Source organism: Hemiscyllium ocellatum, chromosome 13, assembly GCF_020745735.1.
Source record: "Hemiscyllium ocellatum isolate sHemOce1 chromosome 13, sHemOce1.pat.X.cur, whole genome shotgun sequence".
Taxonomy (NCBI): domain Eukaryota; kingdom Metazoa; phylum Chordata; class Chondrichthyes; order Orectolobiformes; family Hemiscylliidae; genus Hemiscyllium; species Hemiscyllium ocellatum.
This window is the reverse complement of record NC_083413.1, coordinates 59,206,599-59,350,777: the sequence shown is the minus strand read 5'-3', so window position 1 is coordinate 59,350,777 and position 144,179 is coordinate 59,206,599. Positions and strand designations below refer to the sequence as shown.

At 40.0% G+C, this 144,179-nt stretch overlaps 1 protein-coding gene across 1 annotated transcript; it reads right to left on the bottom strand.

Moving 5' to 3' along the window:
* Window positions 1-76,907: 76,907 nt before the first annotated feature.
* LOC132821344 (protein FAM124B) lies at window positions 76,908-124,470 on the bottom strand. The gene is made up of 4 exons (XM_060833927.1): window positions 124,309-124,470; window positions 114,430-114,458; window positions 81,239-81,981; window positions 76,908-77,624 (listed from the first exon to the last, which is right to left on the bottom strand). Exons 1-4 carry the CDS (start codon window positions 124,410-124,412, stop codon window positions 76,908-76,910), a joined length of 1,593 nt encoding a protein of 530 aa, XP_060689910.1. The 5' UTR covers window positions 124,413-124,470.
* Window positions 124,471-144,179: the final 19,709 nt, after the last annotated feature.

The following is a 144,179-nucleotide window of genomic DNA, read 5'->3' as shown; positions in this document are numbered from 1 at the left end:
CTCCAGTGACTATTTTAAAAGAAAAGCAGGGTGGAAAGTAGGCTTTAAATAGCCAATATTATCTATGAAAGGTCTTCAACTGGGCTAAGGAGAAGCAGACTGCTCGACACCTAATAGCGTCCCTGTAAAATTTCAGACTGGGTGCAATTAGAGGAAAAGCCACCCAACATTTTTTTGTTCCTTCCTGGCACACTTACCGGTGGGTCTGTAAAATTCTGCCCACCATTACAATTTTGGAAGTGCAGCTGCCAATTTGCACAAAGTAAGCTTCCACAAACAGCAATGAAATGAATTACTAGGTTCAGATTTGTATATTGCCAAAGGCGCTCCTAGAATAATGCCTTGTGATTGTTTACATCTATTGGAAAATAGGCTTGAGTGAGGTAGGACGTCTTTCTAATTGAAATGCGTCACATACTTCTTCACTAATAATCACTAAACACTCACTCACTAATGTACAGAACTGTTGTCTTACATTATTGTTAATTAGAGAGTGGAAAAATTAATGATTTGAAAAAGGAGCAGAACAAGGGAGAGGACAGTCTTACAGAATCCCAGTTGATGGAAAACACCAAGAGATAAGCCATATCATGTGCCATTCGCATACTCACAATTATTGTTACAAGCTGTCTACTACTAAATTATACCCTTGTTTCATAAATGGAATGGTTTCCACTTTGGACCCACATTACACATGAAATTGGAGTCTGGTAAGTTTTGTTCAAATTTCCACTACAACATTTTTGCCTGATCAAAAATAAAATATTCCAATGATCTGTGTAATTGTCAAATTAAACAACAATTATTTTTTTCTCTCTATTAAAACTATTCATTAATGTTTAAGAGTGATAACCAGAGGAGTTTGATTAACATGCTGAAAGTGGATTTATCACATTTTTAGTTGGATGTCCTTTTCACTCTCTGTGAGTAACCTAATTTTAAATGGCTGAGAATAATGTTATAAAAAGATGTAATGAAATAGTTACTAGTCAGTTTCATTGTAAATTAAATATTTTGTGGTATCTAAAAACATTCAAAATGTTCCTGCTAATGCCTGTGCACCTAAGAAAATGGGCTCAGTTTGAAGAATTTATTTGTTAGATCATTATAGGTTGTGTTAGTTGAAACTAATCATTCTTGTCATTTTATTCTGGGGATATTGCCAGTTGTGTGGGTGGGGCTGGAGTTTAGCAAAGTGATTTTAAAGCCATGCTCAAGGTGAAGAAAGATCGATTTACTTCGATTGCAACTTACATTTGGACATTTGCAATCTTTTGCAGTTGTTTGGCTGTTTTGCTGCTAAAACACAGTGCACACTAACTGAAACTCTAGCTCAACATGTTTCATATCTACAGTTTCATTACCTTGAATGTAAATAGCTTTTTGCTGTTTGGTAATTCCCAGTATGTGCCAGGGATCCATTGATCCATTGGGGAAAACTATCCGACTCCCTTTGATATTTGTGCCTCCATAGTTTTCATTGGTGTGCTCCACAGCATCAGCAACCACAGAGTTATTAAATGCTGGGCCAAATAAATCTACACATTGCTGAAGTTTGTACCTGTAATAAAAGAGAGAATAAGCTAACATGCGTTTGCAAAATTTTATTAAATCAAACAATCAAAAAACAATTTTGATACGACTTTTATTTCTTTCACTTTGTAACATGTGTGCATATCTAGGAGGTGAACAATGCCAGATATCACTTTGGCAAATGCATTACCATGTGTGCAGGAGTAATCACTGCTGCTATGCTAGCAGAGTTTGACGTCAATCATTTACCGACAGTTTTGCCATTGTGGATCGCACCACAGTACTGTTCTTAAACACACAAAGCTGATCTTGCATTCAACAGAAGGAAGGGATCTATGATCCTACATGCCCTCAAACCAGGCAGTAATCTTCAATGGAATTATCAAGTATTTAAAGATTTGTTGCTGGTCGGTTTATACTGGCCGTTGTTGCGATTGTGAAAAGCATTGTATGATTCTTACAATTCTTTAAAGTTGTTCAGTTCTACAGGGGAGTGTAGTGGAATGTACTGACAAATTTTGGCTTCACTTCAAGGAACATGAACAAATCATTTACTCCCCCAGAAATGGGTGTAGTTGCGATTTTTTAAAATTACAAATTGACAAAAAGAGTAAACAGAAGTGCACAGAGCAGGATAAACTGCTGGAAGAGAGGAATGATTCCCTAGCTGGAGGTCATATTTGTACAGAGCGTTCCGGAAACATTTATCTTACTGTGAACTCAGCAAGGAACACTGAGTCAGATGTTTTTGCTCCATCAAGGATTCCTCCATGGGAAAGCTGCTGCAATCACAGCTAAGTCCACACAACAAGGCAAGACAGCATTACTAGTTTCTAGGTAGGAACTAAGGTATGAGCTTGTGGACATCAGGCCCCTTTCAGGCTGCAGCAGGCAATATTTGCAACATTTAGGATTTTGCTGACCACTGACACATAAGGCTCTGTATTCCAAGACAGCTGACAACACTCACTTTCTCTTGCCACAGAGTAGCAAATAGATAGAGCTTGTAGCTTGCCATACTGGACAGCATCTCCATTAAGTGCAGTTCCATTGACTGCATGCACATCACTTTGTGGGCACTCCTTGTCAACATCAAATGCACCATAACAGAATGGGATTCCTCTCCCTGGATGTCCAACTAATGTGTGACCATACATGGAGAATCATGCAGGACAATGCCTGAGATTGTGGCATGGTCATAGTGCCTTCATTCTGCAGCAGACCACTATGTCAACTGCATTTGAGTCACCATGACAAACCACTGGGTGGCTAATAGGTGAAGCAGGCTTTGATGATTGTCTCATGAATCATGAAAGTGACAGCCGTATGAAGTGGGGTTTGAAAAGCATCATTAGGCAGGCAAACGTCATTGTTTTGTGGTGTCATTTACAAGGCCCTCTTCTGCTGGCCTAGTAATTTGTAGCACCAGCTCTTCCAAGGGCTCAGAAAATGGTGGCATGTCAAACTGTCCTCAGTTCTTCACCGCTGCCTCCTCTCGTGTGACCTAGCCTTGCAAGGGAGAGGGAGGTGCATCAGTGAGAATGTTGCACAATACTTCCAAAATGTATGTGTCAGAGTTGAATAGCTGGCAGCATGTGGAAGCTGTGAGATGTAGGTGAGAGGCTGGCAACGTTGTTAAAGTATCTGATGGCAAGATGGCATATCTGAATGTTCTGTATGATTGGTGAATGATGCAGGGATGTGGTGCACTGAGCAGTGGGTGAGGTTGGTGGTTTACTAGCTAGCAGATGGCACAAGACACTTTCACTGATGTTAACTACATATGCAAGACCATAGGAAATGTTGCAGCATTGCACTGGGTCATCAGGGTAGGATTACATGAATTGACCTCCTAGCGAGCTGCTCCCAATTCATTCCCAAGGAGTGCCTCCTGGCTACCAGTGTAAATGTGATGTTTTCCTTCCATTCCAGCTCCTGTACTTTGGCCTCTGGATCTGCACCAAAGACCCAGGACTCTATAACTTCATTGGTGGTCTTATTCTTTCTATAAAATATGTTTGGATACAATTTCATCAGCTGCTGTGGCCTGAATGCATCTCCCTATTAAGAAGTAACAGCTGACTTGAAGTAATTCAGCTGAACCTCATGTTAGCCAGACAGTAATCTGGGTCCCCTGCTGAGCTGCAGCCACTTACCAGTAGACCACATGCAACAGTTATCAAGCTGTGAGCTCCCAGGCATGTCAATTAGCCCACTGTGCTCAATGCTGTAGACTGTGGCGGCAGTGCTTATTCTTTCTGACATCTATAAGATGAAGAGGGATTCTAAACGGATGAATTGCATTTATGTAGTGCCTTTCATAATCTCAGGATGTCTCAATGCGCTTTACAGTCAAGGATGTGCTTTTGAGTAGTATCACTAATGCAATTTCAGAACGGGTCAGCAATTTGTGCAGAGAAAATTCCTACTAACAGCAGTCAGATAAATGCCCAAATCTGTTTTAGTCATGCGGGTTGAGGTATGGATATTGATGTGAACTGATATTTATTGCTATTAATCAGAGATATAGAAAGGCCATTAAAGATATATATTTGCCAACTGTCCACTTCTGTAGTAATCCATTCACTCTGATATGTAAATGTATCGCCGCTCTTTCATTGTCACTGGGTCAATATCTTGGAATTCCTTCCTATATATTATTGTGGGTTTACCTACAGCACATGCACGACACCAATTCAAGAAGGCAGCTCACCATCACCTTCTCAAGGGTGATTAGAGACTTGCAATAATGTTGGCCAGCCAGTGATGTCCTGATACTCCAAATGAATTTCAAGAAATGACAAGAGACTAAACCATTACTTCATTGCTACACAAGTATGTAGAAAACTTTGTTCTTCGATTCTCTTGTGGTTGTCTCCAACCGTTTGCCAGTAGTTTCAGCCAGTAATAATTTTTATCATAAAATGTAATTCAAATGAAAGATACCTTTATGCATTGCGCTTGTAAAATAGACTTCCTATTGCAGATGCCACTGGTGTTTCCTTGCATTCAACACCAGATTGCATGATAATTCTTGCTCCATGGTTTCCTCATGGAAGGTGGCTGTGCATATATTGATTAAAAACTGAATGAGCTGCAGATACTGTAAATCAGAAACAAAAACAGAGGTTGCTAGAAAAGCTCATCAGGTCCGGCAGCATCTGTGAAGAGAAGCCAGAGTTAATGTTTCAGGTCCAGTGACCCTTCCTCAGAACTCCACCAGACTGGAAACGTTAACTCTGATTTCTCATCACAGATACTGCCAGACCTATTGAGCTTTTCCAGTAACTTATGTTTTTGTTCCTGATGCATATATTGATGTTGGCTCATTCAGACACTCTGTTATGCTTTAAAATCCATTTGCGAAGAAGCATGTGACTCCCCATTGTAACATTGATGTTAGAACAACATTTGTTTTGAAAGCCAGCCCACTAAGATGTGTGCCCATATGAATGTGTATTCATGCTGCATCACTGCTCTGCACTAGCTGGCCCATCATTAACCAGTGCCACCGTTACATTTTCTTTACACTGTTGGTACCTCACATACACTTCTTTGTCATTAATGTCTAAATTTTCCAAAGTCTGTATAATTGTGCTGATGCTTGTTCCAAGTGACGGTGAAGATGATGGTTTGTACACTGAACTGAAGTGCTTTTCAGGCATAGTTCATAATGCTTGGTCTGTGAAGGGAACAGATGTTGTCCTTACATAAACACACATCTATTCAATACTACAATGTGCCAACTCAGCTGAACACTGATTCATCATATCTATGGCTATATTAATTCAATATGGTGTGCAAGTAACAGCGCTTATCTATAATACAACACAAAAAAAAACAAAGTCTTGCTTCTCTTCTAATTTCTGCAGCCATGTACCTTCCAAATTCTTCATTCAAGGTATTGCAATCGTCATTTTCTCATATGGAGTGATTTTCTGAAATTCTCAAGATCTGACACATGATACATGTTGTTCCCAGCTTCTATATGCTAATATTGTTTTTAAATGAAAGAGCAAGGAAAATTAGGTTTGTCTGATTTATAGAATCAGAAAGTGTAGCGCTGGCAAAGCACAACAGGTCAGGCAGCATCTGAGGAGGAGAGTCAACGTTTCAGGCATAAGCTCTCCATCAGGCTCCACAGATGCTGCCTGACCTGCTGTGCACTTTTCCAGTGCCACACTTTTTGACTCTGATCTCCAGCATCTGCAGTCCTTACTTTGTCCTGATCTACAGAATCCCCTGCCTACTTTTTCACTGTGGCATTTACGATGCCATCGTCATCTTAATTGCTACATTCTTGATGACACTTCTTTGAGTATAATGTTTTGGGTATTCATAATTAATGGCTGTAAATTTCCTTTGCCTTTTCAGTGATATTTATGCTTTACGTTTGAGCTCTTTGTGAAGTAATTGTTCCTTGGACCATAAGGTGATGATGCTAACACAGTTCCTCCACCATTGGTGACAATGACAGCGGTATATGCAATCCACAGAAAGCACTGCAACAACTCAGCAAGGCTTCATGGACAAGACCTTCAAAACCCATGGCCATTACCCTCTAGAATTGTGCAAATGCATGGGAACTCCACCACCTGCAAGTTCACTTCAATGCCATTCACTATCCTGACTTGGAACTCCATCAGAATCTTCCACTTTCACTGGGTCCAGGAATCTTAGGACTCCCTCCTTAACAGTACTTCAGATGTAGCAACACCAGTGGGCTGCAGTGATTTATGAAGGCAGCTTCTCTAGAAATTAGGGAGGGGTAATAAATGTTGCCTGAGCCAATGAGGTCCACGGTCCTTGAATGAATAAAACAATATTGTCATAGGTTGCAGTTTCTCTGCTTGGTTGAAGATATGCATTCCTTAATAAAACGATGCTTGTTCCATTCCTTTAATATGCATATGACTACTTGTACAACATCACTTACTTGTAGAGTGAATCAATTGTTTCACATTTACAGTTTGGTTATTTCTACAGTTGTGCCATCCAACGGACATGTTTTTGACAGTGATATGCCCTGTTACTTTGCTTCAGAAATGTGAAGATCATTATTGCTGATACAGTATGATTTGCTCCTACATTTTTAAAAAATTTGTCATAGTCAAAGTCAGGTTTTACACATGGTTCTTACCTTGTCACATTTTACATGTACATTAGCTCAGAATTATTGTGTGTTCATGTTCCTCATTAGGCAAGAGGTTATCAAAAGAAACAACTCTAAGCAACAAGTAACCTAGAAATCTATTTACCTGAGAGGAAAGCCAGAAAAAGGCTGCAGTGGTGATTCAGTTGACTGATAATAGCCAAATTCTGTACAGGACTGATAGGCCCACTGCCTGCCTGGAATGGAAAAAATGCAATTGGAATGTACAAATAGATAAAAGTACATTTGTCTATACTTCTCCTGTGGTTTTGTCAGTAAATACACAAACTAGTGGTAATACTAAGCCAGATAGCTCAGGTTTGACTCTGTGGTAAGCCAACTGGAACAGTGGTTCAAATGATATATTTAAAAGCAAAGTAATGTAGATGGTGGAAATCTGAACCAAACACAGTCATAGAAGCTTACAGATGTACAGCACGGAAACAGACCCTTCGGTCCAACCCGTCCATGTTGACCAGATATGCTAAATTAATCTTGTCCCATTTTCCAGCATTTGGCCCATAGCCCTCCAAACCTTTCCTATTCATATACCCATCCATGAGCCTTATAAATGTAATTGTACCTTAAACGTATGCCCTCTAGTTCTGGATTCCCCTAAGCTGCAGAAAAACCTTGACTATTCACCCTATCCATGCCCCTCATAATGTGATACACCTCTATGTGATCATCCCTCAGTCTCCAGCACTCCAGACAAAATAGCCTTTTCAACCTCACCTTATACCTTAAACCCTCCAACCCTGGCAACATCCTTCTAAATCTTTTCTGAATCCTTTCAAGTTTAACAATAGCCTTCCTATAGCAATGAGACTAGAATTGACTGTAGTGTTCCAGAAGTGGTCTAACCAGTGTCTTGTACAGCCATAATATGATTCTGATTCCTATACTCAATGCACTGAGCAACAAAGGCAAACATACCAAATGCCTTGTTCACTACCTGCGATTCTACTTTCGAGGAACTATGAAACTGTACTCCAGAAGAAAACTCAGTAGGTCTGGCAGCTTCTATTGAAAAAGAAACAGAGTTAATGTTTTGAATCCATTAAGACTCTTCTTCAGAAGATGAACAAGAGTCATACCGGACTTGAAATGTTACCTCTGTTTCTCTCTGCACAACTCTTGCTAGACCTAAATTTCTCCAGCATTATCTGTGTCTTGTTCAAAGGCTACAATTGATTGCAGTACCTTTCAGGTAGCAGAAGGGGAAAAATGTTTCCAGCATCTGACCAGAATCCTCCTAGAAACATACAGCTGTCAACATTTTTGTAAAGATGTACTACTAATCCCAAAGTTGAACAGCCTGCCCATGTAAACTGTCTAGACTTGCATGCATAGAATAATCATGCAGAGATCTAATGGCCAATAAACTAAATTCAGAATGAATATCGCCTTCAGGAAAGGAAGTGAGTAAGTTTTAGGGTCAAAAGGAGGAAAGGAAAAACAGGCTCCATTTGCAGTGTAGGTATGTTCTAGCTCCACACTCTGAAATTTTCAAAGACTTTGTCATATTGACATATATATGTGAATGTGAGAGTGAAAATGCAGGCTTTTTAAACACAAGGTGCCTGGCTACATTTCAGACATACCCAATAATGCATCAATTCTGAAAAACTAGCATAATTTAAATCATGCAAATTCTTAAACTGGTCAGATACTCCTGATTAAAATACATTTAAAAATTAATCATATAACTCAGGAATTGTTTGCTTTAACAGAACAATATAAAATATAGTTTGAAAATTAATTAAACACTGCACTGCTGGTGTTATGTTTGTGCTGTCAACTAGATGGGGACTAGCTTTTCAAAAGCCAAATGAGAAGAGGGGTTTTAGTTTAAAATATTGTTTCTAAAAATCCAAAAGTCATTTATTACTTTAAATTGATCATATAGAAAAGGCTCTTCTAACTTTCAAATAAATAACAAGAACTGATGATATAATTTGAAAGAGATCCATGACTATTAATTTGCATTCAATGGGAAATAAATATTCAATAGGAATAGTCTTTAATCTGGTGTACTTCCGTTTTGAGCAATGCATTCCCTAACATCTCCTGTGCCACATAACCGACATTTAAATTTAAAATGCCACAATGCATTTCCACTCACGGTAATTCACATTTAAAAATAAACTTCCAGATTCCACTTCACAAACACAATCAATATGGTAGTCTTGATGTATTTCATTAAAATCAAATAAAATATTTCAAGGCGTAAACAAAAATGGTTGATGAAAAAGATCAAACGCAGGTAGATCGGGTAACGAAGAAGGTATTTGGTATGCTTTCCTTTATGGGAGTTGGGAGTCATGTTGCAGCTATACAGGACATTGGTTAGGCCACTTTTGGAATATTGCATGGAATTCTGGTCTCCCTCCTATTGGAAGGATGTTGTGAAACTTGAAAGAGTTCAGGAAAGATTTACAAGGATGTTGCCAGGGTAGGAGGATTTGAGCCAAAGAGAGAGGCTGAATAGGCTGGGGCAGTTTTCCCTGAAGTGTCAGAGGCTGAGGGGTGACCTTATAGAGGTTTATAAAATCATGAGGGGCTTGGATAGGATAAAAAAAATAAGATATTTTCTCTGGGTGGGAGAGTCCAGAACTAGAAGGCATAGATTTAGGGTGAGAGGGAAAAAGTTTAAAAGGAACCTAAGGGGCAACTTTTTCACGCAGACCATGCTGCATGTAAGGAATGAGCTAGCAGAAGAAGTGGAGGAGGCTGGTACAATTACAACATTTAAATGGCATCTGGATGGGTCTATGAGCAGGAAGGGTTTAGAGGGATATGGGCCAAGTGCTAGCAAATGGAACTAGATTTGGTTAGGATATCTGGTTAACATGGATGAGTTGGATCAAAGGGTCTGTTTCTGTGCTATACACCTCTATACTCTATTTATGAATTACCAGGCTTGATACTTTAAACAACATTCCACAATCTACCAGTAAATCGTTGAAGCAATGCTGTTTCATACAGTTACATAATATGTAGAGTTAAATGTGACCACTGTATGCACCAGTTGGCTACTGTAATTTTAGAGCCAGATATGTAGATTTCATTCTCTTCTCAACTAGTACTGCTATTTTGCTGTCAATAACATTTGTCCTATTTCAGTGTCTATTGAGTTTGTTGTTGTTGATGAGATAACAAACAACAAAATGTGTTCCTGATGAGTGTAATGTGATCAGTTGAAGTGTTCAAAGCTCTTGGACTGTTGATCACGTCAAGACTCCATATCCTCAATCTATAAATACAGGAGAAATTCCCCTGATTTCAGCAGTATAATAATTGCAACTTTCTTCAAAAATGATGATAAATCATAATGTGGAATTATCAAAGTATTTACTGCTTTATCTCTGATGATACATCATTAAGTGGCAAATTTAAAGCATTGGGATTTAACTGGCACAATTCCTATAATGGTCAAGAATATCACTAATAACACTGCCTGGACTGCCAACAGTTTTTGTGCAGCTCACCAAACTATCAGACACAAGGTTAAGGAATGTAGGTCAGTGGTGGTACAGCCCAAGAACTTCCTAGTGACAGCTGTAAGTCCGGGGGTTGCAGAGAGGCACTTGGTGAAATTATAATCACCAGGGAAGCAGTAAGGAGAGAACAGTGGAGCTGCAAAGTAATAAGTCTCAGGAACCTAATGGACTTCATCCTAGGGTCTTAAATGAGATCATAGATGCTTTGGTGCTGATTTTCCAAAATACATTGAATTTTGGAAAGGTTCCATTAGACTGGAAAATAGCAAGTTCACCTCCTCAATTCAACAAGAAAAACAGGCAGGTGAACATGTGAACAGGACTCCTATCCAAAACCAAATTCTTACTCTAATCCTGAACAGACTTTTCATGGAAATTGCCCTCAATGTTTATAATTATGCCCTTTGGGTCATTGCACAATTTGGTAATATTTATGGCTGCAAACAGATTTTCTCAAGCACAAAAAATGACCGGCTACAGGAAGGTCATTTCCAGGTGAAGTAACATTTCACCTGTACTCCTCCAATCTTGGCTATTGTATTCACTGCATCCAATGTGGCCTACTCTACATTGGAGAAACCAAACACAGATTGGGTAATGGCTTACAGAAGTAGGTCTGTGTACAAGCAGGACCCTGATCTTCCTGTAACCAGTCATTTTAACACGTCTGTCCTCAGCATGCTGCAGTGATCCAGTGAATGACAGCGCAAACTGGAGGAACAACATCTCATCTTCAGACTAGGCACTTTACAGCCTCTGGACTTAATATTGAGTTCCACGTCTTTAAATTGTGAGCCATTTCTTCCCTTGCTTTTCGGTTGTAATCATGCCCTCCCCTCCTCCATCCCAGTTACTGTCCTTTCAAGTCTGACAGGAGACACAACATTGTTCTGCCATTCTCACATTCCGATCGCTTAATCTGAACTAGCAACATCTTTTCTCCGCCAGCACCTATATCCATTACCCCCAACCACCACCTGCACCCCTCCACCCAAAAACTATAGTATAAATTCTATCCCCTCCACACTTGACTTCAGCTCTTAGACTTGAAATGATGGCTTGCTGTCTCTCCATGGATGCTGTCTGACCCACTGTAATCTCCAGCATTTGTTGCTTTCAGTACAGATGCCAGCAACTGCAGTAATTTGTTCCTTCACAATCACTGAATATTTTAGAATTTTAGCTCCTATCCAGAACCAACATCTTACTCTAACTCTAACTCTAACTCTGAACAGACTTTTCATGGAAATTGCCCTCAATGTTTAAAATTTTGCCCTTTGATTCATTGCACAATTTGTAATATTTAAGGCTGTAAAACAAATTTTCTCAAGCACAAAACATGTCCAAACAAAATAAAGATCACTTCTGACATACACAAATCTATCAACTTTAAGATGTCAAATGTGTGGGAAGATATTAACTATTTCTGCAAATAGAATCAATGGCTTCAATATACTGACACAAAAGTAGGCTAATAAATTAGTCTTCTCATTTCATGGTCATAAAAATACAATGTTTTTAGTTCTTTTCATTAATAGTAAGATAAATTTCTAATGCTGTATCATTCCAAAGTTTTCTCTCTGATTGGTTAAAAAAAAGGGAAAATCAGCATTTTGCCCCAAATGAAATATTGTTCACCATTAGGTGGATTCAATAATTTGAAAATTCTTTCATTATCTCAATTAATATTGGACAAAATATTTTTTAAGAAGTTCCATTCCTCCACTATTTTTGAATTCCAAAACACAATAAACAGATCTTGATAAAAGCAGTTTTTAAGTACTGATTGCTTCCCTACTTCCATCTGCTGCTGGTGCAGCCCAGGAGGTGTTCAACATATCAGATACAAACTTGCTGTAACTTGCATCTAAACATTTCTCTTCATATGTCTTCAGAAGGAGATGTGAAACCTTCGCATATCGCTCATAAGGTATTCCCAGTGATGAATTCTCCATTATAGTACAGAGCAAGTCAACGGTAATGTTAACACCCTTTGGGTCCTGTTTATAAAATATCAAAAGAAATCATTATAGATGCCGAAAGAAAAATGCATGAAAAAGATTAAATAAGACATTTATATAAATGATTTGGATGTGAACATTGGAGATGTAGTTAGTAAGTTTGCAAATGAAGCCAAAATTGGTTGTGTAGTGGACAGTGAAGAAGATTCCTTCAGAATTCAAAGAGACCTTGATCAGATGGGCCGATGAGCTGAGGAGTGGCAGGTGGAGTTTAATTTAGATAAATGTGAGGTGCTGCATTTTGGAAAGACCAATCAGGGCAGGACTTTACACACTTAATGGTAAGTTCTGAGAAGTGTTGCTTGGAGTGTAGGTTCATATTTCCTTGAAAGATTAGTCACATATAGATAGGATAATGAAGGCAGCATGTGGTATGCATGTGATTATTGGTCAGAGCATTGAGCATAGGAGTTGGAAGGTCATGTTGCAGCTGTACAGGATATTGGTTAGGTCATTTTTTTGGAATATTGTGTTCATTTCTGGTCTCCATGATGTAGCAAGTATATTGTGAAACTTAAAAGGGTTCAGAAAAGATCTACAAGGATATTGCCAAGGAGGGTTTACAAGGAGGGTTGGAGGGTTTGAGCTATAGGGAGAGGCTGAATCAGCTGGGTTTTTTTTCCTGGAGTGTTGGAGGTTGAGGGGTGACCTTGTAGAGGTTTATAAAATCATGAGGGGCATGGATACGGTTAATAAAGGTCTATTCCCTAGGGTAGAGGGCATAGATTTAACATGAGAAGGAAAAGGTTTAAAAGGGACCTTAGGGGCATGCAGAAGGTCGTGCATGCATGGAATGTGCTGCCAGAGGAACTGGCAGAGGCTGATACAATTACACATAGGTTTAAGGAATCTAAATGGGTATCTGAATAGGAAGGGTTTAGAGGGATGTAGGCCAAATGTTGGCAAATGGGACGAGATTAATTTAGGATATCAAGTCGGCATGGACGAGTTGGACCAACGGGTCTGTTTCCATGCTGTACATCTCTATGACATCTATGGCAATTGCCTATTTCAGTCCCCTCCCTTCACCAAATTTATTCTTCAGCAAAGAGAAGGCTGAATATTGGAGATGTAAAAAAATGTGTCCACTTGTGACACATCGAAAATATTGGGCAAAACAAATCAGATTTACTAGTCACTGTCTTATAAAGAATCCAGGAGAAATATCTTTGTCCAGAGAATTTGCTATCACATGACATAGTTAAGGCAAAAAATATAGATACATTTAAAAGGAGGCCGGTAAGCATATTACAGAGGGAAGAAGAGAGATACATGCTAATGTAATCAGATGAAGCAGCATGATTAGATTAGATTAGATTCCCTACAGTGTGGAAACAGGCCCTTCGGCCCAACAAGTCGACACCGACCCTCTGAAGTGCAACCCACCCAGACCCATTCCCCTACATTTACCCCTGACTAATGATCCTAACACTACTGACAATTTAGCATGGCCAATTCACCTAACCTGCATATCTTTGGACTGTTGGAGGAAACAGGAGCACCCGGAGGAAACCCACACAGACACGGGGAGAATGTGCAAACTCCACACAGACAGTTGCCCAAGACGGGAACTGAACCCGGGTTCCTGGCGCTGTGAGGCAGCAGTGCTAACCACTGAGCCACGGTGCCGCCCCATGGAGGAGACCCCTATGGAGCATAAATACTAACGTGATCCAAGTGGGCCAAATAAGCTGTTTCTGTGCTAAACTCAATGTAATTCTCTATACTATTCCTTTCTCATTTACTCCCATCTCTGCTGCTGTTCACATGAACAATAATTGATACTGGTGTGCACGGTGTAGCATGGGGGTTTACTGTGGAAGGAAATTCTGCTTCATTGTCTGTCTTGCCTTTTATCTACGGTTTGGTTTCTACCAGACCCCTTGGTGTTGATTCATTGGTAATCTTTGTCTGCAATTACAAGAACTGTTGACATGGGCATGGTTGTGTAATGGTAACGGTTTATTCACATGATTTATATTACTATAATTGATTACACAGTGTTGCTTCTCTCTGACTCCATCTCAGATTTTTCTGTTTGTCATCAGTATGTCATCAGGCTCTGATTAATTTGCATTAATCCGTTACTCCATATTCTCGATGTGGAGGTGCTAGCGTTGGACTGGGGTGGACAAAGTTAAAAATCACACAACAGGTTATAGTCCAACGGGTTTATTTGGAAGCACTAGCTTTCAGAGTGCTGCTCCTTTGTCAGTGCTCCAAAAGTCTGTACTTCCAAATAAACCTGTTGGGACTATAACCTGGTGTTGTGTGATTTTTACCTTTAACATTCCCAACACATTTCACCAGGCTGCCACTAACTGTCCGTTTGTTCTAGCTGGACAATATGATGCAGAATGCACAGGAGCTGATGAAGACAGGAGGAAGGTGAGCATTCATTCCCGAGCGAAGTTCCAGAGAAAGTATCCATAGGGACTGGAGAAGGTCAAGAACAAAAACAGACTGGAATGGATAGCACACCCTTGGGCTTTGACTCTACTTCTTTGAAAATAACTATTGACAGCGTTCTTGACTTTGGTGTCTCTGAGGGAGTACCATGAGCTAATATTTGTAGTTTAGAATTTGATAAAAGGGAGATTTAGCTAAATGTAAGCATGACAAAGTGACAGTCATAATTAGTACTCCATTTAACACATTCAGCATTCACTCCCTTCACCATCACAGTGACACACACTGCAACAACTCACCAAGGCCCCTTAGACAGCATCTTCAAAACCAATGGCCAGTACCATCTAGAAAGACAAGAGCAGTAGACACATGGAACAGCACCACCTACAAATTCCCCTTCAAGCCAGGCACCACTCTATCTTAAAATAATATCACTATTCCTTCACTGTTAGTGGGGCATAGAGTCATAGAGATGTACAGCATGGAAACAGATTTTTCAGTCCAACTTGTCCATGCCGACCAGATATCCTAAATTAATCTAGTTGCATTTGCCAGCACTTGGCCCATAGCCCTTGAAACCCTTGCTATTCATGTACCCATCCAGAGGTCTGTTAAATGTTGTAATTGCACCAGCCTCTACCACTTCCTCTGGCAGATCATTCTATATATGCACCACCCTTTCTGCAAAAATGTTGTCCCTTAGGCGCCTTTTAGATTTTGCCCCTTTCACCCTAAACCTATGCCCTCAAGTTCTGGTCTCACCCAACCCTTGTCCATTTACCCTACCCATGTCCCTAATGATTTTATAAATCTCTACAATGTCACCCCTCAGCCTCCGACACTCAAGGGAAAAAGCTCCAGTCTATTCAGCCTTTCCCATAGCTCAAACCCTCCAACCCTGGCAACATTGCTGTGAATCTTTTCTGAACCCTTTCAAGTTTCACAACATCCTTTCTACATGACAGAGACCAGAGGTGAACACAATATTCCAAAAATGGCCTAACCAATGTCCTGTACAGCTGCAACATGACCTCCCAACTCCTATACTCAATGCTCTGATCAATAAAGGAAAGCATACCAAATGCTTTCTTCACTATCCTATCTACATGACACTTTACTTTCAAGGAGCTATGAACCTGCACTCCAAGGTCTCTTTGTTCAGCAACACTCCTTGGGACCTTACTATTAAGCGTATAAATCCTGCTCTGATTGACCTTTACAAAATGCAGCATCTCACATTTATCCAAATTAAATTCCATCTGGCACTCCTCAGCACATTGGCACATCTGATCAAGATCCCATTGTTCTCTGAGGTAACCTCCTTTGCTGTCCACTACACCTTCAATTTTGTCATCATTTGCCAACTTACTAAGTACATCTCCTATGTTCACATCTAAATCATTTATGTAAATGATGAAAAGCAGTAGAACCAGCACCACTCCTTGGGGCACTCCACTAGTCACAGGCCTCCAGTCTGAAAAACAACCCTCCACCACCACCCTCTGTCTTCTGCCTTTGAGCCAGTTCTGTATCCAAATGGTTAGTTTTCGCTATGTTCCATGTGATCTAATTTCGCTTACTAGTTTACCATGAGGAACCTTGTTGAATGCCTTACTGAAGTCAAATATAAATCACATTCACTGCTCTGCCCTCATCAATCCTCTTCATTACTTCTTCAAGAACCTCAATCAAGTTAGTGAGACATGATTTTCCATGCAAAAAGCCATGTTGACGATCCCCAATCAGTCCTTCCAAATACATGTAAATCATGTCCCTCAGGATTCCCTTCAACAACTTGCCCATCACCAACATCAGGCTCACTTGCCTATAGTTCCCTGGCTTTTCCTTACCACCTTTCTTAAATAGTGGCACCTCGTTAGCCAACTTCCAGTTGTCCAGGACCTCAGTTGTGACTATCGATGACAAATATCTCAGCAAGACACCCAGCAATCACTTCCCTAGCTTCCCACAGAGTTTTAGGGCACAGTTGATCAGGTCCTGGGAATTTAGCCACCTTTATGCATTTCAAAACATTCAGCACCTCCTCCATGTAATATGGACATTTTTCAAGATGTCACCATCTATTTCTCCACATTCTGTATCTTCCAAGTCCTTTTCCACAGTAAACATGGATGAAAAATACTCATTTAGTATCTCCCCCATCTCGCTGGTCTTTGAGGGGTCCTATTCTCTCCCTAGTTATCCTTTTGTCCTTAATTTATTCATAAAATCCCTTTGGATTCTCCTTAACACTATTTGCCAAAGCTATCTCATGTCCCCTTTTTGTGCTCCTGATTTCCCCCTTAACAGTCCTCCTGTCTTTATACTCTTATAAGGATTCACTCAATCTCTGCTCTCTGTACCTGACATATGATTCCTTCTTATTCTTAACCAAAACCTCAATGACCTTAAGTTAGTTTAGAGTTTTGAGAATTACAGAGATGGGATAATTTCTTATTGTATAGTATTTAGCAATATTTAATGAAACCATTGAGTTTGAAAAAGAATAGAGGTGCATTTTGTTAGACTGTAGGGAAACACCAAGTATATATAGAAAAGTCAGTAATATGTAGTGTTGCTAGCTTTGATGCCAGCCAAATTTGATCTTCTGGCCAGATACACAGTTATTTACATTTCAGAAAATCTTACACTCTTTATGTTTACAAACTAGTACAAATAAATACGCCATGTTTGTTGTAGCACTTACCTCAAAAGCTCTGTTGTCCTTATTATATTGGACCACATCCATGAAATTTCCAGCCAATGTCTCCAAAAAATAACCAGAATCCATTTCAGATCTTATTTTAAGTTTGTCGCATAAGCTGAAAGGAAGAATAGTTTATGATCTTTAAAAAATATTCAAATTTTAAAAAAGCAAAGAGTATGGACTAAAATATCAATTAATCCTATTTAATAAATCATTAATTTTTTTTCCATGTTAAAATTACTTGGTGCTATTTTGTTAAACATCTGCCAATTTTCATTAAAATATGTGATTGCAAGCTTTTTATGCTTGAGCAAAGTCAATGAATAAAGCAATACACTGATACCGATACTAAGTGTACTTGAAGTCATCAATTGGGATTTTGGGAAAAAAAAGAGGGCTGCCTAAGCCATGGAACACGCAGTAGCCTAGCCCCAAAGCTACAAGACAGGGTTGTCAGAAACGACAGGTGACATTTCTCAACCAAAGTGGTTGCGAAAAAAATCACAAACAAAAAACATCATTGGAAAAGCAATATACAATTATTGATGCAAGTTAAATCATGAAAATAGAAGATGAGGATACAGGTTCAATGAAGTAAAAGGCACATTCACAAGAAGGCAGCAAGATAGTGGCACTGTGGTAATATAACTGGGCCAGTTCTCCAGAGGACCAGGCTAACGCTCCAGGGACATAGGTTCAAGTTTCACTGCGACAGCTAGTGGGATTTAAATCAATTAACATGTTTGGAATTCATCTCCATAATTGTGACCATAAAACCATTGATTGTTGTAAACACTCACCTGGTTCATTAATGTACTTCAGAGCATTAAGTCTGGCCGACATGTAACTCCAGATCCAGGCAGCAACCTGGCTGACTTTTTTTCTTTTATATCTAGAAGTGCTCTTACACAAAACTGATTTTGTTTTCCGTCACCAAAACACCCATGGCAAATTTTTTTCATGTATTTACCACTACCTTTTTCCAACTGATTAATTTACTTGCAAAGCCTGTTAAGGCAGTGCATCCAGTTGATTCTTAATTGTCCTCTGAAATGGTCTAGTAGGCCACTCTGTTTAAGGGCACTTAGATATGGGCTGCATGTGCTGGCTTTGCTAGTGAATCCCTCATCCCGTGAAAGAATAAAGAAAAAATAGGCTTTCCTTAACCCAAAACATAACTAATTTATGGACTAGATTATGAGAGCACGTGTAAAATCTACTGAACAATTGAAAAATAGTTAGACTTTGGCATTGGGTAGTGTTGGTGAGTGGTGGTGAATTGAAAATAGTTCAAAATCTGTGAGGAGAAGACTAATAGTAAGAAGACAATTAACCAAATAGAAATTCTAAACACAAATGCACATTTCTTTAAAAAAAAAGTGAGTTAGAAGTAAAAATAAATTTTAAAGTATGTATTGCAGCTATTCGTAAACAGGTCTGGGGCTGAATGTTTGTACCTGTATCAGAGCACGTACAGAGGTGTTTAGGTGAAAAAGTTTATATTGTTGACCAGCATGCCTATTTACTGGCACCATCCCATCTGACTGCCACTTAGTGCCAATAGGCAATGACAGCACAGAAGGGTGATATGCCTGAGCCAATGTAGTTTTGGAATGCAAACTATAGATGACAAATCCCCAAACCCAGCATCTGCTATTTTTGCTGGGGGAGGAGCAGTGGGGCAGGAAGTATTTCAAACATGCACACTTCACAGAATAAGCAACACACTTAAACATGGAGCCGCTTTAAATTAGCAGTTTTCTGGATTTCCAAAATTCGATTTGTGGGCTTTATACATTTGAGGAAATAATCAAAATCTACCACAGTTCTTTTTGACGGAAAGTGTCCTTTGCAGAAGGTCTGGATACCCCTTTGAGAGAGTTCTGGTACTGTTTGGCGACAGTCCATGTACTCATTTGGGATTGTTAAGAATGGACATGAATCCGTATAAAAACATGGATAAGGTTTGTGGAACTGCCAAATCATTGAAATATCCTGCTCTTTAAATGTAAAAGAAAAGCAGTCTGAAATTGAATGAAAAGGGCTTGTAATTTCAATAAATGATTGTAGGCAAAGTCTAAAGGCTTTCAGTATATGTTTAGTGGTGCTTGGCTACTGGACTGCTTCCACAACCCATTAGTATCATAGTGGGAATTTGGAAGTTAACAGTTTGACTTAAAGCTCCAAGTAGACATTAATTGATTAGTTACTTTGACGTGCGATACCTATTTGTTGTTAAAATTTTATTAATATGCTGAATTCCTGTTGATTTTTCAATTATTACATCGACAAAAATACATCAACAATTACAATGTTCAATGATCAGGGCTCCTTCAGAAATGTGGAGTTATACTTCCATTCTGACAATTTAATTGGAATATAGAACAAAAGGGGGAAGGCAAATCATGCCCTCTTTACACAACAGTCAGCTGCTGTATTCTGAAATGTAAAGGTCCAGAATCACGAGTAGCCATTTTGACAGCTGCTGTCAAACAATAAGTACAGAAGTTAAGCGTGAAATTAGGGTGCAGGAAGGATAGAGTGCCAGATGGGGACTGAGGGTAGGGTACCAGGTAAGTAGACTGCCAAGGTGCAAGGTGGCAGAGAGCCATGTAAGTGAGCTGCCTTCTTGACCCACTAGAGGAACACCCACAGGACAGTTCGGAAAGGAGTACCAGGAATTTGGCCTGGCTGTGGTGACGGAATGGTAATGTAATTTGAAGCCAGGGTGGTTTGTGATTTGGAGGGGTATTTGAAAGTGGTGATTTTCCCTTGCATTTCTTGCTCCTGTCCTTTGAGATAGTAGTGGTCACGTGTTTGGAAGATGTGGTCAAGTGAGCTTTGGCAAATCAGTGCAGTGCATATTGCAGCGTGTACACATCACTGCCAATGTACATTGGTGGTGAACAAAGTGCATGTCTGAAGGCAGCGAATAGAGTGCTAATCAAGTGGGCTGCTTTGTCTTGGATGATATCAACTTTCCTGAGTGTTGTTGGATTTGCACTCATCCAAGTGAGTGGAGAGTATTTCATCACACTCCTGACTTCTAACTTGTAGATGGTGCCCAGGCACTGGGGAGACAGGAGGTAAGTTACTAACTGCAGAATTCCTAGCTGTTGACATACTCTTGTTGCCACAGTGTTTATCTGGTTGGTCTGGTTCAGCTTCTGTTTCAATGTCCACAGTAATTCCAGAATGCCACAGTAGACAGAAGCATTTTCAACAGCAAAGCAGCAAGATAACTTGGCAGTCAATATTACCAGATCTGCATGTGTTGCCTTTGATTATTTAATGCAGGAACTGATAAGGTTGTTGCTATTATAAACAATATCATTAAAATAAAAGGACATGATCAGGTACCCCAACTGAAAATAGACATTATTTGAAAAGAAAAAATGAAGAATTATGTCCAACATATAATCATTTAAGAGGTGTTCATGAAGGAACACTGCCCTCAAATGGAGCAAGATAAAAACCCACTTTACAGAAACACAATATAAATGTATTTTGAATATCCAGACTCTTATAGGCATTGGTATTAACAATCTGCTGCTCTTTGCTCTTGAAATTGTAGGTATAGACATAGAGGCTCAGAATTTCCTGAGATTCAATATCACTGGTAGCAAATTCAAACTCTTGGGTAATTCTGTGAAGAGTGTAAGTAGTTTGAGACCTAAGTGTCTGGGTTGAGACCGATCATGGGGTTTTTAAGATTAGATTAGATTCCCTACAGTGTAGAAACAGGCCCTTTGGCTCAACAAATCCACACTGACCCTTCAAAGAGCAACCCACCCAAACCCATTCCCTTACATTCACCCCTAACTAATGCACCTAACACTACAGGCAATTTAGCATGGCCAATTCACCTAACCTGCACATCTTTGGGCTGTGGGAGGAAACTGGAGCACCCGGAGGAAACCCACACAGACACAGCGAGAATGTGCAAAGTCCACACAGTCAGTTGCCTGAGGCTGGAATTGAACCCGGGCCCTGTCGCTGTGAGGCAGCAGTGCTAACCACTGAGCCACCATGCAGGTTCATAGTTCCTTGAAAGTGGAGTCACAAGTAGAGAGGATAGTGAAGAAGGCATTTGGGACATTTGCCTTTATTGGTCAGTGCGTTGAGTATGAGTTGTAATGTCATGTTACAGCTGTACAGGACATTGGTTAGGCAATGTTTGGAATACTGCGTTCAGTTCTGGTCTCCTACCATAGGAAGGATATTGTGAAACTTGAAAGGGTTCAGAAAAGATTTGCAAGGATGCCGGGTTTGGAAGATTTGAGCTATAGGGAGAGGCTGAATAGGATGGGGCTCTTTTCCCTGGAGCATCAGAGGCTAAGGGGTGACCTTACCGAAGTTTATAAAATCACAAGGGGCATAGATAGAGTGAATAGTCAAGGTCTTTTCCCCAGAGTAAGCGAGTCAAAACTAGAGGGCATAAGTTTAAGGTGAGAGAGGAAAGACTTAAAAGGGAATTAAGGGGTAACCTTTTCACACATAGTGCAGTATGTGTGTGGAATGAGCTGTCAGAGGAAGTGGTTGAGGCTAGTACAATTACAACATTTAAAATGCTTCTAGTATATAGATTAGAAGTGTTTAAGAGGGATATGGGCCAAATGCTGGCAAACGGGACTAGGTTAATTTAGGAAACTTGGTCGGCATGGATGAGTTGGACTGTTTCCATGCTAAATGACTCTATGATTCTATGTACTTACTTGTTCTATGTGAATATACTTCTCAGACATTACAGGATAGAAATCAGTAGAGAGTGGTGAAGCAGCTGCAATATCAGTGGATTGATTATCCAGAACCACAGGGTAATGTTCCAGGGGCATGGGCTCAAATCCTAGCATAGCAGATGGTGACATTTAAATTCAATAGAATCTGGCATTACGACATTAGCCTAATGGTAACCATGTAACCGACTGTCCACTGCTGTGAAAAACCATCTGGTTCACTAATATCCTTTAGGGAAGGAAATCTGCCATCCTTACCTGGTCTGTCCTACATGTAACACCAGAGCCAATGGAATGTGGTTGACTCTTAATTGCCCTCTGAAATGGCTGTAGCTAGCCACTCAGTTATATTAAACAAGGGCTGTAAAAGAAGACCACCACGCATTGACCTAGATACCAGAAGCAACAACAACAAATGTAGCTGAGTCATCTATGCAAAGAGTAAAAAATGAGGTACTGCAGATGCTGGAGATCACAGCTGAAAATGTGTTGCTGGTCAAAGCACAGCAGGCCAGGCAGCATCTCAGGAATAGAGAATTCGATGTTTCGAGCATAAGCCCTTCATCAGGAATGAGAGAGAGTAGCCAAGCAGGCTAAGATAAAAGGTAGGGAGGAGGGACTTGGGGGAGGGGCGATGGAGGTGGGATAGGTGGAAGGAGGTCAAGGTGAGGGTGATAGGCCGGAGTGGGGTGGGGGCGGAGAGGTCAGGAAGAAGATTGCAGGTTAAGAGTTTCTGTGCAGAGGAGATGACCTGGGGGGTGCAGTGAGAGAGAGACTCACTAAAATCCTTGTAGAGGGAGGAAGAGAGCTTCTTCAAGGAAGAAGCCTTGAAGAAGCTCTCTTCCTCCCTCTACAAGGATTTCAGTGAGTCTCTCTCTCACTGCACCCCCCAGGTCATCTCCTCTGCACAGAAACTCTTAACCTGCAATCTTCTTCCTGACCTCTCCGTCCCCACCCCACTCCGGCCTATCACCCTCACCTTGACCTCCTTCCACCTATCCCACCTCCATCGCCCCTCCCCCAAGTCCCTCCTCCCTACCTTTTATCTTAGCCTGCTTGGCTACTCTCTCTCATTCCTGATGAAGGGCTTATGCTCGAAACGTCGAATTCTCTATTCCTGAGATGCTGCCTGGCCTGCTGTGCTTTGACCAGCAACACATTTTCATCTATGCAAAGCCCTTCTTCCCAATGTCTGAATGCTTGTGCCAACATTGGCAGAGCTACCCCGCAGACTATTCAGGCAAGAGCTTGACATAATTAGACTGACAAAATCAAACCTTACATTATCTGAGAAACCACCACAACCATTCCCACTGATTATCAGCCAGGTCCCCCTTTCTTCCACCTGATGAAGCAGAAATCTTCTATCTTGAATATCACTTAAAGGAAACATAGAGGGTGGTAAGGACACACAATTTATTCTGGGTGGGGGACTTCAATGCCCATGACCAAGAGTGACTTGGCAGTGCTACTACTGTATGAGCTGTCTGAGTCCTAAAGAACATAGTTTCTAGACTCAGTCTGCTGCAACAAGTGAGGGAACCTGCAAGAGGAACATCTATTTGACCTATCCTCACCTATCTAGGCTGCATATACATCAATCCATGACACTATCGATATATGTGATCACTTTACACCAATCAAGACAAAATCCCTTCTTCACATTGAGAATACTGTCCATTGTGTTGTATGGCACTATCACTTTGCTAGGTGGGACAGACTTAAAACAGATCTAGCAACTCAAGACCGAGTTGAGGCCCTGTGGGCCATCAGCAGCAGCAGGATCTGATTCAACTACAACCTATAATCTCATGGCCAAGAGTAATCTCTGCTCAACCCCATTACTATCAAAGCTGAAAAATGTGTTGCTGGAAAAGCGCAGCAGGTCCATCTTCAATGACCATCTTCAGCAAGAGAGAATCTAACCATTTTCCCTTGAATTATCACCACTGAATCTTTCTCTAACAATGTCCTGGAAGTTATCATTGTCAAGACCATATATTTTTATTTTATTTTAGACACAGGAAAAGGACTGAGGAAGGAATTGGTGAACATTTTGCTGAAACTCATTTAAATCATGGTTACACTGTTACTTTGAAAGCAGTGAGGGAAGGTGTAAGAGAAGACAGGATGTCACAGGGCCATGCTTATAAAGTGAGATTCATCTGGCAACAAGTAGCAGAATGGTTTGTGGAATTGTGACCAGTTGTGGATGTCAAAGGTCATCAGGCCTGACAACAACTCTGATTGGCTCTTAGCAGCTGAACAGCTTGCGAGTGTGAACAATATAGTGAGATGTCTTTGAACCTCTGAAGAGGGGGAGATGGTGCCTCTTTCTCTCTCTCTGTAAAAGGCAGGAGCTAAAGAAGAACACATATTTTCTCCTAACAGCAGCAACAGTGGAGGAAAGTTGGTACCTAAAGGAAAAGATCAGAGAACTGAAGGACTTGGGAAACAGAATGAATACCCCAATGTATCCTGAGGATGGTGCTATTGAACTGTTTACTCAGTATTTCTTTTCCTTCCTTACCCATAACACCAGTGCTTTTTTTAAAATTCCCTTGTGTCTGTCTATATGTGTAAGAGGCTAGAGTCATAGAATCACAGAAGTCTAAAGTGCAGAGAAAAGGCCATTCAGCCCATCAGGTGTGCACAGGTCGAATACAACCACCTAACTATGCTAATGGCTTGGCACTACAAGCGCAAATCTAAAATAAACTTATGAGGCCTACTGCCTCTACCACCCTTAGAAGCAATGAGTTCCAGATTTGCACCATCCTCTGGGTTTTTAAAAATCCTCACACCCCCTTTGAACCTCCTGCCCTTCTGGTCATTGATCTCTCCACCACGTGAATACGTTCCTTCCTGCCTATCCTATCTATGCCCCTCATAATTTTGTCCATCAAAGTCATGTTTTCCCCTCGATCTCCTCTGCTCCAAAGAAAATACTGTGGCTTTAAGAGCAGATATAAAGCTCAGCTCAGAAGTGAGGATGTTTTGCTAATGACCACATATTGTTCAAAACTGTTCACAACTCCTCAGTTACTGAAGCAATCCACTTATAAATGCAACAGGTCAGAAGCTAAGAGTCCTTGAAGAGTAACTCATTTCCTGTTTCCCTAGTGCCTGTCCACGATCTGCAAAGCATGAGTCAGGAATGTGATGGAATACTCCACACTTGCCTAGTTGGGTGCAGCTCCAACAATAGTCAAGAAACTTGACACCATCCAGGATAAAGCCGCACATTTGATAGCACATCATCCTCCACTTTTAATCTTCACTCCCTTCACCATCGATGCACAGTGGCAGCACAAAGTGCATGTCCGTCAACAGCACAGTCCAAACCTACTACTTCTACTTCCTAGAAGGAAAAAGGCAGGAGGTTCATGGGATCACTGCCACTTGCAATTTTCCTGCCAAGTCATACACTATCCTATTGGAAATACATCGCTGTGCCTGGGTCAAATTCTTGAAACTCTTGCCCTAATACCAGTCATATCCCAACACCCTAAGGACTGCAGTGGTTCAAGATGTCAGCTCATCACCACTTGTCCAGGGAAATTAGGGATGTTTTATTCAATAAACGCATTATATAAATGCAAGTTGTTTATGGACTTTGTTTGGCTCTTTCTTCCCCCATCCCTAGCCTGAGGTCCGTGACACAAACTGGAGAGCTCTAATCATTGCTGTTACAACAAAAGCTGATCACATTTTCTTCACAATTGAACCCTGTTTCAGAAGTTCACAGTGCATTCATTAGTATGGCACCATTTGCCTGAAGTTGTCGTAAAGAAATAATGAAATGTTAAGTACAAATTAAGTTCAATGCAACTCTAATTTCAGAGACTTTTTGTGCCAGTTTTAAAATAGTGTTTGAAACCAGAGCCCTCTCAGACACCTCTGGGATGAGATCATTACCACTGGGCTTTACCATTTATTGCACCTGTTTGTGTGCTGTAGAAGAAGCTCTGAAAACTAAATTAGATACATGAGCGCAAATGGGCATCTTTCAAACGATTTTCACATGTACTTTTTTTTATTTGCTGAGGAACTAGTCGCTGTCCTCCAACAATGATTCTGTGCAACTTTTAAAAGCCATTTCCAAGTCAATTAAAATCAGCTTATGTGCAAGTGATGGACTGGCATTATGGGCTTGATTGTATACATTCTCTGTTGGCATGTTTAAAGATGGTGAAAGGGCTTGTTAAAGACTCACTTATGATCTATCTCTCACAGGTAACAGAGATGGTGGATGGTGCAATCTTTCATGAACCTATTGAAGCCCTTAATCAGCTAATGAATCACCACGTAAGTAAATACTTCCACCCTTCCCATTCTCCCTACATGGGTTAACAGGCTGTTTTTATCCCTCCAGCTGATATGGGCAAAGGACAATGGCACAGAGCTCCTGTGGGGTAACCAGATCTCAATGGAGGTTGCCGCCTACAAGCTCATTTCTCCCCCTTTTGCCCATTTTGTCCCTGTCCATACCCAAGCAGTCAATCAAACCCAGCACCCATATCTCTCACCCCACTGCAAGGGGCTCTGCCGATCCACCTGAATAGATTTCAATCTGGACTGCAGTAACTGCTTTTCTTCAGGGACAAACTGTGGTCCTAACAGTGATCTGTACTGGGTCTACAAAAATGCCAGCAAATTGGCTTGTTTGACAGGTTTTAAAGGCTTGATTTTTTTCCGAGAGGGGATCACCCCTCTAAGCAGAAAATAGAGGACAGCTCATTTCTTATGGGTAGGCATGACCAAGTTTTTTTAAGGGGTCAGAGAATACTTGTTTCACATAACACAGCCTGACGATTAAAAGTACTTTCTTTGTGTGCTAAACTCATTTCTCTTTTTTCTAACTCAAAAATAATTATATTAAGGAATATAACTTAAAAGCAATTTTTAAAACAAATGTGTAAAAACAAATCTGACTGTTCTCGTTCAGAACTTTGGTGATGTTGGTGAGTTTAAGTGAAAACTCAAAAAGCACAGCTTTCAAAACAGATAAATTTAAATGTGTCTCAATCACCAATAGTATCCAATGTTATAGATAAGGTTGTTACTTGCTGATCTGTTCACTTTGAGACTGAGGCACCTTAAAAGAGAAGGATTGTTCATAAAGTACTACTATTTAAATAATACTTTGCACTGAATCCTACTTATTTTTAAGCACATGTCTAGGTATATGTGTCTGTCCCTGTGTGTGTGTAGAAGATTATGTTGTATTGGTATGACAGGTTATCACAGGTACAAGTCCAATCAGATTAGTAAAGTTAAATATCACACAACACCAGGTTATAGTCAAGTAGGTTTATTTGGAAATACTAGCTGCTAGCTATCTGATGAAGGAGCAGTGCTCCGAAAGCTAGTGCTTCCAAACAAACTTGCTGGACTATAACTTGATGTTGTGTGATTTTTAACTTTGTCCACCCCAGTTCAAAATCAGCTCCTCCACATCAGATTAGTAAAGACAAAAATGTCATTTAAGAACTGACTGAATGCCAAATGAAGGAAATGTTAAAGATATCCAGAGCACCCCAACAGACCAATTTCACTCGTAATTATCTTATGAACTTTGAAGTTGTTGACGTCCAACAGTTTCACCACATGTTGTCTTTTGAAAGGGTCAGCCTGACAGCAAATAAATATTACAGAACAGAGTACTGGGTTTGTTACATTTAATTGCAACTTACTTTTAAATAAATTCAAGTAACTTCATAGAATGCTTCATGTTACAGCCAAATGTTTTTGAAGTTCTCCATACTCACTGGAAATCTCGTGTTATCTGTTTATATGTGCTAGCGTTTGCCAGTAACTCTATTAGAGTGTCAGAGGCATCCTTCACTAGCAGAGGACATGGAGTATTGAAATTTTCCAAAGAATAATTAACCACCTCCAAATACTCTGAAACATAATGAACATGAAGTCCCAAATTATTTCCAATTCTTCTGTTGTCAATTTAACAGGAATTACAAATGCTCATTGAATTGGCAGTAAACTCCAGAAAAAAGTTCAAGATATATATTAAAGCAATCAGTCAGGTAAATGTCCAACATTTAACATCTAGATTGACAAATGAAAAACTCAAGACAATGTTGCACAATCTTCTTTTAACCAATCAGCTACAGAAATTCAACCAATGAAGAGAATCTCAGAAAAATGACAAAAAGGTCTTAACTTTCCTGATATTGAATCATACTAATTAAAATCTGTCACAGAAATTCATGTAATATTCTAACACTGTACTGTGTGCATTATGAGAATAATCTGTTTGCTCCAATTGCTTTTGATCAGACACTCAAAGTCAGACTAGGTATATTCCAGGTTTGATAAGGTTCTTTTGGTAATCTTAACTGCATTTGTTTTCCTGATATATATCCTACAGATAACACTAGTAAAATATATTAAGTTGGATGATTATCTCAATATTGGTTGTGAGATGTTGCTTTACAAGAATCACACTTTAAAAGTACCTCATTGGCTGTGAAATGCTTTAGAACATCCTGATATTGTGAAAGATGGAAGATAAACTGAGATTTTTCTTTTTTTTGATCATCAGGTAAACCAAAGACTCCAAATGTAGTGAGTTTCTTCACTCTCACCCTAATAATACGTGTTTAACAACAGCCTCAAAAATCAATCACCAATACAGCACTATTTTCACTCCAGCATTCCTACAAACGAGGTTTATTAGTTCAAATTGTTTTAAGTTAATGCTACCTTTGTTTTGAAATGATACGTGTTATTTTGCACATTGAAAAGTATGTTTTTTGTTTCATCAATGTATGTTGCATTCAAACTTAGGCCTGGCTTTTTGTGCCGCCCCCATGGAAAGAAGTTTGGGGGGGGGTGGGATTTAAATAATGGAGGGTGGAACCTGACTCCAACTCCATTCCTAGTGCCCCCAGTTTCTGTTAGTTTGTGATAATGGCGAGGGTACAAGCCCACACTCTGCATTCCTAGCTAGCTTGCTCCATTGTAAGAAAGGATCTTCCACTCCCCTGAAACTTAGATGGAGTTGGGTCAGTTTCTCTGTGACTCATGGTTATGATCCCACAGAGAAGTTAAGAATCATAGCTTGGATGTGGGAATTGATTGAAAGATAAAATCAAATGATCTTACCTGTGCCTGCCCATGTTCCCTCCATACCAACTCAAACCATCAATCCACACCAAATGGTTCCTCATAGCCTATTTTATTAACAGACTATTTTATTAACAGAGCTAACAAACAGGAAAAATCTTGCCTGATTGTCAGCTCCTTGATGCTATAATAAGCCAATTTTCTGTGATCTGTTTTATCAATGGTCAGTGTTTATTTTCGATATAGAGAGATGTTTAGTATTTATAGCCTCTGACATTGACACTGAGAAGGTCTGGTTGATTAACATGTTTTAAGTTTTATTGTTACTATGTGTGTGATTTTCTGACCTTTTTCAAAATGTTGGGACAATCATTTTAGGCGGAGGCGAAGAAGCCACTTCCACAACTGAGAGAATTTACCCAATCAGCTCATTTAAAGCTGATAGGAAGCATGGTGAGTATCTCAACCTACCACAGCCCTTGATCCTGGCATACTGGATCACCAGAAGCTCTGGCCAATCAGAAGCTGGCAGGTTCTGAATCCTAAGGTCTGCTTGTCAGGGACAAGTCCTTGGATGATCCAGTGGTGAGAGGGTAAGTCATTTTTATCTTCTTCTCAAGGAGTGGGTGTTGGGAATAGTGGGGTAGGGGGCATGGGATGTCAGAGGCAAGAACAGAGAACTGGCTTTTGGAAGCTACACACATAACGCATTGGTCCCTCCAACTGTTCATGGGTTGAGATAATTGGAGGCTGCTCTAATTCCACAAGTGAGCTGTTTGGTTTCCCAAACAGTTCCTACTCATCTTTTTGGTGCTGGGAAACCTATTGATTGGGGAGCTGTTGAGTCGAGATTCATATGTGATTAATGGACTACTTAAGGACTTCAATTGCCAGTGAGTCAAGAAAGACCTCAATGGATTTTCTCACCCAGCACTGAATTCTAAGGTGGTAAGGAGTGAATTTTTTCTCTTCAAGGCCGTCTTTCCCCATTATGTGCTCTTCTCCCTATCCCCTCAACACCTCTAGGTAAACTTGCACCTTTATATGGTTAATTAATTCTGAATACTTGGTTATGGAACAAAGGTGATTGGTGATGTGGTTTGTGGTGTGAGAGGTCAGAGGTAGTTAGTCTAAAATATCTGAAGTGAGATGAGCCCTGTAAACATCGGACCTCAGCACTCGACTATCCTTGCAGCAGTCTCCAATCTGGATTCAGGGTTGGTGGCCCTGACAACATCCTGTACCATCCATCCATTGTCCACTTCCCATCAGCACCAATCCCACGCTCGCCCAGGTTAACAGCCCCAATCAAGGAACTCATATTCTATGAGACCCACCTGGTTAACCTCATTTGATCATGACAGTGAGGATGATAGATAGTTAGATGGACTATCAGCTGATCAGTGGCAAATGGCATTCAATATGGATAGGTGTGAGGTGATACACTTGGGAACAACCAATAAAGCAACAACTACATGATGAACATTAGGACTTTGGGAAGCACCAAAGATCACAGGGGCCTTGGTGTGTGTGTTCACTGGTTCCTTAAGATAGAAGGAGAGGTAAAAAGTGGTTAAGAAGGCATATGGAATATTTGATTTTCTTAAGCAAGGCATAGACTTTAAGAGCAGGGAGGATATACTGGAAATATAAAATATTGGTTAAACCGCAGCTAGTCTATTCTGTGCAGTCCGGGAACCAACATTATAGGAAGGATGTGATATAGGAGGGAGGCAGCAGAGGGGATTACCAGGATGTTACTGGGGCTAGAGAATTTCAATTATAAAGAGAGATTTAACAGACTGGGGTTGTTTCCTTGGAGCAGAAGAGACTGAGGGGAACATGATTGCGACGTATAAAATTATGAGGGACTTCATAAAATGAGTAGACAATAAAGAATTTTTCCGGGGCATAGATTTAGGTAAGGGGCAGGAGATTTAACGGGACTATAAGGGAAAATCTTTTCACCCAGGTAGTAGTGAAGGTGATGGAAACATTCAGATGTGCACTTATGATGCCAATGCATACAAAGCTAGATGCCACATCCTGGAAAAGTAGGATTAGGATAGTCAAGTGATTGTTTTTAGCCACCACAGACTCAATGGACTGAAGTGCTTATTTCTGTACTGTAGACCTCAATGACACTATAAAGAGCAGAAAGAATCCAGCTGATCAACTAATGTTGGCCATGGAATTACACATGGTGGAGATATCAGGAAAACCCCAGCTCTTCTTCAAGCAATACCCTACAGTCCTTTATACCTTCCTAAGTGGACAGCTTAATTAATAGCATAATGGATAAACACCGAGACATGGTTCTCAATCATCCAGTTTAGGAGGCTTCAAGTTCAAATACTACTCTGTACCAAATCAGAAAAAATGAAAACAATTAGAATTAATGTTCCTAATTTTCATTTTCATCAAGAGTCAGTTCTAACTGGACAGTGGAGGAGAAATAATACTTATAGCTTGGATAATGCTATAACAGCACTCACCTGGAAAGTCAACAACAGCTTGGACTGGTGCACTAGATGCAACAGCAGCATAGACCAGATGTGGGTACTTCAGTCTAAACCATGCTGCCAGAGATCCAGGATAAGAACCTCCAAAAGCAATCCATTTATTTTGTGTAAGGTTCAATTTCACATCCATCTTAGTTCGAAAGTGTGCAAGATCTGCAAGTGCCTGATCACTACGGAGGTATTGAAGATTTGAAACGCTCAAATCCCTTAAAGAAAATTACAACACAGTATGCGGATTAATGGAGGAACAAGAGTACGGCAACATTATGCTGCCATCGACATGACTTACAATGCTGCCCATCTATGCCAACAGCACATTTTAGATTTTCTGTCCTAGTATCTGAATCAGGATTACACACGGTGTATAGTTCAGACTCCAGCACAAATCTTTGTCTTTTTTTAATTCATCACTGGCCAGCCCATCACTAATTACCCAGAGGACATTTGAGAGTCTATGACATTGCTCAGGATCTGGATCGTATGTAGGCCAGACTGGGTAAGGTCAGCAGTTATCTCTACTTAAGGATATAAGTGAACCAGGTGGGTTTTTTCTTATAATCGACAGTTGCGGGTTCGCCAATAGACTCTTAATTTGAGATTTTTATTGAATTCAAATTTCACTGTCAGCCATGGCATGATTCAAACACATGTCCCCAGAACATTGCTTAGATCCCTGGATTAAATAGTCTAGCAATAATACCACTACACTATTGACTCAGATATTTTAACGGGTTGGGTTTTTATCAGAGGGGTATTGTCAGTAACATTTTACCAAGCAGAGTACCTACACTGACACTTACTTTCCATTGTCCCTACACCGTCAGCTGCTGCTCATCCAGTTTCCTAAACAAGTAAATAACTTTCCTTCAATTTCATTGGGTTCAAAGTTAACTTTCTGTTTCTAATGAGATACTTCAGCAAATGCCTTTTGGACAGGAATATTCACAGATGTTCCAATCTTGATCTTAGTCATCGCCTGGAGTCGTAGAGATGTACAGCACGAAACAGACCCTTCGTGCCGACCAGATATCCCAACCCCATCTAGTCCCACCTGCCAGCACTCAGTCCATATCCCTCCAAACCCTTCCTATTCATATACCCATCCAGATGCCTTTAAATGTTGCAATTATAATAGCCTCCACCACTTCCTCTGGCAGCTCATTCCATGTACGTACCATCCTCTGTGTGAAAAAGTTGCACTTTAGGTGTCTTTTATATCTTTCCCCTCTCACCCTAAACCTATTCCCTCTAGTTCTGGACTCCCCCACCACAGAGAAAAGACTTTGTCTATTTATCCTATCCAACTGCCATAGTATTAAGGTTTTAGATGGAGAGGAGTTTATTAAGTTTGTACAAGAAAATTAACTGATTTTCAGTTATCTCAGATAACTGAGAACTCCTGACAATTTGTTTCTCAATTTCCCTCATGATTTTATAAACCTCTATAAGGTTACCCCTCAGCCTCCAACACTCCAGGGAAAACGGTCCTAGCCTATTCAACTTCTCCCTTTAGGTCAAATCCTCCAATCCTGGCAACACCCTTGTAAATCTTTTCTGAATCCTTTCAAGTTTCACAACATTCTTCCGATAGGAAGGAGACCAGAATTGATGCAATATTCCAACAGTGGCCTAATCAATGTCCTGTGCAGCCGCAACATGACCTCCCAACTCCTATACTCAATACTCTGACCAATAAAGAAAAGCATATCAAATGTCTTCTTCACTATCCTAGAATTATGGTCACTAGCCCCAAAGTGCTCACCCATTGACACCTCAGTCACCTGCCCTGCCTTATTTTCCAATAGTAGGTCAAGTTTTGCACTTCTCTAGTAGGTACATCCACATACTGCACAGGACATTAGTTAGGCCACTGTTGGAATATTGCACCAATTCTGGTCTCCTTCCTATCGGAAGAATGTTGTGAAACTTGAAAGGGTTCAGAAAAGATTTACAAGGATGTTGCCAGGATTGGAGGATTTGAGCTATTGGGAGAGGTTGAATAAGCTAGGACCGTTTTAACTTTCCAAACATAGACTGAAACTGCCATAGTATTAAGGTTTTAGATGGAGAGGAGTTTATTAAGTTTGTACAAGAAAATTAACTGATTTTCAGTTATCTCAGATAACTGAGAACTCCTCACAAGTTTGTTTCTCAATTTCCCTCTGACTATAAGGGGGTCTAAAAACAATCCCAATAAGGTGATCATCCCTTTCTTATTTCTCAGTTTCACCCAAATAACTTCCCTGGATGTATTTCTGGGAGTAACCTCCCTTAGCACAGCTGTAATGCTATCCCTTATCAAAAACACCACTCACCCTCCTCTCTTGCCCTTCTTTCTCTCCTTCCTGTAGCATTTGTATCCTGGAACATTAAGCTGCCAGTCCTGTCCATCCATGAGCCACATTTCTGTAATTGCTATGATAGCCCAGTCCCATTTTCCTAACCATGCCCTGAGTCCATCTGCCTTCCCTGTTAGGCCTCTTGCATTGAAATAAATGCAGTTTAATTTATCAGTCTTACCTTGTTCTCTGCTTTGTCCCTGCCTGTCCTGACTAGTTGACTTGCTTCTTTTCTCAACTGTACTAGTCTCAGATTGATCTCCTTCCTCACTATCTCCGAGTCCCAACCTCCCCTGACCTTAATAGTTTAACTTCTCCTAAGCAGCTCGAGCAAATCTCTCTGCCAATATATTAGTCCCCTTCCAATTCAGGTGCAATCCATTCTTCTCTTCAAAGAATGAAACCAAGTTCATGAGAAGGCACCCATTTTGAATTTATCAATGCTGGTTCTCTCTGATCAGCTTCTCTTCAAACTCCCCACAACAGATTTGGCCCATATCCCTCTAAACCCTTCCTAGTCATATACTAATCCCGAGGCCTGTTAAATATTGCAATTGTACCAGCCTCCACCACTTCCTCTGGCAGCTCATTCCATACGTAGACCACCCTTTGTGGGAAAAGGTCCTCAGGCCCTTTTTAATTTTTTTCCCTCTGCCTTTAATTCTATACCGTCTGGTTCTGGACTTCCCCACCCTAAGAAAAAGACCTTAGCAATTCACTCTATCCGTGCCCCTCATTCTTCTCCCTCAGCAGAAAATGAGAGAATAAATTCAAGAAAATGTTGTAATTATTTTGTCAGTCTCATTTTTCTGTTTCTCTCTCTCTCTCTCTCTCTCTCTCTCTCTCCCCCCCTCCCCCTCCCTCCCTCCATTCCATCTGTATTTCCCAATCTTTGTGTGGCCTTACTTTTGCATAATTTAAATATAAGCTTTCTCCACTTTGATTTGATGTGTTACTGTCAAGTTTACCAAGGTATAGTGAAGTGTTATCTTACATGCTTTACAGGCAGATCATACTGTACAAGTGCTTCAGGGTAACAGAACAGCAGGATACAGTGTTACAGCTACCAAGAAGGTGCAGAGCATCGTTTCAGCTTTGGATTGTGTGGGCTAGAAATTTGAAAGTCCCATTCATTCAGTGGCTGCAGGGTGCTGTGGAGCATTGTGCAGATATCATACAGTGCAAACAGTCTCTTCATAAAGGTGGACTGGTCCTCCCAGTGGGAATAATATTGGAAGAATGTAAATGATGGGAAAATGAACACCAAGGCAAGGAGAGGATTCCAGGGTGAAAAATATAATCAGAGAGTCATAGAGTTGTACAGCATGGAAACAGACCCTTCCGTCCAACCTATCCATGCTGAATGGATGCTCTCAAGGACCAAACTGAAGAGTATTGAGTACAGGAGTTGCGAGGTCATGTTGCGGTTTTACAGGTCATTGGTTCGGCCACTGTTAGAATCTGACGTGCAGTTCTGGTCTCCTCCCTGTTGAAAAGATGTTGTGAAACTTGAAAGGATTCAGAAAAGATTTACAAGGATGTTGCCAGGGTTGGAGGATTTGAGCTATAGGGAGAGGCTGAACAGGCTGGAGCTGTTTTCCCTGGAGCATTGGAAGCTGAGGGGTGACCTTATAGAGGTTTATAAAATCACGAGGGACATGAATAGGGTAAAGAGACAAACTCTTTTCCCTTGGGTCGGGGAACCCAGAACTAGAGGGTCTAGGTTTAGGGTGAGAGGGGAAAGATATAAAAGAGATCTAAGGGGCAATTTTTTCATACAGAGGGTGGTACATGTATGGAATGAGCTGCCAGAGGAAGTGGTGGAGGCTGATACAACTGCAACATTTAAAAGGCATGTGGATGAGTATATGAATAGGAAGGGTTTGGAGGGATATGGGCCGGGTGCTGGCAGGTGGGACTAGATTGGGTTGGGATATCTGGTTGACATGGACAGGTTGGACATCTCTATGACTATGACTGTAAGTAGACAGAGACATCAATGACCAACATCTGACCCTAAGGACTGGTCAGCAGTGCCACAGGAACTGTAAATGATCTCACGCAAATGTTGTCAAGATCAGTGAAAGCCTATACACAATGCATCTCCTACTCACCCAACCATTTGATAAATAATGAGGCATGCAGCTCTTGAGCTCTACAGAGGACACAGTTCTTAGTATCAGGGAGTCAGCAGTGACAGAGATTGTGTGATCTGCTGATGCTATCTATACGGAATTATGGTACCCCCACCCCCAAACCACATGCTTCTTCTTAACCATCACTTCACCCTCATCCTGCTAACTAGCATTAAAACAGAATTAAATGGAAATATTCAGCAACTGGCAGCCTCTGCATGAAAAAAACAGAATTAACATTTCAGGTTCTGACCATTCATCAGTAACCATTCTCCACTATGCATCTTCCATTCTTTTAGTGTCACAAACAGCCCAGTCCCCACGATACTCTATCCCCATCTGCTCTTCATATTATTCCATCAACAGCCTGAATAATCTGGCTTGATCACTCATGCTCAACCTGGGCAGCCGTAGACTCCAGCTGGATAGCTATTGGCTTAGGGGAAACTTTTCTGACAAGCTCACAAGAAGAATGAGCAAAGTACACATTCAGTGCTAATACTTGACCACTGAGCACAAAATCTGGGCCTTTTGGGTGAAGTTTCTTTATACAATTTAATGAAAGACTAAAAAATTTACTTTTATTGATTAATGCTGGAGCATAACAGACATCGGTTAAAACAGGAGATAGAATGCATTACCATTTTAAAATTAAAATAAGAGGGTGTCACTTGAAGAACTGGACACACAGCAGCATGGTGATGTTGAATATTAGAACATCAAAAAGTGTGAGAGAATGACCATTATTGCATTTGTTCCCACTTGACTCTTCACTTATGATGTAGGATCTGTGGCCATTCACTGAAGAAGGAAAAAATGGTGAGAGTGAATGTCGGAACGGCAAACTTTTGGCAATGCAGTATATTGGTGGAGTTTGCTAACATGGAGGGATATTTGTGATCACTGGACGGAGGCTGCAAAATCCCATCAGCTCAGCTTCAGATATGTGACCAAGTAAATGGAAAAGACAAAAATTACAAAATAAAAGGAGAAATTCACATAAATGATTTGGGTGCAAGCATAAGAGGTACAGTTAGTAAGTTTGCAGATGACACCAAAATTGGAGATGTAGTGGACAGTGAAGAGGGCTACCTCAGATTTCAACAGGATCTTGATCAGATGGGCCAATGGGCTAAGAAGTGGCAGGTGGAGTTTAATTCAGATAAATGCGAGGTGCTGCATATTGGGAAAGCAAATCTTAGCAGGACTTATGCACTTAAATGCTAAGGTCCTAGGGAGTGTTGCTGAACAAAGAGACCTTGAAGTGCAGGTTCATAGCTCCTTGAAAGTAGAGTCGCAGGTAGATAGGATAATGAAGAAGGCGTTTGGTATGCTTTCCTTTATTGGTCAGAGTATTGAGTACAGGAGTTGGGAGGTCATGTTGCGGCTGTATAGGACATTGGTTAGGCCACTGTTGGAATATTGCATGCAATTCTGGTCTCCTTCCCATCAGAAAGAAGTTGTGAAACTTGAAAGGGTTCAGAAAAGATTTACAAGGATGTTGCCAGGGTTGGAAGAATTTGAGCTATAAGGAGAGGTTGAATAGGCTAAAGCTGTTTTCCCTGGAGTGTCAGAGGCTGAGGAGTGACCTTATAGAGGTTTACAAAATTATGAGGGGCATGGATAGGATAAATAGGCAGAGTCTATTCCCTAGAGTCAGGGAGTCCAGAAGTACAGGGCATAGGTTTAGGGTGAGAGGGGAAAGATATAAAAGAGACCTAAGGGGCAACTTTTAGCACAGAAGGTGGTACGTATATGGAATGAGCTGCCAGAGGAAGTGGTGGAGGCTGGTACAATTGCAATGTTTAAGAGGCATTTGGATGGGTATATGAATATGAAGGGTTTGGAGGGATATGGGCTGGGTGCTGGCAGGTGGGATTAGTTTGGGATGGGATATCTGGTCGGCGTGGACAGGTTGGACCGAAGGGTCTGTTTCCATACTGTACATCTCTACGACTCTATGGCTCTAAATCAAATATCATGCACAGTAATGAAAATTAAAGCAAGAACAACTTTTTAACCTACATTGTTGGCTGACTTTTTCCATAAAATCGATGCTCTATGAGTATACAGAGGGCACCCAACTTTTCTGCAAATGTCAACCAGGTACCATAGTCCATCCACGCTGGGTTTGCAGTTCCTTCTCCACCAATCATCAAGAAGACAGGACCTCCAGGCTGATAAAATGTATCATTGATATAAAATCTCTGGGAAAGTAAACATAAAAATGGAGCAGCACTAGCTTGCCAAGTTTACTGAATTTTACTCTAAATGTACCGGCCATTATTATTTCAACAATATTAAATTCAAAAGTTAATTACTGAATAAAAGACTGAGGAACTAGACCAAACCTTTGCACTGTCACCAATAAAAAGCAACTACAACAAAGAGTTTCTTGAGGGTACAGCTCAGTTACCCCAACAACAAAAAAAGCACAAGGTCGTAATGAAAATGACCAAGGATTTTCAGTATATCAGTCAGACAAATACTTATGTAATAACTTACAGGCAATTATAGGCAGGGATACTGCTACCACACTGTTTTTATAGATGCACTTGTATGCTATGGAAAATGTGTTTCAGAGATGGACAATTGTACTGCCAAAATGGGCCTTTTTATTGGTCCTAAGTTCTCACCTACTTTTAAGAATTCTTCAATAGTAGAGTTAATTTTTTTATGTTTATTCATGAGATGTGGGCATCATTGGGCCAACAATTATTGCCCATCCCTATTTGCCTAGAGGGCAGTTACTAGTCAACCCTATTGCTGTGGGTCTGGTGTCACATATAAGCCAGACCAGGTAAGCATGACAAATTCCTTCCCTAAAGAGCATTAGTGAATGAGATGAGTTTTTCCCAATAATTGATAATGGTTTCATGGTCACCATTAGACTCTTAATTCCAGATATTTATTGAATTCATATTCTGTCATCTGCTATAGCAGAATTTGAACCCAAGGCCCCAGATTACACTACCTGAGTCTCTGGATTAATAGGTCAAGCAATAGTAGCAGAAGGCCACCAAGTTAACAAGTTACTACCAACCTAGTCACTATATATACCATTTACCCGATTACAAAGTAGTTGTTCGAGATTCTTACCATTGACAAAGTTAAAAACAGCCTCAGACTTGAATGTGTGTTTGAGTGGATCTTTGAGCCACTGTTTCATGTGCAATATTTTGCACATTTCCACAGAGTGCTTATGAACGTGTGCAACTAGCAAGATTCTACACATATGCAAATTTTCTAAGCTACATTAGCTGGTACTTTAGTTGATGTAGCTTTATTTTTGCTTCATTATTTCCCCCTATATTATGCGAATAAAGTCTGCATAATGGTGGAGCATTAAATGGCAAGGCTTCCTCTACTCTCAAGGGAAGAGGCAAACCATTACTTTGAAACACAAAGTAGAAGTACTACAATGTGATGAAACTGGTAGGAAGGCAGTAACCAGAGCGAGTTCATTTTGACTCCCAATACCAATTGTGTGGGCCATCAAGCAAAACAAAAATAAGACACAGACTAGTGAATAAAGTGCTAATCCAGTAAACACTAATTTTAACTTGTGGGCAATGTCCGAGGGCCATCCTTCAGATCTGATGACATCCCTATAAAAATACATGTAGATAATCACTATAAAGACATTGTATCTTTGATTTAACCCACAGACGCAGGTCTTGTCACCAGGTTCAAACTGACACAAGTTCTGGTGGGGCTACAACACTATTGAGGAAATTAATTACACTACATTGCTTGGGAGGAGGTAAAACAGTCAACCATGAAGAGTGTATGACACACGTCTATCCACAAAATAATTTGTGACTTTCATGGCTTTGATGAACTTACCAAATGTATTTCCCAAGGCATCATGACTATGGTCAACATAGTAAGAATTTTTAAGTAGACAAGGATAATGTTGAGAAGTTTTCTGTGGCTTTGTACAGAACATGAGGAGAAAAGTTGCTTGAGCAGAAATGTGCTCTATCAGAGAAAGATTTGGAAGAGCAGTAATCATCACAAAGCAAGCAACAAACATTGTAACACATGTCAGAAGCTTTCAAGCTCATTAAATGAGCACTAAGTATTTTTAAAAAGATTATACTCCTTCCACTCTCAATCATTCAGAAAGTGATGTGAAGTATCAACCACAGTGCTACCATGCAGCACTTGCTTAGCAAAAACCTACTCACTGACACTCACTTTAGGTTCCATCAATGCCTCTTAACTTGTGACTTTATTACAGCCTTGGCTCAAACAGTTAAATTCAGGGGAGGTGCCCTTGACATCAAGGCTGCATTTGACCAAGTGCAGCATCAAAGAGCCCTTGCAAAATTGAAGTCACCAGGAATCAGAGGGAAAACTATCTGTTGGTTGGAGCTATATCTGGCACAAAGAAGGATGATTGTAGTTTTGGGGTGTCAGTCATCCTCAAATCCAGGACATCTCTGTAGGAGTTCCTCAGGGTAGTGTCCTTGGCCCAACCACCTTCAACTGGTTAATTACTGATCGTTTACCCATCATAAAAGCAGAAGTGAGGATGTTTGCTGATGTTCTCAGACATAGAAGCAGTCCATGCCCAAAAGCAGCAAGACTTGGACAATGTCCAGATTCATTAGCACTGCATAGTGCCAGGCATAATGAAATTCTCTCTTATTGGAGATGATTATCACCCCTTGACGTTCAATGGCATTAACATTACTGATTTCCCCCATTACTAACATCCCGGGGGTTTCCATTGACCAGGAAATGTACTCAACTAGCTATATAAGTACTGTGGCTAAAAGAGCAGGTTAGAGGCTAGAAATACCTAGCAGGTAACTCATGTCTTGACTTCCCAAAACTAACCACCATTTACAAGGTTCAAGTCAGGAGTGTAATGGAATACTCCCCACTTGCTTGGTAAGTGCAGCCCCCAAAACACTCAAGAAGTTTGACACCACCCAGAACAAAACAGCTCGCTTAATTGGCACCACCTCAACAAACAATCTATCTGTGTATTCTTCAAACCTACAATTCAAGAAGTGATCTAAAATGAACAATAAGTGAGACAGAATAAAGGCCTTCATCTTCTATCCCCAAGTTACTTCTCATCATATTAATGGTGAGCCATAATTGTCTTTTTGTAGTTATTTATTTTTGCCTTACACAAGATGAATGTTTGTGTAATGTTATTGGTTACACAAATTCTTGGTTGGGGACACATCTCTTCATGATACATACATTGAAATGGGAAAATGTGCCTTGATGGCAGGTGATGTATTTGGGAAAATATGAAGTTGTTCACTTTGGTGGAAAGAAAGAAATATTAGAATATTATTTAAACAGAAAACAACGGTGGAATTGCAGAGGAGGATTTAAGTGTTCCAGTGCATGATTCACAAAAGGTTTGTGTTTAGGTACAGTATGTAATTAAGGAGACTAATGGGATGTTATCCTTCACTGCAAGAGGAATTGAACATAAAAGTGAAGATAAAAACCAAAAGAACTGCTGATGCTGGAAAGCAGAAACAAAAACAGAAATTGCTGGAAAAGCGCTGCAGGTCTGGCAGCATCCGTGGAGAGAAATCAGAGTTAATGTTTCGGGTCCAGTGACCCTTCTTCAGAACTGAAGGGTAACTGGACCTGAAATGTTAACTCTAATAAAAGTAGCAATGTTATGCTTCAACTATATGGGGAATTGGTAAGACAACATCTTAAATATTCTATGTAATTCTGATCTCATTATTCAAGGAAAGAAGTGAATACTTTGAGGATAATTCAGATAAGGCTTACTTAATTGATAACTGGAATGGGTAGGTTTTCTCATGTGAACAGGTTAGTTATGCTGAGCTTATATCCACTGGAGTTCAGAAGAGTAAGGGATGATTAGATTGACATGTCTAGGACACTGAATAGTCTTGAAAAGGACAGTGCGGAAAGCGTGTTTCATCTTGTGAGTGAGTCCAGAACTAAGGGGCAGTGTTTTAAAATAAATGGTCACCTTTTCAGGACAGAGATGAGGAGATTTATTTTCTTTCAGAAAGTGGTGGAACTTTGGAACTCTCTGCCACAAAAGTGGAGGTAGGGTTATTAAATATTTGAAAGACAGTGGTGGATAAATTGTTGTGAGGCAGGGGAATCAATGCTTATCGGGGGGTACATGGCAATGTGGCATCTGAAATGCAAGCAGATCAGCCGTGATCTTATTGTATAATCTGGCCAGCCACAGGCTCAATGGTCTATTTCTGGTCTATTTACATAGGTTCCTGTGTTTGATAAAAGTAATTTCAGTTTAAGTCATAGTTCCAGGATTCTTGCTATTACTGAAAGCAGTATATTCCTGTATATAACCAATTTTGAGACAAAGTCACAAGAGACAATAGAACAAGAAAATATAATTTGATTATTTTACATTGTATGAAATTGGAGGTGTTTTCTGCCCGTTTAAATTCGAGAGAGAAACGTTTACATAGATATTAGGTAATTCACAAAGGTAATAAAAGGTGAGTCCTCACACTATTCATTTGGATTACTGCTCCAGGCCCTGGTCTTGTGCCCTATAAACACTATCATTCTATGTCCAATATCATCCTCGTATTGCAGAATTTATGTTTCCTTATATGCCTTATAATGGGAACTACATACAACATTTATTTAGAACAGTAACACTCGCTGAGCGACTTTTGCCTATCTTCATTATTTTTCAATAAGGCTGTATCATGACAGATGATCGAATTTCCGTAAAGTATTTCACAACAATTTGCCCGAACTGCCTCATCAAATTTCAATTATTTTATTAGAAATCGGCGAAATTTTCTGCAAATGTAGCACTGACGACAGTGTATTCTCACTGAAACACACTGCAGGGAACGAGCAAAGGATTAGCCTGGTAGTTGGACATTTACTCCAACCCTCTGTATCTCTGAAAGAGTAAACTCTGTCCTGTCTGCACTGACGGTTACCTGTTTCCACACCCTCCCATCAGCGGCGTTGAAATGATCCAGTCTCTGGACAAACCATTGCTCACTCCCCTTAAAACGTAACTTCTGCCGTAGAATCCGGAGGTATCTCGAATTATGAAAACCTAAAGTACACCACTCACAGGAAACCAAGAGAACAATGGACAACACAAGGCGAGTTATCCTCATCACCGATTTAGCGTCACTACACATTCAAAGATATAGACATGGTATGAAGACGTTTATCACGAAGTGAAGATCAAATGGACAAAAAATATCTTCTTGGATCAGCTGATGCGACACAAGTCACTGGAACAGTGACATCTGGCAGACGCATCCTGTTCAGTCATGTGGTTCACAACGTTACACACTGAGGAGCAAAATTGGCCAAAGAAAGAATCACAATTGTACTGCTTCGGCATCACAACTGACTGAGTTACATCACAAAGCTGTTGGAAGGAAGTTCTAAGAATAAATGAACGCGCTTGCTAAACATTGACAGATTATAGAGTTACCCTACATAATTCTCTCCTGTTATTTTCCTATTTGCTCTGACAGTAGAAAGGACTGTATCCACGGAATACTATGGACACAACGCTCAGATCAGTTCTCAATTAGATTTTTTTTTTAAATTCCTAGCTACTCTGGTTATAACCTTGTAGTCTGTAGTTATGGCGCAGGAATTCAAACGGATTACACATTTTTAAAACAGCCTGTGCTCCCTGGATATAAACTGGTCTTTGTCAACCAGTCCTATTCGCAGATCCAGAGTTTTGGAAGTCTGCTACCGGCCTTCTGAAAGTAGATACTTTGAGCTGGCCCAGGGTGTGTAGTGAATTGGGATCTAAATTAAGACACTGCTGAAAAGTGTACTATGAAATCATTTGCATTTATTAGCGTTTTTTGCATATAATCAAAACATCTGAATAACTCATAAATACACCGGTTAAAACGTATTATTGTTGTGATGCATTACATAGAATTAGATTAGATTCCCTACAGTATGGAAATAGGCCGTTTGCCCCAACAAGTCCACACCGACCCTCTGAACAGTAACCCACCCAGACCTATTTCCCTCTGACTAATGCACCTAACACTACAGGCAATTTAGAATGGCTAATTCACCTGATCTGCACATCTTTGGACTGTGGGGGGAAGCCAGAGCACCTGGAGGAAACCCACACAGACACAGGGAGAATGTGCAAACTCCACACAGACAGTTGCCCAAGGCCAGAACCAAACCTGGGTCCCTGGTGCTATGCAGCAGCAGTGCTAACCACTGAGCCACTGTGCCACCCCAAGTTAGATTGAACTTACAGCATAGAAATAAGCTATTTTGGCTCAACCAGTTTCCCCAAATCATTTAAACCCTATCCACATGTCTTCTGTGACTTTATTCTCTCTCCTTCACCTAGCCAGCTTTCCCTTGAAGGCAGCCATGTTGTTTTTTAAGTTCCCTCCCAGGACAGTAGTGAATTCCACATTCCTGTATACTTAAGTTTATATTAACTAGTAGCAGTCATCTTATAGTGATGGCCAAGAGTTTTGGACTCCCCACATGTGGAACTTTTATCCTGTCAAACCCTTTATCATTTTACAAATAATCAACACTTCACATTCACTTTTTTGAAAAAGACAGCTTCATCTTGTTCAAACTTTCCTGGCAGGTATAACCCGTAAGTTTTGTTATATTACTTGAACAATTTTTTGCGTCTTCTTTACTTTATCAATTTCTGTTAAGAGGATCAGAAATTTATGCAACAGTACAATACTAATTTAATTAATGTTCTATATAATTTTAAAATAATTTCCATAATTTTCAATCCTACTCCATTACAGCAGAAAGGTATTAGGGTGACCAGTTAACATTAAATGATATCCCATGAAAGATTTAATAAGAACAGTTAATCTTAGTTGGTGTTGATTCCTGGTAATAACTTTGATTGTATGAAAATACAGTATGCTTTATTCTTGATTTGAACTCTGGTGTTTATTACGAGCAAAGATTGAGGATAAACGATAAAAGTTTTTGCTCTAGGCACAGTAAAGAAGCAGTACCCAATATGTGCTTTAAATTGAATTGATTGGGTTAGGCTTTATGGGCTACAAATTTGGTACTCCATGCTGAGAATGAAATGAGCATCAATATGCTGTACACCCACTGGAAGCATTCCGGCTGATCAGATATCTATGCTCCTCCAATTCTGGCGTCTCATACATTCCCAATCATGACTGTCTCACCATTGGTTGCCATGGCTTCTGTTACTTTGTGGTTTCCTTAAAACATACTGCTTTCATTAAACCTTTGGTCATCTGACCTAAGATCTCCCTGTGTGACTGTGTGCCTTTGTTTGATTGTGTTTCTGTGAGGCATTATTTATTTTTGAGAAAGATCTGACTTCATGTTATTTTCCGAGAAGGGTTTCTAGTAAAATTGGAAATAGAAATCTGATGTACACTTGACATTATTATAAATTAGTATTTGTTATATAACAACTACCTTACATATACATTATTCTTTATTGTTTTCCAGTTACTTCTTCTGCACTGTTTTCATTTTGTAATGGAATACATATTTCATTACATTAATTGTTTGCTATGGACTTATTTTGGTAATTTTTTTTCCTTTATTCGTTTTGCAGGGCCAACATTTATTGTCCATTCTTTGTTGCCCTCAAACTGATTGTCACTAACTGGATCAGAGGATAGTCTTAACTAGCACATTGCTGCAGATCTGGAGTCACATGTAAGCCACCAAGAAAGGATGGCAGATTTCCTTCCCTCAAGGGCATTAGTGAATGGGATGTGATTTTACAAATGACAATTGGTACATTGCCAAATTTTAATTCCAGGTTTTATCAAATTCAAATTTCAATTTCTGCAATGATGGGATGCAAACACAGGACTCCAGAACATTAGTCTGGCTTTCTGGATAACTGGTCCACAGACCTTACCATTATCCTATCTCTCCCTACTAAAGGTGTTGCATTATGTTATTTGCACAGACTTCTGTGAAGAGTTATTCAGGACTTTCTCAGAGTTTTAACCATGCTGGAGAAATGTACAGGAACAGAACATTTCTTCAACTTAGTTGAAATTAAGTTGAATCAGAGAGTAAAGCAGAAAAGATTTTCAAGAATATTTAGTGGTGGAGTGGCAACCTCTGCACCTTCTAGTGAGAAGAAAACATCTAAAAATATTACTTTCTGTAACTTTGGAAGTGATAGTAAGTTCTGGGACAAGTGGTGCAAAACACATAAGTTTAAATTTCCAAGCAGCATGTCACAGATTTAGCCCTCAATGATCTCTTTCAAATTTATCTGCAATCACATTGACCTTCTTCAATTAGGACAGTGTGACCAATCTTAAAGATCAAAATGTTTCAGCCTAATGGAGAAAGAAAATGGAAATGCATTGTGTGTGATCTTGACTTTATAAATTTAACAATTTTAGCTAACATCACTTAACATAAAATAAATCAGATGACAACGTAACACCTAGGAAAAATATGAATGGAGAAGAAATTTCAAAGGGAGTTTCAGAAAGATATGTACTTTCCATCATCTAGATATACAATAGTTTGTGTCAGTAATAATCCCAACTCTTAAATCCTTTATGCAAGCTTGGAAAGAATTGGCTTAACTTTATTACACCTCGATAAAGGTTAGCTGCTTCTGTGTATAGTAACTTTAACTCCCTTTATTGAAACAGCATCCTCTTTGGTGTCCATATCACGGTGCATTGTGCCACGTACAGTCAGGATCTGAAAACATATCAGTGAGATCAATAATTCCAATTACTAAATATATCTGTCCTTACGTTAATCTGATTGAGATACAAAGAAGAAATCATAAGAATTTAAGAAATAAGCTTATATTTATACAACAGTTACAATGTCAGAAAGTTTAGAAACTATCACTGAGGTCCATTTCTCATGGCTAATTCTAAATATGACATGGAAATATATGACATATCTAAATGCCACTTTTCAATGTTTGTGATTAGATGATAATTTAGATGGAACTTCTGAGTAATAATGCTTGTGTGCACTGATGCACTTTCAAAATATATTGCACTGACACAAACTGGTAATGAACTCTAGCCAATATTATTAGATTGCACAGACAATTACTGTCCTTTAAGGATCAATAACTGAGCACCCACACAAAAATTATATTTCTCATACATACAAGATAGATGTGTTCTTACCTTATAAGGCTGACTCCATGGCCCTTTTCCAGTCACATTCACTGCACGGACCCGGAACAAGTACTCAGAGTTGGTGTTAAGGTTAGTCGCAACAAAGTTTGTTCGTCTGATTCCAGAGAAGACTCCAGCTTGATACTGAGGTATAGCCATTTCCTTGTCAATTGAAATGATCTCTTGGAATTGGAGTTCAAAAAAGAATACAGTGTGTTCTTCTGCTGGAAACAGCCATTTCACCTATTTAAACAAAATTTAAAACAAAAGTAAACTAGGTAGTAAACTTCGAAGTAGTATTGGTGGTTGATATTCACTGGTGTACTAAATAGCATAAAAGGATGTAGATAGATGGGTCAGTGATTCATTTGTTGAAAAATTCAACGCAATGGCAGATGCTGAATCATGGTTATGATATAATTAAAACAAGAAATCATCATGTAAAGTTATAGACCCTCATTACAATATAAAATAGTATAAAATAATTAAAGGATTGCACAAAAATTAAAATTTAAATACATAAATAATTACAAAACATTATAAAATTCAGATCGCTTTAATTTCCAGAATAAAATGCAAAATCCCCTGTACTCTGCATTTTGTTTAAAGCTCATAAATTATATGTTGTCAGGTTGATTAAATTAACTTCTCAATCAGTTATGTAATGTCTGTAAAATGATTAACTTTATTAATAACAAAAAGAAATTACTAGAATAACTATTTGTCATAAACAAGAAATTGTGAATCAAGAATATCTACTGTTTTCTGCATATCCTTGGCATGACAGTCAAATGGGAATTGGAATGCAGTTGAGAGTTTTTAATTGTAGATGGTGAATTCCAGGCCTGTGGTCATTTTATGATAGAGTATAGTTTGTCAGCACTCACTGTGAAGATTCCAATTTGTCGAGTAAATACTGGAGCACATTACAGATTGCAACTATACCCAGCAACAACAACAAAAAAGTTACATCATGGTTTTTACAATGCTAATCTGAAACTTCGTAAGGTTCAAAACAGAAGCAATCACTCAGCTACAGACCAGAATCGGCATAAACTAATAAAACACAATTCAGTATAATAGTAATTTATGGAAATTTGGAGGTGATACACAGGATCTGCAAGTTAACTAATGAGTTGAATAGCTTTGCTATGTATTTCACCAATTATAGAAGAAAAATGATAGCAGACTCATCTCCAGAATATTCTCAGATACCCCGTAATGTTAACTTTCTAAGTTGTATTCACACTTAAAATTTACTATGAAGATTTCTAAATGGAAACAATTGTGAAAAGATCGAGTCTTCCTCCACTCATCTCCCCACTCCTCCCAAATCCAAATGCAGTTACTCACTGACCACACTCAATACATGAAAAAAACTGAGCACATTATTTAGGAAGATCTCAGATCTATCTTTTTTATCAGCAACACAGTGGCTTAGTGATTAGCACTACTGCCTCACGGCACCAGGGACCTGAGTTTGATTCCAGCCTCGGGCGACTGACTGTGTGGAGTTTGCACATTCTCCCTGGGTCTGTGTAGGTTTCCTCAGAGTACTCCGGTTTCCTCCCATAATCCAAAGATATGCAGGTTAGGTGAATTGACCATGCTAAGTTGTCCCATAGTGTTCAGGGATGTGTAGGTTAGGTGTATTAGTCAGGAGGAATGGGTCTGGGTGGTTTACTTTTTGGAGGGTCGGTGTGCACTTGTTGGGTTGAACACTGTAGGGATTCTATGAGCTGAATCTCAGGTGAGGTGGCTATAGAGGCATAATAACTTTCTTAAGCTAAAGAAAGGAAAATTGACTGAAGTTAAGAACTAGAAACTTGTCATCTTGTACCCAATTTCTGTGTGGAAGTGGGGAAAACAAATTAATTTCTGAAAGGAACTGGGGGAGAAATTGAGTTCTGTTCCAGTCTTTTGTTGAGAAAGTTAAAACCTAGATGTGCACATACACTTCCACCCAGAAATGCATTGAATGCCATCTTTGTACCAACATAGATGTAGTGACAGCAAAGAAGGTCACCTCAGATTACAACGGGATCTTGATCAGATGATGCTGAGGAAATAACTATGAGGTATTGCATTTTGAGAAAGCAAATCTTAGCAGGACTTATACACTCAATGGTAAGGTCCTAGGGAGTGTTGCTGAACAAAAAGCCCTTGGAGTGCAGGTACATAGCTCCATGAAAGTGGAGACGCAGGGAGATAGGATAGTGAAGAAAGCATTTGGTATGCTTTCCTTTGTTGGTCAGAGTACTGAGTCCAGGAGTTGGGAGGTCATGTTGCCATACAGGACATTGGTTAAGCCACTGTTGGAATATTGCATGCAATTCTGGTCTCCTTCATATCAGAAGATGTTGTGAAACGCGAAAGAGTTCAGAAAAGACTTACAAGGATGTTGCCAGGGTTGGAGGATTTGAGCTATAAGGAGAGGCTGAATAGGCTAGGGCTGTTTTCCCTTGAGTGTCGGAGACTGAGGGGTGACCTTATAGAGATTTATAAAATCATGAGGGGCATGGATAGGATAAATAGACAAAGTCTTTTCCCTGGGGTGGGGAAGTCCAGAACTAGAGGGAATAGGTTTAGGGTGAGAGGGGAAAGATATAAAAGAGACCTAAGGGGCAATCTTTTCACACAGAGGGTGGTGCATGAATGGAATGAGCTGCCAGAGGTGGTTGTGGCAACTAGTACAATTGCAACATTGAAAAGGCATCTGGATAGGTATATGAATAGGAAGGGTTTGGAGGGATATGGGCTGGGTGCTGTCAGGTGGGACTAGATTGGGTTGGGATATTTGGTCGGCATGGACAAGTTGGACCGAAGTGTCTGTTTTCGTGCTGTACATCTCTATGGCTCTATGATTTCAGCATGTGCACCGAACAACTGCTGATATTTTGCAAATATTAATCAATGTTTGAAGTCAATGTGCAAAGCTGGTTTGATGCCAACTTTGCCCTTTTTAAATGTCATACTACAGTTAATGCCATCATAGCTTCCCACAATTGAACAAGTGTTCAGCTCAAAAAGGAACCCCATTCCCCATCAGCACACTTGAAGGGATCATTACACACTTAGTTTAGTTGTAGGATTATTTTTTCTAGCTGCTGTTGCAATTCTATGGTTTTATTGAAGCTTTCTTTCGCTTGCTGAAATTCTTTGGCAGAAGTGTAAAACCATACAGATCTGATGTTGAATATTTTTAAGAAACTAATGTTTTAAAAAGAAAATTTTCTGCTTTAAAATCTGTACAGTGGACATAAGTTCAAAAGGGCTCTTCAAGATGAAGGCCAAAGTAGGCTATGTCTGTTACAGTGGACTATTTCAAAGATGATTATAACTGTGTATGTTCAGCCTGAAATCACAAAAAAAATTTGGAATTTACCTGGGCCTGCACAATACAATGGGTCCTTCTAAAGTACAAACAGCTCTTCTTCCCTCAACAGATATCAAATTGGGAATCATTCAAAATTGAATGGCAATGATTTGAAAAGCTGATTGCCTCAGCTGAAAAAAACAATGGATACCTCTAATTCCTGAACCTGGGTTAATCAGCCTCCCAGTTATCTTGACTGTAGAAATCCTGAGACAATAGATTCAAGAAAACACCCTCAGAGGGAGGTCTTGCCCAAATGAAATTGAGACATAAATAAATAAATTAAATATTGTTCGTTTGAAGGGAGCTGAAGCAGCATGAAAGCAGTCGTGCTGCTCAGGTTCTGTTCCCACATCTGCAACTGGATCCTTTAATTCCTGATACGGACACTGCAATCAGTAAGGATAGATGACAACATCTCCACAATAATCCTCAACATAGTTGCAGAGAGTTGTTGATGCAGCCCAGTCCATCTCAAAAACCAGCCTTCCTTTCATTGACTCCCACTTTTCCTGCTGCCTCAGGAAGGAGCCAACATAATCAAAGGCTCCTCCCACTCCAGTTACATACTCTTCCACCCTCTTCCATCCGGCAGAAGATACAAAAATTTGAAAACATGTACCAACAGATTCAAGAACAGCTTCTTCCTTGCTGTTATCAGACTTGTGAATGGACCTCTCATATATTAGACTTGATTTTTTTCTGCATCTTCTCTGTAGCTGTAACACTATATTCTGCATCCTATTCTATTTCTGTGACGTGCTCATGTAAGGTAGGATTTGTCTGGTTAGCACCCAAAACAAACTTTTCATTGTATCTCAGTACATCTGACAATAATAAATCAAAGGATTGAGTATAGAAGCAAAGAGGTTCTTCTGCAGTTGTACAGGGCCCTTGTGAGACCGAACCTGGAATATTGTGTGCAGTTCTGATCTCCAAATTTGAGGAAAGGCGTTCTGCCTATTGAGGGAGTGCAGTGTAGGTTCACGAGGTCAATTCCTGGAATGGCGGGACTATCTTATGTTGAAAGATTGGAATGACTGGGCATGTATACCCTTGAATTTAGAAGACCGAGAAGGGATCTGATTGAGACGTATAAGATTATTAAAGGATTGGACACTCTGGAGGCAGGAAACATGTTTCCTCTGATGGGTGAGTGCCGAACCAGAGGATACAGCTTAAAAATACAGGGTATACCACTTAGGACAGAGATGAGGAGAAACTTCTTCACCCAGAGAGTGGTGGCTGTGTGGAATGCTCTGCCCCAGAAGGCAGAGGAGGCCCAATCTCTGGATTCATTTAAGAAAGAGTTGGATAGAGCTCTCAAGGATAGTGGAATTAAGGGTTATGGAGATAAGGCAGGAACTGATTGAGGATGATCAGCCATGATCATAATGAATGGTGGTGCAGGCTCAAAGGGCAGAATGGCCTACTCCTGCATCTATTGTCTATAAATCAAAAAGTTTGAAAGCACAGAACTAGTGAAGAACAAGGAACTGTCTCTCTCTCCTCAAAAATGTGCTGTCCTACAGAGACTATCTGTTCAAGAAAATACCACCTATTTATCTACATTAGTCACTGCACCTGCTGGATCAGAGTTCAAATGTTACCCTCTCTCCTTCAGCAACAAGGAACAATGTTAAACCCCAGAGATATATTACTCTTCCTTACTGTCAACATTCTTGGTCTTATCACTACTTGTTTTGATCTTGCTATTTGTAATTTTTACTTCATAACTTTCTCTCTTTATTTACAAGGAACCTTCAGTAACAGTTTGAGATAAAATAACACCTAACCCAGTTGAACATAGAAAAAACTTTGCTGTGGTCAACTTTAACTGGAATCATTACAAATAAAACAAGGGAGAACTAAGCTTTTATAATGTAGCTATCTGACCACATGGTGGACATGACTGGTGGCCATGACAATTAAATGATGCTGAACTACTTTGTGGTAGTCCCAAAGCCTCTGCTGAAATAGGTTGCTTCCAGATGTGAGTGGCCTAGTAGACCATCCTTTTGGAATTTACCCTGATTGGGACAATTAACAGAGGTTACAAAGATCAGGATGAGACTCTATTTGAGGAAGAAGAGGGTGACTAGTGGACATCATGAGACCAGATTTGCTCAAGATCTTCAAGCAGTAGTTCTCTTAACTGAAATTCAGTGAAGATGATGCACAAGTTGATTTTGTTTCACTAAAGGGGCTGAAATGTAGCAACTCTTGTTGCAACGGCTACCTCAAACCAGGGCCTAACCACATTGTTTGTAGCTGTCAAGGAGACAATGGTTGAAACTTTTTTATGCAACTGCTGAAGATAAAAGCAAAATCTCAGAGTTTGCAGTACATTTCTGTGCAAGGGAGGTCACATTGAAGCTCTCTGTACAAAGAGACACAGCTTATTCTCATTCACTCTTAACACAGAAAATCAGGTAGAGTCAGCACGAGGACTCGCTCAAAACGCAGGCTTCCATTTGGTGAAGGATTCCTTTGGCAGTGCCTGTATCACTTAGTGCTGTCACAGAGAGATGGTTTGTCCCATGTGAACATTGTCATTTTCCTTACATTTTCCTTTCAGTTCTTACAATGAGCAGCTGGTGTGCAGTGATAGGCAGTGCTTCCTGCAGGTGAAAGCCTATTATCCCAATAGCAGTTGCAATTCATTCATTCTGCAGCAATTCACTTTGCACCTGCATGGACAATGAGTCACTAGGCGACATTAGTTTTCCACTCATGATATGGTTCCTGACTCCAGCCCAGAATTCAAGTACAGCAGGCAACAAAGAGAATATGCAGCTAAAAAGAATTTAGAGGAGAGACCATTTTCAATTTCAATAATGCTTCAATTGCCTGGGCAACTCTGGGGTTGCTCTGCATCGCTTGTGCATCCAGTCATCATGAATTGTGGAATCCAGCCCGTCAGGGAAGAAGCCGGGAAGCAGCAGCATGAAGAATGGAAAGTTGATGCGGAACAAGAGTACACACAACAGGAAGCAGAGCAGTAGAGGAGGTATATGCCAACAGCCACTTTCTCCCTGCTCTGTGCTTGGTCAAATAATTCATGAGCAGTTCCAATAACTTCAATAACAATCTCCCATTCATCAATGGTCTCTGAGTGTTTACCTTTCATCATTATATCACAAAATGCAAACTTAAAAGTCACCAGAAAATTTATATTCCAATCCAGATTATTAGTTATATCATGCCATCTGCATTGGAATGTTGCTGCAAAGAGTTTCCCCAATGGCTCTGGGTAATGGGAACGTTGCTGAGCTCCATCTGCTAATGCCCTTGAAGCAGCTCTGTGCATTGCTCTGCCTTGAGACTGCACCTTCTCAGTCAGGGGGTAGCAGTCTGCACTGGCTGGCTCACAAGCAACAGGGAGAGTACTGGTGCTGCTTGAGACAGGGCCACAATTCCTTGGAGTCATGGCCAGTTAACTGGGGTTTCACTGCAAAGACTCCAGAAATCTGTTCAAAAACAATTTGATGATTTGTTGTGATACCCTGGAAGTCCTTTGAAATGCTGGCATTCAGAGTCCTGAGGTGCTTCCACTGCAGCACTCACAGCTTTGGGGAAAGCACTGAATGCTGAGATAGGAGCAATAATGTCAGCCATCAGATGCTGCATCAAACAGAGGTCCACAATTGATGGTGATGGAAGTGACTGTTGCAATTACGCATGACAGAGTAGCACAAAATGGCCGACAAAAGCCCCCACAAGCTTTGAAGGCCCTGCCTAACAGAAATTAGAGAGTGTGGGAAACATTTGCCTGATGTAACGTCAGTACAAGAGAATAATAACTATCTGTTTTTAAGTAAGATTGGATATGTGGAAGTAACTGTTATCCAACATAAGAACATTTCACGTTAATTAGTTGATTTTTTTTTAGTTCTTCTAATCAGTTGTAATACAAGTAGTTTTTAATTAAGACTCTTCAAGATAATCATAGAAATAGATTCCGAAATGATTGTGGATACGCACACATCATAAATCACTAAAAACAGTAGAAAGAAAGGTTTAAAAACTAATTATAAGTAATGGAAGGGGGTCTCTCTTGTCTTCTAAGAAGGACAGCATTTAGCCAAGTCTCTGTCCATGTTACAGTTTGGTACAGATGACAGATTAAAACAGACCATATCTGCTGTAGCTGGAAGATAAGTAAGCAAAATAAGTATCTGAAGTTATAATTACTTACGCACTAAAATGCTCCAATCAGAACACAACATCCAGCAATTACTAATATAAAGTGATGTACTAAAAGCCCAATCACAATTGGAAAGCCCAGCACTAATTAACAAAAGTGTAAGGGAGAAGGGAAAGTATCAGGGCTACGAGAAGAAGTATAAAACAAGAAATTGTATTGTATTGAGCCAGAGCGCATTAGACAAAGCCCTGCCTGGTTTATGTCTTGAGTGCCTCTCCTTGCAAGCTACTGGTATTAGCTCAAATAAACTATCACGTGTCTGAACTCTGCTGCCTCCTGAAAGTTATTACCATTAGGGTTTCACTCCTTCAGTGCCCACCCAATTTCATGTACAAAAAGATGTTCCAAGTTCAGTGCACAGCTATTTTTCAAGTTGGTTCTATATTCCCCTACAGTCCTTGAAATAGAATGCACCAAGTATTTAGTTATGTACATCTAAAAGTCAGCTTGGCTTATCAAAGCCATAATCTGAATCACCTTCAGCAGAAGTAATGTGTGAGCTCACCCTCTTGTGAGTTGGCAGTTGTGGACTCCTTTATCCCTGCCTTGGCTCCAGCAAACTTGTGCTCAGTGTCTCACCACTTTGCAGAAGTCTCCTCTGTTTAAGCCTCTAAAACAGTGTCAATATCGGAACTGATAGCATGAAGAAAAAGATTGAGTAACCACGTCCCTTCATGTTCACTGTCTTTTTCATCCACGTCAACTAATTTAGAAAGCTCCACTTCTTGAGTTTTAAATTAAAATGAGTCAGGTTGGCTTGTGAGGGAGACAAGAAAGTAGGAAGTAAGTTCATAAATCCTGTGCTTTCTCTCAATCAGAAGAGGTAATGATGAGGGAGAAATCAAATGAGAGAATAAGGATTAGGCATGTGAATTCATATCAATGAATGTAAACTGAACAGTGGCCATACAGTCAGCAATGCCTCTTTCCACTGTCTTCTTCATAGGATCCATTTGTCCTCTGGGATAGATACCACCTTCTTCTGAAATGAAGGGCGAAGTGTGTCAGTACATTGTGCTATCTCCTGGAGAATGTTGTTTAGCTGCCAGTATGGATGAAGTTGAAATGTACTAAGTATTTGTGAAGATGAGATATCTCATAAATATTAGGGTTGAGTTCTGCGTGATATACGTTATTGGTCAGCCAAGTATTGAGGGAAGGTGGTTTGAGTAAAATAAAGAATTGAGAACGATAATGTTGAATTTGGCCAAATATTCCATTTGAACATGAAGCCATTTCCCCTTCACAACTCATATCAGGTCATTCAACATCCATCTACACTGCAAACCTATTTCTTCTCCAGCTACTTGTTCCCATTTCCTCCTGCCCTTACAGATATAGGACATTCTCCTCCTCTGCATCCTTCCACCAAGGCCTTTAGTGCACTATCTTGATGTACAGTGTTTTGCTCAAAATATTACAGTAGTGATAGGTTTTGAAAGAAACTCCATAAGATGTAATAGATGCACTGAACTCTGGGCATTCAGGACAACAATCACTTTAAAGCCAACAATGTGAGGTACACTGGGTGTAGACAGAAGTTATTGAAAAAACTGGGCAGCATGAAATTATCATGCATCTATCATGAATTTATCATGCATGCCTACAACACGCATAGGTTAGTCATGTACTATGATTTCTGTAAATGTTTTCAAGTCTTATCCAAGTTCATTCCCATAAATTTGGAATGGTCTTCAGTCAAAAAAACACATGACTAAAGAAGTCTAAAAGGAGAAGATCTGAGAACTTGTAAGTAAAAATGTTAGCAACCCGTAAATTGTAATTTAGTAATACTGCATAGCTCTATCTGATTTAATTTGTTAATTTATGTTATGCTTGATGCTAAATGTTTCAGTTGAAAAATAAAATTGCTAATAAAATTGATAATTTCAATAAGTTTATCTGTACATGGTAAATATTACCTTTGCAGAAGTTCCATCCACAGTGTGCTTGTATATAGTAGGAGCTTCTGATAGTTCCTGACTTAAGGTATTCATAGGTTCATTAAGAAAATGATGTGATGATATTTGTGCTGTCTCATTATTTTCTGCGTCAAATTGTACACGATTATCAAACAATTGGAGTTTCCCAACATTACATGTTAGTACAACATTATTCATCTGGGAGAGCAATGGATCATTTCTTGTACCTTTGTTTACAGTAATATTGTTTTTTGATGTATATGCATGACATTGTTTCTTGTGATCAGTGCTAATGTGGATGCCACTCTGTGGTCTCAGTTTTGGACAGGTGCGGTGGCCATTTCTCAAAGGTTGGGTCCTTGGAAAATCAATACTGTACAAGTGATTTGAAGAATGACTCTTGATTGAATCTTCAGTGGGGGTATTTGAATTGATTTCAAAATTAGTTGTCGACTGTGATTGATACTGAGCAGACTGTGCAAATCTTACATTGCATCCAGTTTGAGACTTGTGGTTACTTCTTACAAAACTTTTACTTTTAGTTAACAGTTTGGGATTCCTGTAGTAAGATTGACCCCCAAATCTATGCCTTGATCTTGTGTTTTTAACGATATTATTTGCATTCCAGAAGTGCAAGGGTTTTGAAATATCAAAATTTGTAAAGGAATGGGTTTTTGCACTGTTGGATTTGGTCCCAAGCAAACAATGCACTTTTTGTTTTCTGAAGTCCATCTTGCATCCATCTGAACTGTACTGTTGTTGATTCTGGGAATTGTGGGTAGTCTCTACAGAACATTTTCTTTCACATGAAGAATTCAAACTTTTGCAGCAAAGATTATTTCCAAATTCACCATGCAACCTCACACTTGAAAAACTACTGCAAGCATTGTTGGACACTTGACTCTTGGATGAACCATCACTGACAACACAGTTCGAGGAAATACTTTTCTCATCTTTAGAACAGGTACACTTGCCGAAGTCTTCTGAACCATTCTGAACATAATCTGCCTGAGGTGGTTCTGCATTGGTAAAAGTACAAGGTGCAATCAATTGGGAAAGTGGTGAAGTGCTTTCACCATTTTCTCTTTCCAATGGTAAACACAAACTATTGTAGGAAGAGTTATTTCCAGTGTCACTGTCTGGCAACACTCCAGAAGGACTGCTAATTGTATGATCCTTCAATAAGTCTAGACTATCATTATCAATTGGATGTTTGCCATCTGCTGTTTTAGGAGAGGATATTCTATTTGAAAAATATATCTCTTTCTGATGCACGTCTACATTGAATCCACTGATAACACTCTCATTGTTGAACTGCTGTTGACACTGCCAAGCAGATATAGTATTTCCAGAAATACACATGAACTTTGTTATTTCAGTTGGGCTTTGGCAGTCACCTGATTCTTGATTTCTGTCAATATGTAGGATTTTTGTTGGCGTAGTTGAAGTATTTTGACAGGAGTCAATTCCACTTGCATTGCAAAGGGTATTGTTTGCATCCTTGAATTCGGGGATCTCAATACATTTACAAATACCACCTGGAGAAATACTTGTATCAGATTTAGAACAACACAAGAGAGGAAAAGTCTGATTTTTACTGAGTGGAGTCTCACTGTCATGTTGGAGGTTATGATGTTTAAAATTTGGCAGAGATTCACAGCAAATCATATTGGGCGCATTTGAAGTCACATCCATCTTAGGAGCAGAATGCTTGCTGGAACACTTAACATAAGTAGATGAGTCTGTAAGAGTTTCATTTGAAGTGGCATCAGGCTTAGATGTGTATTCAGAGTTGCATATGCTGGAATCTGCCACATGACTACATGAGTCTTCATAGGTTGAACTTATGGTAACATTATTCTCAGATGCACATTTAGGTCTACATTCGGAAGAACTTGAAACATTTGTGTGAAAATCTGAGTTGTGTTCATCCAAGCTGAAAGCAGCTGTACAAGAACGGGAAATACAAGAGCAAAGATCCAATTTAGGTGAAGTTAAGGTAGCATGAACTTTAGATGTAAATGATGGACAATATAAATTAGGCAAAATCTCATGTATATTGCTAGTAACTTTCAACTTCTTCATTTTGTTTGGAACATTCAATGCTTGAATCTTTTGGAAATCTTCACCACACAAATACTCTGAGGCAGTATCACATATTTGTGAAGAAAGTGCATTAATTGCATCTTTTAAATGATCTACGTTAAATTCAAAGTCTTCAAAAGGAATTACTGCTAATGATTTACTAGGAGTAACATAAAGCATGCTTTCAGTCAGCCGTTTGTTTATCTGTGCAGATGTTTGAAGGAATACAGCAGGGCTAGTTTCCTTGAAAGCTTCCATTGCATATAATATCAATCCTTCCAATTGTAGCATTAATTTTGATGCTGATTCAATGAAATTGTCAACTTCATTTTGCTTCTTTGTATTCTCACTTTTCATTATATCTTTAATTGTCTGTTCCTGCAGTTTAAGTGCTTCTTGTAAGAAATTAAACTCCTTTGTCACTTCTGCCGTTCGTTGCATTGCATTTAGCTCAATATTAGTCTTCATTAATTTCAGCTGCTGAAAACATTTTTCATAATTTGCTTTGACTAAAATAAAAGAGCACACATATTAGGGAATATAATAAAAGACACATTCCATGTCACATCAATATCAACATTTTGATTTAACTTTTAAAATCTGGTTGTCATATGAACAGAGCATTGCACAACTATAGAAATCTAAAATTACAGGTTATGGTGTAACACAGTAGATACATCGAATCTACATAACAAAAATAAATTGTCTAAAAATGTCTTTAAATTTAAACTTATAATTTCAATTAAAGCCATATTAGCCTACCATAATTGAATGTGATTTGGAGGTGCCGGTGTTGGACTGGCGTGGACAAAGTTAAAAATCACACAACACTAGGTTATAGCCCAACAGGTTTATTTGGAAACACTAGCTTTCGGGGCACTGCCTCGTCATCAGATGTTGTGGAGCAGGACCAGAAGAGACAGAATTTATAGCATAAGGGTTACAGTGTCACGGAGTTACAATGATATATTAAACAAACTAAGATTAAGTCTTGCATCTTTTAGGATGGGATATGTTAGTTTAGGGTCTGTAATATGTAAATTTGAGAACTCCTTTTAAGCTACATTCTCAAAGTGGCTTCATTTTTTTTTTAACAATAAATGTTATCTTAGCTCAGACAATGTATTAAAGGTGTGAACTTAAAGTCTGTCCCAGTGTTGAGTCAATTTTATTTCTAAAGTGGGATTTACAAAAAAAATTACACAGATAATTGAATGTTTTATTTGTTAAATTAATAAACTGAATGGAAGCAAAGCAATCTTGCGTGAGAATACAAAACAAGCAATCAGGGTATTTGCAGCCTGATCTTTTTCTTCAATGGCTTCAATGGAAAGTTTAGCTGAGATTAATTTTTCCCCCAATTACATGCAATAAAGATAGTTATTGTCTTTTAAGTGCAACTTCCTGTATATATCCTAATTAATTTAACATGTACTGCTGATAAATTCAATTAAGTGTTCATATAGCATGTACCTTCAGCAAAATGTGAGACATTCTTCTGCATTTCTGCTACTTCACATTGAAAGGCCAGGTCAAGAGAGTATAAACGATGATTCCTGTGAGTACTTAATTTGCATTCATCACATATTGGCAAATTATCCTGTACACAGTAATGTTTCAGATTTGTAAAAGGATGGTAGAAACACTTAATTTGATCGTCAGTGTATGATGAAGGATCTATCAAAACATGAGATAGAAATGCTTTATTCCTGTGAATTTTTCGAAGACATTTTTCACAGAAGTTCAGATTGCAGTTGACACACTTTTTCATCGCAATATGATTGTCTTTTTCATCACAAAGTTGACAGAGGATCTGTGTTTGCTGGGGGTTTATTCTACCTTTTGCATTTCGTTTTTTCTTCTTGGCATTTTCAGTATTAGCATTAAATGCTTCTTGTCTGTACCTTGTCACTGTATTGTTTAGCAAATAGTTCTCTGGGAACTTAACTTCATCTTCCTGGTTGAAACAGAAACTTTCCTTGCATGAAGGGCACTTAATACATATTTGACCCTTTTTTTCATGCTTAATTTCTTTGCTGAGACAGATGTCACATAAACTGTGATTGCAAGGCAGCAAATATGGGTTGTTGTAAAGTTTTCCACAGGATGGACAAGTAAGTTCTTGATACAATGTACCAATTACTTCTTTCTTTTTTTTCATTTTGATCAGTCCTTATTTTCTTGCATGGCATTTATTGAAATGGGTCTACAAGAAATAATTTTGTTAGAAGAACTTACTTGAAACACTCATCATATGAATCTATGCTTAAATCAAACATTTAAAACATTTCCCAAAAATTATTCTCATTTCATGATATTACAAAGTATTAGACAAGTTTAAGAACATCCAAATTCAGGACTGGTAAAATACTGCTTACTAACACAATCCTAATAATATGTTTTAGTAAATGGGAAATTAAAAGCCAACAATGCCTATGTAAAGATATGTCACACAAAAATAAAAATATGTGACGTATAATTTGTCCTTCATAATTGAAGATTACAATGTAATCAACTTGAAGTAATTGACAGACAAAAATGGAAGTTGCTGGAAAAGCTCAGCAGGTCTTGGAAGTATCTGTAGGGAGAAATCAAGGTTGACATTTCGGATTGAGTGAACCTTACTCAGAACTGATGGAAACATATCGGTTTATATGCAGAAGATAGGGTAGGGGGAGATAGGTTTGGGGAGTAAATGATTGGTGCAGATAGAGCCTAAAGAGAGAGAAGAGCCGTTGAATAGACATAGGAGTGGGTAACGATCTGGCTGGAAAGCTGTTAATGGAGATTGTTAGTGACTAACAATAGGTGGTGTGTCATAACAGACTATGAGAGAATAAGGCCTGGTTATGGGGGTTGGGGTAAGGACATTGGCAAGCTCAAGCACTAAGGTTATTGACATCAAAATTGAGTCCAGAAGGCTGCAGAGCTCCACAGGTAGAAAATGAGGCACTGTTCTTCCGGTAGAAGTAATTGACTTTGGTTTCAGGTATAATGTTCAAGATGATGAAGACTGAATGAGGAATAGAGAGACATTTTTAAAGAAATTGAAGGGGGCATAATGTAAGTGGATGATAGACAAGAATAGGAGCATAAAATCCTGATTTCACTTTTTGCTGCAACAAAAGCATGTAAAAATTTTTCTTCTTTGTACGTTTTGAATGAGAATAATATGAATATGCTAATAATAATCACAACTGATGTCATAATCAACAATGTGACTATTTCCACTTATAAAGTTGACAATAACCCTTTTATGACTTCATCATTTCTGATCCTCATCTATGAATGTTTTGTCACCTCACCTCTGGTCATGACATATCCACTGTTTGTATAAGGCCACTTCTCAGGCAGGTATTAACTCTTTTTCATGGACTAATGTAAAGCTCGTCACTGAATGTCTCACTGAAGATTACATTATTTAAGTTCAAATCACATGGAGCCGCACTTGGAGTACTGTATACAGTCCTGGTCACCACATTATAGGAAGTATGTGGAATCTTTGGAAAGGGTTCAGAAGAGATTTACCAGGATGTTGCATGGTATGGAAGAAAGGTATTACGAGGAAATGCTGAGGGATCGGAGGCTGTTTTCAGGAGAGAGAAGAAGGTTGAGAGGTGACTTAAGTGAGATTAGATTAGATTAGACTTACAGTGTGGAAACAGGCCCTCCGGCCCAACAAGTCCACACCGACCCGCCGAAGCGCAACCCACCCATACCCCTACATTTACCCCTTACCTAACACTACGGGCAATTTAGCATGGCCAATTCACCTGAGCCGCACATCTTTGGACTGTGGGAGGAAACCGGAGCACCCGGAGGAAACCCACGCAGACACGGGGAGAACGTGCAAACTCCACACAGTCAGTCGCCTGAGTCGGGAATTGAACCCGGGTCTACAGGCGCTGTGAGGCAGCAGTGCTAACCACTGTGCCACCGTGCCGCCCACTAAGATATATAAGAAAACCAAAGGGTTAGATACGGTGGACAACGAGAGCCTTTTTCCTTGGATGGTGATGGCTAGCATGAGGGAACATAGCTTTAAGTTGAGGGATGATAGATATAGGACAGATGTCAGGGGTAGTTTCTTTACTCAGAGTGTAGTAGAGCCGTGGAACACACTACTTGCAACAGCAGTAGACTCGCCAACTTTAAAAGCATTCAAATGGTCATTGGATAGGCGTGTGGAGGAGAATGGAATAATGTAGGTTAGGTGGGCTTCAGATTGGTTTCACAGGTCAGTGCAGCATTGAGGGCCAAAGGGCCTGTACTAAGCTGTAATGTTCTATGTTCTATGTTCACATTTAAAACAAGACAATTAGCATTCCGTAATTTAGTAAATATTTAGAAAAGCATCTCAAAGAATAAAAATAAAATTAACAAATATATTCATCAGCAACTTTCAAATCCACCAGGCATGATCACTAGTATGACAAATTAGCATAATATGAGCCCTGATTACTTCAGCTTATTGTAACCATACCAACTGCACAACAAAGCAATCAAACTATGCTAACAGTGCACAAAGCAAGGCAAAGAAGAAAAATATTACACACAAAGAAAGTCCATGAATAAATTTCATTTAACAAAAAATGACAGACTTTCCAAACCTCTTTGGTTGAGCCAATGACTTTTCAGATTAAGATTTGTAAGGATACTAGAAATTTAAAATTCATAAATCCTGTCAGAGATTACCACACAATATAAAACTACACAACAAACAGAACCATCTTGGTCATTACTTTCAACATCAGGCTTTCAGACATTAAACAACTTACCAAATATACAGGACTAACAATTTCCAAAGAAAATGTATGAATACTAAACTACATTCAAGAATTTATGGAACAGTAGAATACCCAAAACAACAAAACAATGTTAAAAATCACACAACATCAGGTATTAGTCCAACATGTTTATTTGGAAGCACTAGCTTTCAGAGTGCTACTCCTTCATCAGGTAGCGGTGCAGCAGAATCATAAAGAAATAGAATCTATAGCGAAAGCACACAATATTATGCACGCAACTGATATGATATATTGAACAAACCTAGGTTGTAGTTCCCCCCAGTCCAATACTGGCACCTCCTCATCACCAAAACACAAAGCAGCTGGTAGAAAATGAATCTCAAAATTTTCTTCCTCGTTCTTGATGCATTTTTAGTCTTTTCAATTCTTCGAATATTAACTATTTACGTAATTGCCAAAATTATTCCTTAATTATAAAAATCCACCCTTAATTTATATTGGCCCTCACAAACTACTCCAAAGCCTTGGAATGAAATATCGTTAGATGACTGTGTGCTTGTCAATTACACTACCATCTCCAGGCACCCTCCAACTGACTCCACTGAACCATAGATTCAGCTATAGAGTTACGCAGCATGGAAACAAACCCTTTGATCAATCAATCCATGCTGAACATAATCCCAAACTAAACTAGTCCCATCTGCCTGCTCCTGGCCCATATCCCTCCAAACCTTTCCTAATAAAGTATCTATCTAAAGTCTTTTAAACGTTATAATTGTACCCACATCCACCACTTCCTCAGGAAGTTCATTCCACTTGCAAACCATCCTCTGTGTAAAAAAAAATTGTCTCATGCCTTTTTAAAAAAATCTCTCTCCTCTCACCTTAAAAATGTACCCCCTAGTCTTGGAAAAAGAACCCATCTTAGCAAAAAGATAACTACCATCACCTCGATCTATTCCTCTCATTATTTTATAAACTTGTATCACCTCTCAACCTTCTACCATCCAGTGCAAAAAGTCTCAGCTTATCCAGCCTTTCTTTATCAGTCAAACTTTCTGTAGTCGGCAACATCCTGGTAAATCTCTTCTGAGTCCTCTCTAGCTTAATAATATCCTTCCTTTAACTGGGCACCCAGAACTGGACACAGTATTCCAGAACAGGCTTCACCAATACTCTGTACAGCCTCAACGTAATGTCCCAATTCCTATACTTTCTTGTTTTATTAATCAACTTTTTTTAGGACATGTTACGACATCTTTGGGACAGGTGGGACTTGAATCCAGACCTGCTGCCCTGAATACTACCTCCACAAAATGTCATAGAATCCTGATCAGAGAAGGAATCTTGAAGGATGTGGTTGGTGCTGAAAATGTGTTGCTGGAAAAGCACAGCAGGTCAGGCAGCATCCAAGGAGCAGGAGAATCGATGTTTCGGGCATGAGCCCTTCTTCCGGATGTGGTTGGTGCGCCAACCAAGTGGGGCTGCCTTGTCTTGTCCTGGATGGTGTCAAACGTCGAAACTGTTGTTGGAGCTGCACCCATCCAGGCAAGTGGAGAGTATTCCATCCGCATTCCTGACTTGTGTCTTGTGGATAATGTAAGAACCGGATGCAGGAGTAGGCGATTCAGCCCATTGAGACTGTTCTGCCATATATGATCACTGCCGATCTCATCTTGGCCCTAGTTCCACTCTCCTCACTACTCTCCAGAACCCTTCAACCCATTAGTAATTGGACAGGCTTTGGTGATGCAGATGGTGATTTAGTCACCATAGGATTCTTTGCCTTTGACCTGCTCTTGTAGCCACTATATTGAGATGGCTAGCCCAGTGCAGTATCCGGCAAATGGAATAATGCAGGACACTGGATGTTGATCTTTGAAGAGTACTTCCTTACTCATGTTCAAAGGTACACATGCACAGCTAGGATTCTGATAGCCAGAATTCAACTTAGAGTCATAGAGGTATACAGCACAGAGACAGGCCCTTCAGCCCAACTTGTCCATGCCGACTGGGTTTCCTAAACTGAACTAGTCTCATTTGCCCGCATTTGTCCCATACCCCTCAAACTTTTCTTGAATTTTTAAGTTCCTAGATCATTAAGATTACAACCCATGCATCCAACATCTCCGTAGCCACTTCTAAGACCTTAGGATGTAGTATTATAGATTTTTTAGTAAAGCATTATACCCCCTGTAAAATTAGTGAAATGATAGCATTTAAACAATGCTACTTCAATTGCTACTGAGACTTGTATTCCTTAAAAGTTCCAGTAACACTGCAGATGTCTGGATGTATTATATTCTGTAGTGATTGGATTAGAAGTATTACAAAATCACCTCCAAAGGGAGGTAATGCAATCCAAGTTTTCCATTTTTAACTGCAATTGTTAGCTTTGGAAAACCACAGCAAAATAAAATATTTACAACAATTTGTTGACTGGCAGCAGTTACTAAACAGATTAATCACAACGTAACAATATTTAATTTTGTTTAAGCTCATAAGTTCAAAGAGAAAATTACATTTTGCGTCCAGCAAAATGTCAGATCATAAAAGTCTTAAACTGATTATTTTACGAAGGAATAGAGAATCCACGAGTGTGTTCGGCTACCAAAGCAAAATATCTTAGATGCTGCAAACGTGCATCAAAAAATGGAAGAAATACTCAGCATGTCTGGCAGAACCATAAGAGAGTGAAGCATGGTTAATGGGTGGAATCTTGTAGAGATAGCATGATCTTGGTCATTGACTAGGCAGCTGTTGAGAGGCCCCTGTCTCTCATCTGAGTTTGTGCCAATCAGGCAGTTGACAGAACACTGGTACATCTTCCCCTGACAGAGAACTGGGGGCAGGGGCTGGGGAAGACAGAAGTACTGGCTATTAAGAATGGCTGACCATCCAAGACTTTGGATCATTGCTAGATTCTAAGTCAGAGGTGGCTGAGGGCAATAGTGTAAGGGGGTGGGGGATGGGGTGGGGAGCAGTGTTCAGAATTGTGGGAGAAGGGAATCGGTATTAAGGGCAGTGGGATGGCACTCAATGGACCCTGCACCCTGATGCTGGACCTCTCATTCAAGCAGAGTGTCTTTGATCAAGGGATCTCCCAACCCTCAGAGTCCACAAGGAATCACCTATGGGTTTGCTTGTCATGAATAGTGAAGCCCCAGTTTACTATCAGCTTAACACCCAGTGGCAGTGTGTGAGGCCCTGAGAGTAGGCACAACTCATCTGTTTGAGCAGTGGGGCACAAAAGGAACTCTTGAGCCTTTCTGCCACAGACTGAATTGGGATCGAGTACAGAAGAGGACAGAGTCTGCCCATGCCTCTATTCCACCTGGTTAAATGCCCTACCAAATCTGCCTCTGGTGAGAGCACGGGATTCTGTTTCAGGTCGATGGCTTTTCAGTCAAGAAATCCCTTCTTCACCAAAGTCTATTCCTAAAAACAGGGAATGGTGTTCTTCCGCTCTAGTATTGACTGTCCTGGGGTACCAGATCAGATGAATATCGGATCCACACATGGTGCTAATGGTGGGGCAGGTGGGATGTGATGGAATGGAAATGCCCAGGTTTTATCATGCTCTTTGCACTGCTTGGTCTCCACCTGGACCTGTCTGGGATGCCAAAAATGGGTGGCACCTTCACAGATGGTTCTGTTCCAGTTTAGATGTTAATAGTGTCAGCCCTGACGTGCCAATATAGCTGTTTTTACCGTCACAGTCAGTATGATGGATGGGGATGGGGGAGGGGAAGTTCAACACAACAGCAGAAGATGCAATCAGTGATAGCAACTTTGGGATTTCTGCACAGCTCTGTGTGTACAGACTCCAGAAAGCACCTGTCGGTTTCTGTAGGGTAACAACGGCAATGTTCCCTCTTCTGCGAGGATGTGGAATGAGAGATCACAGTTTTAAGATAAGGGGGAGTAGATTTAAAAGTTAAGGGGAAATTGCATCTCCCAAAGAGTCACGAATGTGTGGAATTTACTATCCTAGACTGCAGTGGATGCCAGGATATTAAGTAAACTTGAGGAGAAAGACTGATATTGAATTAACAATAGATTGAAAGGTAATGGAGAGCAGGCAGAAAAGAGGAGTTGAGGGCGAGATGTGATCAGCCACGATTGTACTGAATGATGGAGCTGGGTTCAGGGGCTAAATTGCTGACTCGTGCTTTGAGTTCTTATGCTGTTGTGTTCTTCATGTTCTTAGAAGCAATGGTGGAAGTGGCACTTTGCCATCCAGCATGCAGACAAAAAGCTATGGACCAGAATCTGTAGGAGATTCCTGTAGAGTGTATTCCCTTATCAATGATGTACTTGTCACTTTCTGGTGATGTTCCAGAAATATGCTTGTCTGCTGAGAAGCTGCCATTATTCCCCACTCCCGTGCTCACCTTCCCAGTCAACAAAGGAGCACATACATTTGAAATGTCCTCAAACAACAGGGACTTATTGAGTGTGTCTGGGATAGTGGGAACAAAAAGTTCCATGTTCACGGTTTAGTGCTGGTACTTATAGAGAGCACCGTAAAAACCTAGGTAACACTGCTGCGTCATAGCTCCAATGACCTGGGTTCGATTCCAGTTTTGGGTGACTGTATGGAGTTTGTGCTTCCTTCCGGTGTCTACGTACGTTTCTGTTAGATGCTCCGGGTTCCTCCCACAGTGCAAAGATATGCAGGCCTGCCTCACTACTGAAATATATTGTCAGCATTTTGCCACGAAAAGAATTTGAAAAACTGCATATGCATCGGCAGATCTAACTAACACCAGACGTTATTAGATTTTCAACGTACAGTAAATTGCATCCAAATGACCCAGTCTTTGAAACAAGTATCACTAAGGCTGGGTCAATTTCCAGTATTCTCTTGGATTTGTGGGCAGAAATTAATGTTGATGATGAGAAGTAGCAGGAGCTCTGCAGTACTTCAGACGGGGCTTGCCTGACAGAATTAAGAGTTCATCACACACTTACTGATCATGTTTCCCCAGGCTTTAAAAACCTGACAGCAGAAATACAGCCTGCCCAGAGCTGTGGTGGCTGTTGCTGGTGATGCACCAACCAGCATCTCCAGAATCCTAGAATCAGTGTGGGATCTGGGATCAGGTAAGTGGATGGGATTGTAATAAGAGTGCTTACTGAGCTGAGGCTGATGGAGGAATTTGAAGAAAGGTCAGGAGATTGAGCATGGTGAGAACCATCGATTGCTGACATTAAAAGAGGAACTGTCACTAGAAGCGTGAAATACATATTGCTACTCAGACGCTCCTGTATTGGGTATATTTCCAACCCAGTTGTTTGAATACCAGTGCCAGCAAATGAGGCTTTTATTGCTTATTTAAGGGGCTTCATTAGTACCTGATTAGGCATAAATGTTGCCTTCGCATGCCAGACTTAATAGGGCAAAAACTAAAAAGTGGCAGTGTCTCCTCCCAACACCATCCCACCTAATTAAGTGTTCTCCTTCCACGTTTGCTGCTGAGAAGATGAAGGGGGGAGGTGGAGGAGGAAGGGAGCAAACATTGAATGTCAAATAGTGTATAGGCAAGCTTTATCATTTTTTATAAAACAAACCACTTTATTATCATTTTTGTATTATCCTTCTAAATAGATATATAACAAAGTAACAATGCATACAATACAGGACATAAAGTATTCCTAAATGGGGAAAAAAATTGTCAGGAGCCAAGTGTACCATGAAAAAATAAAATCATTTCCTTTATCAAGTACTTAATATTAACAGTAAAAGTTGAAGCCTTAGTACAGATTCTTCTGACACTCCACTAGTTAGATTTTCCCAACTCAAAAGTGACACAATGATCCTACTGAATGGGAGTGGAGGGCAATATGTCAAATGGCCTTCTCCTGATCCTATATTTTAATGATTTTCTAATAATGAAAGGCCTGTTTCTGTGCTATACATCCAGTGCAATCCACTGTAAAATTATACATGAATGCAGAAATTACTGCATATCTCACATTTTCTGTTTATACTCCAGATAGCTGGCATCAGTAGCATTTTACCTTTTGAACTAGACTCGCTTTCAAAAAAATATTTCTTGGAGTGGGACTTACATATAGTCGTATCAGACATGCCAAAACAATAGTCCTTTGGACGATAAGTTTAGAGTTACAAAGGATGGGTTTAGGAGAGGAGAAAAGTTATTAATTAATAAAGCTTTCCATATATAGGGAGCTCAAATTATGATGCTAGCATCATTTAATAAAGAGCCATATGCTGTAAAGAAAAATTGAACTCTCAGCTGAGGAGCCACTTTATCCAAAACAATCATGTGATCAGGAACCTATAAATAGACTAGTCAGAAGATCAGAAAGGCAGCACAATTATGAGAACAATCCTTCTTTGTTCAGCTCTAATGTTTGTAATAACAAAGTGGAAAGAAAAGAAAGTTCAAGTGTTTACAATGTTAGTAAAGATCATTGGTGCAATGAAATTAAGATTGGACATTTATTAAATCAAGCAAATGATTTTATGCCAAAGGAATGTTTGCACAAAACATTCATTTCGAGAGGCAAAAGTAGTTTATCATTCCACTATTATACAGACATAAAATACATTCATCTGAAATTCTTTAGGATCATAATTGGTTGCTAATTTTTCCCCACTCATTTTTGAATGATTGTGTCCTGCAAGCATGAGTAGGATATGAAGGTGTTTGACAAGTGAAGGAACTTCAAAGGAGGAGACGTTAAACTGAGGCCCTCAAAATTAAGCAAGAGATTCCATGCTATTATTTTAACAACAGCATTAGAGTGATCTTCGATGCACTAATAGTTATCCTTATACTAAAACAAACACCTCACGCTCAAATAAGAGGAGCAATAGGCCACTCAGCCTGCTCTGCCTCTCAATAAAGTTGTAATTGATCTTATTGTGGCTCAACTTCACTTTCCTGCCAGTTCCCTATAATTTCTACATTGTCATCAATCAAAAATCTGACTTATCCTTGAATAAGTTCAATGATCCGGCCTCCACTGCATTCTGGAAAGAGAATGTGACAGACTAGAAAACATTTTTGGGGCAGCACAGTGGTTAGCATTACTGCCTCAAAGTGCTAGGGTCCCAGGTTCAATTCCAGCCTTGGGCAACTGTGTGTGGAGTTTGCACATTCTCCCTGTGGCTGTGTGGGTGTCCGACGGGTGCTCCAGTTTCCTTCCACAGTCACAAAGATGTGCAGGTCGAGGTGAATTGGCCATGCTAAATTGCCCATTGTGTTTGGTGCATTAGTCAGAGGGAAATGGGTTGGTGTGGACTTATTGCGTCAAAGGGCCTGTTTCCTCACTGTAGGGAATCTAATTGAATTTAAATTCCCCTCACCTCAGTATTAAATGGGAGGCTCTTAATTTTTAACTCTGACTCCTAGTTCCAGCCTCATCCACAAGGGGAAACATTCTCCCAACACCCACCATGTGACATGCCTTCAGAATCTTATGTTTTGCAATGAGATTGCCCCTTATTCTTCTAAACGTCAATGAATATAAAAACTCAAATCGGTTTAGTCTGTCCTCAAAAGATAATCCCATTTGAGGAATCATTTGAGTGAACCATCTCCCTCCTTTTATGCTCAATCCCTCTTGCAGTTTTTTAAAAAAGAATCAAACTCGTTGGGAGATGTTATGACATACCTTCATAGCAGGTGGGTATTGAATCCAGACCTTCAGGCACAGAGGCAGGAGATGCTACACTGTGCAACAAGCCCCTCTTCCCTTGCAATAAATGCTGATGTTTCATTGGCCTTCTTAATAACAAGCCGTATCTGACACATCAACTTTGTGTGATTCATGTGCCATCACACACAGATCCCACTGTAGAGTTCTGCTTTCTACATCCAAAAATGAAGATATTTATATTTTTCTTACCAGAATGGACCAGTTCACATTTTCCCATATTGGCCTGCATCTATTTTTCACAATTTATGTTCTAAAACATTATATATTCTTTATAAAACTGATACCTTTCAAACAGTCTGCGCTGTCTTATTCAGCTCAGTGGGCTGTCTTCATGAAAGGACAAGATCGGGGGAAAGGGTATGGAATTATACCAGTGACAGAGTAAATTGACTTCAATTATTATGAAGTTCAAGCGGAAATATCGATTGGTTGTAATTTGCTCAATTTGACCGCCTAGGAGAAAGTGAGGATTGCAGATGCTGGAGATCAGAGCTTAAAAATGTGTCGCTGGAAAAGTGCAGCAGGTCAGGCAGCATCAAAGGAACAGGAGAATCGACATTTCAGGCATAAGCCCTTCTTCAGGAATGAGGAGGGTATGCCAAGCAGGCTAAGATAAAAGGTAGGGAGGAGGGACTTGGGGCAGGAGCGTTGGGAATACGATAGATGGAAGGAGGTTAAGGTGAGGATGATTGGCCGGAGAGGGGGTGGGGGCGGAGAGGTCAGGAAGAAGATTGCACGTCAAGAAGGTGGTGCTGAGTCTGAGGGTTGGGACTGAGATAACGGTGGGTGGAGGGGAAATGAGGAAGCTGGAGAAATCTGAGTTCATCCCTTGTGGTTGGAGGATTCCTGGGCGGAAGATGAGGCACTCTTCTTCTAGGCGTCGTGTTGCCATGGTCTGGCGATGGAGGAGTCCAAGGACCTGCATGTCCTTGGCGGAGTGGGAGGGGGAGTTAAAGTGTTCAGCCACGGGGCGGTTGGGTTGGTTGGTGCAGGTGTCCCAGGGGTGTTCTCTGAAACGTTCCGCAAGTAGGTGGCCTGTCTCCACAATGTATAGGAGGCCACATCGGGTGCAACGGATGCAGTAAATGATGTGTGTGGAGGTGCAGGTGAATTTCTGATGAATATGGAAGGATCCCTTGGGGCCTTGGAGGGAACAGAGGGGAGAGGTGTGGGCGCAAGTTTTGCATTTCTTGCGGTATCAGGGGAAGGTGCCAGGAGTGGAGGTTGGGTTGGTGGGGGTGTGGATCTGACGAGGGAGTCACGGAGGGAGTGGTCTTTCCAGAATGCTGATAGGAGTGGGGAGGGAAATATATCCTTGGTGGTGGGGTCTGTTTGGAGGTGGCGGAAATGACAAAGAATGATACGATGTATCTGGAGGTTGGTGGGTTGGTAGGTGAGGACCAGTGGGGTTCTGTTCTGGTGGCGATTGGAGGGGCAGGGTTCAAGGGCGGAGGAGATGCAGTGGAGAGGTTGTTCCCATATTCCCAATTCCTTCGCCTTCGCCGCATTTACTCCCAGGAGGACCAATTCCAATACCGAACAACCCAGATGGCCTCCTTCTTCAAAGACCGCAATTTCCCCCCAGACGTGGTTGACGATGCTCTCCACCGCATCTCCTCCACTTCCTGCTCCTCCGCCCTTGAGCCCCGCCTCTCCAAAATCAATAATTAGCAAACATCTGGAAAATGACCTCATGCCTGTTTCCCTGAAAGGCTGTATGCAAGTGAAGTTAAATGAGATTTCAAAAACTTGTTTCCTTTTCTGAATTTATACATCATTTCTATTTAAAAAGATAGATTCAATTATCCATTGTTTCTTCAGTTGTGATGCTATAATTGCAGATGTTAAAGTTCTCAGAAAATATATTATTTGAACAGTCATTTTAAAGACCATCATATTCAAACATGTTGGCATTTTAATACAGTTTAACAAATACAATTCAGTTACAGTATGCGAATGATATCATCCCACACTGCAATTCTCTTGGCTATCTAATTATCTCAATAAAAAATAAGTTCCATTTTAATTCGGTCATTAGCAACATGCAGAATTTCTCATTTTGGAAGGGCGATTACAGCAAGACCACTATAGTTTCACATTGGCACTGTTATAACCTTCTCAAAGTCAGAAGCCACATGACCAGGTTAGAGTCCAACAGGTTTATTTGAAATCCCAAGCTTTCAGAGCATAGTCCCTCCATCAGATGAAGTGGTCACCTGATGAAGGTGCTATGCTCTGGAGCTTGAGATTTCAAATAAACCTATAATCTGGTGTTGGGCAACTTCTGACTTTGTCCACCCTAGTTCAACACCAGTACCTTCACATCATAACCTGCTCAGATCAATTAGGTATGTAAAGCAAAAACACACTTTTCAGTATCACCCATGTCCCTAAAACAAATGTAACAAACCCAGGAAAGACAAGTGATGAGTAATTTAACCAATCACAATTTTCAATGTACAGTATTACGAAAGAGTTTCATTCTGTGCTTTAGTTTTGGAATTCCTAGTTCACTCTAATCATTACTTAATGTCACGCACATGTTTGGATTGACTGAAGACTTCAGCTAATTAACACTTTAATCTTTAATCTTTCATCTTACTGTGGATCATGTTGTGCTTGGATATTTCATTTTGGAGATGATGCTCACTGCAATTAAATGGCATTCATTTAAATCATATACAACCACGTAAATGCATGTGCATAAAAATACTGGGAAGAAATTGGCGAATACATGAGAAAGAACTTAGCAACAAAATCAAGATTTTTGAACAGTTCAGACTCTCATTGTTACATTTGGAATACTATTCAAAGGCTTCAAACATGGTGTTTTACTCAAACTACCTGCATTTCTGGGAGAAAGTCAACAATGAGAAACAATTTTATCTGTTTAGTGGAACCTTGATCCATAGCATTATTTTTGACTGTGCTGTTATACAGGAGCAGAGAGATATATTCCATTACAATTAAACTAATTGCTGTTACTGTATTTGCAATGTTATCAGTTGTCAGCGTTAAAAAGAATCCAGTTATAGAATTTACTCAAATACCAATAATTATAGCATGCCTTGGTGGGTTATGTTAGGTAGCAGGTATTTCATTTTCTGTACGTCAGCTATTACTAGTAGTAAATTTGCTTCTGCCATAACTCTCGAGAAGACTTTAAAGCAGTTAACAAGATCCATTGCTGTTATTACAGCTTCCGCTCCACAAAATCGAGTATAAGCAATAACATCGGGACAAGGAGAATTTATAGAGCGTGCTAGAGTGTGAAACATAGCATTCTGAGTGACTTAATAAGGTGTGAATTGAGCTTTTGATTTTGTGACCATACTTGGATATGCAGAAATGAAGTCAGTGGTATGTATGTGGAATGTCTTCCATTAGTATAATATATTTCATGCCATTAATGTTCATTAGCTTAACATTTTAAACATTACACTTTACCTTCAAGATAAAGTTAGCAGGGCATGGCACTCTCACAGTACCTGGTTCATATTAGTTTAAGGATGCTGCACATCAATCTATTCTGTGCAGTCATGTCCAAAGTCCAAACTTGTTCTTTGTGAAAATGGGGTGAGATGAGTGGCAGTCTACATGGAAGCACAGGATGGGCAAAGGGCTGTCAGTGGTTAAGGGAGCATAGAGAGTTAAGGTGAAAATAAGGCACTTAAAGGATGTGGTCACTAATAACCGCGTGGCTCCAGTTCAGGGAGTCAGCTGAAAGATTCCTTGCAGGCCCTTGGGTTCACCTACAACATTTCAATGATTCCCACTGAGAGTAAACTTGGACAATATCGTTTTATAATGCATAGTTGAGAGGGTGACCTGAGACTGCAAGTTTAAATATATTTCAGAATGGCAAGTATCACACTGGACTCTATAATAAACATTCAATAAAGAGTAAACAAGAAATTACAATGTTGTTTCCTGCACAATAAAAGAAATACCCCTAACTCCACAATAACCAGCAATGTTTGCCAACCGTACAGAATGCTAGTATGCTAGCAATGTAAAATGAAATATCTACAAAAGAATTGCAAATCTGAAAACTGCCCATGCCATCTTTGTGCCCTTAATATGTTTTGTGTTAATGGCAGGAAAATAATGGCTGTGAAGAAGTGCCTTGCTATCTGCTCAGCAGGCTTTATTATTGCCTGCCTGCATCTGCTGCATTGGGAACTGATGGTGGGTTTCACCACAGAAAGGCTTCCCTCACTACGTGATCACACGCTGCCCATATTCACCACTGGCACTTTAGAATATCAAACATAATCATATGGGAAGCAGTAAAAAAGCGAGAGTTAGTGGAAGTAGCACTAATTTCCTGTTCTGCCACTAGGAACAATGTACCACTGTTAAAGTTGCACACAATTTTTTTCAAAAAGATGATAACATACAAGAAATTGTGTCTGACTGGATTGTTCTTTTGATTCATACAATTATTTGAATATACAGGATACATCAATCCTGAAGAAGGGCTTATGCCCGAAATGTTGATTCTCCTGCTCTTCGGATGCTGCCTGGCCTGCTGTGCTTTTCCAGCACCACATTTTTCAACTACATCAATAGTGAATCATGTTCAATTCTGGGTGACCATTTACGTAAAATGGAACACAGTTTAATTTAAGGGCTGTATGGTGGACACAAATGTGTTATAATCCAATGTTTTGCCATTTATTGCAAAATTGTAACTAATTATAGTAAATTGTTATAAGAAATGAATTAACAAATTGAAGCCACTTCCAACTGACATTCATGTAATTTTTTGCATCAGTGACTATCTCAAGCAATCCAATCTTCTGCTGTTAAGCTTACCACCATGCTGGACAAAATAACCCATTTTTGATTGGCACCCCTATCTACACTTCCAGCTTTCATTCCTTTCAATTTCAGTGCACAGTGGCTACAGTGTGCACCATCCAAACCTAGGACCACTATTATCTAGCCGTCAACACCAGCAAATGCAGGGGAACACCACCACCTACAAGATCCCTCCAAGTTACACACTCACAAGGCAGCAATGCCTACATCCATGAAGGAATACAAAAACAAAACAAAAATATCAATTTAACTAGTACCAACAGAAATCTCAAACAGGTTGCAAATTGATCATAAGTCTTTTTCAAACATGTCCTTATATTGTTGGTAAAGTTCTGAATGAAACAGGAACCATGTCTATACACTACATCATGGAGATTAGTCAAACTGGCAAAGGCTATATTTTGTTTAACTGCTTATTTTAAAAAGGTTAGAGCTACGTGAAAATAATCTTGTGCAGTTTCTGCAACTCTATATTAATTAGATTTAAATTATTCATTAAGAACAATTTACAGTTTAAAGATAAATCAAGAATTCTGCTCATCCACAGCTCAGGGGATTTAGCCACATTTTCAGAAGACAAATTCTTACGTTTAGTGCAGGTGAAGTGGTAGCAGAATTAATAAAATGCGAGAGTCACTGACATTTTTCCTCATTCAATAAAATTACAAAACGCCTGCAGTGTTATCCAATAATGTAGCTTCATGCAAGTATCTGCACTTAACATGGTTTGCAGGCAAAAGCAATATTTCACAATTAATTCCTGTATGTCAACTTAGATGAAAAATTCTTCCTCCACACCACTAGCATAAAACTGTTGGGAGGTTTCAAATGTTTGTTGACAAAAAGGTGTACTTTTCTTGTCAGTTTTGGAAGTTTGCCATTTTTTGCTCAAAACGCTGATATTCCCAGAAGACATTTCATCTTTTAGTCCAGCACTTATTGTTGATTTTAATGCAAAAGATTTTGAACTTAAATCAGGAAGACAGTTCTTTAAACCTGTTGAAAATGTGTCTAAAGAACAGAGGCTGTCATCAGACGACAAACTTGTTTTTGTAACTATGACTCCAGTGTCAACATCAGTTTCTGCATTTTGTAGTCCAGTGTTGGCTTCATGTTCAAAGTTTTGGAGCTTTGTAGACGTGTTGTAACAATATGCTAGATCACAGCGAGACAACGTTGCTGGACTGCTGCGCTGTGATGAGTAACAGGAACTGCTTTTGGGTGTGCTGCACAAACTCTCTGAGGTGTTGCTTTCAATTCTGTCCAGCATTCCATGTAAACAGTTTCTTTGTTTTCCTTTCACACATCTTCTCTCCTGTTCATTTTCTGTCAAAGTGGAGAACATTTTGCTCTTCTCCTGATGCATTTGGTTGTATAGCCACCTTTCTGAAAGTGAAGTTTGATTGCATGGCACTGAATTGCACGAGTAATTGTTCAACCCACCGCCAGCAGAGCAACTTCTGTCCAAGTACTGCATTCCTCCTTTGATCTGTTGCAAGGTTCAAAGTCAGTAGATCAGTGTAAAGATATTTAAAGATCACAGCGACATTAGTTAGCAACAAGCACTCCAAACAAAATAAGCTTATTTCATTTTCAATGATCCTTGACATAATACAAGATGTAATTACATAATAAAAGCACTTCTTTAAAATAAACCTTAAATACCTACTTTTAGTATGGTTGAATTATGGTAAGGGAAGTTATTTGAGTAGGTCCAAAATTTGAAAGGTATCAGGTATTAAAATCAATTCTTACCTTGCAGGGACATGAATCATACTATCTTGAATTGTATTTAAACGAATGTCCAATAGGGTTGGAGAATGGGACTAGCTGCGTGATTTGTCTGGAAGCTGGTACAGACACGATGGGTCAAATGCCCTCCTCCTGTACTTTAAAATTCTATGATTCTATCTACTGAAAAGGAATTTGCTTTGTAAATGCTTTGTGAATGTTCCATTTCATTTTCCATAAGTAATTCTAAACGGATTTGAAGAGTTTCAGATTTAATTATTTTTAAAACTATTCAATAATCATTTCGCAAATACTTCCAAAAACCCGCATTGTACTGAGCATATTTTACATGTTATATATTAGTATTCAAGCCAAGAAACATTTTGGCAACAGACTCACATTATACTTACATTGCATGTACTGTAAAATTAATATTCTCCTTTTACAGTTTACTTCAGGCATTGTGAGCCCATTGACTGGTGCCAAACTATTACATGCATATTTAAATTAACATCACAGTTTAATAAACAAGTATTGCCAGGGTAATGTCAGGGCAAGACTCTTCCTGCCACAGGTGATTCAGTGACAACAGGACGTCAATTCCAGGGTGCTGGTATTGAAGACACTGATGGACAAAAGCTACATGAAACTTAAAGGCAAAAATGCTACAACAAATCTGAGTTAGACCAGACTTGAGAGTACTGTGTACTGTTCTGGTTTCCATATTTAAAAAAAAAAGGCCTTGATGAAGGAAAAAAGTAGAGATTTGCAAAGCTCATTTCAGAACCAGCTCTGGATGGCTTGTTGAAGTCTTTAAGATAATGAAAGGGATTGATAGATTAAAAATTTGGGAAAATGTAAGGGAATCCCAACACAAGAGGATTTATTTGATTGTCATGAATAAATCCAACAAGGAATTCAGGAGATTTCTTCACCCAAAATAGGTATGTGAAATGCATGACCACAGTAATTAGTTAAGGCAAAACGCATTAGTAACATTGCTGATGTTCAAACACATGGAAGAGAAAGCAATTAAAGATTATGTTTATAAGACCGAATGCAGTAGGCTGAGGGGAAGGAGTAGCGAGGGTCTGAAAAACTGGGATGCCAGCGTGAGCACTGAGGCAGCAGCGAGAGTTCAGAGTTGGATGTGAGGCTGTGGGTTCAGATTCAAATATCTGCCTTCTAAAGAAAATGGAAGTGCCATATAACAGCAAAGAATCCAAAATATTCGTCCCCACTTCTTTCTCTAAACTAACATATTCATTCAAATTAGAAGCTGGGACATTTTAAAGATGTGTAACCTAATTAGTTAAATAAAATATGGTAAGAGTGGCAGGTAAAGGTGATGTGTTGCAGCTGTTGCATGGTGGTTGGGGGGGGTTGGTGGACACTTGTGTGCACACAGTAATCACATCTGCAGGAACAATGTGCTGCTCATAGATCTGCTTCTTGAGATTTGAGCAGGAGTGTGTGCTTCAGGCACTGCAATGCATCAGGGAGGGGGAGAAGTCACCTGGCCATTTTGTATCAGGAGACAGTCACAATCTCAGTATTCCAGATTTAGTTCACGGTCAAGGACAGCTTGATGTGATTGTGAGTGAAGTAGGCATGGGGATAGAAAAGGTTGAAAAATCCTCAACTTCTGCAATTTTTTGAACAAATTCAAGATACTTGCAGCTTGTATGGACAAGAACAAGAACTGCAGAGTATTTAAGTGAAATGACCATGGCACTCTGTTCCAAAGAGCCATTTAAGTGAAAGCAGTGAGAAAGGTCATAGATCTCACAGGGCACAGTATACTTAGGAGATAGATAGACTTCTATGTATCTGACACCACAAGTCTTGAAAGCTATGTTGATTGCCCAATGCCAGCATTCAGGCCATATATTCAGAACCACAAAGCATTTTGCATAAGAGAGGAAAGATCCAGATGTTGTGGTCCACATGGGTGCCAACAATACCGACAGGACTAATAACAAAGTTTTGCTTAGGAATTATGAACAGCTAGAAGCCAAATTTAAAAAGCAGAATTACAAAGAACATCATTTGTAAGAACACGGACAAATGATAAATTAGATCAGACAGCTGAATGTGTGGGTCAAGAGATTGCTGTGGAAGGAATGGGTTATATTTCATGGGATACTGGTACCAATGCTCAGGAAAAAGGAAGCTTTTCCGCTAGGACTGTCTTCACCTGAACCATTCATCACTATCTCCTACTAATCTCCTCAGTGTATTACACATTTTCTTTCGATTTAACACTAATGTTAAAATTCCTTAGCCAATCTCAGTGGTACACCTTTCTCAGAGTCTCTCAGCAATATTACCAATGTTGTTAAAGTGACTATAAATTAAATTTCATGGATAATACACATAGATTTTTTTCAGTTGTAAAATGAAATGGAAACAAACACTGGTTCATATGCAACTCTAAACTGAGGCAGTTATAATGGGATACATGGACAATATTATTGTTGGAAGATGTTCATTCTTATATAAACCAATTTATTATGGCTCTGTATAACAGGATCAACTGTTCCCTATTTTATACTCCATTCTCTTTTCAATAAAGATCAAATATTTTATTTGCTTTCTTTATCACTTTCTATACCTGTATTCTAGTTGTTTTTTGTACTCCGTGTTCCTCTGTGCCACAGATTTGGGTAATCTCTCGCTGTTTAAATATACTGCTTTTCTATTCTTCCCGCCATGGCTTGATTGTGGCCTTCACTTCCTTACCTGTCCTCCAGAAACCTAAAGTCCCTTGCTTATTGATAATCCTGTCTCCACTGGTCTCTGGGCAAGGCAATTCCAAAGTCTAATGATCCTTAAACATTCCCTTCTCATCTCTGTCTTAAATGTGAGACCACTTATTTTTAAACTATGGCCTCTAGGTATAGATTACCCAATAAGGGGGAACATCTTTCCAGTATTCACCCTGTCAAGTCCCCTCAAAACCTTGTATATATTTCAAAATGATTACATCTTATTCTTCAAAATGTCAGTAAGTAAAAGGTCTGAACTGCTCAATGTATCCTCATAATACACCTTCTTTATTCCAAGAATAAGGCAAGTGAATCTTCTCTAATCTGCTTTTAGTGGAATTGTTTCTCTCCTTAATTAACAAGACTAAAATTGTACACAACACTCCAGATGTGGTCTCACTAAAGTTCATTTTATTTCTCAACTAATAAGAAGGTGGTGTAATGTTTGCAAGTTAATTTATAATCACTTTACAACTTTCAGTAATACTGTTATATTGTAGGCAGTCTTCCTATCTTATTCAACAAATTGTGCAATTACAGTAATCATTTATAGAAAATCTGAGTAAGTGCTAAACATTTCTCATAGTCCATGTGCAATACCTACTTGGAAAAGGATCTTGTTTCCATCATAGTCTTCAGTTTGCCATCTTGTGTTGCTGATGGGGATGCATGGATTTGGAAGAAGAGGCACCAGTTCTCCGATTGCATGCACTCTGAATTGAAGCACAGCTGATTCTTTCAGATTTACAGGAACTCCGAGTGGCAACTGTTTTAAAGAGAGCTGGATACAGAAATTCTGGCTCAAGAACACTGTGAAACAGCAGAAATCAATTTTCTGCACAGCAGCTTTCTTCTGCAAAATTAACTCATAGAGTTTGACGGAATCTTCAAAGTTTTCATTGCTGCAGCATACAGTAACTCGCAAGATCTCATTCCCATAGTGCACCTGTCTTACAGCCCAGATTGGCATGTTGGCATCCAAAGAATAGAAATCCTGACAACAAATCATATAAGGAAGGATTTTCCCACCCACACTTTCACTGTGATGATACTGCCATGGTGGCCTCTGAAAAAAGTCATGAACTTGTAAGATTCGTTCTTCACCAAAGTCTTCATGCAGGAATAGAATAACAGAGAGTGACGGGTAGCCAGATTTTTTTCTGCGCTGTGTTTCACAGCATTTTTTTGGTGTTGCTCGCTCAGAAACATGGAACAACTGGATATCCGGGCTTAGCCAATGTAGCAAGCAGTCTAGTGTTTTCTGTAATCCTCGAGATTCACCAGGATTTGCAAGTAGATGCACAGTCATTTGGAAGGGATCCTGCCCCTCTTCCAACACAAATTCACCTTAAAAACAAAGCAAATGTTATTATTACCAAAATAGAAACAAATAATTAATTTTTCATTTACTTGATCATTTTAAACTCATTAAGGATATCAAATATTTTGTTAACATTTTATTAGTCAGCGCTTACAGGACCAGGAGTGTGCCATTTGAACAATTATTCCAGTTTACTAAGAGGTCCACATGATCAATGTAAAAATACCCACATAAGTAATACAAACGTAATCGCAGGTATTCACCTCATTGTTATAATTTATTTAAAGCATAACTACCTAAATAATAATACAGCTTTGCCTTCAATCAAACTTACCAGCAGAGAGCCTTCTCACTCACACCCTGAGATGACTTACTCAGACATTGCAGAGACTATGCTAAAACACAAAAGTTTCAGTATTTCAGGAATATCATTTCTGCTTGTTTATCAGGTGCTAGTTAAAACAACATGACCTCCCAACTCCTATACTCAATACTCTGACCAATAAAGGAAAGCATACCAAATGCCGCCTTCACTATTCTATCTAACTGCAACTCCACTTTCAAGGAGCTGTGAACCTGTACTCCAAGGTCTCTTTGTTCAGTAATGCTCCCTAGAACCTTACCATTAAGTGTATAAGTCCTGCGAAGATTTGCTTTCCCAAATTGTAGCACCTCACATTTATCTGAATTAAACTCCATCTGCCACTTTTTAGCCCACTGGCCCATCTGACCAAGATCCTGTTGTAATCGGAGGTAACCCTCTTCGCAGTCCACTACACCTCCAATTTTGGTGTCATCTGCAAACTTACTAACTGTACCTCTTATGCTTGCATCAAAATCATTTATGTAAATGACAAAAAGTAGAGGACCCAGCACTGATCCTTGTGGCACTCCACTGGTCACAGACCTCCAGTCTGAAAAACAACCCTCTACCACCACCCTCTGTCTTCTACCTTTGAACCAGTTCTATATCCAAATGGCTAGTTCTCCCTGTATTCCATGAGATTTAACCTTGCTAATCAGTCTCCCATGGGGAACCTTATCGAACGCCTTACTGAAGTCCAAATAGATCACATCTACCGCTCTGCCCTCATCAATCCTCTTTGTTACTTCTTCAAAAAAACTCAATCAAGTTTGTGAGACATGATTTCCCACGCACAAAGCCATGTTGACTATCCCTAATCAGTCCTTGCCTTTCCAAATACAAGTACATCCTGTCCCTCAGGATTCCCTCCAATAACTTGCCCACCACCGAGGTCAGGCTCACTGGTCTATAGTTCCCTCGTTTGTCCTTACCGCCCTTCTTAAACAGTGGCACGTTTGCCAATCTCCAGTCTTCCGGCACCTCACCTGTGACTATCGATGATACAAATATCTCAGCAAGAGGCCCAGTAAGCACTTCTCTAGCTTCCCACAGAGTTCTCGGGTACACCTGATCAGATCCTGGAGATGTATCCACCTTTAACCATTTCAAGAATTCAGCAATTCCTCCTCTGTAATCTAGACATTTTGCAAGATGTCACCATCTATTTTCCTGCAGTCTATATCTTCCATATACAGCTTTCTAAACAGCAGACTCTGCTTGACAAATGCGATTGAGGTTTTTTTATGAATTAATGAAGAAGGTTACTAGAGGGAAATGGAAGTTGACAATGTGGTTTTTTTTTAAAGAAAGCCTTTGACAAAGCATTACATTACAGATTGCTTAACACATCTGAAGCTCATGGAATAGGAGGGTCAGTGTAAGCTTGGATAAAAAAAGTTAGAAAACAAAGAACCCTGATAAATGGTTGTTTGCAAAATTAGAAAACAGTGCAGTTCTCAAGGATCAGCGCTGACGAGGACTGCGTTTGTGTATATACAGTTAATTTGTTATATTTTTGTGCAAGTGCTGTAAACATTGCATTAATTGGGACTTCACAACTGGCTCAGTGGTTAGCACTGTTGCCTCACAGTGCCAGGTACCCGCTTCGATCCCAGTCTCGGGTGACTCTCTGTGTGGAGTTTGCACATTCTCCCTGTGTCTGTGTGGGTTTCCTCTGGGTGCTCCAGTTTTCTCTCACTATCCAAAGATGTGCAGGTTGGGTGGATTGGCCATGCTAAATTGCCCGTAGTGTTCAAGGATGTGTAGGTTAGATGCATTACTTAGGGGTAAGTGTAGAATAATAGGTTTGGGGAATGGGTCAGGGTGGCTTACTCTTTGGTGGGTGGGTGTGGACTTGTTGGGCCGACGGGCCTGTTTCCACATTGTAGTGATTCTATGATTCTGTGAATTCAGAAGGCACTGACTTGTAGCTCAGGTGCAGCTCTCCACTAACCACCTCCACTGCCAGCCCTCTAGTCCCATCTCCCACCACAACAACCACCCCCCCACCACTGCATTTTCTGTTTATCAAACTTTCGAATACTAACTGGTATCTGCCAGACAACATCATAAAGATGATTTGATGCTAGGCATGGAAGTTCATTAAAGTGACTGCATTCATAACGCTACATAGAGAGATGTTTTGATCACTTCTGGTGAGTAATAGTGACTACTCAATGTGAGAAGGCACCATACATTGTGCATTTATGATCCTGTCTATTCACCAGCAGATTCAATTTACTGGCGCAATCCAATCCTGACATGTGCCGGCTAATGTGAATCTTACTGAGTTGGGAAGTGGGGTCAGGTGACCTTGTATTGATATCTGCCAGGGACTAGGAGGAGAGGGAGAGCAGCTAGACATACCAAAAGTCTCTCGTATACTGTGCCTGAATGAGGATGAAACCAATTCTCAAAGTAAAGCAATCACTTTGGTGTGGAGTTAAAATGATATGTTTAGCTTTCGCTAGAGTGAATATCTCCAGTAATACTTGCACCGCGAAAGACAGTTCTGGAGTTTGAAGGTACCAGGTTGAGGAAGGAAAAGAACAGAAATAAACTTCTGGGAGCTAAGAATTATTTTGGTGTGAATCTGGAAGAATTGAATATCTACTGAATTGATAAAAAGTGTCACGTATCCCGGTGGAATGTGCTTATACAATTGTACCATTTAACTCCAGAATGATAACTCATGGAGTTTAATTAAAATTCAAGCGAAGCATTTCAAAGTTCCAGTCCCCTTGATTCTTGCCATAAACAAAGTTTATTAAAGGTGGACTGCTACCTTGTCCAACATACTTGTAATTACTCACACAAGTTATTTTAAAGTAAAACCTCTGTAATGCTTTTAAAAAAGCAAGTACAGTGAAAATATTGCATGGGCCACCCATTCGGGGGAAGAGGGAAAATATTTATTGGATTTTACTGAAGTTTCAGCAAGAAGCCATTGCAGGACACGGTCCTCATTTCAACCATATCTACCTTACGAATAGCAATGGATAAATCATTTGCTGCAAAGCTAATCTGGAGGCAATTACATTTCAGAGCTAAATTTGTTTATGTAGTAGGTCAACTTTAAATTTAGGCTGCCAAAAGTAATTAAATATTTGAATCAATCTTTTGGACAGATCATTATTGTGTACACACAATAGATTCCAGGAGATCAGTTTTCCTACAGTTGAACAAATAAGCAAGAAAAAAAATCTGCCTTTTAAAAAAAAATCAGATTTAAAATAACATATTCGCACACAGCAGTGCCTGCACATGAGCTGGAAAACGTTGCGGGGTAATGTAGGAAATAAAGAAGAAAGGGCTTCTGTCCAAACGAAGAATTTTCTAAATTTTGCAGATCATTGCAAAAACATGACTGCTTCATTTCATAAAGAAAATATTAGAAACTGAAGTTTGAAAGGTAACACCACCCAGATGTCTACATTGATAAGGGTTGCTGACAAAACTATTTGTTTACGCTGCATTAAACTTAAGTCAATAGATGAAGTCTTAAGCAATTTTAATGATTTTTTCACATGTTTAATGGTAATGCAAAAACGCTTGGTGAGTCTGGCAAGAGAGCCATTGTCAGTAATACAGGTCCAGTTCAACCACCAATGGTGGTTTCTAAGAGCTGAACACTCTCAGCTTCTGAACAATGTGGATACTGGTGTGTCAGTTGGGGAAATAAGGTGAACTTAGAAAAATGAGATTTGAAACTTTTGAGGGAAAAAAACTCTAATCCTGTAATCAGATTTTGAACATCAAGAAGATAATTTTTAAAAAATTCATTGATGGGATGAGGGTATTGCTTGCTAGATCAGCATTTATTGCCCATCCCTAATTGCCCAGAGGGCAGTAATGAGTCAACCACATTGCTGTGGGTCCAGAGTCACATGTAGACTAGACCAGGCAAGGATGGCAGTTTCCTTCCCTAAATGACATTAGTGAACCAGATGAGTTTTTCCAACAATTGACAATGGATTCACGGTCATCACTAGACTCTTAATTCCAGAGTTCTTTCAAAACGTGAAGTCAAAGTCCACCATTTCCTGTGGTAGGATTCACCAGTGATTGGTGAATGGCCTATTTGCATGTATTTAAATGTAATTAGTACCTAATCATGTGCACGCAATTTTGTATTCTCCCATGCAGTGGAGAGGAACTAGATGACAGTTGTTGACATAAAATCAGAATCAGGCCCCTGATGGCTCCAGCTTGCCACCTGCTCTGCTGGGCCTCCATCTCGAACAGCAGTCCCCAGTATTGCAGGGCACACTCCATCGGCAATGACCACTTACAATCCCCATCCATGGAGATTGGCATCAAACACAGATCAGCCTCACCGCATTTTTCCGACTCACTTCACCACTTCAATGCTGCACTTTGAGATGCACCGACACTTTTCCATCACAATGCTGCTGCCAGGACACTTTACACACAGGGACAAGCATCCAACTTATGGATTGGAAATTGAGTGCACCTCAAAGCTCATTTGCTCTCTTAGTGCTCACTCATTTTGCACCTACTTTGATACTCTCTGAATCTCTACAATGCTTTGCCATTTTTCCCTCAGTTTTCCACCTCATTCAGAAGTTAAAGGCTCACAGTACATCTGTGTCACCTTGTTTCTTAGCATAAGCAGCCTGCCATTGTTGTCAACAGTGATCAGTCAATACCACATCTCCATCATGTATCAGCAGCGCACACAGCCAACACACGGCTGTTTGGTTGAAGCACGCGCAATGTCTCAAACTCTAAGAAGCTTGGACATGGTCAGCTGGTAGAATGAGTCTGGCAAGAGAGCCATTGTCAGTAATACAGGTCCAGTTCAACCAGTCCAGGAATTCATGGAAGGTCACGTGAGGAGCTGCACAGTGAACAGAGGCCCAGTCAGGTCTGTCTATTATGGGTCAGTAGGATGGGCCACAGTCAGTCAGGGACCTGCTCAATAAAAATGAATGGTGTTTATGAAGAGCCACTGCTATGGTAGGGAAGATTATTATGGGGATTGGACGCAGTGGAGGGGACAGTCATTGTGAAGGGTGGCAACTCAAAACACAAGGGCTGGAAATGAAAATGCACAGAGGAAATGGATTATTGCGGAAGTCTACACAAAGATGGGTGGGGATGGATGGGAACAGTGCAGCATAATGGTTTCCATGGCTAAGATGCAGGGCTCGGGGCTAATGTTAGGAGATGACGATCACGAGGAGCAACACTGTGTTTAAACCACACTCAGCTCCAATCTGGGTGCAGTAATTGGAGATTGTGTGTTTCTGGAAAGAAAACTAGACACTGTTTGTTCTTAGAAGCAAATGCTGAGAGAGGAAAGACAGCAAAGTGATGCAGATAGCTGAAGTGGAGAAGGGTAGGCAAAAGAAATATTTTGTGACTCATGTTAAGTCATTATGTTTGCTTAGATAATTAGAAAGTACATTTGCTTTAAGTGCTGAAAAAGTGAGAAACATTTGTATTCAGAGGGATCTAGGTGTTCTTGTATCCAGAGAAATACTTGGAGGGAGAGGATTGTCTTATGAGAAAGGATTGGACAGGCTGGAGTATTGTGTGCAGTTCTGGGCCCCATTTCTCAGGAAGGATCAGATTACTTACAGTGTGGAAACAGGTCCTTCAGCGCAACATGTCCACACTAAACTGCCGAAGCACAACCCACCCAGACCTATTTCCCTACATTTACCCGTTCACCTAACACTACGGGCTATTTAGCATGGCCAATTCACCTGACCTGCACATTTTTTGGACTGTGGGAGGAAACCGGACCACCGGAGGAAACCCACGCAGACACAGGGAGAATGTGTAAACTCCACACAGAGAGTCGCCTGAGGCAAGAACTGAACCCGGGTCTCTGGTGCTGTGAGGCAGCAGTGCTAACCACTGTGCCACCGTGCTGTCCACCGTGGCCTTCAGAGGAGAGTCGCAAGAATGGCCCCAGGAATGAAAAGCTTAACATATGAGGAACTTGATGGAGTTCAGAAGTAGAAGGGGGAATCTAATTGAAACATACTGAATACTGCATAAATTGGACACAGCAGATTTTGGGAAGATGTTCCCATTGGCAGAAGAGACTAGGACCTCAGGCACAGCCTGAGAGTAAAGGAAGATAAGGAGAAACTTCTTCAGCCAGAGAGTGGTGAATCCATGGAATTCATTGCCACAGAAGGCTGTGGAGACCAGGTCATTGAGTATGATTAAAACAGAGATAGGCAGGTTCTTGAGTATCAGGGAAATCAGGGGGATCAAGGATTATGGGAAGAAAGTGGGAGAATGAGGTTGAGGAATTTATCAGCCATGATTGAATGGCAGAACAGACCCGATGGATTAAATGGCCTAATTTCTGCTCCTCTGTCTTAGAGTTTTACAGCTAGGCTTGTATCCACTGGGGTTTAGAAGAATTAATAGGTTATCTAATTGAAACATATAAAATCCTGAAGGGTTTTAACAGGATAGATATGGAGACGATGATTCCCCTTTCTGGTAAATCTAGAAATCTAGAATCTAGCATTACTTCTTAAAAATAAAGTGAAGTTACGTATAATATTTCTCTCATTTCTTTGGAACTTCCTTCCAGAAAAGGTGGTGGAAGCAGCTTTAAGGAAAAGGGAGACAAATTCTTGTGAATCAAGGAGCTCACAGGTCACCAGGGTAGGTAACAATGCAGACTTGAGCCTTCAATCAGATTAACCATGATCTATCGAATGGTGGGGCACGGTCAAAGGGCTGAATGATCATCTCCTACTCCTAATTCATACAGTTGCATGTTTTAATGTTCAGGTGCAGTAAGCAATTATAAAGTTAATGGTATGTTAGCTTTTACTACAAAGAAACTGAAACACAAGGATACATGTGTCTTCCTCTAATTACGTAGGGCCTCTGTATGATTACAAATGGGGTAAGGTATACAATCTTTCTACTTAAGGCAGGATATATTTGCTTAATGAAATGAATATTAACTCATGGCATGAGAAGAATGTGCCTGATAGATTGCATGTAACAAACCTATTTTGGCTGGGTGAGAATGTAACAGAACCAAGAGAAGCAAATAAGCCCATAAATTTGTAGTTGACTGAATTGGATTAGTACCCAACATGGTTTTAAGCCAGGGCATAGTACTGAAGGCAGAACTGGATTTGGGGAGGCAAGCATCTGATACCGATCATTAAAGGTTCAGTTATGGTGTTGATCACATTTTGGGATGACTTCCCATCCCTGGCGTGACTACCACATAAATGGAGGCACATCATGGACCAGAGGAGGGACTATGGGCAGCAAAGGCAGTACCCATTGCCCCAGTGGCCCTGTTGGAGGGGTGTACCCTCTGACCCTTGGTCTGATGAAAGCTTTTCCCAATTCACCTCTCGGAAAGTTCCATACCTCCTGCATTCCTCAGCTGTGACCAGCTGTTCCTGTGATTGGGCTGGCAATATCAGAAACCTGCCATTGTCCCTAACTGGACAGAGACCTAGAGGCAGTCAAGTCAGAGGCTACCTGTAGGAAAATTGCCAAACAGCCAGCAAACCTTTGATCAGAATCAGCTTTTTACTCAGACATTACAGTTCCAATGCTCCTTTTAAAATTCAGCACCCGGGGTTTAGGAGAATGAGAGACGATCACGTTGAATCCTTAAAGACCTGTATAAGACTAATAGTGGGAGCCTGTTTACCCAGGCTGGATACCTGAAATTGTAGATCATTGTCTCAGAAGAAGGGAGCAGCTATTTTATGATGGTAATGAGAAGAAATTTCTTTATTCAAAGTGCTGTGAATCTTCAAAGTTCTCTCAGGCAGGCAGCAGCAATAATAGTATATTTGAAGGGGAGACTGATCATTGGATTTTTCTACACGAAGCTAATATGGTGATTAAGCAAGAAGTTGGGATGGAGGGAAAAAAAAAATCAGTCATGATCATGTTGAAAGGCTGGACCAACTCAATGGATGAATGGCTTATTCCAACCTTTATAGCAAATGATCTGTATCAGAAATAAAGTGTGTTCATTAACATGAGTTAGCTAAAACATGGTTGTTTCTAAAGCGAAGTGTACACTGGTTATAATGTGATTCCAGCCCCATTAGTTTAAACAGTGTTGCAATTACAGAATTTTCTTATAACACAGGATTGTACGAGAACAGAACTATTGTGTTATGGCAGAACTGACTGGATTTATCAAAAGTGTGGTGTTCTTTCAAGAGTTCCCCTATAATAGAAATGGTCATGTAAATTATATCCTTACCCAGCCTCAAGTGAAAACTGCCTTAACATGAGCATTTTTATGCAGCCTATTTCCTCAAGAAAACAATACTTTATCCAGTGCTTGGCATTACCAATCCCATATACACAAGTGAGGTCAGTCATTTCTGATGCCGTGCCAATACCTTCTCAACTGCTACATGCTGATAAGACTCTAGAAATAGTTACTGTATTGGAACAGTAGTATCCAGGAAATCCTGGTTGATTGCAAGTATAAAGCACATTTCCAAAATCATGCAGATTTATTTTATGAAACGAAAAAGAACAGTTCTCACTGATAAAAATTAGAAAGCTGCTCTAACTAAAATCATGCCCTCTTTGGAAAATCTTCACAATCTTCATTTTCAAATTTGTCCCTTGGTTATTGATCTCATAAAACATAAAAATAAAAACTAATGAAATTGCGACAGCTTGAATCAACTTCTCAATTCATTTTTGCGAATCTAAATTCCTCCTGTAAGAATAAATCTCGTTAGCTTTCAAAGATCACTCCTGGCTGAGTTTGGAAAGAAGCTAATACAGTAGTCTCAATGTGAAATCTCAAAGGAATTGCTGGGCTTCATTTTAATTAATTCACAGGATGAGGGTGTCACTGTCTAGGCCTGTATTTAGTGCCCAGAGACAAAAAAATACTGCAGATGCTGGAATCCAAAGTAAGTAGGCAGGAGGCTGAAAGAACACAGCAAGCCAGGCAACATCAGAAGTCAACGTTTCGGGTGTGATCATTCTTCAGGCAAGGGTTACACCCAAACGTCCACTTCTACTCCTCCTGATGCTGCCTGGCTTGCTTGTGTTCTTCCAGCCTCCTGCCTATTTACCTTATTGCCCGTAGAGCAGTAAAGACTCAACCACATTGCTGTAGATCTGGAGTCACGTGTAGGCCAGAACAGCTAAGAATGGCAGTTGCCTTCCCCAAAGGACATTAGTCATTCACATGGGTTTTTAAAACAATCAACAGTGATTTCATTGTCATCATTAGACTTTTAATTCTAGATTTTCACTGAAATCAAACTCCACAATCTGCCATGGCAGGATTCAAATTTCCATCATAGGAATTGAGGGATAGTGTTGAAATAATGACCGGATTCAGTGTGTGGTGAAAATAGTCTCTTTTATTCAGCAATCACAGCACAAGTTCAAAGCAGCAACAGAATCCTGAAATACCGTTCTTACAAGAGCCCCTTTATACACAATCTTACACGTATGAAAATCCCATTAATATGGTGTTACATTTTTTATCTGTAGTTTGAAGGGCTTCTGTCCTGAGAGACAGGAAATGGGATAAAACGCACTAAGTGCTGGCTGTTACTTCTGATGGGATTAAGTGTGTCTGTTTTGCTCATATTATCAAGGGGTGTTAGTTCTTTTGTTATTTAAATTAATAAATATTAGTTAAAATTCTAGGCCTATGTGCTCTGAATAAGTTAGAAATTGTACCCATACTTAAGAAAAGAATAAAGGATATTAAACTGATTACTTCATCTGGGTTGTGAGATTTATTTATTTGCTGGTGTGAGTTTCATTCATTCATGTAATTTCATGGAAGCATTGTTTTGTCAGTTAGTTTCTTAAAGGTATTTAACCGGTACTTACTAATTGGGGAATCCATTCAGGTCCAGGAGATGGCTGGTAAAGGGCTGATTAATATTATAATGTTTTGTGGAGACTTGATGGGGATAAGACCATAAAAAATAGGAGTGGAAGAAAGGCCATTTGGCCCATCGAGTCCACTCCGCCATTCAATTATGGCTGAGGAGCATTTCAATGCCACTTACCAATCCCCATATCCCTTAATTCCTTGTGAGATTAAGAATTTATCAATCTCTGCCTTGAAGACATTTAACATGCCGGCCTCCACTGTGCTCCGCGGCAATGAATTCCGCAGCCCACCACTCTCTAGCTGAATAAATGTCTCCTCATTTCCATTCTAAATTGACCCCCTCTAATTCTAAGGCTGTGCCCACGTGTCCTAGTGTCCCCACCTGACGGAAACAATTTGTAAGCCATGCATTATCTTGTAAGTTTCTATTAGATCTCCCCTCAACCTTGAAAACTCTAATGAATACAATCCCAGGATCCCGAGCCATTCATCGTTTGTTAGGCCTATCATTCCAGAGATCATCCGTGTGAATCTCTGCTGGACACGCTCCAGTGTCAGTATGTCCTTCCTGAGGTGTGGGGCCTAAAACTGGACACAGTATTCTAAATGGGGCCTAACCAGAGCTTTATAAAGTCTCAGTAGCACATCATTGCTTTTACATTCCAACCCTCTTGAAATAAATGACAACGTTACATTTGTTTTCTTAACCACAGACTCAACCTACAAGTCAACATTTACAGATTCCTGTTCTAGCACTCCCAGATCCCTTTATACTTTGGCTTTATGAATTTTCTCAGTCCATGCCCGTGATTTATTTTCCCAAAGTGCAACACCTCACATTTGGGACGGTATTGTGCTGTATGCTACACTTATTCAGAGTTAAATACTGCTTGTAGCAAGGGCTGATAAGGTGTGAAAATGCAATAAAATATAGTGAGCTGGTGAATGAGTTAATAAAGATAACCTATAGCACAATATCTCACAGAGTCATACAACACTGAAAGCAGTCGAATTTAGCCATGCTGACCAGATATCTCTATCTGACTATTCCCATTTGCCAGCATGTAGCCCATGTCTCTCTAAACCCTTCCTGTTAATTTACAGTATTCATCCAGATGCTTTTTAAATGTTGTAATTATACCTCCACCGCTTCCTGTGGCAGTACATTGCATACACGCATTACCCTCTTCCCAGAACGTTACCTAAGTTTCTTGATTAATAGTCGGGATAATATCACTAAGTCATAGACCATAGATCAAGACCATCCATTAACTCTTCTCCACACAAATACTACAGATACCGTCAAATCAACGTTGAAGATTTGTATCCTTGACTTCTTGAGGGAAACAAAACATCCTTAACCATGGTGCATGATCTGCAAAGACCAGAACATCTAAAACAGATTCTTCTACTAATAAAGAGAGGATATGACCACGTTCCAATATTGAAAGTGCATTGCAATGACGTGGGTAGAGTATATGTCCATGTATTTGGACATAATGCACAGTCTCAACATCCCCTTTTCTAAGCCCTGGGTCGTGTCAGTTTTATTATGTGTTCCATCTAAGAGTTATGGCTACAAGATACGAACAGATATCATTAATGTTTTAAAAGCTGTACTTTCTTATTAATTTTAAAGCAAACTTTACTAGACTAAAACATGACTACCACATGATGCAAATTGGAAACCTTGCAAAAACTGTAGCCAATCACCACTTATTAGAACAGATCTCAAATATCATTGCCCTGGAATATCCCACCTTTGCACTGCAGAACATGAGTCTACAAACAGCTTAAGGCCAGAAGACAGGATGTCTCCCCCAGTCAATTTTGAGCAAAGGCGAACTATTGAAACTCACTATATCTGAAGTGGCAGTGATGGCTCATCATTATTCTCATAAAAAATGTACATTGGCTTTTACCTCTCTGGCCAAGACCAATTATTGCATAGAAACTAAGTTGAAAGTGAGTCATATTGAAATCCTGTCACAGGACCCAAACTCCTGGCCTTTGATAAGGTTCAAATCTACATTTTCTTCACATCCCCAATTCAGTCCAGTAAGAAGATAATTGCTGATAACACCAAGCCTGTCAGCTAAGTATCTAATGGGTGACACCACAGCTAGACTCCAGGCTTAATTAAGACTGCATCTATTCTGAATTTCCTTCAAAATCTAGTTCCGAAAAAAATACTGCATTTGCTGAAAAAGTGGACAAAGTCTGTACACCATCGCCTTGCTGCACTGTCTTGAATCTCAAAATGAGTCCACCAAGTTCAGCCAACTGCATTGCCCTCAATCCAAGCTCCTCTGAAAAGGAATCATCACTGAATACTAACTTTCTGGACTCACATAAAAATCCTGTGGATTAATATCAAATCAATGATTTTTAAATTATTTGCGATTGTAACCTTTTCCTTTCTTCCTTGTATATATGTAGACTTGTGTGTGTTGTGACAATCAATCAGTCCCTGTGTTTCAATGCACGAATAAACCGTGTCTTCTATTTAACTCTAAGGAGTTTTCTTCAGGTAATTTTTAAACTAGACTTCACAAACTGAAAGATTTGAGGGAAACAACAGCTTGCTTCAAAGAAAGTACAAAATATTTAAAACAAATACTTCTGTTTATGGACAGAAGAGGAGAAAAATAACATTATTAAATTCACCTCTCCCTCTTGTCCAAAAAGCAATTGGAAAAGGGGTATTACAAAAACACATGTAAACAAAAGATCCCTACTTCATTAAATTACAGCCTGATATTTATTTCAGGTTAATTGGATGATGTTGAAATTAATTACATTCCACTTCTGCATGCTTTGTTTGGATACAATAAACCATTTAATATTGCGAGTATTTTAAAAATAAAAATCAGGAAAATAGAGATGTATACCATCTGTTATTACATCTTAAGCATGTGCTTTCTGAATGTATTTGCAATATGACATGTGTGCAAAAGCAATTCCGATATTCATTGGAGTAGCAGAAATAAAGCTTAATAAAAATTCTATGACTCCCAGGTGGCTTATAAAAAAAAGGGCAATGAAAAGCAGTACAGAGGACACAAAGTATGTTTATTCTTCATGAAGATATTAAGCCCTCTTGGTTGCAGTAAAAGATCTCAAGGCATTATCCGCAGAAACGAAATGCTAATCTACCCTGGCCTGCATCTATCATTCAACCAACATCTAAAACAGAAGGGTCCCAAACTGAAACGTCAGCTCTCCTGCTCCTCTGATGCTGTCTCACCTGCTGTGCTTTTTCCAGCTTCACACTTTATCAACTCTCAAAAAGATGGCCCAAACATCTTCAGCACCATACTTGACTCCTCGGACACCAAAACAGTCTGTGGCCAAGTGCAGTAAGACTCAGAAACATCCAGACTTGGATAAGGGGCCAGTAACATCCATATCATATATATGCCAGGCAATGATCATCTCCAACAAGAGAGATTCCAATATTGCCCTCACTGAATGCACAAAATCAATATATTGGGGATTATCGTTGATCAGCCACATAAATAGGATGGCTACAAGAGCAGATCTGAAGTTGGAAATGCTGAGTCAAGTGACTCCCTTCCTGACTCCTCAATTCCCATCCACAATCTACAAAGCACAGGTCAACAATGCAATGAAATACTCTCCACTACACTCAAGAAGCTTTATATTATCCAGGGAAAACCAGCCCACCTTATTGACACCCTACAATTTACTAATACCATTTGGGAAACTGGATTAGAGTTAAAATAGAGGTAAAACAGGTGTTTCAGTTCTGGAAAGGCAATTTTCTTTTTACAAAAAGAGGATCATACAGACAGCCAGTCATTTAGAACGAAACAGAAATTGCTAGAAAATCTCAGCAGGTCTGGCAGGGTTTGTGGAGTGAAATCAGTGTTAACAGTTCAGGTCCAGTGACTGTTCAGAATCTAAAGAGATTCTGATGAAGGTTCGCTGGATTTGAAATGTTATTCTGACTTCTCACCACAGATGCTTCCAGATGTCCTTAGATTTTCCAACAAATTGATTTTGTTTCTGATTACCAGCATCCACAGTTATTTTTGTTTTTAATCATGAAGAAGAGTTTCTAGCCATCAGAACCAAAAAGGAATCCAAACCCTCTGAACTCGAAAGACATCTCTCGGCCATTAAAACTGACAACTAAAAGGATAGGACTGCTATCACTGTGGGATTGAAGATCTGTACAGGGCTTTGCAGAGAATAAGTCTGAATTTTTCTTTTTGCTGATTATACTGCTAAGGTATTTTTAAACTTACATGGGTTTGTGTTTTTTTTCTTTTGTATAATAAATGTTAGTTACTTTGTTCTTGTGTCATGACCAGACAAAAAGAAAAATCTCTATAAAATGTAATTACATTCTGTTTATTGAAACAGATGACCTTGCTGACTCATAAAATGGCCAAGGCTAATTACATGACTGTACTTCTGGAAGATTGTACTTTCAGAATGTCCTGCTTCATAGTAATTCCAGCTAAAGCTGACAAAAGGGACTTAAAGACTTGCTTATGCCCAAAACGTTGAATCTCCTGTTCCCTGGATGCTGCCTGACCTGCTGCGCTTTTCCAGCAACACATTTTCAGCTCTAGAAAAATGAAACCTCAACTTGTCGAATTATTTAAAGATACAGTTCTGGGTGATCGGTGTTTACTGTGCAGAAGGATATGGAAGATATATACCACTGGGAAAGAAATAGTAACATCTTGAAAAATGCCCAAATTACAGAGGTAGTGGTGCTGGACGTCTTAAAAGCATAAAAGTCGATAAATTCCCTGGACCTAATCAGGTGTACCTGAGAATTCTGTGGGAAGCTATGGAAGTGATTGCTGGGCCCCTTACTGAGATATTTGCATCATCCATAGTCACAGTCAAGATGTCGGAAAACATGATGCCACTATTTAAGAAAGGTGGTAAGGAAAAGGCAGAGAACTATACATGGGTGAGCCTGACATTGGTGGTGGGTAATTTGTTGAGGGGAACCTTCAGGGACAAGATTTACGTGTATTTGGAAAGGCAAGGACTAATTATGGATCATCAACATGGCTTTGTGCATGGGAAATCATGTTTCACAAACTTGATTGAGTTTTTTGATGAAGTAACAAAGAGGATTGATGAGGGCAGAGCAGTGGGTGTGATCTAAATGGACTTCAGTAAGGTGTTCAACAAGGTTCCCCGTGGGAGACTTGTTAACAAGGTTAGTTCTCATGGATTACAGAGAGAACCAACCAGTTGAATACAGATCTGGCTCAAGAAGACAGAGGTTGGTAGTGGAGGGTTGTTTTTCAGACTGAAGGCCTGTGACCAGTGGAGTGCCAACAAGGATCGGTGCTGGGTCCACTGCTTTTCATCATTTATATAAATGATTTGGATGTGATCATAGGAGGTATAGTTAGTAAGTTTGCAGACTATACCAAAATTGGAGATTTAGTGAGGAGCAAAGAAGGTTAATGCAGATTACAACGGGATCTTGATTAGATGATCCAATGGACTGGGGAGTGGCAGATGGAGTTTAATTTAGATAAATGTGAGGTACTGCACTTTGGGAAAGCAAATCTTAGCAGGACTTATACACTTAATGGTAAGGTCCTGGGGAATGTTGCTGAACAAAGAGACCTTGGAGTGCAGGTTCGTAGCTCCTTGCAAGTGGAGTCATAGGTAGATAGAATAGTGAAGGTGGTGTTTGGTATGTTTTCCTTCAGTGCATGGAGTATAAGAGTTGGGAGATCATGTTGCTGCTGTACAGGACTATGGCTAGGCCGCTGATGGAATACCGCGTTATATTCTGGTCTCCCTCCTATAGAAATTATGTTGTGAAACTTGAATGGGTTCAGAAAAGATTTACAAGGATATTGCCAAGGTTGGCGAGCTTGAGCTACAGGGAGAGGCTGAACAGACTGAGAACATTTTCCCTGAAGCGTCGAAGGCTGAGGGGTGACCTTAGAGAGGTTTACAAAATCATGAGGGACATAGTTAGGGTAAATTTTCCCTGGGGTTTGGGAGAGTCCAGAACTAGAGGGCATAGTTTTAAGGTAAAAGGAGAAAAATGTAAAAAGGGACCCAAGGGTGGTGAGTGTATGGAATGAGCTGCCAGAGGAAGTGGTGGAGGTTGGTACAATTACAACACTTAAAAGGTATCTGGATAGATACATGAACAGGAAGGGTTTAGAGGGATATGGGCCATGTGCTGTCAAGTGGGACTCGAATTATTTAGCATATCGGGTCAGCTCAGACAAGTTGGATCGAAGGGTCTGTTTCCTTGCTGTATACCTCTATGATTCTATGAGTCTGGGTTAGTTGCTGTCTGACCTTAAGGCTGAATTCGTCTCTCATGAACCTGCCACCTCTGTTTCGAAACTGCCAGCTGGCAAGAAGCCAATACATGACCTTTGAGGTGGTAAACTACTGGGCTCTGCTTTACCATCAAGAAAAGAATTATTGAACATTGACTTGGAAACTGTAACTCATTGAACAGATTTTTAATAACTCTGGATTTACCAATATTTGTAACTTATAATCCCCTCTCCTGTCTTCTTTAATTACCAAAGAGAGAGGCAGAGATTATATGTGTGTGGGTGGCCTATGTACGTGCACACATACACACATGACGTAGCAAAGTAATCACCTCGTGTTTTGATCCTTTCAAATGAACTCTTTGACTTAATCTCAATTTTATTTCAGTGTGGGTTTATTTCAAAACTGTGAACCTGGAAACCACAGTTTGGGAAACACCCTTCAGACTATCTCAGAGAGTTACAAGAGCAAGGTGTACATCAAATAATATCTCACTGTCTCAGGCTTAAGAGGCAGAAGACAATCTAATTTAAATTCACCCCCATCCCCGTTTTGCCTGTGAATGAATTGGATGCTCATGTCCAGGACTGATCCACTTGTATGAGTCAAAGCAAAAAAGAGAGTTGAACAGAAGGTACAAACATTTGACCATGGTCCAAAATTTTAAAATGAGCCTAAACTGGATTAAAAGAAATGGACAGGAGTCACAGTAAACCCTTTCTGATCTAACATACAATAATGGCAAATTGTGATGCAAAGGTGATTCTAGAAAAAAGGAAATCTAACTAGTAAAACACCAACACGAGCACGGACCAGTTACAATCACTACTTAAGGAGCAGTAGTTAAAATTATCTAGAAGGTACCAACAGGACTGAGATACTCCACGTCAAAAAAGGAACACTTAGACGGGGGTTAAAATCAGAAAATCCCGACACTCAATTAGAGCAGGAAAAGCTGAATATCCTGCTAGAAATAGAGAAAGAGGGAGAGAGGGTGGAGGGAGACAGGGTAGAGGGGAAGGGAGCGAGGGAGAGAGAGAGGGAGCATGGGAGACAGTGGGGGGTGGGGGGGAGAAGAGAGAGAGAGTGAGCGAGCGAGAGAGACCAACTGCAAAACAATAGGGAACACTCCACATCACGCTCCTTCTCCAAACCCCCTTCCCTCAATACCCTCCCAGTTACAATTTCCATAGCCCAGAACTGGGCCACAAGGCCATTGCAACACGACACTTCTTTCTAAATTGAATGATTGTGATTTGGAATCCTTTCCTTTGCAGCTTTGACACACTGCTGAGACAGCTACAACAGCCACAAGAAATGGTGACTCACAAGATTCAGGGTCAGGAAACTGGGAAGGTTCAGGAGATTTATTCCATGCTGAGCCCTATACATCCCCTGGTTAGGAAGAGACCAAAGCTGCCATTCTCTGTGGGTGAGCTGGCCCCTGAGGTCTATTGCCAGCAATTCAGGAACACTTGAAAGGGACATGGATAGAGCGTTCTGGAGATCAAAAGGTGAAAACAAAATGCGTTCGACCAGTGTGTCTGCTCTGTAAAAACACAAATGATGAATTAGGCAGGGGGCTGTAGTTGAATCAACAAGAATCCCTACTGCACAGCCCTGACCCCCTCAGCAGAGATTTCCCACGTTTGGCCAGCCCGGGCAAACTGCCAGAAAGTGCTGGAGTTTTTCCCTTGCAGGAACGGTGTCTCCATATCTCTCCACTCCCCACCCTTCCCCTCTGCAGAAAGCAACTAAGTCTACTGCCTAACTCAGATACTGGGACTAAACAATTGATCATGTCAGGGAGGATTCAAATCCTTGTCCCACTATGGATTTAATTTCTGATCTAGTAACTATAGGGATTATCCTAGAGCTCCCAGTAGCATAGACAGATTTCCTCCTCAAGAATGCCTTGGCCAGTGTTCACGTTGTAGTAACTCCCAAAAGCAGACGCTGAACAGACGTCCCAAGAAAGACTGTGCAACCATAGGGATTTAGCAATTTACCCTCGTAGGATGGTCAGATTGGCCAAAAACCTCTTTCTACAGTTAGATGGGGGCCCCCAAGAAGATTTTCTACAGCTGATAAGGAAATGGCCTTACCCAGATTTGACAGTCACGGGATGGATGCAGCTGTAAATTAAGTTCAATGCCATTTACCCCTTTGTCCATGACAGGCACCTCATGTGATTGTGTTCAGTAACTAACACAGTATCCAAACTACAAAAACTAATCATAAGATCCAGCAAGCCAGGATTTCGCCTTGGGGTCTGGCCTGTCCAGCATTATCGTCAGCTGGGATCATTTAAACCCCATCTAATACCTTTATCATTCACTCCCTTCACCAATGGCAGCAGTGTACCATCCACAAGATGCCCAGCAAGAGCTCACTATAGGCTTCTTACAAAAACCCTTCCAACCTCATGGCCTCCATTACCTAGAAGGAGATGTGCAACAGATGAATGAGAACACAGCCACCTGAAAATTCCCCTCCAAGACTTGTGACATCCTTACTTGGAATTATATTACTGCACCTTCACGATCAATATATTAAAATTCTGCAACTATCTTTCTAACAGCATTGTGGGTGTAACTAGGCTTATGGACTGCAGAGGTTCAGGACAGCAGCTCATCATCACCTCCTCCAGAGTAAATGGGGATGAGCAGTAAATGCTCACTTGCCAGCAATGCTCACATCTTGAGAATCTAAACAAACTCTCTGCTGTTTGAGGGAGTCTGCTTTCCTAAAATATAATGGCAACTAAATTTCAAAAATAATTTATTAACTGTAAAGTGTTTGGCCATTATAAGCTCATGTCAGAATGTGATGCACTATCTCGTTTTTAAATGCTGAGCCTTTATAAATATTATGCAATCAAAACAATTTAAGATCAAAGCCATTTATTAAACAACATTTGTGTTGGAACACCTTATAAAGTGACCTTCAAGAATCTACAAATTATTGTTTGCAGTTCAAAGTCTTACTGATGGGATGGTGTCAGTTATTATAGAAAAAAAGTTAAATTATATTTTCATAAGCATCAGCAACATGCTCTTGCTGGTTGTGTGCATGATCTGTGATAATCCAGTGGATTCAGTAATTAAAAATGGCTGTGCTTTTTACCAAATAATTCATTTTGCATGTTAAGCTTCTAATGACTGTCATTTTTACATTACAAAAGTGAGACAGAAATTGATTTATTTTAAAAGTAAAACTTCTGCAACTGTAACATACTGGGACAAATGCATATTGTACAAAGTAGACATCAAAGAACATTCATATCATGATTTAATTTCATTTGTGCCTCATAAGTTGACAGTTTTTCCTCTGATCTCAATACTAATTAAATGAAGTTTTTAGCATTTATATTGTCAGATGGTGTAGCCAGAATTATAACTAGATGCAGGATGGAAGAGATTATACATTCACCATCTGTGAGGGTCTGTGTGTGTCAGCTTTGAAACTATACACATTGGTTCAAAGCCACAGAAAGTATGCATGGTTTTTGAGGATTATTTCTGGGATTCCTGCCAGTATCTTTTTAAAAAAAAAATCCGATGATCCTACAGTACAATATGTTCATCTAACCTCTGTAGGTGGCTTCATGTAAATCACAATTCTCTTTTATGATAAAAGCAAAATTAATTGTATTATCATGTTAGCCAGTCATTCTGGATTCATCTTTTATCTGCAGTCTTAGTCAAACCCTAAGGATAATAGTGGTTGTTTCCATTTTCTAAAATGGCTCTTAGTGGTTGTGCTAAACTGAAGGGGTGGGGAATAAAGTCAGCTACGATAAAGGAATTGAATTACTGGCATCCCAGCAACCAAGACGCAGTGTCCAGAATGTCCCCCCAGGGGAAAGTTCAAACTTCTCAGGAATGTGAGAGCCAGCAAGATGAATGGACAGAACAAATTTGCTGGGTGTTTTCTAGGATTACACTCATCCGTGGAAAGGCAAATAATGAACACTGTTGGAGATAAGATCCCAGAGTCACAACATTCAGATATGCATCATTCAATTTTGCAGAACCCTGGGTTTCAGAGTAAGCAGGCACACTGCTGGTATTAGCCATAACAGATGCCAGGTTTAACGAGAGTAGTAGCTTCTCTTCCTCCTGGAACTCCCTTACAGGGATGAGTTGCTTCCACACTTAAACTAATGCTCAGGTGATGACTTAAGTGTCCAATGTACATTTTGCAATGTCTGTCACAGGAAGGACAGAAACTGGTTGGGGAAATGAGGTGGTGGTGGTGGGGGTTGCCCAGTTTAGCACAAACTCCTTCCGCTTACGATCAGTGATGAGACTCAGATGTATCAATCCTTCCCACATGATTACCCTCCATTTTGGGCGGTCTTGGTCCAGGTGTCAATGGTTGACCATCTATCGCATGAGCCTCATATCAGGCGTGTGGATAATGTGGCCTGCCCAGCAGAGCTGATCAAACACTGTCAGTGTTTTGATGCGGAGGGTGTTGGCTTGAGTGAGAGCACTTAGGTTATTGTGCCTATCCTGCCAATGGATTGTGGGATTTTAGTATAACCACTCCAGGCTTTTGACTGTACATAGCCCATGTATCTAAGCCAAATAGAGGACAAATATCACTGCTGCTCTGTAGACCATGAGCTTGGTACCAGGTTTGAAGTGCTGGTCTTCAAACCCACAGAGCACAACAGAGTGATATTGAATCCTGGCAATATCTGCCCTGTTGATAGTAAGGTTCCAAGGCCTAGAACTACACAGTGAGTGCTGAATGCTGTAGAGTGGGTGGATTTTGACAGCAACCTACATGCAAAACCTGATTAGATGGCAGCGCCGTCATAATGAAGTTCAATGGTCCAGCCAACACTTTCTCCTCACCTTACAAGGCTAAATATGTGTCAGCAGCAGAATGGATGCACTCACTATTGCTATTTAAGAGGATCATCAATTACTTACAGTTTAGTTGCTGACTGATGTCTAGTGGCTTTTGCTCCAAAATGTCTAAGTGTTTGGTGAATCCACAGAGTTGTCCAAAATTACTGAAGACTACAGGGAGTCACAAGGAACAGACTGAAGGACTTGGCCTTGACTTTAAGGAATCTGCACAAGCCATTTACTTGCAGGCATGGGAACGTAGTTTCTTTCCCTGGTCTCCACAACATGGCAAGGAGAAAGATCAGTAGACACAATTCTACCACCACAACCTCAACAAAGAAGCATGTCGCAAATATTACAGCTTCACAAAGAAATTCCTCACAGAAATCTACCAAATGTACAGAAGCCAGAGACTTCAGTGCAGACTCAGAGCAAAGCAAAAGATCTTCTTGCCAATGATTATGAAAACCTTTAAGTTTCATGCACCTGACTCTTCCAGGCTGAAGCAGATGTCTCTGCAGCATCTACCAGTTCGCCTTACAGTTACACAAAACATCCAACAATGTTTCTGTATTCTGAAACAGCTCAAAACAATTTCTGCTCTTTTGTTTGAGAGACGGGTGCAAAGTGAGAAGGCAAGGATTGTAGGTTTCCCATGGAGCAGAGTGGCATTTAATGCATGCACGTTACTTTGCACATGATTGTCTGTGATGTGATCATAAAGAATTATTTTCCTCTAATATCTGATTGGTATGCAATCCTACAGAGAAAATTATGGTTAACAGGTTGTTGTGATGACGGAATAGTCTGAGGTTAGTAGGATATGACATTGAAGATATATTTCCAGATCATGGCCAGTCATGTGAGGTCACTCAACTTGTTGTGAACACAGATCCTCACAGCTAGAATCCATTGAAAGCTATAGTTAACAGGTTCCACTGCCTTTGCACCATGTCTGCAGATGCTCTTGTCTTCCTCAGGATGGATGATAATTCTCTTACATGCCATCTCCTGTACCAAGCAGAGTGTTAGGAAGTGTCGCAGCCTACTCTTTGCAACGCTATGCAACTCTTAATTTTCAACTTCCTTTTACAAAAATTCTCAATATCTGCTCCAGCCAAATTTTACTTCCCCTGTAAGTGGTATGGAGTGATTTTGAGTAAGAATAGGCTAGTTTCAACTCCTGTAAGCCCCTTACAATTTTAAGCTGATATTCAGGTGCACAACCACTCAACAGCAAGCTTAGAACTGGTTGTATTTAACCATTCAAAATGAGTGGGCAGGACAAGGTTTGCATAACAGCTGCACTGGAAGCAATGGTCATATCACAAGTTGGCATCTTGCAACTGATAGCTTTTAAATCAAGGAAGCAGCATTTTAATATTATGAACATTGCAGATGTTAACAAGTCCTGTGTTATTTCATTCCCTTTTGTAAAAGAACAGCTCCCTGTGCCCAAAGAGTCATCTGCTTTGATCTACTGCTATATTGCTCCAAGAGATATACTAATGTACATCTCTTTTATGATTCTATGATTCTTCCTTCATATTTTAACTTTCTCCCTACAGAAGTTTATTTAGGTCTTATCTACAATGGAAACTGAAACTTCCCTGAAGGAGATCATGAGTAGTATACTGCACATAGTCCCCAATAGGCTGATGGTAATACCATATTTTTTGGTTTATACCCCATCCCCACGGTTGTTTTTTATAAATGTGATAACAGCTGCTAAGATTCTTTAACATAATTAAAAAGTCACAAACCCACAAATTACAATTTTTAAAAAGGCATCTGGAGGGGTACATGAATAGCAGGGTATGGGGCCAAGTGCTGGCAAATAGGACTAGATTAGGTTAGGATATATAGTCAGCATGGACAAGTTGGACCAACAGATCTGTTTCTGTGCTAAGTCCTTGACAGGGGATCCATTCACACCTAGCTCATGCAAAAAAAGCTACACAACATATCAAAGTAATCATTAGAAAACTTTATAAGGTAAATTATTACATTATCATGTTCTATATAGTGGTTGGCAACATTAGGTATTGTTCAAAATTATTGTTTTGAACAATAATTAGCATCTCATTTCTGGCATGCAATAACCTCTCTGTAGTTGTGCATATTGCTTGCAAATTAACCAGTTCTGAGTTCCTTCTTGTCAGTAGAGAAAAACACATTGTCCAAGTTTTTCATCTTACACTCATCAGGACAAACACAAGAATGCCACATGTCCAAAGATCACAACAGTTTATATTATGGGAGAAAAGCTGGCTGGCTGCTTTGGCAACGGTTCTGATTTTTCAACAATCGCTCTAAATTTCTTAGTGAGCTTGACATGCATGTCAGTTTGCTCGGGCCAGCACTGACCAGAGACATCCTCAGTGACAAGACCTTTCATGTAATCATTTTTTCATATTCTGAAGTCTGGGAAACATATTTCTTCAAATTGGCACCAAAGTCCAGAACCATTGTTCAAACTCTTTAGCTTTTGTTAAACACTGTACAGTGTACTACAGCTTTGTGAGGAATCAAAAAAATCCTGAAAGAATATCATCCCAATGGTCAGCAAAACATATCCTAGATTTCAACTAATTTACTGAGATGAGTGTTCCACTGCATTACATGGTGAAGCTACAATACTATTGAGTGGTCTGCAGGAAGCATCAGGAATATGATTTAGGAGAGTTCCACTTACATTAGCATTCAGATTTAGATGGAACTATGGCTTCAAGCCTGTGGAAGAAATAAAGCTCAGAAGTAGAAATTGTGAATCCATTTCTTTCCCCATTCATGAAGACACTTCATACAAATGTTGCTTGGTTTGATGATGGAACCAATGCAAGATTTACGATAGAGATCTAAATGTATTAGGGGATCAATACTGTTCTGATTGAGTTTGCCAAGATAAAGTTTATCATCAGCTGGAGATGGTATGCTTTGAATCTCTTTGAGAATTAGTAATGGTTAGATTTTGCACTACTGGGATGCTTTATATCCATAAAGTGAAATTCATCCATTACAATTTTGTATAATCAACTTATTAGAAACAATCCACTTTCTAAAAGAAAGGACATTTTTTCTTAATTGACAATTAAATATATACAGAAGAACCTTGATTACCCAGCATTCGATTACCCGAATTTTGGATTATTTGAACAAGATCGCAAGGTCTTGATGCTTGGCTAAACGGTGTTATCCAGAATTTGGTTAACCTATCGAAATACTCCCCGCCCGTGTCCTTCAGATTATCGAAGTTCCTCTGTATTAGAACACAACGCTGCCATGCGATTTTGTAATCAGCTTACATGCAAAGAAGAATGGTTTTGAGAGGCAAGTTGGTTCCCAAAGTTGGCAAACCTGTCTATTTCCACACTGGAATGAATTCACTGAAAATGAAACAACTGCACATGAATTTGTGTGACTCTCATTTCACTCTCAACCATCCTGAACGAATCAACTGTAGGAACAGCTCTGCCCTACTAGTGGGAAAGGAGCTATCTTTTTCATAAGTATCCGTTAAACACTCAAGGTTATTTTATTCTCAAGTTTAACTTAGTATACAAATGATGGCATAATTAACAATGTATACAAAAAAAACAACATAAATGAGTAAATAATATAATTAGTTAAAGAAAACTCATTAACATGATAAGACTACAGTATGTGCGAGCTTGGAGATATTCTTGTGATCCTAGACAGGCCTGACTAAGCAAGTGTTTTGAATTTTGAGTAGTTTTGGCTCGGAGTTCATGGTGTGAAGGCTGAACTGCTGATACTGCAACACATCAGGGAAGTGAAACTTTACCTGGATTTCTTTTTGAATCAGGAGGTGGACACAACCATTAGGACAGGGTCTTCTGATTTGGTCGGTGGCAAAGGATAGGAGTGCAACAATATCGACTCCTGCAATTGTCAAAAGGTCTGAGAGATACTCAGCTTGTTTAGATGAGTGCGGGGGGAGGGGGGTGAGGGAGAATGAGCAAACTGACTATGCAAGCATGGTTCTAGGAGCCATTGAAGTGGGGGGAACAACAAGGAATTTTGCAGTAATATGAGATGGTATAGTAAGAGGGATTGACACAATCCACAGCAGGACATCTGCTCAGAACTGGAGAGGAACTTGCAGCAGGAGGGCCAGGGTCCATTTATCATGGTCCATGTAAATACCATTGGCACGGATACCAGGTAAGAGGTTCTATAAAAGAGATTAGGAGCTGTTAGGTTCTGCACTTTCATTTAGAGCCTCAAAGGTTATAATTACTGATTATCTGACCTGCATGCAAATTGATATATAAAGTCTGGGAGGTGACTACACGGCTGAAAGGCTGGTATGAGTACAAAGAGTTCTGGTTCATGGGGCACTGGCAGTCGTAAGAAGCCAAGTGGGCACGATACCATTGGGATAGTCTACACCTGAACTGCACTGGGATCAGTATTCTTGTAACTGCATAATTAGGAAAGCGGAGAGAGCTTGAAATTAAAAAGTGGGAGAAAGGGATCAAATTTAGAAAGCTGCCGTCCATAGAGGGTAGGGCCAATGTAAGAAAGAAAACTAATAATATGGGCATTTAGGGTCAGAGAATGGCTGGAAGTGTTAGAGAGAGAAAAGATGCTAAGAGTACACCAACAATATATTAGAAAAACTAACAACACAAAACTTTTGTCTCTGAGTTTGTGTATTCATTACAAAGTAAATGAAGTGATAGCACTCACTGAAGTAACTGATTAGGATCTGATAGCCATTTCAGAGAAGTGACTGCAGAATAACAAGATTGGATAATGAATATTGAGAGGTTGATGATGTTCAAGAAGAAAAGGAAGATGGAGTAGCAGCACTGTTAGTCAGAATGACATGGGTGCAATAATTAGAGGTGACTTTAGTTCAGGAGGTCAAGATACAGAATCAGTTGGGGTTGACATAAGAACAACAGGAGAAAGGAGTCATTAGTGGGAGTGGTTTACAGGCCTCTAACAGCAACCACAATGTAGGATGAGGCATGGGTGACTTTAATCGAGAAATAAACTGAAAAAAGTCTGATTGGAGAAGTTACCAGAGGAGAAAGTAGGGACGGCAGATGCTGGAGATCAGAGTCGGGAGTGTGGTGCTGGAAAATCGCAGCAGATCAGGTAGCATCTGAGCAGAAGGAGAATCGACCTGTTGGGCATAAGCCCGGATGATGGGCTAACGCCTGAAATGTCGATTTTCCTGCTCCTCGGATGCTGCCTGACCTGCTATGCTTTTCCAGCATCACACAGATGTCAGTAGAGGTATTCATGTAAAGCTTTCAAAGTAGTTTCTTAGAGCAGTGAATTCTGGAACTGAACAGACAGCAGTTTACATTACCCTTGAACTTGTGTTATGTGACAGGATTAATTCAAGACCTCAAAATAAAGGCACCATTTGTACAATGAGAACACAATATGAGAGAATTTTATATTCAGTTTGAAAGGGAGGAGACTGGATCAAAGATTCATATGTTAAAACTAAATAGGGACAACTATGTGGGCATTACAACTGAACTTGCTGAATTGAACTGACATACTAGGCTGGGTGATAGACCAATAGAAACACAGTAACAGATATTTAAGGGGACATTTCAGAATATTCAGAGTAAGTATAGTACTACCACAAAGAAAGATGACCCACTATCCATTGTCAACTAAAGACTTTAGGGAAATGATTAAACTCAGGGAAAAACTCATAACTGCACAAAGATGAGCAGCAGGTCAGCTGACTGCTTGGAACATAAAGAGCAGTGGAAAAAGTTAACAAGGTTGAAGAAATCAGAGTACAAGAGAAAGATAGCTATAAATGTAAAAACGGGTAGCAATTTTCAATATAGCTAATGAAAAAAGTTCAATTCAAGTGAAAGACAGTCCACCAGAGAGTGAGATTAGAGAGATAATTGGTGGTAATAAGGAAACAGTAGAAGAAAAGGTTTTCTTCTGTCTTCACATTAATAGCTGTAAAATCAGGAAGTAGAAAGGCAAGGTGAGCTTACCAAAACTGCAGTCACCAAGGAAATTACATTAACCAAACTAATGGAGCTGCTAACTGATAAGTCTTTGGGTTCAGATGGTCTTCAGCCAATGGTCCTCATAGAGGTGGTACTGAGTTGTAGATGAACTGGAGCAAATTTTCCAAAATTCCATAGGTTCAGGAAAGGTTCCATCGAATTTGCAAATAGCAGATATAAGCCCTTTAACCATGAAGGGGGAAAAGACAGAAAACAGGATATTGCAAAATAGCAGTCATCTTGTTTGACATCTATCATGGGGATGGTGTTAGAATCAATCATTACAGAAGTTATAGCAGCACACTTAGAAAAAAACTGAGACAGCAGAGTTTCATTAAAAGGAAATCATGCTTAACCAATTTACAAAAAAAAGTGACAATGCAGGACTGAGGTATGAAGACAGGTGAATCATTAGGACCTGACCTGCATGTAAAATGAGATTGGATCATTGGGAGTTTAAAAGAGTAGGGGGTGGGGGAAGGCGGGGATGAACTTGAGTCCTCATAGATACCTGTAAAATTCTAACTGGGTGAAACAGAATAAATACAGTAAGGATGGGTGATCCAAACATTAGTGTGGTTGTAAATAATGAGGATAGTCTTAGATTAGAGGAGGCTATCGACGGGTTGGTCAGTGACAAATGGAATGCAATCCAGCTAAGTTGAGTTGCTGTACTTACGCAGGAAATTAAGGCAAGGGAATACACAATGAAGGGTAAGACCCTTGAAAGTGTAAAGATCAGACAGACCTTGGTGTGGCTGTCCACCTGTCCCTTGAGATAGCAGATCAAATAGAAAAATTGGTTAAGGCAGCATATGGGATACTTGCCTTTATTAGCCAAGGCATCGCGTTCAAGAGCAGGGAGATTAAGCTGGAACAGTACAGAGGAGAAAGTGAGGACTGCAGATGCTGGAGATCAGAGTTGAGAGTGTGGTGCTGGAAAAGCACAGCAAGTCAGGCAGCATCCAAGGAGCAGGAGAATTGACATCTTGGGCATAAGCCCTTCATCAGGGATGGTACAGAGTTGAGCTACAGCTGGAGTATTGTGTGCAGTTCTGGAATTTACATTATTGGAGGGATGTGATTCACTGGTGGGGATGCAAAGGAGTTTTAGTTGTCGAGAGAGGTTAGATAGATTGCTGTCATTTTCCGTGGAGCAGAGGAGACTGGTGGAGGGGGGGGGGTCATGATTGAAATGAATAAAATTAAATGGACTATAGTTAAGGTAGACAGAAATGAACATTTCTCCTTAGCAGAGAGATCGATGACCAGGAGTATAGTTATAAGGTTAGGAGTAGGAGATTTGGAGGGGGATGTGAGGAAAAATGTTTTCATCTCGAGAGTGGTGAGAATCTGGAACTATTTCCCCAAAGGAATGGTAGAGGCAGAAATCCTCATAACATTGAGGTATTTAGCTGTGCATTTGCAATGCCAAAGAACATAAGGCTATGGGCCAAGTGATGGAAAATGGGATGAGAATAGTTAATTGCTTGTTTTTAGTCAGCATGGACGTGATGGACTAAAGGGACCTTTTCTGTGCTGTAGTCCTGTGATTCAATGTTCCCGATGGCCAGGAAATCCAGAACCAGGGTCACAGTCTAAGGATACGGGATAGGCCATTTAAGACTGAGATGAGGAGAAATATCTTCACTCAGAATGTGGTAAGCCTGTGGAATTCTCTGCCACTGAAAACAGTTGAGGCCAAAACATTGAATGTTTTCAAGAAGGAGTCAGATATAGCTTTTGGGGTGAAATATTTCAAAATGGGAAAAAGTGCAAAAAGTGAACGGAGTTAGATGGTCCGCCGTAATCATACTGAATGGTCGAGCAGGCTTGAAGGGCCAAATGACCTACTCCTCCTATTTTCTATGTTTCTTGAATAACATGTGTTATGGATAAAGTGGAGTCTGGAGGCATACTGTACTTGCATTCCCATAAGGGATATGATTAGGTACCACATCAAAGGCTATTGCAGAAATGAAAGCTCATGGGTGGGGTGGGGGGGGGGGGGGGGGGGGGGGGTAAGGTGGCATGTTAGCATGAATAGAAGATTGGCTGGCTAGCAGCAAACAGTGTTTGCATAAATGGGTCATTATCTAATTGGCAGGATGCCATGGATGGAGTCCCATAATGGCCTCTCCTATGGTCTCAACTTTTTATCATTTATATCAATGATTTAGATGAGGGGAGCAAAGATAGCTAAATTCACAGAGAACACCATGTTGCATGTTGTGAAGAAGACATAAGGAGTTTATGGATTACATAAATGAAGTGAATGAGAGGGCAAATATCTGGCGTTTGAAGTACAATGTGAGAAAATGTGAAGTTGTTCACCTTGGCAGAAAGAATGAAAATACAAGTAATACATACATGGAGAATTACTGAAGAAATTTGAGGTGCAGAGAGATTTAGGTGTTCCAGTGAACGAGTCACAAAACATGAGCCAGCAGATATGACATGCAAGCAAGAAGGTTAGTTGGATGTTATCCTTCATTATGAAAGGAATTGAACACATATCTTATCTTCAGTTATCCAGGATACTGGGGCATCCAAAACTGTGCGCGCAGATTTGGTTTCCTTTTTTAAGGAAATATGATAATACATTGGAGGAAATTAGGAGGAGGAGGAGGAGATGTAATTAGATTGTACCCAAAATTAGCGGCTTGTATTATGAGAAAAGGTTGGGCAGACTGTGTTTTGTTTTTGTCCCTCCTCTGGTGTTTAGAAGAGTGAGGGGTGACTTCATTGAAGTGTATAAGATCCTGAATAGTCTTGACAAGATGCATTATTTTTCCTTTTCTGGGTGGGTCCAGAACTACAGGGCAGGCTTTTAAAATGAGGGATCAAATGTTGCAGATAGAGATATGTGTTGTGCAACTTTGGAACTTTAAGCCTCACAAGTTGGTGGAAATAGGGGTCTTTGAATAAGACAGAGGTGGATAGATTTTTTTTGGTAGCGAATCAATGCGGGGGGTGGGGGGAGGGGGTTAGATGGAAATGTGGAATTCAAAGTGCAAACATATCCATCAAGATCTTATTGAATGGTGCAGCTGGCTCAAGGGACCAAACACTCTTCCTCTGCTCCAATATCCTCTGTTCATAATCAGTTTGGGACCTGAATTAAAATAAATCAATAAGATGCCAACTGCCACCAGCCGCAATTATATACTTTTGTCAACAATTTCACTTCTTCGTTGGAGAGAATTAGCAAAGCACTATGTTGACAAGTATTTTACTGTTCACAATAGCAATCATAAGCCTTGAAGCAATTAATTTATATTTGAACACGCCAGCAAGACAAAACAAATTTTAAGTCAACTGACAATTGGTGCGCCGAAATGTCACACTATTTCCAGTATAAATATCACACTAATCCTTTTTTCATTTATTCACAGGATGAGGGTGTCACTGGCTAGGCCAGCATTTCTTGCCCATTCCTAATTGCGCAGAAGGCAGTTAAGAGTCAACCACATTGTGGTTGGTCTGGGGTCACATGGAGGCCAGATCACATAAGGATAGCAGTTTCCTTCCTGAAAGTACATTAGTGAACCAGATGTGTTTTTCTGACAATCGACAATGGCTTCATGTTCATCACTAGACTCTTAATTCCAGATTTTATTTTTAAATATATTTCATTCAGATTCCACCACCTGCTGCGGGAGGATTTGAACCCGGTTCCCCTGGACATTCCCCCAGTCCAGCAATAATATCACTAGGCCTCCCCCTATCTGATCTGAGATCAGTTTATAATACTCTCAGTTTACAATTTTTAAAACGTTGATTTTAGGTTTGAGAAGATACATGAATGTTACTAAAATTTAAGAGCAATAAACAGCAGGAAAGGTAGTTTCCAAGTGCACAAATATGCATCTTTTCACACATTGCACTGTGCACAATGACAAGACCATAAGACATAGGAGTGGAAGTAAGGCCATTCGGCCCATCGAGTCCACTCCGCCATTCAATCATGGCTGATGGGCATTTGAACTCCACTTACCAACATTCTCCCCGTAGCCCTTAATTCCTTGTGACATCAAGAATTTATCAATCTCTGCCTTGAAGACATTTAGCGTCCCGGCCTCCACTGCACTCTGCGGCAATGAATTCTACAGGCCCACCACTCTCTGGCTGAAGAAATGTCTCTGCATTTCTGTTCTGAATTGACCCCCTCTAATTTAAGGCTGTGTCCACGGGTCCTAGTCTCCTCGCCTAACGGAAACAATTTCCTAGCGTCCACCCTTTCCAAGCCATGTATTATCTTGTAAGTTTCTATTAAATCTCCCCTTAATCTTCTAAACTCAAATGAATACAATCCCAGAATCCTCAGCCGTTCCTCGTATGCTGGACCAACCATTGCAGGGATCAGCCGTGTGAATCTCTGCTGGACATGCTCCAGTGCCAGTATGTCCTTCCTGAGGTGTGGGGACCAAAACTGGACACAATACTCCAAATGGGGCCTAACCAGAGGTTTATAAAGTCTCACTAGCACAACGGTGCTTTAATATTCCAACCCTCTTGAGATAAATGACAACATTGCATTCGCTTTCTTAATCACAGACTCAACCTGCATGTTTACCTTTAGAGAATCCTCGACTAGCACTCCCAGATCCCTTTGTACTTTGGCTTTACGAATTTTCTCACTGTTTAGAAAGTAGTCCATGCTTTTATTCTTTTTTCCAAAGTGCAAGACCTTGCATTTACTCACGTTGAATTCCATCAGCCATTTCCTGGACCACTCTCCCAAACTGTCTAGATCCTTCTGCAGCCTCCCCACTTCCTCAGTACTACCTGCCTGTCCACCTAACTTCGTATCATCTGCAAACTTCGCTAGAATGCCCCCAGTCCCTTCATCCAGATCATTAATATATAATGTGAACAGCTGCGGCCCCAATACTGAACCCTGTAGGACACTGCTTGTCACCGGACAAATTTATACTTCACTGTTTATGATAGTACATAATATTTCCCCTCCCTTACTTTTAGCAGAGTGTGTGCCTTCTTTCCCCATTAACTTTAGCAAGGATCCAAGAAAGTGTTGAGATGCAATGGTCACAAATGTAATTCGTACTTACTACTTGAAGACATCCTGCTGGAATCAGACCTGTAATAAAATGACAATAATGCAAAATTAAATATGATGTATTGCACAATAAAGAAAAAGATTCTACAAAAAAATATGCTATCAATTGGGGGAAAGCAACAAATCTTTAACTTATTTAGTGTACTAAGTTTCAAAATTTTTGCCACATGCATAGCTGAGGTCTGAAATCTTTCATTCCTTACATTCAGTGGCTTGTGGGAAACTCAGAAATATAAAGCAAGTTCCAGAATAATTTCATATATATGTCATTGCCTATTTTACAGCCAAGTGCAGTGAGATTTTTTTGAAAACTGTTGCTGCTGTTACCAATTGCAGCTATGCCTGCCAGGAGATCTGGTGCCACAATCATCCAGCTTGTGCCATCCTCACAAATCTCTTATGTCTCAGAATTGTTGCAATGAGAAGTGCATCACCTAGCTACACCTAAAACAACTCATATTTTTTGCTGCTCTTGGGAACAGACCTTTACAGATTTTTGGCTCCAACCAGAAAGCCAAAACCCTGACATTTTCTTTTCTGAACAAACACTTTTGCTCTTGAAATTTCAACTGTGTTTTCACTTGTCTTATGATTGATACATAGAATTTTTAATTTGAAGCAGTACCTGTACTATTATTGCAGAATATAGAAGTTAACAAAGAACTGTTGAATTTGCCATTTTTCAATGGAAATGTTGAATGCCACATCTTTCTCTTGATGATGGATTTACATGGTTTGATCCTTTTTTTCAAAAAAATTAAAAACGAAGTACAGTAAACCAAAATCAGAAAATAAAACTAACAGTTAACACTGTTGGCATAGGTAGAATTATTTTTAGAAGTGTCAGATGAGTAAATGACATTGTGATTTACTTCAATAGTGCCAGTTTTTGTACTGCAATATTTCATTTTAGTATGTGAATCTACAACTTTGAAATCTGTGAATTGAAACATTTGTGAAAGCAAACAAGTGATGGATTTATGTACTTAGTATTTTAATAAATGAGGAAATCACACTTTCCAATTAAATATAGAAATAAATAAACCACTAATAAAGTTATCTTTCACATACAACTTTAAGTTAATTATGGCTGTAACAACTTTGCGTGATTGGTCATGTAAATACTATTAAGAATGACAATCCTGTTTCTACTATACGAGTGGTCTGAAAATTCAACATACTTGTAATGTTGCAGCTGGATGAATGAAAAATTGCTGTAAATGTAAATATCTGATTTGCAACCTCATCATTTCTAAGTTTCAATAAGCTTCAACAAATGATATTTTGATGCTGTATCAAACAAATCCTATTTAATGCAAAACCTACACACTCTACTTAGTCTAAACATTTTCAATATTAACTGGAACACACTGAATGAAAGAAAACAAAGAAAAAAGTATTATATTTATTTTGCATCTATCAAACATAAGTAGTCCCAAAGCACTTTACAGAAAACAACTTTTGCTATACAGTTATTGTTGTTGTAAAAGCAGAGTTAGGTGATAAATAGCCAGTTGACTTGCATACTGACATGACAGGGTGTAATAATCACCAAGACATAGGGAAAATGGACTTGATCTTCGTCTAATAGTATAACTGAACCTTTTACATCCAGCTGAGTAAGCAGAGCAAGCTACTGAATTTCTCATCTAAAAAGACAGCACCATTAGAGATACAGCACTCCCTCACTGGTCAAATTTCTAGAGTGGGGCTTCATCTTAAACTTGAATCAAGAGACAACATTGTTATCATTGACCTTTGGCTGATCTCCAAAAATGATAATTCACAATCATTTCCACTCAAGAATTTATAACAGCTGGTCATTTTTTGCCATCCTGTCTTCCACTGAAGATGATGGACATTCAGCAATTCCAGTGGCAATGGGATAGTTTCTTATGGCATACTTTTACTGATGACTGGAGAATCCAATTCATGAGAAAGGCATGTACTGCCATAACTGTAACAGGCGGTTAGCTGGCTGTCACTGTGGATTTTGTTGGTAGCAAGCTTTGTAACTGCTGATCATCACAATGTTGCCATTTCTCTCTGTTGTTGGTTAAAGCATCCCATGTGTGAAAATTAATGTTAACAACCTTCAATTCATGCTTGCAAGCATCTTTGAGAAAAGATTTGGTTGCTCTATTGGTGTTTTGGCTTTGACTGGCTTGTCACATTGAAGATTCTTGGGGATGTGTCTATCTTCCATTCTGTCAGTGTGACAAAGTCAGCAAAGTCACCTTTGCTTAACAAGTGCTATCATACGCAAGAAATTTGCCTTTCAGAGGACTGTCACACTTGTGGTCATGACTTCCCATGAAATGGAGGAACGCATTCCACAGACAGTGAAGATAAGAATGGTTGAATTTCCTTTCTTGTTAGGTAGAAGTTATCTGTGCTTCATAGTCACACGCCAAGGTGTTGAGAACACAGGGCTTAAAGACCTTTGCCTGAAGAGTCATCTCATGATTTTCCATGCATATTTCGCAAGTCGGGTTTTGCATCACGTCAGATAGTCTGTAAACAATAATGGACCCAAGGTAGCAGAATTCGCTAGCCTCTTCCAGCAGCATGTTTAGTGACATTGAGAATAGAGATATGACACCCTGAACTTTTATCATTGTTTCTTTTTATTGGATATGATGTTTACAGTAAGGGGGAGACAATCCATTAGTCTTTGCACCCAAGTTCTTATGTGGATAACTAACATAATCAGTGTTCTGGAGTTTATTGATCAAGACATATTGGATTTTTGTCTTCACTTTCATTTGCCCAGGTTATAGCACTAACTGTTTGAACTTATCTGCTGGTACATTCCTGATAGCACAATAAGAGAAAGATAAATCGGCATAGTCTTAACAGACCAAAGGGCTGCTCTCTCAATAGAGAGAGATGACTAGTGTTATTTAACCCAAGGGTCACCACACCTCAGACGAGGGAGAGGTCAACAAGAGAGTCCTTCATTTTAGCTGAAAATGTGTTGCTGGTTAAAGCACAGCAGGTTAGGCAGCATCCAAGGAACAGGAAATTCGACGTTTCGGGCCAGAGCCCTTCATCAGGATGATAGTATGATAGCACTTGTTAAGCAAAGGTGACTTTGCTGACTCTGTCCTTCATTTTATCCTCATTCAATGAGGAAATTTACCACTCACTTTTGGCATCACTCTGCACCATAAACTTGCTGTCCAGCCAACTGAACCATAATAAGATGTTGTGACAAGCATGAGTAAGTGCTCATGGAGCAAGAGTCAATAGTATTTTAAAATATTTGTTTGCATCGCAATGCAAATGGAAAGGCACAGTGGGACTTTATACAGGAAGACAGGAGATGGCTTGACAGGGCAATGAGCTAAAACTACACCAGTAAAAGACACTGCAAAACTCTTTGCAATGATTGAAACATCTTTACATGTTTTGGTAAACATCTAGACTTTTAGTTTCATTTTACCGTCCCATAACTTTGTTACTTTCTGTATTTAGTGATGTATTTTCAGGAAGGTAGTGTTAGATGGAAAACAGGGGAACAAATTCATTATTTTTTTCTGGCTTAGATGTTGCTTGAAAAAAAAAACATGGTTTTCTCACTTACCAAGTTAATCCAGAACAAGGATTCCCTCAATTTTTTAATCAACAATTTTACAGTAGCATTTTAAGTCTGTCTTCTCTAACCCTGTGTCAAACCATCACTGTTTCTATAGATCTGCTATTCAATGCTCTTTTTGAACAAAAGGACATTTAAAACTGTCTCCTCCCCGCGCACCCCCCCCCCCCGACCACTGAAAAGGAACAAGAAATCTAGCAATATTTAAACATCTTACACAAGGTCTAAGCTGAACATTACAGTTATTTCTCCATATCCTTCTGAAGGGATTGAATTAAAGTCATGAAACACAGTAAACAAAATACCAATTTTAATTATTAACTTTATTTCTGAATCAAATTAATTCCTTAACTTCTTAAAAAAAGTCAAAAGATTGTAGTAATACTAAATAGTAATACCTTCATGATCCGCCATATAATATGTTTCTAAAGAATTATACAAGGGAGACTATAAAGTATTTTTCTTTCAAAGGATTATGATTTGATAAAAATGCTTCACAGGAATTGCCAACTGAAGCTCAGCTGATCAGGAAATTTAAGATGAAATTAAATTAAAATACATTTAAATGATTAAGTACACATCATTGGAGTTGAAAGCTTCATTGGGGAGCCAGCATTATCAGAGGTAACACAGGCTGAAAGCCAGCTCTAGTACCATGTTTAAGAAACACTTCACCTGGAGTTCTCTGCCTGAGGCAGTTCAGGCCCACAGTGACATCAATTTAGGTGGTGGAAGGGGATGGGTCCTGAATCTACCCCAGCTAAATACAATCCTGTGTTAGCGATTTTTGAGAAGATTAGTAGCTTAGGTTGATGATAAGTAGGTAACCCAGCTTGCTGAGCTTGAAGGTTTGTTTTCAGATGTTTCGTCACCATACTAGGTAACATCATCAGTGAGTCTCTGGTGAAGTGCTGGTGGCATGTCCCGCCTCTCAATTTATGGATCTTGATTTCTTAAGATGGGTGATGGAATTTCCCGTTCTTGTTTTCAAGGGAAGGTAGATAGGGTCTAAATGATGTGTTTTTTGATGGAGTTGTGATTAGAATGCCATGTCTCTAAGAAGGTAAAAACAATGACTGCAGATGCTGGAAACCAGATTCTGGATCAGTGGTGCTGGAAGAGCACAGCAGTTCAGGCAGCATCCAACGAGCAGCGAAATCGACGTTTCGGGCAAAAGCCCTTCATCAGGAATAAAGGCAGTGAGCTGGAAGCATGGAGAGATAAGCTGGGGGGGTGGGGGGGTGGGGGTGGGGAGACAGTAGAATAGACTACAATGGGTGAATGGGGGAGGAGATGAAGCTAATAGGTCAGGGAGGAGAAGTTGGAGTGGATAGGTGGAAAAGGAGCTAGGCAGGTCGGACAAGTCCGGACAAGTCATGGGGACAGTGCTGAACTGGAAGTTTGAAACTAGGATGAGGTGGGGGAAGGGGGAATGAGGAAGCTGTTGAAGTCCACATTGATGCCCTGGGGTTGAAGTGTTCCGAGGCGGAAGATGAGGCATTCTTCCCCCAGACGTCTAGTGGTGAGGGAGCGGCGGTGAAGGAGGCCCAGGACCTCCATGTCCTCAGCAGAGTGGGAGGGGGAGTTGAAATGTTGGGCCACAGGGTGGTGTGGTTGATTGGTGTGGGTGTCCCGGAGATGTTCCCTAAAGCGCTCTGCTAGGAGGCGCCCAGTCTCCCCAATGTAGCGGAGGCCGCATCAGGAGCAACGGATACAATAAATGATATTAGTGGATGTGCAGGTAAAACTTTGATGGATGTGGAAGGCTCCTTTAGGGCCTTGGATAGAGGTGACGGAGGAGGTGTGAGCACAGGTTTTACAGTTCCTGCGGTGGCAGGGGAAAGTGCCAGGATGGGAGGGTGGGTTGTAGGGGTGTGTGGACCTGACCAGGTAGTCACGGAGGGAACGGTCTTTGCGGAAGACGGAAAGGGGTGGGGAGGGAAATATATCGCTGGTGGTGGGGTCTTTTTGGAGGTGGCGGAAATGTCGGCGGATGATTTGGTTTATGTGAAGGTTGGTAGGGTGGAAGGTGAGCACCAGGGGCGTTCTGTCCTTGTTACGGTTGGAGGGGTGTGGTTTGAGGGCGGAGATGCGGGATGTGGACGAGATGCGTTCAGGGTACCTTTAACCACATGGGAAGGGAAATTGCGGTCTCGAAAGAAGGAGGCCATCTGGTGTGTTCTGTGGTGGAACTGGTCCTCCTGAGAGCAGATACGGCGGAGGCGGAGGAATTGGGAATACGGGATGGCATTTTTGCAAGAGATAGGGTGGGAAGAAGTGTAATCCAGGTAGCTGTGGGAGTCGGTGGGTTTGTAAAAAAATGTCAGTGTCAAGCTGGTCGTCATTAATGGAGATGGAGAGGTCCAGGAAGGGGAGGGAGGTGTCAGAAATGGTCCAGGTAAATTTAAGGTCAGGGTGGAAAGTGTTGGTGAAGTTGATAAATTGCTCAACCTCCTCACGGGAGCACGAGGTGGCGCCAATGCAGACAAAAATATAGCGGAGGAAGAGGTGCCGGTGTAATTACGGAAGATCAACTGTTCCACATAGCCAACAAAGAGACAGGCACAGCTGGGGCCCATAAGTGTGCCCATGGCTACCCCTTTGGTCTGGAAGAAGTGGGAGGATTCAAAGGAGAAATTGTTAAGGGCGAGGACCAGTTCGGCCAAAAGAATGAGTGTGTCGGTGGAAGGGTACTGTTGGGGACGTCTGGAGAGGAAAAAAACGGAGGGCTTGGAGGCCCTGGTCATGGCGGATGGAGGTGTAGAGGGATTGGATATCCATGGTGAAGATGAGGCGTTGGGGGCTGGGGAAACGAAAGTCTTGGAGGAGGTGAGGGCGTGGGTGGTGTCTCGAACGTATGTGGGGAGTTCCTGGACTTGGGGGGATAGGACAGTGTCGAGGTAGGTAGAGATGAGTTCAGTGGAGCAGGAGCATGCTGAGACAATGGGTTGGCCAGGGTGGTCAGGCTTGTCGATCTTGGGAAGGAGGTAGAACCGGGCAGTACGGGGTTCCCGGACTATGAGGTTGGAAGCTGTGGGTGGGAGATCTCCTGAGTTGATGTGGTTCTGTATGGTCTGGGAGATGATGGTTTGGTGATGGGGGGGTGGGGTCATGGTCGAGGAGGCAGTTGGAAGAGGTGTCCTCGAGTTGGCGTTTAGCTTCAGCCGAGTAAAGGTCAGTGCGTCAGACTACCACTGCACCCCCCTCTTGTGTTGGCTTTGTTTCACCTGTCCTAGGATGTGTGTTTTCCCAGTCAAAGTGGTGTTCTTCTTTATCTGTATGTATAGAAACTAGAGTTAGTGGGTCATGTCTCTTGGTGGCCATTTGGTGTTCATGTATCCTGGTTGCAAGTTTCCTGCTAGTTTGCCCAATGTAGCATTTTTTACAGTTCTTGCATGGCTTCTTGTAAATGACATTCCTTTTGCTGGTGGTATCTAATGGATGCTTCTGGTTCATTAGTTGCTGTTTAAGTGTCTTGATAGGTTTGTCGGCTACCATGATGGCAAGGGGTCTGAATGGTCTGGATGTAAGGTGACATGGCTGTAGTTTTTGGTTGTGTTGTGTCACGTCACTCCAACCCAGAAATCCTGAACACCAATGACACCAAGATAGAAGAGGATAAAATAATGGTCTCCTTTGATGTTACAGCCCTTTTCACATCAATTAACATTGACCTGGCCAAAAAAACACTGGCATCAATACAAGGAAAACCAGGACCACAAACACCAGACAGCACCAACCTCAGCAGCAAAGCTAATGGACCTGTGCCCCATCACCCACTTCACATTCAGTAACAAAACTTACAAAGAAGTCAACAGAACACCCATGGGATCACCAATATCAGAACTCATAGCGGAAGCAGTAATGCAGAGACTTGAACAAGCTGCGCTCTCATCAATCCAACACAAACCTTAGGTCTACTACGACCCACTATCACTAGTTTCTATACATACAGACAAAGCAGGATACCACTTTGACTGGGCCAACACACATATCCTCGGACAGGCGAAACAAAGACACACACGAGAATTCTGAGAGGCATGGCATTCTAATCAGAACTCCATCGATAAACACATCGACTTACATCCCATCTACCTTGCCTTGAAAAAAAGAACCGGAAATGACATCACCCACCTTAAGAAACCAAGACCTATAAATAGAGAGGCAGGACATACCACCAGCACTTCACCAGAGACTCTCACTGATGATGTTACCTAGTATGGTGATGAAACATCTGAAAATAAACCTTCAAGCTTAGCGAACTAACTTGCATACTTTCAATGTGTGAGCCCCAATCTGATTCACACATGTTGTTTAATCTCCAAGGAATTCAAGTAGCTGTACAAACATTCATTTTTACATGTATCTTCTAGCCTGGAGCTATGGACAGTGGAGGTGGAACTAACATTTCTGTCCTGGTTATGTCCGACCAGGAAATCACTTCCTCTCCTATCACGTATCATTAGCATACATTGAATTTCAATTTGTAAGTCACTCTAACCAGTTGGGCCAGGTGATGAATGCTACCACTATTTGCCATAAAGTCCAGAATTGGGTCATGAACCTAGATCCTGTGACTCTGAAACAAGAACTATCTCAACTCGGCCACAAGTCCTCCTTCTATTGAAACATTAATCGATATTAAGTGAATATTTACAGGGAATATTTGTTTTAAGCATCAATGAAATATGTATTATGTTTTGTCACAGGGAATTATTTATTTTTGCGCAATCTCCAGTCTCCCAGTAACAGAGATATTTTGAACATGTTTGAAAAACATTTCGTCTTGTAAGACAAACACTGAAGTCTCTTAAATCAACAACAAACTCAGTTTTTCAAATAACCTTAGGAAGAGATCAGTTAATAGATTATGGCTCCAGCACAGATCTTGCTCTGTGCAATATTGAATGTATTAAGTACAAGTCCATAGTGACCGGTTGTAAAAAGGGAACTGCATCAGAACTACTAACTCAATGCAGCGCGTATCCAGGTAAGATTATGCCCATCAGAATCTGGCTGTGCAATACATTCACAAAAGAAAGTTGTTTGATGGTTAATTGGAAGTTTCTTCGGTGGCAAAAATCATTCGGTTTTTCGATAATATAAAACAAAAGAACTGCGAAGTCCGAAAACCTGAAACAAAATAGAAATTGCTAGAGAAACTCAATCTCTTAAAATTGGACCCGAAACGTTAGCTCTGCTTTCTCTCCAGGGCTGCTATGTTTTTCCAGCATTTTCTGTTTTTGTGTTAGGTTTTTCGGACTTGATGTTGGATAAGAAAATACCACAAAGGAATCTGTGGAAAGCGCCAATTCGGTGCAGTGAGATTGAAAGGTCTGCGGTTACCAGGACAACTATTTTATCCCTGTTCGGAATTTTGATTCAGGTTTCTATTTAAACTGCACCGCTATACATTAATCGCCAGAACTGTGCGAACAGAAGAGCTGGCTGGTGTCCACGGCGAACCAATAACCGAACACTGATTCAATACCGTGGACAGTATCGTTTCCTCAGTATTGCCCCGCAGTCAACACCACCCGAGGGGAAATTCCGTGATTATGTCAGACTCCTTGCTGACAATATAACTAAATTAGAAACCTGATCTGCTTCAGCACTGCTAAACAGAGAGCTCAGCGAGTGAAACGTATGCATTTCAGTTTGGCTCGGAATGTAGTATCTCTCGTCTTGTTAACAAGTGGCGTCAAACTACGGTGATCTAATGCATCCACAAAGGAATGAAAAGAAAACTTACATAACGTCCAGGGCAAACACGCCAAAGACTGCCCACTAAAGTAGCCGGTTATTCACAATGTTTAACGGTATTGTGTTAGTCATCTTTCGACCAGCAGCCTGCCTACTGTAAATGGCATTGAAGGAAGAAACCTCAGCCTCGCCCATGAAGTGGATTGTTCCTTTAGTATGAACAGTGATAAATCGACTGAAATGTACCGTAAGTTAGAAATAGAGCTAACCTGTTTGACAGAGTGAAGTGAATAAGCGGTGTTGTAAAGGGGCGTGCTGCCTGCTATATTTCATTTAATTTCAAGTGGAACATGTAGAGGAAACCAGAGTCGATTAAAAAGTGACCACCAACCCGTGCAGGGATCTTGTGCCCACAGTGCAGCAGAAGTCTTTTGTTGTTGCTTCTCCCCTCCCACCCCCCTCTAGCATGATGCCCCGCCTGGAAACAGTGGAAACAAGCCGCCCTCTTTCCCCTCTCCCTCTGAATCGCAATAGGCCCAGGAAGAGGGGCCGACAATGGCACTCACTCACCCTGCAGTCTCAGCTCCCGAGTCTGCCCACTCCTCCGGCGCCCCGCCGCCGCCGCCACTGCTACTACTACTACCGGCGCCTCGCATCATGTCCCTGCGTTGCATTCGGCACCAGCCTGCACTCTGCTGCTCAGGGAGCGCCAGCTTCAGGCGGATCCGCTCCTCATTGTTTTCCCGCAGGTTGACCATAGAAACACAACCCGCCCCTTGACGTCAACAATCCTGACAGAGCAGACACGGGGCGCTCCAATGACAGCCGAGGCTTTTCCCTCTCTCTGCTGCTTTAACCAGCCACTCGAGGGAAACAGGAACAACACACTCTCATTCTGACGGCAAATATAAAGAGGGGAAAGGCGAGGGAGCAACGTGGCGGGGTGGGTAGAAAGAACATGTTCGATGCAACTATGATGCAAACAAGACCGATTGGTCGCTGCAGGGTGTCAGGACCGCTGCAATTGGATTATTCGACAAGTAAACACTGGTCGAGAGTGTGGTGCTGGAAAAGCACAGCCAGTGAGGCAGCATCCGAGGAGCAGGAGAATCGACGTTTCAGGCAAAAGCCCTTCATCAGAAATGTGCTCCTCGGATGCTGCCTGACCGGCTGTGCTTTTCCAGCACCACACTTCCGCCTCTGATCTCCAAGCATCTGCAGTTCTCACATTCTCCTAGGTAAACATTGGTGCCTGGAACTGTATGTACTTAAAATACCCGAGACAGCAAAGGTGCACTAATCTGCCACTTGGCACACATCTTGCAGGTGCCTTGAAGTGCAGAGGTGGCTAGCTGGTTTGTAGAAATCAAAGCAGGTCTGCCACTGAGGAGGCTAGATTTTTTTCTAGTTATACATAACAATTTTAACACATTCACAAAGTCAGCCAAGCAACAGAAACTTCCCAAAAGTGGTTTTGATCCTTTTTTTTGCCAACATTTGTACACATTTCCTACCATCCTTAATCCCATCACCACAATACTTCCACTCCTTTCTTGTTACATTGATCTAGCTTCCTTTTCAATATACTGTATCACGCTACATTATACCTTGTAGTAACAAGGCCAACAGAATAACCGTAGAAGTAAAGTTTCTTCAGTCCCCAAGACAGCACAAATAAAACTGATGAAAGCAAAATACTGCAGATGCTGGAAATCTGAAACAAACAGAATTCTTTCCACTTGACAAACCATATCGATTCCTCCTGATTAGTAATTTTTTTTTCTAATCACATGGCCAAAAGCTCAAATGTTTTATACAATACAAACTACTTGAAAGCACTCTATGGATCTTCTTCAAGGCTACTTCTTGCAATATTTCCAGTTTATATGTGGAATCACCCATGATTACAGTTATCCCTTTATTAGAAGTATCCTGTATTGCTTGTACATTTTGTTCCATGTTAGAGTTACTGTAAGGGGGCATGATTAACAGTCCAACACCTCCAGCATGTCTTGTACATATTGTCCTTGAATGTCAGATAACCCTCAATATTCAGGACCCACTGTCCACCATTAATTCAATGGCTTGTTACATGTGTAGCTTTATGTCCAGATCCTTGACCTTTATCATGTTCAAAGCTCTGCAAGGCAGCTTACGCGTGGAGCCTCACGAGATGGGGGGAATACTAAATGAGTATTCTGCATCAGTGTTTACAGTGAAGAACATGGCAGATATACAATGTAGGGAAATAGATGGGGACATCTTGAAAAATGCCCATATTGCAGAGGAGGTGGTGTTGTGTGTCTTGAAACACATAAAAGTGGATAAATCCCCAGGACCTGATCAAGTGTACCATAGAATTCTGTGGGAAGCTCGGGATGTGATTGCTGGGCTCCCTGCTGAGATTTTTGTATCATCGATAGTCACAAGTGAGGTTCCAGCAAATTGGAGGTTGGCTGACGTGGTGCCACTGTTTAAGATAGGTGGTAAGGTCAAGCCAGGGAACTATAGACTGGTGAGCCTGACATCGGTGGTGGGCAAGTTGTTGGAAGGAATCCTGAATGACACAATTTACATGGCAGGGTGCATGGTGGAGGATGGCTTTTCAGACTGGAGGCCACAAGGATTGGTGCTGGGTCATCATTTATATAAATTATTTGGATAGGAACATAGGAAGTATAGTTAGTAAGTTTGCCGAGAACACCAAAATTGGAGATGTAGTGGACAGCAAAGAATGCTATCTTAGAGTGCAATAGGATCTTGATCAGATGGTCCATTGAGTGGCAGATGGAGTTTAATTTAGATAAATGTGAGGTGCCGCATTTTGGAAATGCAAATAAGAGTAGGACTTACATGCTTAATGGTAAGGTCCTGAAGAGTGTTGCAGAGCAAAGATACTTTTCTGTCTGTCTCCTCCTACCATACTCCAATCATTCACCATATTACTGTTTTCCTCTTGCTCTACTGTTTGATAAATCACATTCTTTCACATTTATTCACTTGCCCTCACTATTTAGTTTAAAACACTTACTTTTCCCCTACTTATTCAAATTGCAAGAACACTGGTCCAACATGGTTCATGTATAGACATATCAATGGTACAGCCCCCACTTTGTCCAGCAGCGATGCCAATGCCCCAAAAAATGGAACCACATGTTCCAAACCATTCTTTGGGCCACATATTCGTCTCTAAATGCACCCACTCTATGCAAATTGGCATTGAGTTCAAGTAATAATCCAGAGATCACAAAAGTTTCATGTCTGCCTTTTAATTTAATCCCCTAGCTCCTCATACTTGCTGTACAGAATGTCTTTCTAGCTCTGTTTGTCATACATATCTAGGTAGGTCACACCAACTTGAATTGCCTGCTTCTGCTGCAATTTTCTCTCTGGCCCCAAGCAGATATCCTGAACCCTGGTACTGGACAGGCAGCATAGTTCTCTGGATTCTTGCTTTCCCCTACTGAATAGCTTCCTATGCCATAGTCAGTTTATTTATACATCCCACAGCCTTGCTCTCTTCAAAAAATCTGAAAATTTCACCTTTGGACAACTGCAGAGGCTGACACCCCTGGTTCTGGATTCCCTTATCTGCCTCAATCAGTCACATCTTCCCATCTCTGACAACAGACCAAATCAGAAGACCCTGTCCTGAGAGATGTGACTGCTTCTTGCTACAAAGAATCCAGGTGTCTTTTCTCCTCCCTGATGCATTACAGTGTCTGTAGTTCAGCCTCTAGAACATACTCTAAGCCAAAGTTGTTCAATACTCACATAGAAATAAATAATGTAGAGTAACTGAGGAAATGAAAAAAAAGGTTTGATGAAATGCCACCATAAATGAAAGGTTAAGTCAGGAAAGATTGAATTAGCTCAAGCTCTTTGCTAGAAAGAGTGTGACTTACAGGTAACCGGATCGAGGTCTTTAAGATTAAGAAGGGATAGTCATGGAGATGTTGCTTTGCGGTTATAGTTCTCACCTTGTTACCACATTGAGTGGTTGAGTTGACGAGCATGGATACACTTAAAGGGAAGCTAAGTAAATATTTGAAGGTCAGAATAGTGCGTTGTTAAGATTAAGTAAAGAAGAATGGAAGGCAAACACAAGCCACTTACTTTTATCAAGCCACTTTGAAGAATAAAAATTGAACTGCAGCAGTTCAATGTGTCCCCTGCCCGTTCAGGGCAACAAGGGGTGGTGCAATAATTGTGAGCCTTGTCAAATTTCCCTAGTTTAGAGAATAAATAAAAATATTTGCATCCAGAAGTAGATTACTTCACAGCAAAGCAATTCAAGCTATGCTAGTCAAAACAATATGTTTATTGTTTGAATCCCTACACCCACCTCTTCACCAACACCTGCATCACAAAGCACTTCACTGCAACTATACACTTTTGATTTGTAGACACTTGTAATCTAGGGAAACATAGCAGCCCATTTACACACAGCTGGCTCCCATAAATGGACAGATTTCTCTTGAGTTGCTACATCCCAGATGTCTTTATTCAGTAAATACTTAATTGTGATTGGAGTAGAATTCTAGATTGTAGCATTGCTGTAAGCTTCGCAATCAATATTACACAAATGTACTTTCTAATACAACTGCATGAGTCACACTGCCTTTTGCCCAGTGTCAGTCATGTTAAATTGAACTGAAAGGCAAATATTTGTTGATAAGTGATGAACCACAGTTTAGATAACCTATTTTTTGATTTAGTCCATGTCACCATATGAATAATTTTACACACCAGTCGTTCTTGGTTTGAACGTCTCACTAGCACATTGAACAAAATTATTGCTTTATGTTTATTGGTGGCTGCTCCATGCATTAGAACTCATTTACAGCTATGATGGGCCACATAAATGTAACTTTATGTAGACTGAAACTAGAGTTATTGAAATTTAGATAGAATTTTACAGTACAAAAAAAAAGTCCATTTGACCCACGGTCTGCCCCCCCCCCCCAAAAGAGCTAGCTAGTTAGCCCCATTCTCCAGCCCAATCTTCAGAGCCTTGAAATCCATCATGTTCAGATATACATCCAGCTGTCTTTTGAAATCTCTTAAGAAATCTGTCTCCACCACTATCCCAGGCAGTGCATTCCAAATCCTAACTACTCTCATAAGGCTATCAATTCTAGACCTCATGCTGACAATATTGAAATGTGACTCTTACTTACTGATAAACCAACTAATGGAACCAGATTATGCTCCTTCACTCATTCAAAATTATGAACAATTTTGACAATATCAATGAGGTCACTCTCTAATCTTCATTGTTCTAGAAGAGTAAGCCCAAAATCTCCAATCTTTCTTTGCATCTAAAATCCCTCATTATCATTAAAGTAAATCTCCTTTGCACTTCCTCCAGGGCTTTAACATCTGATCTTTGATAAGGTGCCCAGAACTGAATACAATATTCCAAAAGTGATCTGACTAATGATTTGTGCAAGTGCAGCATCACTTTCTTGCTTTTATATTCAGACTCTATTTATAAGCCCAAGGATCCTAGAAACCTTAGCAACTGTTTCAGCCTTCCCGGCCACCTTCAGAGAATTCTACATTTGAAAGCCTCAAATCTTGTACTCCCTTCAAAGTTGTACAATTGAGCCAGAATTGGCTCATGTATTTTGGTAGAAGAAACATTACTTCAGATTTCTCTGCATTGAATTTGATCCGCCAGGCATCTTCCCATTTTGCCAACTTGTCAATGTCACTCAGCGTCACCTTCACAATCCATTATTCTCACTAGCTTAGTATCATTTGCAAATTTTGCCCTCAACAACCATCTCCAAATTATATGTAAAAAGTCAGAAAAAGAAAGGATCCCAACACCAATACCTGGGAGCACCACTTCAACTCATTTTCAGTCTGAGAAACACCTATCAATACCTACCCACCATTTCCTATCTTTTAATCAATTTCTAATTCATGCTGCAAAGGACCCATCAATCCCAACCAGCTCTAATTTGCTAACCAGCTTGTATGGAAAATAAAGAACATGAAAGCATGGGAAGGATTAAAGCATGAAGACCACTGGCAATCTGTGTTCTGTGGAAGGCAGGATGGGATAACCATAGTGGAACATTCTTACACCAGTTAGCAGAGTAAGGTTAAGTCTGAAAGGTCACTATGGCGAGATGAAATAACAAAGAAACTTGCTTTATTATTTGTGTTAAGTGCTACTATGACAGGATTAGGACAATAAATATTTGGGAGATGACATTAAAATATCTAATTAATAGTTAGTAGAGTCAGCTTGAGACAGGAGACTATTGTAACAGATGGAATAGCTAAATGTCTATCATGACAGCTTAGTCTGGAATTGAAGATCACTGTAGCACAGTTAGCAATAAATATCTAATCATGATGTTAGAATAATATTAAGTAGAATGTACAACTAAAGAGATAATGGGAACTAACATCACTGGTTTATGTGTAGCTAGAGTGAGGTACTTTGATTAATATAGTTGGACATGCTGATAAGCCAACAGAAACAATGATTAAAAAAAGATATAAACATCCACGGACCTTGAGATTTGTGGGCATTCGAGAATCTGCTTTCTCAGTGTCACGGTTTTTTGTTTGCAAATAAAAGACCTACTTCTTGAAGAACTCGCTGCATCTCCTGGTGGTTCTCTATATTTTCTCCACAACACTTGTCACATGGCACTGAATCAAATGTTTTCTCAAAGTCCAAATATACAGTATTTCCTTCATCCACTGCCTGTGTTACCTAGACAAAGAACTCAATTTGCCAGGCATAACCTGCCCTTGACAAAGTCATGCTGATTGTCTAATATTATTTTTTTTTTAAAAGTGTGTATTTATTTTATCCCATATAATGGCCTCCATCAGTTTTCTCACTGTTGATATCAAGCTGTGAACATGAAGGCAATGCCATTGCAGAAGTTGTTAACTTCCAAACGTTGTTAAATTCAATTTTAATTATGTAGGATCATTAACTTTGAAAAAGAAATTTGAACACCTCGTAATTAACTGAAAGAAATATGCACAAGATTTAATGTTTTAAACAAAGAATAAATTAACCATTTATAAAATGAAAAAACGACAAGTTAACACTAGTTTATGAAGATTGAACATCATGGTCTTCTTTATACCTAATCATTCCAAAGTTCCCCATAATTTTCAGGATCTTGAGGATTCTTTCATTTCTCCTTCCTGTTCTCTGGAATTCATTTTGATTTCTCCTCAGTCTTCCGGTCAATCCTCAAGTTTCGAGATGTTATGAAGATTCTATTAGCTCTTGTCTAAGCTATGCTCCAGATTGCTTTCAAAAATCTCATTATTCTGAATTTCACAGATTAAGCTGGAGACTGACTGCATTTGTATTTGGTGATTTAGAAATCAGGAATACTCTATAATCCTGGGTGTGAATTAGGTTGTACCATTGTCCCACCAATGAGATTCCTCCTTTCAAGTGTAATTAACGAAAGTTTGAATTGCATTTACTTCAGGGTTGTTTACTAGCTTTTCAATCAAAGTTTCAATGCAGTCCTGGATTTCATTATTAGTTTCAATGTTAAACATAATAATGGCTAATCCAGTGAGACTAAAGTCATCTGCTAAATTAATCACCAGCCTACTTCAGGGACAAAACTAACTAAAATGTCTGTACCAGTGATGTGTTGTATTTTCCAACAATAAATACTTGCAAATATGGAATCTGTTTTGGGGAAATCATATCTCAATTGTAACTTATAAGCACAGCTTCACAACTTTGCAATGCTACAAGATCAAAATAAAACCCTAAATACATGTCGAAATAAAGGATCACGATTCTACATTGGAATTGGTCTACCTCCTTTTAAACCAAACTAGCAACAAGATAGTGAATGTTTGCAACAGTTTCAGTATAGATTTTAAATTTCAACAAAATCACTATGATTTGATAACATTAAGCAAAGGTATGATCCCAATTGATAATAACACCAGAACAAGTCAGATCTCAGAATGAAATTTGATTTGATAGATAAGTGTTAATTTTAAAACTTGGTCAGTTACTGAACATATTCACAAGAGGCTGTAAATGTACTTTTAACAAAATAATAAAGTTTATTAGGCACAGGATTGGGATGGTACAGAGAACAACTTACACTATGCATGACCTAGTTGAAACTGTCTTTTACCTCAGTGATGTTAAAAATATTTAATTTCAGTGAAAAGTCCTCTTGTTGAACTTGAAAGTTCCTTCTTCAGTTGACATTGCTATAATCGGTTTATTTTCAGCAGGTTTGCTTTAATTCACTCATGGGATGTGAGATTTTACTGGCTGACCAGCATGTATTGCTCATCCATACGTTATGAAATTGAAGGTGTGTACTGTACTTTTACGAGAGTGTGAATGCTGTTTTGCACTGAGAACTTAGAAGCACCTGTCAGATGACTAGCTCATGGTCTCAGTGTATTGGAAAGTTGAACCTAAGTAATATTTGGCTGTGAAATAGATACTTAAATTGGTTGGTATTTTGACAATTTTAATCTAACCAGTTTAAATGATGCCCCAGGATACTAAAACTCAATCAACTTTGAATTTATTGTTTTTGTCAACATTGAACCAATGAGATGATCCGATGTTGAGGGTATTAAAAAAAAGCCCGCATTTTGAAAGTAAGACAGAATAATTGCCATCGACAGAGTAACTGCCATCGAGAGAGACCCAAACACACACAATCAAAGGTACCATTTCATATAAAAAATTTGCAGTAAAAGAAAGATGACAATCTAGGGACATCTTCAGCCGGAAGAGGAGAGACTCCGACTATTGCAATATGGTTTTGGAATTAAATTGATGTAATTTTAACAAACGTTTTTATTGGAACAGCATGTTGTTATAGAGTTGGAAGCAGATAAGAAGCAGTTAAGAGAAAGGGTAGCTTAGAGTTTTGAATAGTTGTTGCTTAATATTCACTTTTAGAGTTAAGGAATAAATTTATATTATTTTCTTTAAATAGTGGAATTTGTGAGTTCTCCATCACTCACAATATAACAGATGAGGCAAGGTGAGTTTACTGGGTGTTTGGATTAGTAACATAGGGGCTCACCTAACTGCACTTAAGGTGGTGATGAGCTGCCTTCTTGAACTGTTGCAGTCTATGTTCTGTGGGTTGACACACAATTCCTTTAGGGAGGGAATTTCAGGAACCTGACCCAGCTAACAGTGAAGGAATGATGATTTTTTAAAAGATTCCCAGGATGGAAACAGGCCCTTCAACCCAACAAGCCCACACCAACCCTCCAAAGAGTAACCCACCCAGACCCTTTCCCCTAACCTATATTTATCCCTGACTAATGCACCTAACACTATGGGCAATTTAGCATGGCCAATTCGCCTGACCTGCACATCTTTGGACTGTGGGAGGAAACCGGAGCACCTGGAGGAAACCCACACAGACACGGGGATAATGTGCAAACTCCACACAGATAGTCACCAGAGGCTGGAATCAAACCTGGGTCCCTGGTGCTGGAGTCAGCAGTGCCAACCACTGAACCACTGTGCTGCCCACTATTTTCAAGTCAGGATGGGGAGTGGCTTCGAGGAGAACTTGCAGTTGATGTTCTCAAGTATCTACTGCCTTGTTCTTCCATGAGTCTTTGGAAGGTGCTAAGGATATTTGGTAAGTTGCTGCAGTGTATTTTGTATAGATAATACACACTGTTGCTACTGAGCATCAGTGAAGGAGGGAGTGGGTGGATGTTTGCCAATCAAGTGGGCTGCTTTGTCCTGGATGGTGTCAAGCTTCTTGGTGTTGTTAAAGCTGCACACATCCAGGCAAGTATTCCATCACATGCTTAACCTGTGACTTCTAAATGGTGGACAGGCTTTGGGCAACAAGGAGAGGAGTTACCTATTGGAGTATTCCTAGCCACTGTTCTGCTCTTGTAACCACAGTGTTCACATGAGGAGTTTCAGTTGATTTCCTCATTAATGGCAACCCAAAGAATGTTAATAATGTGAGGCTCAGTCATGGTAACACTATTGAATGTCATGGGGCAATGGTTAGATCGTCCTTTATTGAAGGTGGATTTTGCTTGGCACATGGGATGCAAAAGGTCACTTGTCAGCCCAAGCCTGGATATTGTCGAGATCTTGCTCCATATGAACATGGACTGCTTCAGTAACTGAGGAGTCGCAAGGGGTGTGGAACATTGTGCAAGCATTAGCAAACATCCCCACTTCTGACCTTATAAAGGAGAGAAAATCATTGATCAAGCAGCTGAAGGTGTTTGGGCCGAGGACACCTGAGGAATTCATGCAGAGATGTCCTGGAACTGAGATGACTCTTATACACTGATTCCAGTTTTGTGAGGGCCCCTTGATGCCACACTGTTAAATGTGGCCTTAATGTCGAGGTCTATCACTGTCATCACTTCTGGAGTTCAGCACTTTTGTCCATGTTTGAATCAATACTGTAATGAGATCAGGGCTGAGTGGTCCTGGCATAACCCAAACTGTGTGTCACTGAGCAGGTTACTGCTGATCAACTGCTGCTTGATAGCACCGTTGATAACACCTTTCATCACTTTACTGATGACAGAGTAGACTGGTGGGGTGATGACTGGCCAAGCTGATTTGTCCTGCTTTTTATGTATAGGACATACCTGGGCAATTTTCCACATTGAGTGGATTCCAATCTTGTCACTCTCCTAACCAGGTACAGTTACAAGTTCTGGAACAAATAGTTAGTTCTATGACTGGAATTTTGTCAACGCCTATAGCCTTTGCAGTCAGCAATGCTTCCAGTCATTTCTTGATGTCATGCGGAGTGAACAAAATTGGCTGAAGATTGCTGCAAATGCTTTTTTTTCAGTATGGTTCTTCTTCCTTGAGGTTAGTGTCTGTTCCCCTGATTATACTATTCCCCATTACAAGTACATTTCCTTTCTTGACCCCCTCCTGAATAGCTCCCTGTACCATTGTGCTAAGGTCAGTTTGCTCATCTTCCCTGTAGTCCTCACCCTCATCCATACAGGGAGCAAGTAACTTAAACCTGTTAGACAAGCTCCTTCAGCATTACCTCCTGGATCCCTTACTTACCTTGCTTCTAGTTACACCAGCCTGCCCTGACCAAATTTGGTAAAATGGCAGCGGTAAAGTATCAACATATAGTGTGGGCTCCTCAGCCCAGGAGCCCGTTGCCTATCTACTCAGTTTGCCTTTAGTATTTTCTTTTCATCTTTTTCTGTTTTTAAGGTCATTCAGTTAGTATATAAAGTCAAATTCACTTACCTTCAATTTGAAGGTATCAGCGGTGAGCTTCTCCTGAGAGGCTGTTCCTTCTGGTGGTCTTTCTTGATGTGTTGGTCTCTGCCTCCGTTGCAATCTCTGTTGGAGCAGTTTGCCCAGTTTGAGATCTTGGCGGCCATTCAGCTTGAATCTAGATCTTCGTTGAGTGCTTCTGGCTTGGTTTTCTGATGTCTCACTGTTTCATTTTGTCCATGGGTGGCAGCCTGATGACCCAGCGTTTTCTTTTTTGACTGGTATTCTTGGCGGCGATTTTTCTTCAGAGGGTTTCGATTCAGTGATGTGCCGTCCCAGCATTTCAGTTTTTGCCCCGTCATGTCGTTTTCATCATGGATCTGCTATCTTCGAGACCAGGAGCCTTTAAACGGACGTTGTTGAACTTTGTCTTATATTTACTTAATTTGTAACTTGTGATTTTAACGTAATTTCTATCATTATAGGCAGCACGGTCGGGAGACTTAGGGCACTTTCATTGTATTTTTACTGTTAAAATACATACGACAGTAAATTCTAATTCGAGGTATTAATCTCAGGGCTGTGACTATCTCTTGAACCACAGCATTCAGGTAACTCTCCCTCCCTGATGTGTTGCAGTGTACGAAACTCAGCATCCAGCTCTTGACCTCTGAGCCAGAGTTCCTCAAGCAACAATAACTGTTGCACATATGATCATTCTGAAGAACAATGGGGTACTTCAGCTCACATGTCATGCTGGTAAAATGTATTGCATGTCCCAGCACCTCCATTTTAATAATTTAGTTCTTACTTGGATTTTAAAAAAAATTGCACTGGTCTCAAGTTTGTAGCTGTAATTATTTCCCCTATTTATCTTCAACCTGAAAACAACCCATAATTGATAGTCAAATCAGTACCATTTCAGCAACCAAAGAACTTGTAGATTTATGTTAGGCCCCTGATCCTGGGCTTCAATTTATCCTGTTAAACAAAACCTTACAAACTATGAGCCAAAAAAAAGGAAAGCAAAAAGCATCTCTTTTTCTCAGCACCAAATATACATCTTGTCTCTAAATTCCTTATGTACTTGAGCTGTTTGGCATTCTGGATGTGATCACTGCTTCCTGACCATGTGAAGCTTACTGATCTTGGGCAATTGATCAATTACTGTACACCAGAGGAAGCAGGGAATACTCTGGTCTCCAAATCTCCAGTCATCTTTCGAGGTGCAGCCTCAGGTCTGTATAACAACACTCACACCGCTTGACCAGCTAAACCTTAAGGTCCCTATCGTGCTCGCATCCTCTCCAGAGAGCATGCTGAACAATTCTGCCATTGCCTAGGCAAGGAGAAACGCCTATTTGTATTCAGAGCAATCATTCTCCATGCCAAAGCACTCCCAAGCTCCTCAACATACATAACTTATCCATCAGCTGCAATGACAGATGTCAACCCTCAACATTCCAAGGGCTTTCCCAACAAATAGTTTCCCTTTGCTGGCTATTTCCTCTTTGTTCTCAAAGGAAAAGTTCAATTATTCTGCCATGGTTGTTTCTATAAAATAATGATGGTAATACAATGTGGGTATTGAAACATTTACTTGGTGTTCAGAACAGTCTGACAGATTTGAACAACTGCCCCTTCCCTTTGCCTGTTGCCTTTTCTTCCCCCAGGTGCTCATGGTTTACTCCAGAGTCCTCTTTGCTGGTCCCTCTTCAATGCACTTAATTTCAGATCATCAGGATGAGAACGCTCTAAGTACTAGTTACACCTGCTAATGCACCCAGCTCAAGGTCTCTGTCCACCTGCATCTGATGCTCCAAAGTATGCGGAGAACATAATCAGAAAGACAGGTAGGTGTGTGGTCCAGGGAATGATAATTGTAAAATGTTAAGTGAAAAATTAGTAATTAAACATGAAGGGAAATTGTAAAATAATGCTTTAAAAGAGATACATTGACAAATTTCAGGAAAGATGTAGGAGATCAATGAAGTCCATTATGCTAATTAATGGGATATATCTATGACACTTGCTGGTACAGTTGGAATTAGGACTGAACTTGCATGATTCTACAGCTATTTTATAGCTATTAACGATTATTATTCACTGGTATAAAGAACAAAGAGCATTATAGAGCAGGAACAGACCCTTCGGCCCTTCAAGCCTGTGCCAATTCATATCCTCTACCTAAACCTGCTGTCAATTTTCTAAGGATCTGTATCCCTTTGCTCCCTGTCCATTCATGTATCTATCCAGATACATCTTAAATGACGCTATCGTTCCCAACCCACCACCTCTGCTTGCAACGCATTTCAGGCACCCACCACCCTCTGTGTAAAGAACGTTCCACGTATATCTTCCCTAAACTTTACTACCCCCCCCCCCACTTTGAACTCATGACCCCTAGTGAGTGAGTCCTCCACTCTGGGGAAAAAGAAATCTTGCTATCCACCCTGTCTACACATCTCATGGCTTTGTAGACGACAATCAGTCCCCACTCCTCACCTTGAACTGCCTTCTTTCCAATGAAAATAATCCTAATCTACTCAACCTCTCCTCATAGCTAGCACCCTCCAAACCAGGCCACATCCTGTGAACATCTCCAATCCTCTCTGCACCCTCTCCAAAGCATCCACATCATTTTGGTAATGTGATGACCAAAACTGTACGTAGTATTCCAAATGTGGCCTAACCAAAGTCTTATATAATTGTAACATGACTTGCCAGCTCTTCTACTCAATACCTCGTCTGATGATGGAAAGCATGCTGTTACCTTCTTGACCACTCCACTGACCTGCGCTGTCACCTTCAGGGAACAATGGACCTGAACACCCAGATCTCTCTGTACATGAATTTTTCCCAGGACATTTCCAATTATTGAATAGCCTGCACTGGAATGGCATCTTCAAAAATGCATCACATCGCATTTGTCCGGATTGAACTCCATCTGCCATTTCTCTGCCCAACTCTCCAAACTATCTATATTGTCAAATTCTCTGACAGTTCCCTTCACTATCTGCTACTACACCAATCTTAGTGTCATCTGCAAACACCTTCTTCCAAATCATCTCTGGTATGAAGGCAGTCTCACCTGTCCAACCTCAGAAAAGAAACTACTTGCTATATATTGGTCTGACAGGGTTAATAATGAGTTCCATAAGCATCAGCCACTATGTGAGTATTATACAGATGTGTACTCAAAAACAGCTTAAGATTTCAGAAGAGTGAGATCAAACATCCAGCACTCCTAAGTCTCTGGAACATTTATCATACCGATGTAACCAATAATTAGTTGCTAACATGCAATGAACTGCATCTGGTTAGCTACAAGACATTCTTCCAGGTAAACCAGTGAGTTTTGCACCTCCCCAATCACATTAGACCAAAGCTTTGTTGCTTCTTATGCTTTGAAACAGGATGGTGGCAAGTCCTCATTATGAGCAGCTGCTCATACTACTTAGTGAGCTGGCAAGTCTATACAACACCAACTTCCATTCAATGTATCTTAAACTGGAATAACCACTGCTTTCACTGCTCGACTTTGCTGTAATTTCAATCCTGAGTTCAATTTGCTATTACTGATATCTGCAGATAGTGACAATTCCTATAGACACACTTTTGTACCGCCTGGTTTAAACAAATGGAGCAGAGTTTTTTAAAAAAAACTATTTGCTAGAAAATAGAGTCTTGCCGAAAGGGCTGTCTTCATTGGGTAACAGTCTCGTTGACAGTCATCCACTAATAAACAAACTAGATTCTTAATGAGCTCAGTAACCATGATAATTGAGCCTTCAGCAAAAAGGGTGTGATCAGAGATAAATTAGATATTCAAAAGTCAATTTCCATTTGAACCTAGAAATGTTGATGAGAGACAAGTCTATTTGTGTTCCTTCCACGTACAAAGTAACCTTAAAAAAGAAAGTTTTTTTTTAAAAGAAAGGTCTTAAAAAAGAAAAAAAAGGACATCTATTGTCCACAATGCCAAAATCCACCAAATTTCCTGGATAAGGCAGGCAGAGACTAATCAATGACACCATATACAATTTAAACTTTCAAAGGCATAACAACACCACATATTTAAATATTCTAAAGCTGCCAGAACATGTTGGGACCAATATCAGGAATACAATTCTTAATTTATAATTCTGTTGTCACTACATACCTGGCCCATTACTGGTCAGTGCATGCAGTTAAGCCTGAATCTATTATCAGAGAAAGTCTTAAAAAAAAATTGTATTTATCTTCAGACCTTTACTGCAACTTCTAAAAGACAATGGTAATACCATCACTGCAGGGACCATTTACATGAAAATATGGTAATTACTATAAATGAATATTAAAGAGTAAGACTCAAATTTTAAGATCAGTAAAACAAATGTGTTAGATGTCCAAGGAAGCTGCTCTTCATAAAGATCCTGCAATTGCTCTGTGGTTCGGATTTCCCCTTTCATGACATTAGTTTGAATCTGGCATGGAGATAAAAGGATCTCCAAGCATCCACGAATAATTGTTATCACCTAAACATTCACATCAAACTACTGCCTTAGACAGTAAATCAGATAGCAAAATGCAGTAGGTTATTTTTAATTAAAATTTTACAGAACAGAATAAATAGGAATGAAATTAGAGTAGCTGAAGTATCAAAACAAAACCTTAAAACCTTTTAAAAATAGGAATAATAACGGAGGAAGTCTGACATTGAGCAAATACATATCAGTTTTGAATGGAGTGAGACTGCTCAGCAGTAAATACAAACTCAATATATTGTTAAAATCCCTAACACAAAAAACCATTAGCCCTGAGTGTCCTCCTACTAATCACAAGTGATTCTGATTTGCAATTATTCTTCACTATTGCAGGGTAGAAATCTTAGAACTCCCTTTCTAACAGCACTGGGAGTGCATTCAATCACAAGCAGCAGTTCACACTGGTGGTTCATTCCCATCTTCACAAGGTCAATTAGGCTTGGGCAATGAATGCTGGCCTTGCCAGTGACACTTATGTCAAGGACAAAAAAAAGTTACACCACATCCAATGTGTTTCTCCAAGTAACTTTACATTGAGGTCTGTAATGTAAAAAGGGATTTTTTTGTCAGTTCATCGACTTCTACTTGATTGCAATCTTGACAGACTTCAACAGAACACCAGGAGAAAGTGCAGAATCACTAATAATAGCTTCTAGATTTTCATATTTAATTTGTACATGTAGGAACTTCCAAAGCTGTCAGCTTCAGAGGTGACATGACTATAACTCCTGTCAGTTTTATCATTACTGTTTCAAAATCTGGGCTAATAATAGAATCAGACTAATATTCAACAGACAAAAGTCTCCTTCAATTGGGTCCTGCTTGATAATCAGTTGCATAGAATATACACACTTGATGTGTATTTTCTTAAGTGATCTAGGGAGGGTGACAAATACCCGCAAACTGCACTGAAAACCCACTGACGATTATGTAATATTTTGTGATTATAAATGCTTTACATCAAAACTAATTTGCACTGGAGAATATGTATACACAAATATACCTTTTACTGAACCATTGCTTTATTATTTCAAAAAGCTCAGCAACTCAAGGATGAAAATCGTTTTCTTGATGCAACGTCACATGCAGGCTAAAGGTTTTCAGCTACAAATACTGGAAACAATTTCAACACCCTGAGATTGCACACATTCAAAAGAATATTACTTACCAAGTGAATCTTTTAAAAAACCAAAATTTAACTTGAATATCTTCATCTAATTATTGATCATGCCAGCCATACTTAATACACAGAGTCCAGTCAATAAATACATTTCTTTTTCGTGTTTAAATGTATCTATTACAAAATTGCACATAAAACCCCACAAATATGCTAAATGCCACCCAAATTGAAATGCAAGTGACTTCTTGCTTGAAGTGCACAAAGCAAGCATGCTTAGTTATCTTACAAGGATTATGATTGATTCGACATCCAGACAAACTTCTGTGTTCATATATTAGTTGCTTAAACTCAATGTAATACTTCAATTATATCATGCAATTAGAAACTCAGAAATGTTTATTTTGATTAGAAAACCCATTCAAGTTGAAAGTCAACCTTATAAGCTTGAATAAATGTAATGAATACATTTCTCAAAATATCAGGCTAAACTGGTTTATAATATTGTATGCTTTGTGCAACACATTGCTGTGTAAGTTAAAGATATCAGAAAATATACACAAGACAAAATAATCCAACTTATACTTGGTGCAGCACAACCTCACATTACACCTGTATGGATTAAACCTGTTACTTGTTTCTTAGTATAAGCAAAATTAACCAATTTACATCACCCAGATTAAAGCTTTGTAAGAATAATTTAAAGGCCAACTGAAAAATGTGAATCAATTAAAATGATGCATAGAATTATAACAACTTTTTTTAGAATTATAAAAAATGTCAAGTTAATTTAACCAGATCCTACTGAATAAATTGATAGTTGTCAAAGATGTTATTGGTTATGCCTTAACTCAAAACAACAATTTTCTTTTTAAACAGTACATGAGCCTGCAACGGCTTTTAAAGATTCAGAGATAGCATTGGTGCAATTATCATTGAAGTGCTCAGTAGTACAGAACTTTACAATTGCTAAAAAGAGACAAGTTGAAGCATTTTGTCTTGCTCTCATTTCTCACATTTATACAGCAGGAGGGTGCTGTTTAATTGGACTGTGGTTGGCATTAAAACGCAACAGTAACCAGTAATTAAATCTACTGCATCTCCATGCCAACCAATCAGCACCCTCTTATGTTGCATAAATTGATGCTCCATTTTTAAGTTTAGTTACTTGTTGAAAAGCAAAATGAAAAGCTTCGACTCTCTTTTGAGCAACATTTAATGTTGAATTATTAGTTTTTAAACTTACCCTTTCAATTACTATAAACCTCTGACTTATTATATTTTTAAACAAGTGCACACATTAAACTTATTAATACTTATCCTTGACCGATCATGCTAGGAATATTCAGTATAAAATATCTTAAAGTAACATTCTAAAAATGGTCATAATGCAAGAACAATAATCATTAAAGTTTGCCAGTGCTCACGTATAGTAGAGCGCCCTTAAGACCCTTGTACATTTTGGCACAACACCATCTGGACAATTATTAGATACACGCATCTCTAGTTATTTCGGGCAATAAGTACACTTTTGTGTAAGGATAATAGAAGTAGTACAGATGGAACACAGGCCTAATGTGCAATTGATGGAGCTTCACTGAGTTATATCACTGGACCTAATAATATAGAAATTCTAAATTCAAATTATGTGAAAAAAAGAACGAGAGTACGTCACTCAGCCTTTCAGCCTATCCACCATTCAATAAGATCCTGGCTAACAGAATTTAACCTCAACTTTTAATTCCTGCATATCCTGATAATCTTTCAACCCTGAATCTACCTCTGTCTTAAAAAAAACTTGAAAGATTCTGAGTCCACTGCCATTCGAGGAAAAGAATTCCAAAGTCACTCAATCTTCAGAAAAACGTTTCCTCATCTGTCTGAAATAGGCAACCGGTTATTTTTAAACTATGACCCGTAGGTTTAGATTCTAACACAAGGGGAAAATTCTTTTCCTCATCTACCCAGTCAAGTACCCTTCAGGATTTTACCTGTTTCGATTAGGTCATCTCTGTCTCTTCTGAATCCACAGAAGGCAGGCCTAACCTTTCCTCATAAAGTACTTCGCTCATTCCAGATATTAGACTATTAATAGATAACTATTCTCTCTGCCTATAGAAAGATATAATGAATCTCTCAGATTATTGTAAACACATCATTTATATAAATGATTTGGATGCAAGCATAAGAGGTATAGTTAGTAAGTTTGCTGATGACACCAAAGTTGGAGATGGAGTATACAGCGAAGATGGTTACCTCCGATTACAACAGGATCGTGACCAGATGGGCCAATGGGCTGAGAAGTGGCAGATGGTGTTTAATTTAGATAAATGTGAGGTGCTGCATTTTGGGAAAGCAAATCTTAGCAAGACTTATACACTTAATAGTAAGGTCCTAGGGAGTGTTGCTGAACAAAGAGACCTTGGAATGCAGGCTCATAGCTCCTTGAAAGTGGATTTGCAGGTAGATAGGATAGAGAAGGACGCGTTTGGTATGCTTTCCTTTATTGGTCAGAGTATTGAGTACAGGAGTTGGGAGGTCATGTTGCAGCTGTACAGGACATTGGTTAGGCCACTGTTTGAATATTGCATGCAATTCTGGTCTCCTTCCTATCGGAAAGATGTTGTGAAACTTGAAACGGTTCAGAAAAGATTGACAAGGATGTTGCCAGGGTTGGAGGATTTGAGCTATAGGGAGAGGCTGAACAGGCTGGAGCTGTTTTCCCAGGAGCATCGGAGGCTGAGGGGTGACCTTATAGAGGTTTACAAAATCATGAGAGGCATGGATAGGATAAATAGGCAAAGTCTTTTCCCTGGGGTGGGGGAGTCCAGAACTAAAGGGCATAGGTTTAGGGTGAGAGGGGAAAGATAAAAAAAAAGAGACCCAAGGAGCAACCTTTTCATGGAGAGGATGGTACGTGTATGCAATGAACTGCTAGTGGAAGTGGTGGAGGCTGGTACAATTGCAACATTTAAGAGGCATTTGGATGGGTATATGAATAGGAAGGGTTTGGAGGGATAAGGGCCGTGGATTGGCAGGTGGGACTAGATTGAGTTCGGATATCTGGTCGGCATGGACAGGTTGGAGCGAAAGATCTATTTCCGTGCTGTACATCTCTCTGACTCTATGACCTATTTGTTTCACTGATTTCTTTTAAGAAAGGAAACCTGTAATTCTTACTCAGTCTGGCCTATTTGTGATTCTAACATGGATAATTCTCAATTAACCTCTGAAGTGGCATGGTAAAGTACTCAGCTGCATCAGAACCACTGCAGTAGTTCAACAAAGTAATCAACAATTATGGGTACCTATTGATGTGTAAAAGTGCCAGTCTTGCCAATGATAGCTGTATTCCCAGAATGAATAAGAAATATTAGCTGAATTCAAATCAATAAAAACATATCTTAGTATATATAACTTCTCATAAACAAACTAATCTGACAGATTTCCATTCAAAATGGAACGAGTTTCAAGTTCCTTTTACAGCTGGTCTCTAGAGTGAGTTAAAGAAAATGCTTGAGAATTTGAAACTCAACTATAGATCCTCCAGGAATCTCATAATAAAAATGGTCAGGAG

Excerpts from the sequence above, each read along its gene's own strand:
- LOC132821344 (XM_060833927.1), bottom strand. The coding sequence starts at position 124,412 with ATGCAACGCAGGGACATGATGCGAGGCGCCGGTAGTAGTAGTAGCAGT. Across the intron at positions 81,982-114,429 it reads CAGCAGGATGTCTTCAAGTA|GTGAATTTGTGTTGGAAGAG; the intron begins GTAAGTACGAAT and ends TTTGTTTTTAAG. Across the intron at positions 77,625-81,238 it reads GAAACAAGATCCTTTTCCAA|ATCAAAGGAGGAATGCAGTA; the intron begins GTAGGTATTGCA and ends ACCTTGCAACAG.